The following is a 144,179-nucleotide window of genomic DNA, read 5'->3' on the forward strand; positions in this document are numbered from 1 at the left end:
ATTCCACAGGTGAAGACAATTCAATTTGGGTCCCTACTCGGCTGGTGCAGATTGTGAAGAATGAAGCTAGATTGCAAGATTACGGCTCTGAGTCTCCTGATACTGATGTTCGATTTGGGGATAAGTATACCACTATGGGCCATAGTTAGATCTTGGCCTGTTCCCATGCCAGTATATTCAAATTCTACAGTGCTGCCTTTGTTTACAGTTATTGAGTGTTACTTGGTTGCCCCATCGTCACGGCGCACCCGCCAACAACCTGAGTTATACAATGCTACAAGTTTTCCATTAAATTTTACACTTTGTTTTGTGGCAGCAAAACTTTATAGCCTAAAGGTAATATACTTGGTGTTGATTTTAGAGAAAATAGATTGCTTACATCGTGAAAGATTGGTTTTGTTTCTCAAAAATATGGTTATACTCTAATATTACAAAAGAGGCTTAAAAACATAGTTAAACTGCCAATATTCCATTGGCTACAGTTGGTAGTTCAACCGAGAGTTTGAAAATTTTTGATTTGCCTATGTTTATAGAGAAAAGATACAACACATGTCTTTTAAAGTTTACAGTTTAAATTTAAGGTTTAAAGTTAAAGTTAAATAAAAATTGCACAGTTCAGCCTAGCCAAGCCTCAGAGAACTGGCCAGAGGGAGGTTAAGCACATTTACATTTGAATTAAGACAATGCAGACTGAGCTGCAGAAGCCCAGGTGCTAAGCGTCCCTTTTGTTCTGGGTCTTCACCACCTGGTCCTAGAAATGTGCTTACCAGAATTTGCCTTTTGTCTTCATTGTTTCTTGTAAGAAGAGGGATAAATCTAAGACCCAAAGACTTTACAACAGTCTGTGGGCTGAGAGTTATAATTATGCTGCAGAAATTAAAATTATGCCTACTTCCCTCCATGAGTATAACTGTGCCTGCTGATAAAATATTGTTCAAATTGTTCTAATTCCTTTATATTCAAAGTTCTTAAAAATGAGATGCTTTGGATTCCTCTATATGTAACAATTATTAGAGAATAAGGTTGGCTTTTATTCGATATATTCATTGGACTAAAAAAGATTGGTTATTAAATTAATCCAAAATAAAGTTCAAATTTAAGATTTATACAGCCTAACTTGCCTACTCCAGCTGCCATTTCAGTAAATGCTTATAGAATTATTATAGATATAAAAGATGTTTTTACAGCATCCCTTTACATTTCTGGTAAAGGTGAGAGGTTTACAGGCAGTAATTTATTCATAATTTTTAAGAGCCCATGAAGCGATATTTGTTAGAAATAATTGCTTCAGAAAATGGTTAATTGTTTTACATTATATATATATAAATATTGTTGTTGCTTTAATACAAAAAAAAATTAAGAGGTTAAATCTTTTAGTGTATATTATTCATTGTGTGATACTTTATTAGTGGATTTCTCTAAAGAAGTTTTTTCCACAAGCCTTTGCTCCAATATAACAAGCTTTAAAAAAAATTTTGGACTACTTGTTGCTCCAGAAAGGATTCAAAGGCAGTGTCTTTTCAATATTTGAGACAAGTTGGGGCTAGAGAGATGGCTCAGCCGTTAAAGGCTAGACCTTTAAAATATAAAAGCTGAACTCCCAGCAACCACATGGTGGCTTACAACCATTTGTGGTGGGGATCTAACACCATCTTCTGGCTTGTGAGTGTACATGCAAAAAGAAAATGGTTTACTTTTAATCTTGATTTGCTCTTAGTGATTTTTAAAAGTTGTTTAGAGATATTAATTGGCTAAAACCTCATCTTAAGCTTACCATAGGAGGATTTAAACCTCTATTTGATATTTTCAAAGGGATGCAAGTCCTAATTCCCCTTGACAATTAATTAATAAAAGATAGATAGCTTTGCTGAAAATAAAGTAAGCTGTCAGTTATCAACAATTAAACATAACAATTAAATTGGTTATTGAAAAATAGTGATATTTGGCCTATTACATGACAAACATTTTAGACAAATTTGATAATCATATGTTACAGTTTTCTCTATACATGCTTTTATATTTCCTAAAATTTACTATGCATACAGACCATAGAAAAGATGTTTGCTATATTTACTATATTTACAGATGCCTCATCTATTGAGAAGACAGTATATGTAATTAAATCATATGTGTATTTTCTTGAGTTTACCCTGCTTCAACACAATTAAATTATGTGTTGTAGCCACTGTTTAGAATGTTAAAAAAGAGTGTATCTGCCTTTGTCTTGTTGAATGGTATATTTCATGAAATACAAAATGTTTCAGCTACACGATCTAATATCTCTAGCCATTTGAATAATATTAAAATTAATAAGGTGTTTAGGAATGCATCTGCACAACCGGTGTCAGTGTGTGTGGACCCCCCATTTTTCTTTATGTTATCCAACTTTCAGAATAATTCTGATATCTTGGAGTGTAAGAATGTTACATGCCTTTTGGCACAATGCTGGAATGGATCACTAGACCTAGCCTTGGTTGTGCATGTGCCTACCTTTGTGCCCATCCCAGTAGAAGCTGATCCTGAAACTTTCCCTACTACATCATTATTGAGACATAAAAGAGACTTTGGCATTACTGCAGCCATTATCACTGCTATCACCATCTCTGCAGCTACAGCTGTGACAGCTGGCACAGGCATGGTTAACAAAGTTACAGCAGCCACTGTTGTTAATCAAATCTCAGAAAAGACCTCTGAGGCTTTGACCATTCTACAGAAAGTGGATGCATATCAGGCACCCTGTTGGTCAATCAGAGTTGATTTGCTCCAAGCCCATGTGTAGCAGCTTACGGATGTGGTTCAAATGAGCTGCGTGTCAGCAACCCCACATCTAGGTATTACACCTCTGAGATTTGTGAATGATACATATATTCAAAGCCATAATCTTTCTGCTTATTTAAAAGGGAATTGGACTGGGGAGCTGGACCAGGTGCAACAGCAATTGCAGATCCGGATTTCGAGCCTTAATGGAACACGAGTGGACCCCGTTACCCCTGGCGATCTTACTTCTTGGCTTACCTCTACCTTTTCCTTCTTTCTTAAAGGGTGGGGATAGGCCTGTTTGGTGCAGCCCTATGTTGTGGATTAGTGTTCATGATGGTTGGTCTGTAAGCTCAGAGCCCAACAAAAACGTGACAAGGTCGCTATCGCCCAAGCACTCGTAGCCTTGAGCAAGCATCTCCCCCTGAAATTTGGCTATCTAGGCTAAGAAAGTAGCCGATGACTGAGACCCTCAGTCGATGCATCCCAAGGGTTCAGCCCATTGCACTGGGTCGATGAAAGGTCTAAGTCTAGCCAGCCCTTGCCTGAATAACTGTGGTACCTGAATATCTAGAGGTGTTGTGAGTGGGTACTCGACAGGGAATGTTCCACGAGTGTGGATAGATTTCCCAAAAGTATGCCTGATTGCACAAAGGTTTGATGCCAAGAAACCTCCCCTGATGGCGCCCCAGGGTGGAGGCTCCCTTTCCCGTCAAAAGGCATCGAGATGGGTATGGGAAGTAAACCCATTACAATATCTCATTTTGCACAGGGGATCAGGCCTCTGCTTTCCCTCACTGAGTTGGTGCCGTGCTTGATAGGCAAAAGGCTGTTCCATATTAATAATTTAAACAGGGGGAGATGTAGGAAGCCGCGGTTAGCGGTGATACATTGCGCCATTGCAAGATGGCACTGACATCCTGTCCTCCCACTAGTAAACAACTGACTGAGCAGGTACAAAAGGCAAAAAGCGTGCCAAAAGTCACTGCCCATCCCGGGGCGTATTATGGGTAATGAGTGAACAGCCAATCAGAAGTGAACACATCACTCTAGGGTGTATATAAACAGTGCCTTTTCTGGTTTTTCCATCTTTCCTCTTCTGCTTATACAAGAAGTAAAGCCTCATTGTAGTAACCACCCAAACATTGCCTCACGTGTCCTTTTTCACGGGCGAAGGGGACACAGAGGGGCTTGGAACAGTAGGTAGCCTCATCTTGCTCTATACCTTAAGGACATTTCAGAACTATTACCAGGGAAAGAGGGCTAGAAAAGTTGCTGACCCATTGTTCTTCCTTCAGGCCAGATGGTGGGGCAGTTGCTGACTAGCTGTCTGAAGCCTGTTTTTTTTTTTTTTAGGCCTAATCTCCTGAACTGCCAATTTGAAGCCTGTCATAGAGTCAGCCTGTCTCATTAATACAAAATAAACTATGGAGTCAATGTAATCCTCATCAAAAGTATATTTTCTAAACACACACACAAAAATTAAATTAGAGACAACAAGGAGATTTGGGAAATCCAATATATTTAAAAACTAAACATACTTATACATAATACCTAGATAAAATGATATGAAAACTTGAACATTTTCTGAAATAAATTTGTAGAGTGAAAAAGTATAAAGACCATTTTATGAAATATATACAGGCTTTTTCTTTATCCTAGACCTGAGCAAAAAAAATGCAGGTTCCAGAAGGTGGAACTGAACGTAAGATTTCAGGCCTTCACTACCCCAGGATACATTCCAGGTGGAGGACATTATCCCTGAATCAGAGGACACTTGCTGGATTAACATTTCTCAAGCCTCAGGGTGGGGAAGGCCCAAAGCAAGAAGACATTCCTGACCACAGAGAAAGATGCAAGTCTGGGTGGTTCCAAAAAGTAGCTAACTTTCCACTGTTCTTGGTTGCCTCTCTCCGCCCTTGAGGTCTTCCCAGTATTACAGCCTGCTGATGTTCAAAATTTGTAAAACAACCAATCATGTGTAACTGTACAAAAATTCCTCCCTTTCCCTACCCTGTGCTATAAAAAAGCCCCTCAGCTTGCTGGCTGGGGTCAAATTCTGTTCGTGCGTGGAAGAGCAGTTTGACCGTTGGCTAGCCAACTCTCCCCAATAAACCTCTGCTAATTGCATCCAGGTATGGTGTCTTGTGATTTTGGGGTGGCCGTGATTTCCTGAGACTTGAGTAAGGGTCTCCCGAGTTTGGGGGTCTTCAAATTTACATGAACAATTTGTAGGGTAAATACAAAAGTATGAACAGAGCTGGAAAAATAGCACTTTCCTGGCATGTGCAGTGCATCCATTGATTCTCCCAGTACCACAAAAAAGAAGGAGGATAGGAGGGGGAGGAGAAGGAGGAGGAGGAGGAGGAGGAGGAGGAGGAGGAGGAGGAGGAGGAGGAGGAGGAGGAAGAAAAGGAGGAGGAAAAAGAAGTAGAGGAAGGGGTAGAAGAAGAAACAGAGGAAGAGGAGGAGAGAAATGACAAAGGTAAGTTTATGTGTATGCCTGTATTAGAAAAAAGTGATCTCAAATCAATAATGTAATTTTCCACTCTAATGAATTTATTTTTCTAGTGTTTTGTTTTGTTTTGTTTTTGACAGGTTCTCATATAGCCCAATCTGGCTTTGAACTTGCCATGCTGAGGGAACTGAGACAGATTGACTCCATGACAGGCTTCAAATTGGCAGTTCAAGAGACTAGGCCTAGATTTTTGTTTCCAAGAATTGGGCATGTACAGACAAGTCAGTTACTAGGAAAAAGAAAAAAAAAAAAAAAACCCAGGCCTCAGGCAGCCAATCAGAAACTGCCCTGCCTTCAGTCACTGCCCTGCCACCTGAGGCAAGGACAGTGAATCAGACTTCCCCAGCAACAGTTTCCAGGCCCCCCCCAACAATGGTTCTGGAATGTCCCTAGATAAAGAGCCAATCAATTAAGATAAAGGTCACCTACTCCTCCCTGTAATTCCCCTAATGTGCTTTAAATTGGGCCTGCAATCTCATTTGGGGGTCTCTATCTTGGTAAACTATAGACCCAACATGCTGGACTTCTGCAGAATAAGACACTCTTTGCTTTACATTATTTTGAATTTTTACTATTTGAGTCTGGGGTATCAGAGTTTTGGAGAATCATGGACCTTTACAGTACAGCTACCAATAACCTTGAATTTCTGATTCTCCTGCCTGTACTTCCATAGTGCTGAGATTATAGGCACATGTCACTGTGACAATCTTGTATGCAGTACTAAGGATTGAATCCAAGACTTTGTGCGTGAGCTATATGCCAAGTCTCCATCTTAACAAATTGCAAAGAACAACTAAACTCAAGGAAAAGAAAAAGAAAAAGAATGAAAACGAACAAAACAGAATTAAGTTAATTAGAGATTGGGAAAACAATGGAGGAGAAGATAGACAATTTAACAAGAATAATATTTAAAATTAATTAAAATAAATCATTAACAATAATGAACAGACAAAAAGAAAGACCCATTTTAAAAGTCAAAATTAGTATTGAAAGAAAGGATAGTGCCACCAGCAACTTTCTAAGAGAAGTTTCTGTGGAACTGTTATGAACTACTATGCCAGCAAATCAGACAGCTCAGCTAAGTAGATCTCCAGCTTCAGAACAATATCAATCAAAACTGCAACAGATTCTGTTCTTTCTTCTGTTAATATAGAGTGTTAATTATATTGACTCCCAGATGTTGAAGCATCCTTTCGTTCCAGAAGCAAATACCTCTGGTTTGTGGTATATAATCTTTTCAGTATATTGATGCATTCAGCTTGCTACATCTTATTAAGGATTTGACATAAGTATTTATAAAGTATATTTATCTCTAGATTTCCTCTCTTCTGGTGCCCTTGGCTTTGATGTCATGGCAGTACTAATCTAAGAAAATGAGTTTCATGTTCTTTTCTGTTAAGACGGTTTTTTTCTTTCAAGAGTTTAGGACTTACATTTGTGGTACAGTCCATAAGTTGATCCATCTGGCTCTGGACTTTTCTATATTGGGAGGGGTTCTTAATCATTCACTCAATTTCTTTAATAATTATAAGTCTGTTTAGATTCCTATTAACAGTTCAGGTTCAGGCCTGATAGGCTATATTTTAAGATTTTTTTCTTCCAAATTATCAAATCTGTTTGGATCCAATTGTTCATAGTATTGTTTTATAATCCTCTTGATTTTTTTTTATAAATTTGGTTGTGGTGTCCTCAGTTCTGTGTCTAATTTTAATCAGTTGAGTCATCTCATTTTTAAACATTGTGGAGTTGAAAGTATGTCAGTTTTGCTGATCTTTTCTAAAAAGTTACTCTTGACTTAATTTGTTTTCTCTATTATTTTTTTTTAGGAAACAACATTTCTGATATAATCTATCTTTTTCTTCCTTTTCCTTCCAGTTTTATGTTCAGTTTATTCTTCTTTTTTTAGTGCTTTTTGAATACGATTTCCTATCAGTTCTGTTTTATGTAAGCATTTACAACTATAATACTAAAGAGACGGGAGAACATCTGAGCCGGTGCTGAGAAAGCAGGCTATAACTGTTAAGGAGACTGACGTGACTGAAGAGCAGACGCTTATGCTGCCGTGGTACTGCAGACAAAAAAAGAAAGAAAGAAAAGAAAAAGAAAAAAAGGGTGTTCTATGAGCAAAGATCCCACCCTTTGAAGACTCCATCTTTTGAAAATCTAAATTCATTTCAAGGAAGAAAGGAGTTGAAAGCAACTGCCTGGAAGCGTGTTTTCACAGGATCACCATACAGGGCCTGATACAGATCCTAGGAGTCCGAGCGCCATCTTGAACCGGAAGCAGGTCAGAGTCCTTCAAGGAAGTCTGGATAGGATCTTGCATATGAAAAGTTGTGAAGGTGAAGCCAGTGCTACAGCAGAGACTCTGGAATACTCGAGATGCTGGAACCATGGGACATCTTCCAAGGCGTACTGCAAGCTTGGAGTGAAGGCAACCTGAGAAAGACTCCATGTGTATTTCAAACAACCCAGCTGGATACTTTTGTGTCCAGCTAATTTCATCATGAGCTCCATATACCTGAAAATGGAGCTGCAGGATTTGGTATTTGTCCTGATGGATTTTAGTCCTTGCTTTGATCCAATCATTTCCTTGCTGTGTCTTTTTTCCTTCTCATACTTTCCTCAGTGGTTTAAAAATGATAAGATGGACACAGTCCTGAACCATACTCTTATAATTCTTATAACCATCCCTAATGAAACTCACTGTGTCACAAAAAAGAGAAAAAAGTAGTGTTCATATTCATACCCTTGAATAGGAATATTCACTGACATTACGTGTTGGAAGAATGTAGTTTATTTTGTTTAATAGGAGTTGGCAGTTAAGGACTTGGACTTTTAAGGTGTCAGAACTGTTAATGACTGGGCAGTTTCAAGGTTACACTGAATGTATTTGATATTATAAGATGGTCTTGAGCCTACATGGGCAAGCAGTGGAAGGATATGAATTAAAATATGTTTCTGTATAATGTTGACAAGGGGTAGAGCTGTGATAGTGTTTGTTAACTTAAAACAAAGTAGGATCACTTGGGAGATGGGTCTTCTGGGCATGCCTGCGTGGGGTTATCTTGACTATGCTGTGCTGGGAAGACACACACTGTGATTAAACACCTAGTTGTGAACCTGGATTGTGTATATAGAAAGCGGGAACTGAGCAATAGGTACATTTTGGACTACAGATGCAAATGACTGGCTGGCTTCAAGCGCCTGCTGCCTAGACATCCCTCCTCTGATGGACAGCACCCTGTATGTGAGCCAAAATAAACTCTTGCTTCCGTTAGTTGCCTTTGTCAGGGTAATCTAACACAACATCAGGAAAGTTATTTGTTGGCAAGTACCTGTATGCTACCTTTCCTAAAGAATTGTGGGGTTTTTGTTTTTGTTTTTTGGGTTTTTTTTTGTTTTTTGTTTGTTTGTTTGTTTGTTTGTTTGTTTTTTGCAGAACACAAGATTCACGCTAGACTTCTTTTCTTTCATCACTTTCAATAATAAATTTTTTCCTCAGTACCTAAAAATGCACTATGAATACTACTGTTCACAGATGCTCTCTCCTTATATAACATGATATAGTATTTTCATATAACCTATACACTTTAAATTATCTCTAGATTATTTATAAGGCCTATAACTTATATAAATAGATGTTATACAATATCCTTATAATGATAAGAATAAAAACTTTATGATTAATGCAAATACAACATTATTTTTTGTTTGAAAGTTTTATTAGCATATACTAATTATACATATTGTGGTGGTTTGAATGAAAATGGCCTCCATAGGCCCATAGGGAGTGTCACTATTGGGATGTGTGGCCCTGTCGGAGTAGGTGTGGCCTTGTTAGAGGAAGTATGTCACTGGGGGTGGACCTTGGGGTTTCAGATACCCAAGCTAGGCCCAGTGTCACTCTCTCTTTCTGTTGCCTGATGAACTCTCAGCTACTTTCCCAGCACTATGTCTGCCCGGCATTCTGCCAGGCTTCCATCCATGACAATAATGAAATAAATTTCTGAAACTGTAAGCCAGCCCCACTCACCTACCTCCCCCACCCTACCTCTGCCCTTGCCAGAAGTCACCAACCGTGGTGAGGTAGACTTCAGTATCTTTATCACAGTTTTTAAGGACTCTCTTCAATAGCTTTCTGCCTGGACTGTTTCTTTGGGGGGGTGGGGGATCACAGAAACCATCAATAACTCTCGTTCTCAGTTATGAGTCTGTAGTCATTGATACCACTGCAAAAGAAGCTTCTTTGCCCATAGCATCCAGCCCTCAGCATCATGGATTGTGGACTTCAACATGGTTTCTGGTGGCAGCTGGAATCATGGACACCAACATGGCCGCTACCAGCAGCACCCACATCAACACATCCTCACGGACACCAGCATGGCCTATGGCAGCATGCTAAGTTCTTACCTGAGTAAGACTACTGATGGCAATTCTCCTTCAACAGCCTGCATACACCCGCTGGCTCTACAAGGGCTTAGCATTATTACATCAGGGCTCAAGCTTCAACATGTTAGTTCTGAGAAGAAATCAGCACTCGAGACACAGCAGCAAGTGTGCAAGGTGTTGTTTTTTAAAGATATTGTTAAATTGGGCAGGAATGCTGTGGGGATAGGGAGAGTCTTAAGGAAAGTTAGGGAAAATAGGGAGGAACTTGAGGAGGGAAGTCAGGGGTGAGGTAGGATGGAGTAGGGATGGTGCTGGAGGTGTCCTGTGTCTGTTCTACATGGTACAAATTCTTTCCACCATTTTCTCATTTTTACTTTTTGACAGGGGACCTAGATTGTAAAATAGCATTCCTACAAGGTAACAGATGACCTTGTTCAGTCCGTACAGAAAGGAATGTTTGTAGAGATAACCTATGTCCCAAGATATTCCGTCCTGATTGAAGCAGACAAGTCTAGGAAAGAGAAACTGCAGACCTGCATATAACACACATGGATGCAACAATTTCCCCATTCTCAAGCCCCCCACTCCCCCTATAAAAGACCAAAGCCAGCTTTATCTACTGACAGACCCCTCCATTTCTCATGGGGAAGAGGCTGTCACTCTCTAGATGAGCTAATAAACACAGTCCTGGCTGTTGAAGGCCAAAGTTCTGCTGTTATCTTTCTGCTGTCTCAGAAATATAACATGTTTTGCTTTGCTTATGGCATTTTAATAAATAAAAGTTTTTCTAACATTTTGTAAGTAAAAGGATTGTTTTGGAATTGTGTCAGGATTTTGAATTATAGTAAGATATTTTTTTTTCTCACACTCATTTTGTGAGGGTGAACGTTATGTTTAAGGTTTAAAATTACTGTGAAACTATAAAACAGAAGTGGGTCTAATCTATAAGCCCCACTTTCCCAAAGACGTGGCTTTACTGGATGCTGGGGGCTGTTCTTGTAATTGCCGGGTCTTGTACAAATCATGTGTTTTCACTTCTGTAAACAAGCTTGGCTTGGATTTAACCCCAGAACTGCATAAATCAAGTATAGTGGTATACACCTGTAATCTAAGCACTCAAAAGGTAGAGGCAGGACGATCAGAAGTTCAAGGTCATCCTCAGCCTGCCATCCATGAGACTCTATCTCAAAAACAGTCACACATCAATGGAATAGATTGTATGTATCCATATATGGATAGTATGTATCACTATACACTCTTATGATCACAAACACTTGGAAATAACACCCTTCTTTCATCATCCTGTGGGTCTTGGTTTTGCCTAGTGTCACTTTTACAGCTGGGGATCAGCTAATTTACCCTGGCTTCTCACCCAGCTCTAACCTGAGCAGTTGCAGCAGTGTGGCTCTACTCCCTGTTTTAGTAATCTTCCTGCAGGCTGCCATGGGCACATTGTCACAGCAGTGGCAGAAGCCCAATGGAGCAACCCCTAAAGATTGCAAGCTTTTACCTGTGTCTCATCTGCTGACAAGCCCCATCTATGCTAACAAAGCAGGAAGGCTCTCAGAAGCTGTGTCAGAGTTTGAATGCATAAAAGCATAAGGACATATGGGCATCTCTGTAATACATCACAGCCTTCAACCTCCTATTATGTTTCTCTTTGTTATCTTATACCTCTTTTCATTGCTATCTCTATTGTTTCATGTACCCTCTTGCCTAGGTTGCTATAATTTCCACCCACCCAGATCAATTTCAATAAGGTTTCCTATGCTTCTAAACCAACATCTAACATCCAGTATGTCACTCATCTTGTTGTGACTAATGTTAATTGAGCATAAGCTAAGTCAGACGTCCCCTCGAAAGGCTATGTTTATGCCATTACCTTTCTTGTTGCATCCCAAGGACCACTTCTCATTGTTTTCTTCCATGGTTTCTCCCACTACATAGGACACATCGTTGGAATTCTGTGCTTTGCCCTTTTCCTAGGATTCCACCTACAGGAATCCTGGGCTGGACGTTGGAAGGGAAAAGAAAGGGCAATGAGATCAGAGTGCTTGTTCAGTGTCTGTGAGGTCAACTGGAGCTATCTTGCATGTTACTCCTCTCAAAGCATCCTGTAATACAGGAATTTTCTTCCCCAGTTGTGGTAGGTTTTTCTCCCTTTTTAATCTTGAAGGCTATGGCAGTATACTGTTAGTATTGGTGAACAACTTGACAGAACTAGAATAACCTATGAACTCTGGGGCTCTGGAAAGGCCTTTGAGGGATTATCTTGTTAGGTTAACTGGTTAAGAAGACTAATCTCAGTTATAGGTGGGACCATTCCCTGGGAAGGGGATCCTGGGCCGTATAGAGTACAGAAAGTAAACCGAGCATCAAACATTCATTTGCTGCTTTCTGATTCCTGATTTTGAATGCAATGTGACTGCCTGTCTGCAACTCCTGCCACTGTTGGCTTCTCTACAATGATAGACTGTAATTCTGAAAGATAACCTATAATAATTTTTTTCTCAATTAAGTTGCTTTTGCCAGGGTATTTTCTGTCAGCAACAGGAAAATAAATTGAGAACAATGACAGCATCTAGGCACTAATTACCCTGGATTCTTGCACTAACAATACAGTCTTCCTACATCCTGCTACATTTATGAAAACAGTCTCTTTACAAATAAATCTTTTTATTTGTTATGGTTCTTTGTGTCCTATTAAAACCCCAGCTTACCCTGTGTGATGTCATTTACTTAGCGTATCCATTTGTGCTTGAATTTGAATCTTATTCCTCTTAGACATCTAATCAAATCCAATAAGGAACACCAAAGCAGAAGAGAGAGATATGGAAAGAATTCCTTTGAGAGCCTAGACATTGAATGCCCTGACAGTCAACAAGCATTAACACCTCACACAGCAAGCTCTAGGACTCTGTGTAAGCAGCTTGTAGTTCTCTGAAGCCTAGAAATCATGGTGCTAACATTCACATCCATCCACATTTAGATGTGCCGATCTCTATTGCACTGGCAGTAGCCTGGGCAGGAGGGATCCTGAGATACATTGTAGAGCCTTTGAGCTGGATGGGGATGTTGAGCTTGCACTGTCACCAACAAGCCACTCCAGGATCGCTTCTATAACTCAGGGAAACAATGCAGTGAGTCAACGAAGTAGGAGAATGAGAAGCCTTAGGAAAATCATCCCTTATATTTAGCAAACAAGATGCCAGGACATTGAAACATGAAGGTTTTGTGAAGATTCCATCAATGTCCCAGCTATAAACACAATGACAACATTTACAGGTCTCTCATCAAATTTGACCCTGCTGACCACAGCCAGTTATCCCTGATTCTCATCTTTCTGATTCATCTCTCTTCAGTACCCTTTCCTCTGCCTGGCCCTTAGACACCAGCATCTCCCGAGAGTCTAAATTCTTGGCCACCACCCATCTCTTTCTCTACATTCTCATAAGCAAACACAACTTGGTTCATGCCTTAGCCAGAGGCTCCATCTGTCCCTTCTCTGTAGCATATTGAATAAGCAAAAACAGTTTGGAAAACCCAAGGGCCAAACAAGGAACACAGCAAATCCAGAAGAAGTCCTAGTATGTGGAGATATTAAACCCCAGGAAAGACAATTACACTCCATGTTGCTAGGCCTGCTTTCTCAGCACTCCAAGAAGTAGAGGAAAGCTGGGCAAGGGAGATAGGTCTTTTTTCCCCTGGTGACAAGGAAGATGGCCGAAAACCTTCTGCTGCTATGAATGCCAACATAAGGGGTCAAAGCTGTTACTGCAGAAGTACATGGTTCAGCCCTTTTTTACTAAAAGATCCTGACTTAGAAAACAGGTGGATAGGAGACTACTCTCAAAAACTAAATCAAAGCCACAGAATTTAAGATGGATGAGGATGGTAAAGCAGACAGTGAGTAATGAGTATGTGGAGATTCATGTTTGTGTGTTTGTAATCATGGAGACCGTTTTATACACATTTAGCTACATATTGAAATTGTGCATCTAAGGTTGTGTAATCTAAGACATAATTCTTGTGGGTGGAGAGAAGGCTCAGCAGTTACGAGTACTTGCTGCTCTCACAGAGGACTCAGGTTCAGTTCCCAGGACTCCATGGCAGATCATGGAGTTACCTCCAGTTCTAGGGGATCTGAAATCTTCTTCTGACATCTACAGGCATGAGACACACATGATGCACCTATATACATGCAGTCAAAACACTCATAAACATAAAATAAAAATTTAAAAGAAAATAATCATAGCTTAAAAGAAATACATTGAACTTGAAGTATCGGTGGGAGCAGCCGAGTGGCATGAGGAGCCATTAGTTACCAGAGCTGGAGCTGCCAGTTGAGCCTGATCAAGATCACAACTTTCTAAAAGCACTGAGCCTTCGTGGCAGAGCCTATGAGGGAAAAGCCAGTAGGGAGCCTAGCCAGGATGGGTAAAGTCCTGGGCAAGAAGCTGGAGGAAAGAGACTTTGACGAGGTTTATGTGGTCCTTGACCAGTTTCTGGTGCTAACGACAGATGAAGATCTCTTTGGAGAATGGCTGAAAAACGCATGCAGTGCCAATGCCAAGCAGTCCGGGGACTGCTTTGGGTGCCTTCGAGAATGGGTTCCCCCCAGCACCACAGCCACAGCATAGAGTCTCCAGAGTCTGCAGCAGGGTGGGGCTCCTCCCTGTCCTCCATGAAGGAAAAGACTGCTGTTGTCACCCTCAACTCCTATGTACTCCAGGGACTTTTGGGAGTTCTCTCCACTCAGCACTTCAACCTTTCTGGAATCCTTGCCCTTGCATGCCTTTCCCTTCCACTTCCCCCTGCAGTTCCATGACAACAGCTACAATCTTTCCTGGATAGATTCCTGGCTCCTTTCTCCCTCCCTCACGATCTGTTGGATGCCCTTTGGCTCCTTTCCTTTTTTTTTTTTTTTTTTTTTTTGACAAAAACAGTCACTGTCCTTATAAACGATTTTTAAATTAATTAATTTTAAATTAATTTTTAAATTAAAGTCAGTGGCCTTCAAAGAAAGAAAAACTAAAAGAAATACACTAAACTCTCACCCAAGCTGGGGTTAATGGAGAGGTAAACATGTTCAAAGGTATAATTCAAGTTAAGAAAGAGAAAGGAGGACCCCATCATATTCTGGGTAGAGGGAGCAATCAGCTACTAGTGTCCCAGTAGAAGAGTTGGCGTGTGTTGTCATTTAATAGTGGCAAAGGACATATGGTACTCACTGGCTGCTTGGAAAGGAAACAATCATTATTGGAATGAAAATGATAATTAAGCTTCCAAATTTAATAAGGAAGTAAACAAGTAATAAATAACAGTTGAAAATAAACAGCACAAACCAGAAAAAAAATATAAAAAGTAAAAACCCAACAAACTTTAAAATAAAGCAAACTAAAAAATACAAAGTAAGCTTAAGTACTGTGCAAGGTGTGACAGTTTACTCAGGGTGAGCCATCTGAACCCCGCCCCCTTTGCAAAACAGACACCACCACATTGAGTGTCTTCGTGTTAAGACCCTATTGGGTCTTATTCGTACCTGTAATTTTAGTACTAGGAACAATGAAGCAAGAGGATTAAGAGTTCTAGGACAAACTATACTACATAGCAAGATCCTATCTTTTCCAAACATAAAACAGGGCTGGAGAGATGCCTTTGAACTTAAGAGCATTTATTGCTCTTGCAGAAGACCCAGGCTGTTTCCAACACCCACATGGTAGCTTACAACCGTCTGTTAACTGCAGATTCAGGAGATCTGATGTCTTCTGATTTCCATGTGCTCTGGGGTGCTCATATATATACCCAGGCACACACATAGATAGATAGACAGACAGACAGACAGACAGACAGACAGACAGACAGATAGATGGATAGATGGATCAATGGATAGATAGATAGATGGATAGATGGATAGATAGAAATAGATGATAGGTGGATGATAGATTATATACATACATGTATACCTACAGATAGATGATAGATGGAAGATACATAGATATTAGGGAGGTCTTAGATTAGATTAGATTAGATTAGATTAGATTGGATAGATACAAAATAAAGGCTGAGAAGCACCTAAAGAAATGTTCAACATCCTTAGTTATCAGGGAAATGCAAAACAACCCTGAGATCCCACCTCACACCAAAAACTCAGGTGATAGCAGATCCTGGAGATGATGTGGAGAAAGAGGAACACTCCTCTATTGTTGGTAGGATTGCAAGCTGGTACAACTACTCTGGAAATAGGTCTAGCAGTTCCTCAGAAAATTGGACATAGCATTACCTGAGGACCCAGCTATAGCACCCCTGGGCATATACCCAGAAGATGCTCCAACATATAACAAGGACATACACTTCCCTATGTTCATAGCAGCCTTATTTATAATAGCCAGAAGCTGGAAAGAACCCAGATGTCCTTCAACAGAGGAATGGATACAGAAAATGTGGTACATTTACACATTGGAGTATTACTCAGCTATTAAAAACAATGAATTCATGAAATTCTTAGGCAAATGGATGGAACTAGAAAATATCATCCTGAGTAAGGTACCCAAATCACAAAAGAACACGCATGGTATTCACTCACTGATAATTGGATATTAGCCCAAAAGCTTGCAATACCCAAGATACAACTCACAGACCACATGAAGCTCATGAAGAAGAAAGACTAAAGTGTGGGTGCTTTGGTCCTTCAAAAATGGGGTAACAAAATACTCATGGGAACAAATATGGAGACAAAGTGTGGGACAGAAACTGAAGGAGGGGTCGTCTGGAGACTGTCCCACCTGGGTATCCATCCCATGTGCAGTCACCAAAGGCAGACAGATGCTGATGTGGATGACAGGAGCCTGATATAGCTGTCTCCTTAGAGGTCTGCCAGAGCCTGACATATACAGAGGTGGATGCTCACAGCTAACCATTGATCTGATTATGGGGTTCGCAGTGGAGGAGTTAGAGAGAAGACTGAAGGAGCTGAAAGGGTTTGTGGCCCCATGGGGAGAACAACAATACCAACCAACCAGAGCTCCTAGTTTCTAAATTGCCGGCCTGGGAGCACATAGGGGAGGTACCCATGACTCCAGCTGTATATGTAGGGGAGAATGGCCTTGTTGGACATAGGTGGGAGAAGAGGTCCTTGGTCCCGTGAAGGCTGGATGCTCCAGTGTCAAGGAATTCGAGGGTGGGGAGGTGGGAGTGGGTAGGTGGGTGGGAGTACATCCTCATAGAAGCAGGAGGAGGGGATGGGATAGGGGATTCCTGGGGTGGGGGGAGGAATGGGGAAAGGGGATAACATCTGAAATGTAAATAAAATATCCAATAAAAAATAAATAAATAATAAAAAAGATAGATACAAATAGACAATAAGTGGAAGATGATAGATAGATAGAGGATAGATAGATAGATAGATAGATGATAGATAGATAGATATGATAGGTGGATGATAGATTACATAGATACATACATGTGTACATACAAATAGATAATAGATGAAAGATACATACATATTAGAGATGATAGATTAGATTAATAGATAGATACAGAGATACAAATAGATGATAGGTAGATGATAGATGATAGATATTAGATAGATGATAGATTACATAGATAGATAGATAAATAGATAGATAGATAGATAGATAGATAGATAGATAGACCGACCAATAAACAGACTTTTTAAAACATGCAAAACAACCAAACAAAAGCATACTTTGAAGACAAAGAAAGGTTAGAGGCTTCTAGTGATGGTGCCAAGCCAGTAACGTCATTAAAAAGCCTCCTGACTCTGAAGGCTGGGTGAGCTACGACAGACTTTTGAATGCAGAGCAGGTTTGTTAATTGCCTTTACCAAAAATAAAGAGGTAGCTGATGCATCGGTTGCAGAGATAAACAGCAGGAGAAAGAGGAAGGTCTAAGCCTGTAAGGAAGATCTTTGGCATTGGTATCTGGATAGGGATGTTAAACACAAAGGCTTGTACAAGGCAGACTGTTGGTCCTGATAGACCCATATGAAGATCACATTCTAACAGAAGAACAATACAGGGAGGAAGAGATGTTCCTTCTGCTTAGCTTTGATCTCACCCCCATTCTTATGTCTTTTCTTACATTTCTCCCTAAAATTCTACCATGTAGCCTTTTTTATAGTTTGTTGTTTTCACTATTACAAAGTTACCTCATTGGTGTGTGTGTGTAATTCCTCCCCTACACTCCTACCACTCAAATAAGCTCTTCCTTCCACAGTTTGCTTCAGATCATGGTGTTTTATCACAAGCCACAGAAAGTAACTAACACAGAGCTAATTCTGTATGGAATGGTAAGCATGCCTGCCTGACTTCCTATCTTGACATCCCTCATTGATGAACTATGACCTAGAAGTGTAACCCAAATTATCCTTTGCTCCCTTAAATTGATTTTGGCCATAGTGTTTCCCATAGCAACAAAAAATTAGAGAAGATCTTAGAGATTATTTTTTACGTTGATATTCTTGTCATTTGAAGATAATGAAGGTTTTGTTTTACTTTCCAAATTTCAAATCTTTCCTTTGGTAAAAGGTTATTTTGAACATCAACAATACCCATTAGACTCTTGGCACAAGATTTTATGATGGAGTTGATGTCTTTTTTTTCTTGCTTTGGACTTTATAGGGAATACTGCTTGTTTCACCACTGACAATGATACCTTGTAAGATTTATTAGATGCCCAGATTCGAAATAACATGTTAACCCATGAGCCCCAACCTCTAGAATATAACCACTGCTAAGCTGTTCATCTAGGCTGTGAGCATCTTCCTGATTCATCCCTTCTTTGATGAATGGATGATCCACTATCCCAACCAGAAAACCTGGGAAGCTGTTCAGTTTTCTGGATTGGTTTTAGGACCAATCCATTTTATTGTGCCTATTTCCCTGTGCCTTTTGATACTCCTATTCAGAGAATGTATTGGAGTTCTAACATCTGTTTTCTTTGGACCATCAGTCTCATTAAGATTCATGAGCTTTCTAGCAGCTATTGCAGCTACCTTCCAGAAACAAGATTGATAAAGCCAACATCATGGGTATAGATGCCCCCAACTGAACAAAATCTCCCCTATGGAGCTTTGCAGTTCAGTTCCTTGATCCTGCAGGACTTACCTGCTGCTCTCATCAAACACAACTGGCCTACTCTTTTCTTCCTGGGATATCTCTTTCTCTGGTATCTCTAAAGTATGTAACTTTGCCTGCACTCTGCTTCAGTTCCACAGAGGTGATAATCTCAGCAATTACATTGTTATGGCATGCCAGGGGCAAGTGCTATTGGACATAGCACTGTGACATTGTCCTCTTGCCAGCCAGCTTCTGTGAAACCCATCTTTAGAATTCTATCCTCAGGGTCCTCCTTCCAGCACATCTTAGAGGGGGTTCCTTATATGCAAAGGCTAGGGCTGTGCCACATTGTGGGGATGTGCCACATTGTGGGGATGTGCCACATTGTGGGACCTTTCGTTCAGGACAAAAGTACTTAAACGGATTAAGGAAAAGTAGACAGATTATAGAGAGGTGAAGAACAATGTCATCTTGGGTAAATTGCAGCCTTGGCCTGATCCAGAAGATCATGACCAAGGTGCCTTCCTCTAAGGCCAATGAGTGGCCTTTGTTCCTGAACCAAAATGTCACAATGGGGCAGCCCATTAGGCAAGCTCTCTTAGGCAAGGAGGCTTGTGTCAATGGAGCACACCTGTCAGCAGTGGAGCCTGTGAGACATTAGGGACTTGGCATATCCAAGAAAGGGGACCCAGCTAGCTACTATTGCACCTACCATGCCCCCAGACTCTAAAGCAGTGTCGAGAGAAATGTCTACTCTGGTCTGCAAATTCCCTCATCTGACTTTTAGCTCTGAATTTAGCTATTGTCTCAATGTTCTTAACCCATTCGAGCTGGAATTGTTGTTGTCACTATTCCACTGAGACTCCCTTTGTCAACAGCAGCCACCTCATCTGCAAAGTCTACACAAGTGTTCACCTCTCTTAGGGTTTTTAACCCCTCGAACACTTCTGTATCCTGCCTGTCTAACTGGGTTTTCAATACCACCTTCAAGTTTCCACTACAACTCCAGGTTCCTATCCAGTGGCATCTCCCCTGGACATCTATCAATCATTTCAAACCTCGTGAGTCTGGATTTCCTTCCTCTCCTCTTCTCCCTTGTCCACTCATTCTAGGTTGGCAGATAAATAACTGGGTTTTCCTTTTTTCCCCTGGTCCCTTTGCTGTACCTCTGATGGCAAGTCTCTCAGCAAGTGTGGCAGCATTCTCTTAGAAGCATGTCTGCATTGGTCTAATCGGTCTTTATCTTTACTATAGCTTCTTCATTTAAAAGCTATGTTCTTAACTTGGGACTTTATTGATGACCTTTTCACTGGCCTCCTCAGCAAATAGTCTAGCCCCAAAGCAAAATTGTCTTGGTTTGTAAAGCCCACAAAGTTTGCTGTCACGTGATCTCCGCCTAGCCCTATCTTTATCATGGTAATTAATCTGAATTTCCATGAATAGAATAGAAGTATCATGTTGCTCAATATTGTTGGGTTCCCAGGTGCTCTGTGACCTAATTTGGGAAACATAGGTCTCCTTAGACAGTGTCATGTTCATAGGAAGGAGGGCCAAGCAAAAAAGTGCTAGAATCCCACTTCTCCTTTGCAGACATCCAAGCTGATATGAAATAAGGCAAAAGGGGTGGACCAAGGAACAGGAGAAAAGGCAATGAGAGACCACTGACGAGAGGCCACTGACAAGATCCTTCACTGGTTGATAGAGGATAAAGACACATTTTGCTTAGTACATGTGGTTACTGTGAGCTCAAAAAAAATAATAAATAAATAAATAAATAAATAAATAAATAAATAAATAAAATCTGAAAGATTTTGTAAAGTACAGAGTTAGCGGAACTTAAAACATGAAATATAGGCTAAGGAACTGGAGAGATGGTTCAGCCATAAGAACACTTCCTGCTCTTACAGAGGACTAAGTTGGGTCTCCAGCATCCACAGGAAGCCCACAGCTGCCTGTTAACTCCAGTTCCAGGGCATCTGACACCCTCTTCTGACCTCCACAGGTTTCTGCATTCACATGGCACACATAAAAAACACGCAGGCAAGCATTTATATACAAGTATTTTAAGGGTTAAAAAAAGTCCCATAAACACTATTTGACATAGAAAAGGTCCTCTTGGCTCTGTTCATTTATATAAAGAGGCAGAAAATAACTATGTATCTGTTTTAAAAAATTGAAACCAATGCATATAAAAATATCAAAACCTTTTCCTCAAACCTGCCAACAAAAAGAGAAACGATAGGAGACATGGGAACCAAGCAGGGATGATAACTGAGCAGATGATGGAAACAAAGGACTGCTGTCTGGATGCCACATCCCGACGTCACCACTTACATGTCAACTTTTAAAACTATACCGAGGTTTTGAATTAATAGATGAACCTATGTGTGGAGACTGGCTGGTCAGTGCTGAGGCCTGGAAGAGACCCTTAAAGGGTGTACATGCTGACAGCTTTGTCCCCAGCCTGCATATGATTGGGAGACAAGAGATCCTTTAGGTGTTAGAACTTAAGAAAATGTTGGAGGTTTTTCCCCAGCCATAGACTGAAAGAGCTGAAATCACGAGTAAAAGTAAACCTTCTTTACTTTTCATCTCTTGACCATTTTGTCACCGAGTTGGGATGCTGACTGACACAGTGAGTTGTTTGCTGTATGTACCCAGAACAATCGGTGCAGATTTTGGGGATCTGCCATCCACTAAGTCCCAAACAAAGTTTAACAGGCAGGGCGCTTCTGAGTGCAAGACTAACCTAGGCTACGGAGCAAATTCCTGTCTCAAAAGACAAAAGCAAAACTTCATATGCATCCAGTTGACACAATAAGGAGGGACCCTGCCTAGCAAAAGAGAAGGATGTGAGGTACACACACCAAAATAACCCTGGAGATGAGTGTGAACATCTAAGCCTGATCGCTGAGTCCTTGACTTTCCTAAATGACGCTCTCATAATAGGCTGAGATCCAGCTCATTGTCACCGGAGACTCTCAAAGGTTGAGTCAAACCATAAAGTGACCATTGGCACATAGGACTTCAGGCTGAAGTAAAAGAGGTTTATGGGTCTTGGGTAGAGATAAAGTTCCCTTTTAGGTCTTGTTCAAATGCCATCTTCCTTATGAGACCTCTGAACACCTTTCTGGGCTGCAATTGACTCTTTCCTTCTATGCCTGAGTTGTGCCTTACCCCCCCCCACCTTCTCCACTCACCTCTACCCCATTTTTTCCCAGTCTCTAACCACTTTACGACAGCCCATCAGCTCCTACCGCCACCGCTGCTGCCTGTACACCACTACAAGTTAAGTTCCTCCACCTAGAGGCTCATCTGTTTTTCCCCCCTGGTGGTTCCCAGGTTCAAGCAGCAGTGACTCACACAGAACATCTCCTTAGAACAAACCTGACTGGTGAATGGGGAGCAGCCAGTCCAGAGTCGTGTTGAGATGTCAGAATCAGCTGGTGAGGGAGAGCTAGGGCCAGTTTTGAAACTAGACACCATTAGCAAACACTTCTAGGTGTGAAAAAAAATATAGGAAACAAACTTTTTTAAGCAAATTTTTATTTATATCAAAATACAAAACATTTCTGAAGCAGAGCAATGTTACATGAGGAGTAATTAGATACTAAATGTTTTGTAATCAGCTTAGCTTGCAATGTTCCCAGGGGGACCTTCACTAACTACACATCTAGTTGTTGGATGTGTCTTCTTTCTCTCTCTTTCCCTGTGTTTGCTTATGTACTGGTGTTCGCAGATATGGACATGCAGTGTTACTGGGGATGAGTTGGTTAGTTTCAGCAAGCCTGAAAGCACCAGCAGGTGGAGCCTGGAGTCGCAGACCAGGTCAAGGCTGACTGCAGATTTCCTCCCGAATAAATCTGGGCTGGTGCTCAACTTTACACTGACAAGTCTGAGGCCAAAGGAATTGCTGTCCTCAGCAGCCAGGGCAGGCATTATTGATTAGGACCACGGAGCAGGTACAGCTATGGGTCAACCACAGTGAGGCCCTCTCAATGGGCTAAGAAGCCCACCCAGGCCAAGGAACAGGAGATGCAGAGATCCCTGGAGGAATCTTTGTCCCCAAGAAACTAGGCAAGGGCTAGAGAGAAAAAGGGTTCCTCTCAGCCACAGGCGGTTAGGATTTGGTAGCTGAGGTGCCTGCCCTGTGGGACAGGCCCTTCACAGATAGATACTTAGTTTGGAGATTTTTGAAGGGGGAAAAGCACCTGTTGAGAGTGTAGCTGTTTCTGATACACCTCCATTACTAACCTACAAGAAGGGGAAAATGGGAAAAGGGAAGGAAATGCCCTCTCTCCCACAGCCAACCCACACCCAGGCCAACCTGGGTCTCCCTTTCAGTCCCTAGGCAGTGCATGCACTTTGGCACTATGCCCTGGTGAACTCATGCACACATGCATGCACGCACACATACATGCACGCACATGCATGCCACACACACCAACACCTGCTTTCCCTTCAGTATCTGCTCAGGCAGAAGACGGGTACCCCACCTCCACCATCATTTTCTGCTCCCAAGAGTCCCCTCGGCCTGCAGGTCCCCAGCAGCCAGCCCCAGGCTTGACACACTCTGGCATTCCCAGGCTTTTGAGAAGAGTGATAAAGCAGGGAGCTCCCCGGAGACAGGATATACAGAGTGTAGAATATGTCATAAGGCTTTGGTACAGCACCAATTTAATGTCCGTGTAGTTTGATTTTAGTTATCTTTTAGAAGAAAAAAAAAAAAGGTTACTGAAAAAATAGTGTTTTTATTTACTTTTCCGTTACATACCTGAAGTTCAAAAAGTATGCCTCTAGTTGCCATCCAAATTCACACTCAAAGGTGTTCTGTGTGCAGCTGTACAATGTGTGGTTTAACTTTAATTTGGAATGAAAGTCAGCCCGTGATAACTGACTTTAACCAATCCATACATACATACAGAGAGAAGAGAGAGAGAGAAGAGAGAGAGAGAGAGAGAGAGAGAGAGAGAGAGAGAGAGAGAACACAAAAGCTACCCCTAAATCTCCCACCCCAACCCACTAAGGAAAAACATCTAATAGAGACAAAATACAGCAAGTTCTAAGGAACCAGTGGGACGAAGCGGACTGATCCCGTCCAGCTGGCCTCTTCAGGAGCAGCACCATGAAGCACCCTAGCGCTGTGATGTAATACTCAACATTCAAGAAATAGAAATGAGGTCTGAACCATCTTCATGAGAAGACTAGGCATGGGTGGGAAGAGCCCCAACGAAAGCCAAAGGAAGAGAAAAGATTTGAAATGAGAGCAAGAATTCTCATGATGATATTGATAGTCATGTCCAGATATGTTAAGACTGACAGCCTGGAGGTTGCCAGGTGCAAGAGGTGTGCAGTCTGTGAGGGACCTGGCAGAGAGCACCAGGATCCTTCACCTCCCCACTGCTGTATGTCTACACACTAATGGGACAACAGGAGGGAAAGAATTCATACAGAAACTGCCTTTAACTGTGTGAGGAAAGAACTATGTCCAAGATGATAGAGTTCCTCCTCATGAAAGAGAGAAAAGGTGGCGATGAAGGGGGCCCCAGAGTTGCTGACCAAAGCAGGACACCCTCTGCTCAGTCAAGGACTGTATAAGGACGGGTAACTTGGGATAGCACGCCCAACCCCTGCCCTCAGTCTCTGGCCCCACAAATGGCAGTTAGGAAATTAAATCTGAATGGAGCTTTAAGACTTTCTGACAGTTCATACAGAGCTCAGGTGAAGAGAACACTGGTCAGCTGCCCCCTTTGTGATACCTCAGTCTCAAGTTCCGGCATCAAGGTCATTCCATAGGGCAACTCCTTTCAGTCACTTCCTCAACAACAGAACAAAAACCCCTACTCCAACATCATGATCTACCTCTCACCCACAGGAGGGGGCTGTGTCCTGTCCCTTACCTCATGCTTATGTATTGCCCAAAATGGTTCCACATAGTACCTATAGCAAAAGGTGTGGCCTAGGCAAGTGGTAGAGACGCCCCTTCCCCCAAGGCTCCTGGTTAAGGACAGTGGAGAAAGGACAGAGCTGCATCAACTCTTGGGAGAACAATTTTCAGATCTGTTTCCACATTCATTCCATAGACAGAGGTAGCCAAACTAAGTCTCCTTAGATTTCCCCTATCTCCTACCAAGAAGAAAGAACATCACAACTCAACAAACCTCCCATAACCTAGGGACCAAGGTGAATCACAAGTATACAAAACAGTTCAGGATCCTGGCAGTGGCTTTCTCACAACACCCTTCCCAAACACCAGTCCCATTAACTGAGAGATTCAAAGTGAAGACAGCTTGCTCTTTCCACACATAATCAGACCCTGGCCTTCTTAGCTCTGTGTTCCCTTAGGGAAAGCTGGCTCTTCTGTAGAATAAGTGATGGATGTTAGGCCTCCATTCCTTTCTCCTCCAGTGCACACCTTGCACCGTCTTACTGAGGTCTGGGTCATAGAAAGGGTAACAGTAACATATTCCCCAAGCCCTAAAACTTCAAGGTGAAGGACGTGCCCATCTTCCCATCTCCAGAGAGGAGTCCAATTGGACATCATGAAATAGGAGAGCAATTTCATGTACTCTAATGCTGCTGAAGTTTCTAAGAATCAACATGGAAAAAGTGAAGAGTCAGAGCAAACCTGGGCTTCATGGAGTATGAGCCCTGAGATGCTGACATGTCTGCTCTGCTGGTGGTATCTTATGACCGGAAGTGAGGCAAAGAAAAGAGGTGGGCTCTAAGAGCAAAACAAAAAAAACCAAAAACCAAAAACAGCAACAGAATCGCCTCTATGGTAAGTGAGAAGGGGACTCAAGCTAGTAAGGGACAAAGAATTTGCTCTTCTTCCTCTTGTCCAATCTCTCAGGAAATCTACGAGAAACATTTGGCTATCATCCTCCCCTGGCCTCCTGAGGAGGCCTCATTTAAGGCGGGGCACACTGCCAGTCAGACTCAGTGCTGCCGTCCAGTACTGTATGGACCACAGGAGAGCCAACACACTTTCTCACAATATCCTTGGACATTTTTGAATGTTTTGAAAAGATCATCAAAGGAATCATAAGGTCTCCATAGGGTTCAGGAGTTAGATTCAAGCTCCTCTCCACCCTACTCTGCCTATCACCCCCAAACCCCACAAAAAAAAAAAAAAAAAAAAAAAAAAAAAAAAAAAAAAAAAAAAAAGCCCTTCCCATGGTTGAGGCATCTGGAATAAGCTCTTGGCTTGGCTAGCATCATGGTTTGTTTGGGTGGAAGGGGGCACTTTTGCCTTTTCTTAAGTGAGAAGCACAAAGACTGGAAAAACTACAGCCTGAGTCTCCCCTGGCTTCTGCCTCAGCTTCAAACACATCACTCTGATCACTTGGCACATGAAAAGAAAAAGCTAGCACCAGGAGATGCCAGCTAAGGCTGCAGGGCAGGTGGCCCTTACAGTGCATGTGAGGTCTTGAATTCTCCAAGAGGTACTCTTCAGAGCACACAGTTCCCTTCCCAAACACAAATGAACTCCTCCCCAAATCTCCTATCCACACCCCACTCTTCCAATACATTATTTAGTTTCAGAGTCCCAGGCAAGGAAGACAGCAATGGGACTCAGTCCCTCACATGCTGACCAGTGTCAGGCCCTCACTCCTGATCTTCCATTCAGGGTTCTGGAACTAGACTGCCCCATTTCCGACAACAGTTTATTTTCCAATTAAAAATAAATGAAAAAGCACAGACGCTATATTTATACTAGATATCACATTCACGCTGTTTCCAAGACTCTGCAGCAATAATTACTAGGGTGTATCTTCTCCAAGACTGAGCCCACGCAGTCAGCTTCAAAAACCTCACTACCACCTTCCACAGGGATTGTTTGAGCCCGGGGGCTACAAACAATCTGGTAACAGGTGTTACCAGAAGACCTAGAGGATCTGAGCTCCCTCTGTCCAAGATGCTGAGTTAGAACATCATTTCCAAGGAACTGAGTATCAACCCTTAGCCGTAGGGGTACGGATTCATGCTAAGCTCTCCGTCATCCTCTCGATACTGAGCACATCTACCAAACAGCATGAGTTAGGGAACTTTCCAGACAGGAGACATACAGATCTGGCAGCTTTGCCCCTTCAGTTCACTTGTCCTGTCTACAAATGACTTCAGGTTTTTTTTTTTTTTCATATATACACATATCTACCAGAAAGACTCAAGAAGCTTCAAACATGGTCTATCTCGAGGAGGATGGAGAAATAAGTGGGATCAAGGCATGAGCTAGCACCCCGGACCACCTGGGGGAGGTGATACTGCTCAAAGTGTCTCTAAGCACAGGTACAAAAATAAAGCAAACTATGACTTCATATAGATATATAGATATATAGATATATAGATATGCTAGATAGATAGCTTTATATAAGTTTTCTTTATATTTATATATATGTGCAGAGGGCACGAGCCCCACTCCTGCCCGGTTACATCGGTTCTCCCCCACACCCCCCACTCCCCATGTGGACAACTTACCTGAAGCTCCCACTGTTAACCACCACTATTGCATCTGAGTCTTATCCCCTCCCCAGTAAGTCTCCTTTTGCCTTAAAATAGAACAAGTTATATATATTTATATAATTTTATATACAATCTCCATAAAAAATACACTCAAGGTGGTATATTATGAGTATGACCCTCCTGCCAAAGCAGAAGTTTGTCTAGCAAAGAAAGAGTCAGCCATAACTAAGCCTGATGCTACCCAGGCAAAGCGGTGTCTCTACAATTCCCTCACACCCACACTTGCATCAAACACACATACAAAGCATACGCATACAACACACACACACACACACACACACGCTGCACACACACACACACACACACACGCTGCACACACCAGACACACATGCATACATCACGCACATCACAGATACTCACACCCATCTAATACACCTAATTCTGAACACTGGAATAATCAGTTGGCTAGGGGTTCGTGGTCAGGCAGATAACCTGACACCTGCAGAGAAGCAGAGATTATTCCATTTCTCTGACCTAGCCAGGGCAATGTCAACCCATGACAGACTGCTCAGTTGTTCTCAGTAGGCAATATAAATACTTGGTGACAGAATAAGGAAGCTTCCCTTCCAGGGTTTGCAAGGTTACTATGAGGAGGCTTATTCTCCTCCACCAAATAGAATAGGTTCCCAAGCCAAAAGGAAGGCAAATGGCCCCCAAGTCCCCACCTCCCATATGAGGAGCAACAGGCATTTTCCCTAACCATAGTTTATGTGAAAATCTCAGAGGTCATCCCAAAGCATGCTTTCAGTATTTTAAGGTTGAAAATGAAAATCCCCTTCCCCAATCTAAACCCTGCACCCTCCCTAATTCTTTCCCTAACCCAAGCACCTCCCTAGTGTAAACCATGCACAAGCCAGGGGTCCTGGAGCCACACGCAAGTGGGGGCAGGAAGGAAAGAGAGCCTGGATGGAATGAATGGGTGGAGGGAGAGCTTGCTCTGCACTTCCTTAAAACAGATACAGGAAGTCAATGCCAGTGGAAGGTGGGATTGGTGGGACACATTTCTTCAAGACCCAAAAGAACAGCAAGCTCACTCACTCCTGTTGCCATGTAGTTAAGTTGGGTGGGAAAGGTAGACAGTGGAGGCCCTGGCTGCGAGCTGAGTTTCTTGTGCTGCTTTGGTTGAGTTCCCTAGCCAGTGGTACAAAGCTGATCACTCTTCACCAGAACTCCCAAGAATCTCTAACTGCTGCAGTTGACCCACTGTAGAAGAGAATGTCTAAGTGATTCAATGGCCCGATGCTGATCTACCCAACTATTTAGCAGTTAGGATGCCCCAACTCTTCCCCCTCCTAAAACAAGAAAAAGAATTGTACTAATGCATTTTTTTAATCTCCACAGAATTCCCAATCATCTAGGAATGTCTTTAGACCAGACTCAGTTGATTAAGGATTATTATTATTATTATTTTAAATGAGATCATGAAAAAACTTCTACCCTCTTGGGAATCCAAGACACCAAACATCTGGTGCAGACAGTGTATTTGTTCCTGAAAGCTTATTTGGAAGTATAGACAGGGGCCCAGAAATAAGGCTCTGGACCCATGCTGATTCAGCATTGAAGGTGAAGGGGTTATAAGCCAACCCCATGCAAACACCAAGTTGCCGGAGTTGGGAAGAGTTCTTAGAGTCCAACCAGAGCTTTGATTCTCAGTTTATTGACTTGTCTTAAAGAGATCTTCAGTTCCTCCTCTTGGAGGAGGTTCTATAGAGTAAGGAGTACACAATTGATGGTCTCTGGTATCAGATGAAATTATTTTACTCTCATAGCTACAGTGTGGTATCTTTAACCTATCAAAGGAAGAGAAATTGAAAACAAAGCCTCTACTCAGGAGGCCACTGTGTAGCCTCTAGGATGGAGGCATTCTCTATAGCTCAAGAAGAAAACTGATAAGACCGGAGGCCCCACCTCCTCTCCGCCTTCAGTACCAATGTCCACTGGGCACTTTCAGACACAGCCTGCCACAGCAGCCATGAGAATGAGGACCAAGCTCCTGAGAACAACTCCTCTCCACTGACAAGGAGTTACCGTGGGCATTTGAAGACCACCCTCCCACTTTTCACCAAGAAGCTCCACAAACAGAAACAAACTGAAGAAGTCTGTGTTTGGCAGTCAGGGTTAGAAACTAGTTCTAGAAGCAGAAAGACCCTGCCTTACACAAACTTTCTTCTCAAGATCCAGTCTGCCTACAACCTGCTCTTAGTGGCTACATCCCTCCCACACCAGGGGCACCTGCCCCTCACTGCCCTCCTTGGCAATCACTGATTTCCTTGTGATGAGCCTCCACCATATGTATTGTCTGGTCTGGTAAAGTCCCCAAAGAGAACCAGAAGCTTAGTGCCCTGTGTGAGTCTTAACCTTGCCATGCCAGGATTCCTTGTTTTACAGACAATTGATTTATGACTCCATCCCTCTAAGTTTCTCACCAGGCCTTCCCTCCACTCTCTAACAGTCTAACTTCCCTTCCTCGATCACACTTGTCCTATCAACTACTGCATTCAATGCAGAATGGCTGCTACCCACATCCTGAGCCTGTTCCCAAAGAGACAGAGATAATCAGCATGGCTCTAAGCCCCCACTCTAGTGGAGCCTGCACAAAGGGTAGGGCCAGGCCAAGAAGCACTAGTGAAAAATGCTCAGGATCCCAGAGAAAGCATTACTTGTAGTAGTACCTCCCATGCCCCCCCCAACTCTGCTCTTGACTCTATCCTCGCACCCCCAAGTCCCTGCAGTGCCCCCCCCAAAGCACATCTTACATGCAAGCAAAGCAAACCCAAACCATTAGCTGTTCACTTCCTAGAGTTCTCTATATACAAGCAAAATATACTTATCTATAATTTCCCCAGTCCACCCCAGGCCCTCTTAAAGGATTTTTCTACCAAAATCAGAAGAAATAGCCTTGGTCTCAGACTCAGATCCTAGGAAGCAACTACAATGTCCTAATGTTCCGGGATGCCTCCCTGAAGCTACTGTATGCCAGTCCCACCAGGAGGGAGAAACAAAGGAATCCTATCCCTCAACCCTACCCAGCTTCCTCTGCAGAAGAAGGGCAGAAGAATGAGCAAATAAAATCTGCTCAATCTCAAATAGATTAGATCACTGTGGAAAAAAATAGAGAACTCGCTGAAAAGAAAATACCAGTAATTGTTCTAACCCACCCTGCTGAAATCTCCCCCAAATACATAACCCAGGCCCCTAGAGGTGAATACAGATCTTGCTCACACTGTGCAATGTGGCACCCTTCCTGGTGAGAAAGACTCTCAGAAGGCCTTTTCTTTCCTGCCGTAGTCCCTCTAAGAAAATTAATGGGAAGATGGGCTGGCCATTAGACAGGAGCTAACTCTAGACACTGGACCAATAGCCACCAATAACCATGAATACATAGAACTCCACTAAGAGACTGGAAGCAATATCTGTGTGGTCAGCCATCACATCAAGAAACAAGATTCACTTTTTATTTTTTTATCTTCTTCCCATCAAATAATTGCAATCTTTCTGGGCCTTTAGAGAACCAGTTTACACTCTTCCTGGCTGGTGGCTTAAACACTGGGATAGCATTTCTTGGTACAGTGCAGAAGGAAAGACAAAAAAAAAAATTACCAAATACAGGAATGGGTTTTGAACTGAGTTACTTCTGCAAGGCCACCAGACCCAAAGGGGAGGATTTAGAAGACATTATCCCCCACAGCAAGAAAGGTGAAAGCCCTAGAAAGCTCAGTTGTGGTCACTGCTAAGTTCAGAGAAAGAGTGTAAAGGTAATTGGTCCCTAGAAATAGATATACCCCAAAATCACACATTTCTAAACAGACTGTCAAACACGTGCTCACACCTAGCAATTGAGATCACGCCTATGACACCCTGGTCAGCCACTGACCATGGCGATTGTATCTGCCAGTTGGCTTTGCAGTCATTTAAAGGAAGGGCTAAAACAGGTTCCTGGATTTCAGGAATGCTGCTGGCCGCCAAGAAAAGTCACAAGAAGGAAGACCTCTTAGGAGAAGACTGCATGAGAGGCCACTTTGGAATGGGTAGAACTTGTGCCCCTTCTGAGCCCAGGGGACACAATAGCACAGCTGTCACCCAGTGGCCAGTCAAAAGCAGTTTCCACTGTTTGGTCAGCAAGGCAGAGGTAAGGAGCCCTGCCAGAGGCAAGAAGAGGAAGAAGGAGTCAGCACCCGTGTTAGCCCAGCCTGCAAGCCCAGCCTGCAAGCCCAGCCTGCAAGCCCAGCCTGCAAGCCCAGCCTGCAAGCCCAGCCTGCAAGCCCAGCCTGCAAGCCCAGCCTGCAAGCCCAGCCTGCAAGCCCAGCCTGCAAGCCCAGCCTGCAAGCCCAGCCTGCAAGCCCAGCCTGCAAGCCCAGCCTGCAAGCCCAGCCATGGACTGAGGATCTAAGCTCACAAAATTTGGCTTTTGTCCCTACAACATCCCAAAGAAACAGTCTTCAAGTGCAACTTCTTCTCTGTTGTAACCTCAAGGCCCAGAAAGTGGCCAAAATTCCCAGGAGAATCCTCAGACCAGTTTCCAGGTTGAATACAAAGTCTACCAGCACTAACACCCTACCTTTACATTCCATGGTTCAAGAATCATGTTATGTAAGAGAGCAAGCAAACACTACAGGCTAGGCCAGTATGAGTCTCAAATACTACCCCAGTATTTCAGGTAGCCTTGTTTCCAGTCACCCCAAAGACACTGAGTTAGCAGCCCATGGTGTCACAGTGGAAGAAGCAGTGTGCCACTTCTGAAAAAGAACATGAGTCTTCCAACTCAACCCTTCTACATCAGAGTTGAGGTCCAGGGGAACGGTGGTCTCCAACATCTCTAAGAATAGCATCAGTTGGAAAAGTCTAAGGTATGTGGCCCTAATCTCAGAGCAAAAGAAACTCTGACCTCAGCACCTCTTTTTCCCATGTCCAGAAGAAAGCTGTGGTGGTGTGGCTTGCATGGTGAAGCCTCAAGTGTGGAGTCCATCCCCAGCTCTCTAGGAGAGAGCAGGGAGCACCAAGGCCTGGCTGCAGAGATGCAGTCAATTCCCCAAGATGGAAGCTCTGAAAAGGAACAGTTTCCCAGCACCTGGGACATCATCAAAGTCACTAGGCTGAGTGACCAGAAGCTTCTGTGGGACCAGCAGAAACCTTCCAGTAGACATTGCTAATGCCCAAGGCAGTCACTAGAGAGAGATGGATACAGCAGCACCAAGAAGGAATACTTCTGGAAGCTGGCAGTTCCTACTACTTTAGGCTAAGCCAGAGGGAAGGAGAGGGTGGGCCCACTCTCCCCCTTTTCTACTCTTGAGTAACACCATAACCTTTTAAGAAGTGAGACAAGCATCTGAATTCACAAGTGGCATTAGGAAAACTTTTGAGTGCTAACAGATTGAACCAAGACAAGATTTGGACAGGCCCTGGTGCCTTCCCACCACCCCTTCCAGCTTCATTCCTGTGCCTCAAGCTGTTCTACATAGGAACAGTGAGGAAAGAGCACCCCAGAACTCAACAATATGAGGCACCCCCATTTCTTCATCTCCTTCGTTAGAGATTGGGTCCAGGGGGTGGAGAAGGACCCCCAGGGCATAGCAGAGTTGGCAGGCAGCACACAGAGAGTATGCCAGGGAGCCACAGGCAGCTCCCACAAATGGCAATTAATCAATCTGGGGAATTAGCAGACACAAAAGAAAAGGAGGAGCCAATCGGCAGTGGGGGAGCTGAGCTCAGAGTGCCGAGGGGAGATGGGTATAAACAGAGCTTGTGGCAGCTCAGTGCTCAACACAGGTGGCTAAAGAACAAGAGGGCCTTTGGCTGTAGGGCTCTTAGCCCTGACTGGACCAGAAGAGAATGAGGCACGACCACATGAGCAGTGAGTTGCACACCAGGCCTGCTGGTCAGCCTGCTGCTAAACAAGCATACATCTGTGGTGAGTGCTGAACTGCAGAAGAAAGAAAGTAGCCAGTGGGCCTTAAGCCTGGCCATGCTTTCTTCACCTAGCAAGCAGGCAACAAAGGCCCAGGTTTAGTTCAGGTGTTAACTTGTTGCTAACCCACCAAGCAGGGAGCTAGGAATCATGGTGGGACCCCATTTCTGCTCCAGATGGGAGAGGCTAGATAGAACAACGGAGAACTCAGCTGGAAAGCATGAATCCTGTTCCAGCCAGAATGATCTCCCAAGACAGACATGAGGACACCCACCAGTTCGAAGCAGGTCCTACTCACCAAGCCCACTGTTGAGCATCTTCCCCAGTCCCTTACTGACCACAGGGAGAAAAAGCACTTTGCTTCAATGTACATATATATACACATAGAGAAACCCACCAACTACACACAAGTGCATTTGTATCTATATCTATATATATGTGGAGTTAGGAGAGCGGGATATAACTCTAACCCCCTCCCAGGACTTGGAAAACTGAAACAAATGCAGAGGACTAAAAGCCATTGCTTTCCACTTCCTCACTTCCTAAGACATTTGAAGAGGTGAGAAGAATCAATCTAGCAAAGTTGGAGAGGTGATGAAGAGACAGATGTTTTCCATCCCCATATACTCCCAACTCTGACCCACAGTTAAAAGCTCTTCCCCCAGTCATCTGTCCCATGGGCAAGGCTAGCTGGCTAGATAGTGGGGGAGAGGCCCCTCCTGGCATGAGGGCCAGTACGCACAGGACAAGGGCCGGAGCCAGCCCATGATGGGCAGAGGAGGACAGGGCCCTGTACAATGGTCCCTCTCTGCCCCTTTAGCCTAGCACCCCACCCTGGGGGACATTTAGAATGATGTCAAGTCATAGCAGAGTAGCGTGGCCTGGGTCATCGTGATCCACGCTGTTGAGGATCGCCGTCTGGTCTTCTGGAAGCTGACGGTGGCACAAGTCTGAAAGCCGGGCAAAGGGATCAGGACGAGAGTGTCTCTTCTTCTTTCGGAGGCAGACAGCTTCGTCGGGCCACAGAACCTGAGAGTTGGGAAGCTGCTGAGCCTGGGAGGCAGAACCGTCTACAGAGGAGACAGACACACAAAGAAAACGGAGTGAAAAGGTGACTCAGAGCCTCACACACTCCATGCATCTCCCAGGGCTGAAGTCCAAGTTGCCACTGAAACCATGGGACCATCTGTATGTATGGGCTCCAAGGCCAAACGTCTGCAGAGAACCTGCTCTCTCCCCACTGGAACAACCATAAACCCAGCCTGGAGTCAACGGAGTAAGGTAGGTATTTTCTCTTCTATGAGTTCATTGATCTCAATGACCAAGCTTTTTTAGCAACCAGTCTACACATACTTGCTGTGCTGTGCCTCTTGGATACCAGGTGGCATTCTAGGTGGAAGGAAGCAAAGCTTCACAACATCTCTCTCATCTACTCCAAGCAACGACAGACATTACACGAGACTTCAATCATGAGTGACAGTCAGACCTGCACACCTCTTCCACTGCCAGGGCCAGTCCTCTGCCTCATGGCCCTTCTAGGGATCCAGTGGGAGGGTTTTGTTTTCTAGATTATACTTCACATGGGCGTAGGCAGGAAGAGACCAACTTTCAAGATTCGAAAGATACAGAAACTGGATTCTCAGGCGTTGCAAGTGCAATCACAAAGAAAAACGAAATATGAATACCAGTCAATGGCCAGGGTCTTTTTTCTGCCTCCCCAAGTAGTAATATCTGGCTGGACTCTTGAACCAGGATTATTCCTGAAAGCTGAATGAAAATGACTACCATCAACAAGAACAGCCAGTGTAGAAACCCTGAGTTAAGAGCAGGTGTAAGCCACTATGGTGGTACATGCCTGTAGTCCCCATACTTTAAAGATTGAGACAACAGAATTATGAATTTGAGGATAGCCTGGGCTACATACTGGACCCTGCTTCTAAAAAAAGAAAAGAAGAGAAGATATAAGGAGAGAAGAGAAGAGTAAACACAGTATGCCCTAGAGAGAGGGATGACAGTTATGTCAACAGAGTTTAAAACTTCTTGTTGTAACGAAAAGCTTCTACAGAATTTTTGTGTGAGAATGTGTGTATGTGTTTGCGCATATGTGTATATAAACATGTATGGGGGAAAAGGGCTGTAAAATCTCTATAGCTCACTGGCTGCTCTCCTAGCGGCCAAGCAATGGAAGCAAGAGGATAGAGTGTTCAAGCCCAGACATGGCTAGTTTCAGGTCAGTCTGAGCTACACAGCAAGACCTTGTCTCCAAACACTAACGAAATAATTTTCTGCTTTCCTGCCTCAATATTCCCACTTACAGACTCATTAGGAAACCAGTCATCCCCAAAGGCTAAGTGATCAATGAGCGATTGCTGTCTCTCTAGGTAAGAGCCATGCTGTCACCTCTTTGGGATACTATAAGACTGCAGAGGGGGCAGGATGGCAGCTGCAAGGCACTGCAACAATCCAAAAGGAGAGAAAGGAACCGAAGCGTCAACGTTTACAGTGAGGACAACCAAAGAAGGCCGGGTATATTGCAAAGGTCGCACCAACATACCTCCCCAGGAGGATCAGGTGTGAGTCACAAGAGTGAAAGACTCTGGGGAGAAGCTGAGCATGAAGGAAGCAATACCATTTACAGAATGGAAGACAGGTGGGGGGAGGCGGGTTTGAAGAGGATAATAAAAAAACAGTTTATGAGTTATAAAGCATTCAAGTCAGAGTCCAATGGTCAACTGGAAATACAAGATTTGAACGCCAGGGGAGCACACGGGCTAAAAACAGATGCCTGAGAGCTAGGAACACAGAATGGGCACAGGACAGAACATGTGGAGCTGATGTGGCCCATTCTAAATAATTAGATAAAATTTATTTATTGAAACTTACAGTTCTACACTATATAACAGTATTTTAACCAAGGAAAGCTCATATATTCAATGGCAGTCCCACAGTGACTGTCCTGGCTAATACAAGCATTGTCTGCAATGTTCACACAGTACCCTAATCGTCTAACAGTGCAATTCTCAGAATGTGTTCCTATCATTAAAGGGCACACATGCATACACAAAGAGATATGTATGTATGTATGTATGTATGATGTATGTATGTATGATGTATGTATGTATGATGTATTACGTATATGTTTAAATTGAATGAGTTTCAATAGAGCTTTGGATTCCATCCTGACCCAAGCCTCAAAAAATTAATTTTTGCTGAATATGGCAGACTCCACCTGTAATCCTAGCCATCAAAAGGTAGAAGTAAGAAGACCAAAAGGTCAGGGCCAGCCTAAGCTACACAGATAGTTTCGGGCCAGCTTAAGCTATCTAGCTAGGCCCTGTCTCAAAACAACAAGATAATTTTCTTTTTCTCTGCCTTTGCATTGCCATCCATAAACTGACAGGAAACCAGCCACGGCCAAGGACTAAGTCATCAATGAGTTCAGGAGCCCCTGTGAAGCCTTTTCCACCACCTGGCTTATTAAGACAGTTGCTCGGCAGTGGTCACCAAAGCTCTGCAAAGAACCTGCTGAACACTCTTCCTGGACAGGCTCTCATAACATTCCTACAAACATGGGCAGAAAGAGGATGTCTGATAAACAACAACTGCTTTTCTAAAAGGATGCTCAACTCCTCTTACACTATTTCATAAGCTACCCATCACTCCTTGCATCAGATATATTGTAATGGAAGTGCCCTTTAAGAGACAAGGAGATTTCAGTCTCTCTCCTTAGAAAAGGTTAGTCACTACAGAGGCTGGCCTGGCCCATGCCACATGAGCCCATGCCTGCCCAGTGACCAACTAGAGGGCTTGAAATGGTGAAGGAGAATCACACAAGGAGACACGAATAACAGCAAGGTGTGCTGCAGGATGGGAAAAGAACAGGCTACTACTTAAGTTGCTCCAAAACCATGCTGAAACATTATGGTGTGCTTTCTCAAGTTGAGAGTAACAGAAAAGGCTCCACAGGCACACGTACCCTCACAGCGATGGCTCCCAGGTGGGAGGAGATGAACTGGGAAGGGAAAGTAATCGGGGATCTTTCTTGTGTTTTTATATGAAAACTTTTTTGTGCGCTATTGAAAACCAATGTTTAAAGGGAAACCAAGAACAAGAGAAGCTGGCAGTGCTTCTAGAGAACACCCAAGGTTGGGATCCTGGGCCCACAGTCCTTGTCAAATGGGGAAAGCACGGTGGAAAGACGAGTGGTACTTCCCACCATTTACCGGATCGTTTCTTTGACTTCGAAGAGCCCTTGGATGACTTTTTGGGCTTCTTTATCCGTTGGTATCTCAGAGCCTCCAGCCTCTCAGGCACAGCAGCGTTCCCGGGTGCAGGTGGAAGTATTCTGCAAGGAACAATTAGAGAGGCACAGGTCAGCTCCCAGAAAGGAGCCTTTGAAGAGGGCTGGAAGAAAGCCAAAGGACTGCCCATAGAAGGATGGAGGCCAGGGATGGAGTCCGGGGTGTCCACGATCACTCCTGGACACCTGCTTTCCTATTGCTCCTGAAAGGAGAAACCCAATAGAAAGCTCCAGCAGCAGGAGGCCTATCTCAGGTGGGAACCAACCTGGGGAGCAATCAGAAGACCCTAGGAAAGGAGAGAGAGACTTTAATGTAAGCCCACCACACATCACTTAGGCTGGGACAAGCAAGTGCCAAAGAAGAGTCAGTTCCTAGAACTCACCATCATCAAGACCTTAAAGTAAAAATCCAAGAGCAGATTAAAGCAGGAGGTGAGCAATTCCAGTCCCAACAAGCTGCCTCCTGTGTCCAGAGACAGGAAGGGGCAAGTAAGTAGCCAATGCCCAGTGAGGCATGAGCTCTGCAGAACCCAACTACACAGAGCCACTTCCTCCATCTACAAGATTCATCTAGAACCTCACAGCTAACTGCTGTGACACATCAACATCAGCAGGCATGTCTGCACAACACTCTGCAGACAAGGCTTGGATTTCCTCAGTCTCATAAGAAAAGAGAGTAGAGGTAGATTATGATAATACCAAGTGTTCAAATCTTATGGCTCCACAAAGTCCTTGCTGTGGGTCATTGGTCTCCAGCAAGTTCTGTATCTTAAGATTCAACCTAAATGTTGAGATTGTTGGGAGAGGAAACTCCTATATGTTGACTTTTCTTTCTCCATCCCAGTTATGGGATGGATAAAGTCTGCCATTTAACCAGAGCCTGTGTCGTCTAGGTCACAATGGGAACCAAAACAAACTGAGAAGAGCGCAGTGTGTGACACTGTGCCTATAGAAAGAGCTTTCAAGAATCATAAAAGAAGAAAAAGGAGAAGACATGTTATCCGTCTGTTTTTCTCAAAGTAAGACAACGAGAAGCCTGAGGAACAAAGAGGGAAAGAAACAGGAGGGGCATGCTTTCTTCCCACAAACACTGGTATTGATAAGACCAGGTAAGGTAGGACATTCTAGGGTCATGGTAGACAAAGGTGACTCTCTTCTGTCCCCAAGCTGCTCATCTCCCTTCCCCACGTCCATCACAGTGAAGTTTTAGCAAATCCTAGTTTTTAAAAAAGATATTCTGATAGTCCTGTGAGAGCCAAAGAAGTCCCCAGAGGTCCACAAGCTATCTGGGGGTGGAGTGGGGAGTAAGCGGGAACAAAGAGAAAGGAATGAAAAGACTTAGCATTTCTCCAACATGGAAGGCCTCTGCAAGCCCTGGGAGGAAGGAACTTACAGACTCATGGTTAGTAAGCCTCTGGTCTCTGGAAGTAACTGGCAGTGAAGGAGCCTCCATCCTCCTTGAGGGATGCCATTTGCTCCAAAAGTCTTTTAGTGCATTGAATATCAAGAAACCCTCTCAAGTTCAAGTCAGAGGCAACTCCTTAACATTTCACAGACCCCACAGCATCTCTATACACCACACAAGTACCCATGTCCCATGGAAGAGCAGTCTAGTTCACAGTGTAAACAAGTCCCCTCCAGGGACCCAATATGCCAGTGTCCAATCCCCTTCTCTTCCCCTAACCCAGCTCTACCCAGAGATCTTCCCCAAAAGCAGCAGATAGAAGGGATTTTAAAGGGAGCCCGCATCACCCCTTCTTAACTTGGACAATGAATATTCTTTGTGTTGCCTGAAAAGAAAACCAAGGATATCATGAATTCAACACCATTTGCCATCTCTACTCCAGATCCTGGCCAGCACTCAGGAAGGCCATGTGAGGTGAGATATGTAGTCAGAGGAGACATGCGACAGCCAACACAACCCTTGACACCCCACAGTTACAGCACAGTTCTTCCTTATTCCCTAGCCAACGGGCAGAAGTAGAAGCAGCATGGGGGCTGCCTCTCCTTTACTGTGGATGGTAGGATGGAAAAACAAGTCACTAACACTATACCCAGGGAAAAGGTAAAACCACTTTCTATATGCCCCACAGAATAGCTGTGAGTTCAAAAGCCAGTGCCAATTCGGCCAACCACAAAGGGATTCCTTTGCAGTGGGGACAGGACACAGGCTATAGAAGTAGCTGGTACAGAGCACCCCTGAAAACTCCCAAGTATTCGTCAAGGCAGATGGAATTTTCAGGGGGTGAGATACCAACAACACAATGAACACATTATTATTACTATCATTTATATTATATAACATGAGCTCACCACTTACCATGCCAGGTGCATGTCTATAATGGGACTAAGAAGTAGAGACTACGCTAGCCATATTCTAGATGGAGACACTCAACTTTAGTGAGGAGATAAACTTAGCCAGGTAGACAGACTCTTCAGTATTAGGCTAAACTGCTCTTTAAGTAACATAGGTACAGAGGCTATTATAGACAAAACAGACCTTCCCTGACCCACGACACTCTCTGCTCCAGTATAACAGGCAGAATAAGACAGACCAGGCATTGGGCAAACTGCTAGTTTCATCTTCAGGCACAAATTCCCAAACGACAATGATACACAGAGGAAGAGAAAACTTTTCATTTGAGAGGTGGCCATGCTCCAGTCCTTCCAGGATCCCTGCTGCCACCCTGCCTGAGCTCCCAGCTCAGGAGTCAAGACACCACAACACAGCAGACGATGTCTCCTGGCGGCACCAGGATATATTTGCCTAAGGCCAGAGGCAAAAATAAAAGCAAATCTCTAGCAGGACAGGTGGGAAGAGAGGGAAGACATAATGAGTCTGTTCTGAGTGAACTATACAGAAAAAATATAAAATATTGTTTAGTAGTCTTTATGATCAATACTGGGAGCCCTCTGAGTATCAGCCCGCCTCCCATTTTTAGGAAGGATAACTGTGTCCCATATCAATACTAAGTCTGCCTAACACTGTTTCAGCTTTGAAACTTTTGGTGTTGGTGTTTGGGATAGGAAGCAGATGAAGAACTTGTAACTATGGAATACAGCTCTCCAGTAAACCTGAACTTGACCTGTAGGTGAGATGGTCACAAGAGACTCCAACCCTGGTCTCCCAAGGAGAGGCTCAGTTCTCCTACTAGTCAGTCCCCATTTGTCTTCACATACAGGAATGCTGCAACTTCAGTTGCCATCTCTCAGGAGATGACCCAGGTACATTACTGACAGACAAAGATGCTCTCCAAGCCTACAAGCTTTTCTAGTCTCTCATTTCATGCAAATCCCAGTTCTGTGATCCAGTGGTGTTCCTTGCAGCTCAGAATTACTAAAAATGGTCAACGTTTACTTTAAAATCCCTTCTCATGACAGTCCACACAAAATTCCCATCCCACTCATTCAACCCCAGAGGTTTCATCTGCCTAGTACCCTGCTCCCTCGCACAGCTGAGTAAAGAGGTGGCACACTTACAACATGGGAAATCCTTGGGCCCAGAAAGTCAAAATTCAGCTGCCCATTTCTTGCTTTAGTACCCTAAGAACTAGCCATAAAGCCATAAAGTGACAGCAATTCCTAACACATCTGGGAAGAAGAAACCTGGACTGAGGAACTGCCTCCATTAGACTAGCTTGTCTGTAGAGCATTTTCTTGATTTCCAAAGTGGATACAGTCCACTGTGGGGGTGGTACCATTCCTATGCAGGCAGGCCTGGCCTTTATAGGAAAAGTCATTGAACATGACCCTGGGAACAAGCCAGTAAGCAGTGTCCCTCCATGGTCTCGGCTTCAGTTCCTGCCTCAGGTTCCTCCCTTGAGCTTTTGACCTGACTTCCCAGAAAGATGTACTGTAATGTATAAGCCAAATAAACCCTTTCCTCCCCAAAGTTGTGTTTGGTTACAGTGTGTATTATAGCAACAGAAAAGTCAACTAGAACACAGTTCTCCATTACTCCCCCAGGTAGTAGAAAGAAGAAACTTGGCAGCTCCTGTGCCCCAGGGAATCTTTCTCTCCTCACCATGGTTGAAAGAATGGAAAAATCTATTCAAATTCATGTCATAGCCAGGGAAAAGGTGAGAACATTTTTTATGTGCCTTAGAGACAGCCAGGAATTCACAAGCTAGCATTAAGCCAGCCCAATTGCAAAGGGATCCCTCTCTCATAGGGGCAGGATGCAGACTCAGTATTTTACCTCAGGCCTCAGGAAAGGCTTGTGTCCACATGGGAACTCTTTCCTACGATACACCTAATCAAAGGGGTTGGGCTTTCCAGCCCCTGCATCACAGAGGGTACAGGAGGTATTAAGGAGAAATGGAGTCAACAGAGTACTGTCGGCATCGGGGGAGCGCTGAGTAAGTGGCTGGGCCCCTAGGCCCCCCACAGAATAGATCCACATACTGCAACTCCCCACTCTGACACAGGAACTGGGAAGAGGATAAAGAGAGAAGAGAGAAAGAGCAGACAGGGTCGGGGAATGACAAGGAATGGGCAGGAGGAGAGGAGAGAAACTGAAGGGGAAAGAAACAAAGTGAGGACAAATGCAAACAAGACGCATCACAGCTTCTCCAAGCAAGACAAAGGGACACATGCAAAGGTGCAGCATGAAGACAGCATCTACAGAGGGGCCACAGCTTCCCCCAGACCCGGCAGCTCCTGTGCCCCCGGGAATGTTTCAGCAAGCAGGAGAATGAGCAGAGGTTCCTATTGCCTAGCACCACAAAGACCTAACTTGGACAACATAGAGGACTTCATTCTTCTGGGCTAGGGATGCTATCCAAGCCTAGGAGAGGACCAACTGTCCCTCACTGCTGTCCCTGGTTTCTGGGTTTATCACAGTGATAATGTGACTTGGTTCTCTCAGATCTGATATAGGGAAGACATTGGGAAAGACAGGGTCACGGGAGTCGGGGGAAAATGGAAAATGCAAAGGACATTAGAGTCGGCCACTTTCCAGGAACTGGGTAAGAGCTGTCCCACAACTACCAAACCCCAGGGTGCAACAAAGCACCTATGCCAGCAAACAGCGGGGAAGACAGACATAGAGTAGGGAAGTTAATTATTCTCCCTGCTCTGTAACATCCATCCAAGGAGCCACAAGAGGTCCCAGAAGCAGATGAGCTCCCAGAACCTATATATGATCCTGCCAACACAGGTAGCTGCAGACTGACACTCAGTCAGTCTCACACACAATACTAGGGCCTCTAGGATAGTGACAGTTTTACAGCTGCGGGTCATACAGAAATGTCCCTGTGGTCTCCTTATGAGAAACCTCTCTTATGACACAATGAGATTTATAGTCCTGAGTTAGGAAGAACAGCCTCATGGCACATGAAGGGGGGAAGCATGCAGCTTCTTCTCACATGGGAAGCCAAAGCACCAACACAATTGCCTTGACAGAGAGGGAGCTCCGAGTGTCCCAAGCATCTTTAAAATATACCTGGCCCCTTCACTGGGAGCCCCATCTTTTGGATTCCACCTGGATGGATGCTGGAGGAGCCACCAAGGGCTGGGGAAGGGCAGTGCTGATATCTAGGGTTTGAAGTTTTTGCCAACTCAGCTCCCTTCTTCCTGGCATGAATTCTCCCAAGGCCTTTTTCCAAGAACATGACCTAAGGGGGACAGCTACTGCAGGGATCCGGAAAGCAATGTGGCTCTAAGGAAGAGGTCACATTTCAGTCCTACGACAACCACAGAAGGGCTGCAGAATGCAAGGACCATGGGAGAGTGGCTGCACTCCCACCTTTGAAGAACTGAAAGGTGTCTGAGCCTGAGGCCCCAGATGGATGTGGAAGAGGGAAGTTTATCATTAAGATTCCCCAGGAAAGAAAAAAAAAAAAAAATCCCAGGAAGAGTAAGGGACCAACAATCCCAGGAAAAGATCTGAGATAGGGGGAGGGGTTGGCAGGGAGGACATCACCCTGAGTCTGCTGGGGAAACAAAGCACTGGAGTGAGCAGGATGACAGATCCCTTGATACCTGCATGGACCCAAACAGGTCCCCAAGGGAAGAGATGCAAAGCTGATTCTGGAAATTATGGCTCCCTTGGGATTCATGCAGGGCCCTGTAGATGCTATGGAGGTCCATGAGGGCGTTGGCAGCAGGATGGCAAGGGTCTGAGTGAGAACAACTGCAGCCCATTCCTCAAGGGTTGGTATGGGCTTGGAGCTTAAAAGCTACAGCTAGGCAGTGCCCCAGCATGGCCAGCTGGGCAGCTGGAGCGGCAGAGCAATGCGATGTGAGGAATCCAGAAGCCATGGGAACCCAGGAGCAGCAGCTGCCTGGGTGGGGCAATGAGGGGATATGTTTTGGATCCCCTATTTTGGAAGCAATGGCCCTGCCGAAGCCCCATCCGCCTGCCCACCCCACCCTGCCCCACCGATGAGCTCCCTTACCTATTGAGCTGAGGAGAGGCTTGTCTCGACAACACTGCCCAGATAGCTGAGATAATCAGAAACAAAGCAGTTACCAACACCGGCCAGATGAACCACCCACGCACACCCAGAGGGGAGGAGGGGGCAGAGTGAGCAGAGCCCCACAGGCGAGGTCAGAGAACGGGTGAGGGAAAAGAGAGAACCAGAGAACCAAAGGCATAGATGGAACAGAGAAGGTGAGAAGGCTGTACAAGGCACAGACAGGATGCAATGGCGACATCTGCAGACAGAGGCAGGGAGGCTTAGCTAACCTCTTGGATCCCCACATAGCCTGCCCTCAAAGAGCATCCACCTTGGCACCACGGTAAACTTGCAGTTTCCAGCCACCATGGTGGTGGGAGAGGGAGGGCTCTCCCTCCTCTCCAACTACCTTCCATTCTCCCCTCCCTTCTCCCCACGCCCCCACCCCCATCACCACCAGGACAGCCTCCTCTGGAACTCTGCTCCCCTCCACTGGCCACATCAAGAGAGGCCAAAGTACTGAACCCAAGAGAAAGACTGAGAAAGAGACGGGAGAAAGGATGAGGGCAAGGCAAGGGAAGAGGGAAGGGTCCTCACGAAGGAGACATGGCAGGCTCTTCAGAGCAAACTGGGTCAGCCTCAAGGCGATGGAGAAGGAAAAGAGGAAGCCGGACTGACTCGGAAAGGAACAAAGGCTGGGAGGAAAGAGGAGAGCAGGTGGATAGAAGAGGTACAGACAGGCGTCCAGGCCAACTGGTACCTGGAATACCAGCTGCTACAGTACAGTGTGTGCTCTCTCAGACGGCCAGGCCAGATCTCGGGAGCTTGTCTGTCTGTCTCTCTGTAGCTTCCTGTGAGGCACATAGGTGGGCGGGGATATGGCTCCCCACACACAGGTCTGAGCTTGTTCTCAGCCTCCAGGGGCACCTTCCTGGAGAGACTAAGGACAGGGCCTGGAGTCCAGCACTTACTAGCATGCTAAGGAGCAGGTATTTGAGTACATGGGGCCTCAGGTCAGTGGTCCTGCTTGGTGTGGAGTGGCTACACAAGAGGAGACACAAATCTGCAGGCAGCTGCAGGGAACCAGCTCTAGCCAACAGCAGGATCATAGGGATATGACCAGTCTCAACATCAGGGGCAACTTTCACAGGCATCACTGCCCGCTACGATGTTCCCTTCCCCTTCTCCAAAGTCCTGGTACATGGAGAGCCTTCATGGAACTCTGGGCTGGGTGGCGACGAGACTCCTGAAGTGCCTGGCAGGATGCCAGCAGGTAAGCCCATCCATCCCAGCGAAGACACTCTGCCAATGTGTGGCCAGAACTCCTCTCCCAGGGGTGCCGCAGTGTGTCCCAGACAAGCCCCGTTATTGGAATGATGGGGAGGTAGGGATTAGGGTAAGGCATGGGAAGACTGACCAGAAGTAGGCCAGAGACAGTGGCTTACACTCACCCTGAAGTAGGTAAGGTTGTTGGGGGCTCTGGCCGGAGTGGCTCCTCCCCCATCCTCCGAGGGGAAGGCGTCTGTCCAAACACATCCAAGTTGTCCCCTGGTGCCGGAGGGGCAGGGCCAGGTGGAGGAGAAGGGTAGCCTGTGGCCAGAGTAGTGAAGCCCATTGTGGGCCTGTAGCTGGGGCTCCCACTGCGGCTGCTCTGTGAAGGAGATCCGGTAGATGATGGCGTTGACTTGCGCGAAAAGCTGACCGCGGCTGGCGGCTGCAGGGTGATCTCTGACATCTCTGCCTGTTGCAGGAGGCCTGGCCGGGGTCGGGCACGAGCAGCGAGCTCAGGGGAGCCAGTGCGGGAACTTAGGGGACTTTGGGTCAGAGGTGAGAGCCGGGAGGGCTGTAGCACCACTTGATGTAAACTGGGCTCGGCACGCCGGGTCTGCCTGGGGCTGGGCCGGGGCCGGGGCTGGGGCTCATACCACCTAGTGTCCAGGCCAAATGTGCTGGGGCCACCGTGCCCCCCGGGCTCGGCTGGCTCCGGGTAAGGCAACACCGGTATCCCCATACCTTGGCTGGTATGTCTTAGCTGCCCTTGGCTGACCAGAGGTTGCATAGGTCTTTCCTGCCACTTTGTGGCAGGAGGCGCCGGGATGGGACCCCTGCCAGGTGACTTGCTTACCCAGCCCTTTGGTGCCTCCAGAGATAGCATGCCTGGATAGGCTGCAGGCACCTGGAGGGGAGTTGGGGGCAGTCCACGGGGCAGGCAGGCCTTGGGCTGCAAACTCTCGGCCACGTCACAGGGGTGCAGCTGGTGGGGGAACATCATAGCTGGGGTCTCCAGTCCCCCAAAGGGAAATTCTGGCCGGCCCCAGGGCTCAGGGGAGCGCCCTCCTGTAGGTGTCTGAGTCAAGGGCAAAGTGCTGTTGGAAGCATTCTCTCCGTTTTCCTCAGGGATGGTGGGGTGGCCAAAAGGCCCCTCGGTGTGCAGGGGTGGGGACGACATGACTGAGCTCAAGGGGCTGCCCACTTCTGGCATATAGAAGGGTGGAGGTTCCACCTCCCCAGGGCTGCTGCTGCTGAGGTACCCATAATACTGGCCGTGTTGGAAGGGCCGAGGGGCAGGAGGCCTTGCTTGGCCAGTAGCCTGGAGTCGTCCTCCCAGTCCGCTGGGACCCTCAAGCCCACGAGGCTGGAACCGAGGGCTGTATGCTGGTGGTGGCAAGTAAGAGTCCTGGCTGGAAGACATAGGGGTCAGCTGAGGCTTCAGAGCAGCCACAGACGTGGGCACCAGTGGGTCTTCATTCTCCTCATCTGACTGCCGGAACTCAGGGTACATGTCCGTCTCCTCAGCGAAGGGGAAGCCCTCGATTCGCCGGCCCTTCACAGAGGGCTCCATCTCCGATGGGCCCATGACGAAACGGCCATCCGGGCCTCTACTGATCAGTTCAATGGGTGTGGTAGCCTCAGCTTCAGCCTCAGCCTTGGCCACACTATACTTCCTGCTGCTGATAGCCCTCTTGGTTTTTTTGTACAGAGACAGTTCTTTCTCCCTTGTAGGGCTCAGCATCCTCTTGGCCGCAGGCTGGCCCTGGTCGTCAGAGGATTCAGATGGGGCACGGAGTGTGCGGATGCTCTCAGGACTCACCTTGCCAGAGGACAAGCTACAAGTGTAACAAATAGAAGGTGATAAGGGGTGCTATACATTGCCTTCAGCTTCTTCTCATTGTCTTTACAGTGACTCTAAGGGAAACAGGCATGGATGGGTTGAATATTTGGGTCAGAATTTCTGGCCAGCTCTCTCATTGTCTAGACACATATTGTCCATTTTTGGAATGAACATCCACACTGCTGCTTTTCTACTGGCTTGCCCCTAAATTTGGTACACCCTGCCTATGCACAACTCCGATTTTATTCTCTAGTTGTTCAAGCTAATATTAATGCTAACTCTAACAAAGGACCAGAAAACATTAGATATAACAGCGCAAGCTTGAATTATCTATATACCACACACCTTCGATCCATGTGGGCAACTTAAAACGGATAAGCCAAATCAGCAGGTATACAATACCCTAGAGAGATGGGGTCAACTAAAACTAATGGTTTACCTATGTCCAGCCTCCCACTTCTACCCACAGACCCCCAACAGCCAGAGACACTTACGGAGACTCAAGACTCTTCCTACAGTGAGTGATGGAAAGCGGAGGATCTGGAAGGGAAAAAGAAAAAAGGAAGAGGCCTGAGCCACTCCACACATACAAATAAGGGACTTCATACAGCAAGATCAACAGAGAGGCCTGAGAGAAAGTCACAGAGGAAAAGGCTTCTCTTGCCTGGCCGCTCTATGCCCAGCTAAGAGGCCACATAACCACTGGGCCCTCTCTCCCTGTCTCCCTGTCTCATCCTCTTCCCTGCACCTTGCTTTCTCTTTTCCCCTTTCAAATCAAGTCCTATTGGGCATGGAGGCACATGTCTCTAAAACAAGCACTCGGGAGGCTGAGGCAAGAGAATCTTGAGCTTGAAGCATGCTTGGTCTATAAATACAGCAAGGTCCTCTCTGTCAAAGTAGCAGTACTAGTACTGATAAATTAAAAAGATGGCATGAAGTGGGGAAGAAGCTGGGGTTGGTGGGTCCTGAAGAGAGTTGGAGATAGGTGAGGAAGGATAAGATCAAAATACTTTGTATATATGTATGGAATTTCCCAGAAATGAACAAAAATATTTTAAAAACGAAATCCAATCCCACCAGCCGCTCTGCCTGCAAGATCCCAGGGTGTCTGTTTCCAGAGGAGAAATACCGTCAGTGGTCTGCTCATCTCCTGCTAGAGAACGTCTGACCTTGGCCAGGCATAGAGAGGAGACAAACACCTACCTTTCTTCCGCTTGAGTTTGCGCTTGCGCTGCTTGTTGACAAAGCAGGCAGCCAGAGTGCTGAAGAGGATGGCAGCCGCCAGGAAACAGATGGTGGCCACTATCCCAGCCAACACTGGCCGAGCCAGCCCATCGTCAGTCAGGTCCGGCTGTGGGAAGATGTCTGCAAAGAAGGGCAGAAGCACCCATGGGTCTCCTGCTTGCCAAAGTTTTCCCCACCTCCTCTGACACGTGGTCCCTAGGGACTTTTCCCTCCAGCAGATAAAGCTGGGGCCTGCTTTATCTGCTCCACACGCAGTTCCAACATTAGCCTTTAAGGAAATGTAGTGAGTTGGTGTAGTAGTATGAGAGTTAAGAAAGGGACAGTCTGTGACAGTCAAGGAACTTCCTTGTAGCTTCCTATATCTGCATCTTCCTGTGAGGATAATCATTAATCTTCCTCTGGAGCTCTCTTGTCAGCAAAGCACTTCCATGCATGTTATCAGGCCCTCCCACAGTAATCCTGTTAGCTAGCTACACACAGACCCCTCTTCTCTAAATGAAGACACCAGAGACTGGCTCACTCTACTATTGGTACCCTAATAGAAGCACAGTTGTTCTGATTTCCAGTCAGGATTCTCTACCTTCTCCTATGCCATCTATACAGTGAAGACACCTGGGGGATAAAATTCTAACTCGGGAAGAAGAACTATTAGAATGAAATCTAGCTGTATCTATTTCCTAATTCCTTATAGGACAGACAGGCTGGCAGCTTCCCACAGCAAGGACTAGTACATCTTAGTCACGCAGGCTCTAGAAGCAGGCTGGAGCTGGAGAAAGGATACGGTGGGTTCATTTCCCTTTTCCACAGTTAGAAAAAAAGCTTCACCTCATGACAGATCCACAGGCCAGTTAGTGCCAAGACCAGAGCCCAGCCTACTGTACTGTACACACAGGACAGTGAGATCCATAAGTGTCACTCTTAAAGAACATCAAAGAATAAGTCAATACATCGTGATACGGCTGGCCAGAGTTCAATGCCATATCGATAATGATAATGGATAAAAAAAAATCTATATTACACTGATGGGACCACAGTCTCAGGGGAGTTAAGTACAGGGGCTGCTGCTGCTGCTGCTGCAGCTCCTTCAGCCATACAGGACTGCCTGAGTAGGCGTGCTTCCTTTACTCTTGGAAGTAAGCACAAGGCTACTGACTGAGAGCAGTTCACAGAACTGAGCGCGCAAAACACTCGAGTCATCTCCTTTGGCTCTGGCTGGAATTTTTTTTTTCTATGTTCTTCCATCTCTCTGTGTCTCTTCCCTGGAGAGAAGCCAAGACAGAAGCAGCTGAGTTTTGCTGCCTATGGGAGACAACTTGATTTTACACAAATGCCCCAGGGTGCCTAACATATAAGACAAAAATCACACTCTCTTCTTCCCCGTGTGCCCCAGGCTCCTCTCCTCCCCTCCCCTCTGCCCACACCAATGCTTCTGTAACCCCAAGACCTACAAGAGCTTTCTGGCCAAGACCCTCGTAAACTGATCTCAGGGGTCTCAGAACATGCTGCACCCAAGGAAATGGTGCCTTCCTTGGCTGGCTTAGTAAGCAGGTCCATACTGAGGACACCACTCTCCTGGAGAGGGTCTCTGCTTTGTTCCAGGAACTCTGGAATGGAGAGAAGACTTGTGGTAATGGGACCAGTGCCAAGAAAAAGAAAGATAAATGGAGAAAATGTCAGGGAGTTGTCTTTATTTAGTCTGGGGGAAAAAACACTAGGGAGAGGAAGGAAGGAAAACAACACCAAACAACAATTTTCCAAATAAAACCCACATAATTACAAGGAAAGCTATAATAGGCATCCAACAAACACTTGTTGATCTGCTGTAGCTCCCCCCCTAATTCACAGTGCCTGCCCCATTACACAGCATAGCTAGAGCGCAAACACATCATGTACCACACTCAGCACACTCCGACAAAATCCAATGAATTTCTTCCCTCGGCTATCTCCCAGACGTATCAGAAGCTCTACCAGCCCCACAGTGGGATCAAACATCATGCATCATAGAAACATGGTCTTCAGAAATGGCATGACACAGAAGGTTTCAACTAGACTCTTGCTTAAGCTTTCAGTCCAGCCTGTCCTCCCAGATTAGCTAGTTGACAAAAGGACTCTCGTGTGGCTCTGAGGCTTGCGTTCCGGTTATTGTTAGACAATTTTGGAACCCAAGGTACCTGTGCTGGAGACACCGGCAATGTTGCTGGGCTCGCTGATCAGATCCTGCATGACAGCCAAAACCCGGAACTCATACCAGGTATCCTACAATCCAGGGAAAATACTCAGTCAGCTGAGGGGCTGAGGACCACCACTGACCCAGTACACGATGACCACAGAACAGGGTACCCAGAGCACTGGTCCCAGAGAGTGTTTAATGGTGTCTGCTCACATTGGCCTATGTATATTCAAGCTATGGGCTACAAGCTACATGAGGCCACTTAGAGAGACTGCAGAGATAGATGCACAGTGAGCTCCCAAATGGCATCACGAAGCAATTCCAGCTGGTCATAAAAAGCCTCTGGGAAACGGGAGATGGAAGGATACCTCAGATCTCGTCCAGCTATGAAACAAGCTGTTTTCTCTCTCTCTCAAAAAAAGAGGTGTTCTTGCTTCAAAGATGTCCACCAAAAAATAAAGAGGGGATGTGTTTTCTCCTGGGACTCTGAATTACTAGAGCAAAAGTCCTTCTGGCCAGCCTTTCTAGAGCCTCCTCAGTCAACCCTGCCTGGAACCTAAGAATCTGGGGCCTGGAGTAGGATGATCCATACTGGCTTCTCCTTGCCTTAGCCTAGCTAGTGTCTGTATTTGAGAAAAACCATCTATGTAGCATGCTCCCCCCACCTCCCCCGTGCCCTTAAGCTAGCTCTGGTCTGGGGACCAATTCCAACCTTTGGTAGCAGACAAGGGAAAGTCTAGGACTTGCAAATAAGGCAGGCCAGTTGAAGCTTGACTCTGTGCCCATGTGGTGAGTCTCTCAATGACCAGTGGCTTTACAAACTGCCATAACAAACTCCAGAAACAGGGAATAAAAGGACAAAAAAAATTTTAATTCCCCACCTGTGACAGATCCTTGGCAAAAAACTCTCCGTCAGTGCCTGGGATGGCATCATCCAGCATCTCCCAGCGCTCCCCAACTCGGAACTCCATGATATAGCGCTCGATGGGGAAGCTGTGGTTGGCAGGAGGGAGCCAGGACAGGAGCACACCCTGCTGGGTCCGGTTGGCTGTGAGGCACCTTGGTGGGGTCACCAGCACCAGGGGTTCTGGAGTTGTAACAGGGAATGCTAGAAGGAAAAGGGGGAGAGAAGATGATGGCCACAGACTCTGACCCAAAGTCAGAAGCAGAACCTAACAAGGAAAGAATTATTTTCAGAGCAGCGAGAGGGTGTCCCTCCAGCAGCCCTCATGGTCCAAGGAAAGGGAAGTCAGGGCTGGTGACCCAGAGCTCTGTGACTCTTTTCAGAATAAGACAACTGCACAATGACCAAGCACCTCCTCAAAACGGAAGAAGAGGCAGGTACCATGAGGAGAGAGAAGAATCTAGTGAAGAATACAGGTCATGCATGTGCCACGTAACAACTCTGTCAGGAACATTCCTGATAATTCCATCATAATTCCCATGAAATTATGGAGCTGAAAACGTCCTAGCAGCTTTAAGAGAGGATTCCCTATAATATAGAACAGCACATCCCTAGAACATCTAAAGTAACAGTGGTAAGAACAAATCTGTAGCTCTGCCGGTCACATAAAGTACAGCTGTGTACAGTGCAGAGTATATGGCAATAGTAACACCCAACCACGCTACAGGTTATCTACTCCACGATATATACGTGTGTGTGTGTGTGTGTGTGTGTGTGTGTGTGTGTATCTATATCTATATTTTATCTATATGTATATCTATATGTATATGTATGTGTATACGTATACATATACGTATATGTATATATAGCTAGAGCATACTCCAGCAACAGAAAAGGTGTCTGATGAAAACAGCCCCCACCCTGCTCCAGCAGCATCAGCTCCACTGATCTAAAGTTCACGATATTTATTTCTGGGTTGCATCATTTTCTCATAATGCCACGCCATCTACACCATGACCTCATTGCCTAACGACACATCTCTCAGATGCGGTCTCCTCTGACGGTTTCTCCACTGTCAAGAGGCACATGACTGTATTTGTTGTTCTCATCCCAAGAACTGGTGAGAGATCTTCTCACGACACATGAGTCATACTTTCAATTCCATTTGGAGCCCAGACTTGGTGGTACACACCTTTAATCCCAACACTTGGGAGGCAGAGACGGGTAACTCTTTGCAAGTTCAAGGCCAGCTTTGGTCTACAAAGTGAATTCTAAGCCAGAAACGGCTATTTAAATAGGTGAGACCCTAATCAGAGGAATTTTAAAGTTTGGGGTGAGCATTTTACATCTGCTGTCCACAGGGCAGAAAGGAGGCTGAAGCCACAACCTCCAGTCCACCTGAGAAGTGTTTGTTTGCCAAGGCTGATTTTGGACCCCAGAAGACATGCAACTATGGGTAGATAGTGCAGAAGACTCCCTGTCCCCTTGTAAAACTGCCAAACATTCAAACATACCACTGAACCTCTCCGGTCTATCCAAGGGTGCAAAAAGAATATAGCCAAAATGCCATGATATGGGAACAGGCAAATCCTACAGAAGTACATGGCAAATCCTTATTGGGAAATAAAAGAAACTACAACAGAGACCACTTTGTAAGGTGCTAGCACCGGCTAAGCCCTAATGTTAGTTCCATCCCTACTTTTGGCTCCGTCTAGCTAAGATCTGCTGAGAAATAGTCCCCAATACACAGGAGCCCAGGGCCTCACCTAAAGTGTTCACAGTGACCACCTCACTGAAGGCGCTGGTTCCCAGCCTGTTCTGGGCCAGGACACTGAACTGGTATGCAGTCTCAGGCTCCAGGCTGTCTACCAGCAACCAGCTGGGGCCCGGTGGCACTGACAAGGACAGCCAGTCGTGGGGCCCAAACTGAGCCCGCTTCATCCTGGCCAAAAGAGAGAGAGAGAGAGGATGGGGGAGAAGGGGTGGGGTGGGTCACACTGGAGAGAACAGCATGCATGCAAGGTCTTCAAGGGAAAGGCAGTGAAAATACAAGCATTCCCAGGTTCAAGGGCAGGAAGAAGGAGAGCCAAGGTGGGGTTACTTGCCTGGCTCTGGCTATGCCAACCTTCATGGCACCAGGGCACACCCCACTGTGATACCTCCCCAGTGAAAAGGGTCCTCATGTGTAAATCAAGCTGAAGACATCGGTCAGATTACTAATTGCATTGTGAGAGGATCCCACTCCAAGCACTATTGTATAAATGGGCTCTGTCTTGATAGAATAGGGACACTAGAAATGAGGATGAGCAGCTGAGCAATGACATGACTAGAGAAGGAACCAGGATGACCTTGGCTGTCTGCCCTACCAGGGACAGGCAAAAGTAAGGCCCAGAGTACCACAGGCTATTCCACTCAATCTAGTCCAGCTTGGGTCATCTGAGGATATCCAAAGCATTTAACAAAAATGACCAGGGATTTTCCTTGTGGCAGGACCAGGGCTCCTAATGCCTTGAAGGCTGGAAGTCACAACCAAAGAGAAAGTTATAGTTATGGAAAGTAAAGAATCTTGAGGTGATGTTTTCCACTCTAAAGCCACCACACTCTTCTTCAACTTCCAATAGGCAAGGAAGTCACCTGCTACAAATGCAATTCCAGATGACACCACAGGGAGGAGACATTGTCCTGGGCAACTGGACCACTCTATTCGTCCCTGAGCTGTACTCAACTGATACCCACAGGTTTGCTCTAGGTTTAAAACTCACTGTCACTACCAGGTGTGCCCGATAATGTGAGCTGAGGCAAAAGAAAGTGAAGAAGAGGAGTGGGAGGGGAGGAAGAAGAGGAAGAGGAGAAGTAGAAGAGGAAGGAGAAGGGAAAGAGGAAGAAGGGAAGGAGGAAGAAGAGAAAGGGGGGAGTAAAAGGAGAAGAGGAGAAGAGAAAGAGGGAGGAGGAGAAGAAGAGGTAGAAGGGGAAAAGGAAGAAGGAGAAGAGGAGGATGGAGAAGGGAAAGGGGAAGAAGGAGAGGGGAAGAGAGAGGGAAAGAAGGGGAGGGGTAGGAGGAAGAAGAGGAAGAATAGGAGGAGGACAAGGAGGAAGAGGGGAAGGAAGAGGAGACAGTAGGAACCAAATCAAATACAGTAGTACAACTAACTAGGGCCATTCAGAAAGAACGGAAGGCGGCTTCTAGCATGGCAACTAACCTTCTCTACCAACACAAGTGAGCAGAGGGTGAGGCAAGCGATTCAGATGAGTGGCCTTGTAGGGCAACAGCACAGGCAAAAAGGGAAGCCCCTATTTGTGCCCAGTCTGTCCATCCCCGAAGACACCTCTGCAACAGCAGAGGTCACTTCCTGACCCCCGCGTCCTACAGCATCTCCCAGGCAGTGGGCATGGGACCCTTCCCCCATCCAGAGGAACACAGACAAGGCATAGGAGATTGTTCTGACTTTCTCTCTCACTATCTAGGTATACTTCGCCCAGAGAAATCAATCCCCAGGAGATGCATTCAGTCTGAGAACTGCAAGAGAAATGAAAGCCCCCTCAACCCCATGTTGCTGAAGGCTCTCTCTGAGGTCTACAGTCTGCTTGTTCCTCCTCCCCAGACTCAGAGAAAATCAGGCTGAAGGAGAAGAAAGTAAAATGTGCATCTTCCTCACTTGGGGATGCTGTCTGTGGATCTGGATGCCGCAGTTCCCAGCTCAAGGCAGGAAGGAACGTAGGGAACAAAAAGCCTCAGGTGGTGGGAAGCCACGGGGTGCCCTCGGTTTCTCTTCCTACCATTCTATACTTTGGGTCCGCATCCTCTTTCTTACATTTGTGAGATCTACCTACTGAGGTTTGGTAAGTATCTTAAGTTACTGGTCTGGTCAAAAGCAGACATGAAAACCACATGCACAAGATCCTAGAGAGAAAATCCAGACAGGGAAAGCAAGGGTAGAAATGAGAACACCTGGTCCCTGGGACCTCTGGGCAAGGAACAGAAGTAAAAAGTAGACACTGCACTTTGGGTGCTATTCACTACACTCTGAAGATTAAGAACCTAGAAAAAGAATGGGGTGAGACACTGAGAGAAGCCAAAGAAAGAGTGGAACGGGGACAATCTCGGTACAGATCAGCATGCTAATCTCCAGGGCGGGAACACAGGATGCCTTGACTCCCTTATAGGTATACCTAACATCCCTAAAAACTCAATCCCTTCCTGGCCCGATTTGCCATCTAGAGAGCTGGCAAGTAGAGATCCTAGGGTCCTTGGGCCCACCACCCACCCTAGGATGGCATAGGATGGGGCAGACAGGATGCCCTGTGTGGGGCAAGGGAGGGAGAAGCCGAGAGCAAAGCATGCGGGGCTGACTCACAGAGGTCCGTACCAAACTGAGAATGTCTGCTCGTAGCCTCCGTCATAGCCTGGCTCCCAGGACACGTTGGCAGTTGTCATGGAGACATGGACCCGGACACTGCCTGGGGCATGGGGACTGGTACCTGGTGAACAAGAAAGACAGCTCAGACCAAACGAAGCCAAGCCTGTTTGCTAGGTCCCCACCATTTCCTTGCAAAAGATCCAGGAGAAGACAACGGATGGGGTTCCAAGATGCACCACAGGAGGTGTCAGCAGAGAGGGCAGAGTCCCAGGCCCAACCTGGTCCTCACGGGGTCAGAGAGAAAAACCCACCCACTGAATAGGCTAGTGTCATCAGCAGGAACACCGGCCAGAGGAAAAACCAGAACCCTCCTCATCCTGACCAAATTCCCATGCGTCGTTGAGCTAAAAACATTCCCTTGAAGTCCTGGGAGAAGCAAACAAACACAAAAATCATATCCTCCTTACTAATCTCTAGACGCAAGAGTCAGCCATGTTCCATACAACAGACAGTAGTAGGCTTAGGAATGAGACCAGCCCGTACTGGGTATAAAGGATGTGACTGGGCAGAATGGCCAGGAGCTCCCCTGATAGATTGTGACAAGGTGCAGACCACTTTATTCATAGCCTAAACTGGCAGTAAAATATTCAATGGTGGCCTTGTGTATAACTGTGGCTGACAAGCCCAAAAGGGACAGCCTCTAGGAAGGCAGGCTGACAAGTCCTGAGTAATATGAACAAGGAGTTTTAGTCAACTTCCTCATGCCCCAGGCTATGGGCACTGGCCTGACCCTCAGGCAGCTCAGTGTCTGGCTAAGGTGCCACACAGGATGAATGTCACTCAATCTACTTCTTCCAGTTCCCACATGTCTGACTTCCCCAGGATAGGACAAGCATGGACCCTGACCCTCCCTGCCAGAGCCTCCTGAAGTCAAGGGGGTTTCAAGTTGCCATCCCTGGTCTAACTTAGGAAAGACAGCAGCAGAGTGAGAAAAACTACCCCAGTCAGCCTACTCAACCACATACCGATGACAGTGAGGTGGGTGCTGGCAGTGACGCTTGTGACCACATTGGTGGCAACACATTCCCACTCCCCGTGGTCCTCCTTACTCAGGGCACGAAACTGGAGACTCCCGCTGGGCAGTGCGTTGTGCTTACTCCTGCTGGGCTTCCCTACCTTAGCCAAACAAGGAGTAGGGAAGAGGATGGGAGCAGGGATTCAGTTTAAGGAACAAGTGCTCACACTCAGAAGCCTAAGGAGGATGAAGATGTTGGGCCAATCCCCGAGCCCATTGCCAACACCCGCCACTATCCACTAATGTTCCCTCCCCTCCTAACATCTGGCCTGTCCACACGGGTCCAAGTAGAATTACCAATGGCTCTTCCCGCCTACCCCACAGTGCAGGAGCTTCAAAGCCCAGGTACCTTCCTCCAGGTGATGACAGGGAAGGGGTCCCCTGCAGCTGCACAGGGGATGAGCAGCTCCCGGCCAGCCTCTTGCCTATACTCCCAGCCAGGTAGCACCGTGAAATACGGGGGATCCTAATAGAAGCACAGAGACGGGTATAAAAGGTTGTCCACAGGAACACTGCCCACCACAGGGGCCATGCACAGTCTTGGGGACTCACCTTCAGGACAAGCCGTGCAGGGGCAGACTGGCCCATGGTCCCCAGGGTATTGTAAGGCACACAGGTGTAAGTGCCAAGAGCCTCCTCTGTGGCCTCTTCAATGCGAATAGAGCCATCCTCCATCAAGGTCCAACCCAAGTTCTGCCAGACATAGATGAAAGAGCAGAGAGCTGTGGTCAGGACACAGGCACTGCCTCCCAGCCACTTCCAGGCAGGGTTTGAGCTGGGCTAGACTAAGCATAGGACGAAATAGCAGCTCAGCGGGTGCTGGTATCCCCTGTGGGCATGGAGCACAGCCAGACTTCTGCCAGATCGTTGTTCTTTGTTTGCCTAGGCTTTTTAGGAGGAGTGGGGCTGGCAGAGAACCAGATCCCAGAGCCAGCATCTTCACTGTCAGAAGGATGCTCCTCACTCGGAATCCGACCATGCACCTCGCTCATACCTTCTCTACCTGCAGAGGCCGGCCATCCTTATTCCACTTCACCACAGTAGCAGGTGGCTCTGCATCCACAGGACAGCGGATATAGCCATGGATTCCCACGGGCACATAAATTACAGGGGGCATGTTGAGGACACGGGCTGGGTCTGTGAAAGGGGTCATGTGGGAAAACATGAGAAACCAGGTGAGCAATCCAGGCAAAAAGTGAACCGGTGCACAAACCCCATTCCTTTGCAAAGGAACCTTTATACCTACTAGTTGAGATTCTCAATGCTCAGCACAGTGCTAGGAGCCAGGGCCACCATGGTAAGTAAGACCAATGATGCCAGCTCCCTAGCACCACGCAGGCTCAGGTAGGCCGTGTACGTCTTTCATCTGTCCAGTTTACTATGCTTTAAAGAACCTTCGGATGTTGAAGAATGCTTGGAGACATTCAGAGGCATGTTTTAAACTGCCCTGGTCTTCAGAATATGGAAATGGCTCTCACTGCAGACTTTACCGCAGCTCTGCCAAGCCAACAATGACCACACACTTCTCCAACTACTTTGTATTCTAAACCAAAAAAGCAATGTCAGTTCTGCACAATGTGGTCCCAACCATAAACGGTAGGTATTCCTTGTGTTGGATGTCTGGCCTCCCTTGGCCTCAGTATTCCACCTGACTCTGCAGTTAAAGTTAAAATCTATCATGGCCCCAGAACAGATGGGAGAGGCCCTGTAGCCCTGTGCTGAAAGTTAAGTCATCTCTTCTCATTTCTCCCCAGGACTCCTAGGGCTACAAAGAAGAAAGATCCAGAGCTAGGAAGCCTGTGATGAGTGAGCTGGTTGGTACCTTTAAAGCATCCTGAGCTCTTCGGAGAACAGCCTTACATAAATACCAAGCCGAGTTATATATTTAGATGTAGCTTCCTCTCTCTCTCTCTCTCTCTCTCTCTCTCTCTCTCTCTCTCTCTCTCTCTCTCTCTCTCTAATTCCCCCAAGGTTTTCAAAGGGTTTATGAATGGGAAATACTCTGAACACTGCTCTTTAGCAGAAATAAATATCCTTGTCTCACCCACCTATAAATCTCAACTCCCTGGATTCTCTTTGAAAAGAGGAAAGAGGGGAGTATAAAAAGGGGACAAGTAAGAGTGGGTGCAGGTGCTGAGGAGAGCCAGAGACACCAAAACATCTCTGCAAAAGAACAGTTCCCACAGCTCCAAGGATGAAGCCTTCATCCCGGTTGGTCTGCATCCTTCTGAAGGCTGATCCCTGTTGTCTTGATCACTCTTGCATCACTGGCACCTTCTAGCTCACATGGCCCTACCTGCACCCAGGCCAGAAGCAGAGGCACACCTGCAAGGTGAAGCTGCCCCTCCCTGTAGCCCTTCCAATCCAGTGCTGGGGGAGCATGTCAAGTCTCCTGCTTTTCCTCCTACAGGTCCAGGAGGATACACCCAGTATGCTGGGCTTCCCAGCTCATAACAGTCAGGAGCTTGCACCACAGCACACTACAAATGCTTGTGAGCTGTCAGGAGTACAAGAGAACTGGGGCCTTTATTCTACCAGCAAAGTCATCCCACAGAAAGGAGAAAGCACGCGGCATGAGGAGTGAGGTAGGACGTAGCAAGCTCAACTCAGCGTCACCACTGGGACTTTGCCTGTACACTCAGACCTGTAGAGCCATCAGGGAGCACCCCCACGGCCACCAACTGCTCCTCTACTTCTCAGTTTAGAGCCTGGCTTAGATCCCCACACTACATTCTTCACCCCTGACACTCCATGTCCTCGGGTGTATGCCATTCTCCCATATCATTCTAATAGTGGAGGTCTGTCCTTACAGTAACAACCTGCAGCCTGTGTTGCCTGAGTGACACGGTCATCCATAAATCAAAAGGAAGACATTAATCTTCATTACCCATCATCCCATCTGACTCTGTCACAATGCCCAGCTTGTCACAGGGTGGGTGGGAAAGCAACCAACGGCACCCAAGTATTAATACTAGGTATATTCTTGGGCTCACACAGAAGCCCTTTATGAGTCTGGCCGAACAACAGTTGATTCATTTAAGTCTCGCAGCCCCAGAACAGAGGGACTAGGTAGCCAGAAGGAGCTAAGTATGGAAGCCAAACAAATCTCCCAGAAAGGTTCTGTTCCATTCAGTGCACCGTGTTGACATATGCAAAGGTAGAGTACAAAGGGGAGAGAAACTAACCCTGCTCCCTCAGACACCCAGGAAAAAGTGCCCAGCAGCAACTAGCTCAAGGTCCAGGTATAAACCAGTACTCTATAATACAAGGACCACCATTCTGAATGATAAATGTTCAGAGCTAAGGTCTGTTTATCCTTGAACCTGATCTAAGTTTGAATCAATAAACTGGCTAACACCCAGTGATGACTAGGCCACAGAAGTCCTCTGCCGATGACAGTTGACTCTATTGGCCAGGCTGATCGTGGCCTCTAGAACCATTCCTATTCCGCCCTCAAGCACTCCTCTAGACCTCAGAAACATGTTGGGTCTTCAACCTCAAATCTAGTTAGTACAGTCTGCACCTACTAGAATGCCCAGAACCCTCTTCCCTCACCCCTACTCACACTGCACAGTCAGGTATGCTGAGGCAGAGGGGGAGCGCCCCAGGCTGTTGCTAGGGACACAGGTATACTTCCCAGCATCCTCTGGCTTCACTCTGAAAATGATCAGTGTGCCATCAATCAGGATCCTCACCCTTAGTTTCAGGTCACTGCAAAACAGTGACAAGGAGACAAGAAGAAAAGGGATGTTGGCAGAAATACAAGCAAAGTAGCAATGAGTCCCTTCACCTCCCCTAGAGGGTTCCCAGGCACTGCCAGGGCCCCTCTCTCAAGGCCTGTGGGGACCCATGTGAGAGGGTTGGAGCAGGGTGCTGCTCACTTCTGGAAGTAGACGTTCTCATCCTGCCAGTACCAGGTGTAGGTGAGGTTGCCGGGATACGCCTCTGCCCTGCAGGTAAGCAGAGCATCCTGGGAGATGTTGACGGTGATGTTCTCAGGAGGGGAAACAATGAAGGGAGGCCCTGGGGAGAACAGGAATAAACATCACCTCTCCTGATTGGGAGAGAGAGGAAGCTCTGGGATGCTCAAGATGGGGTGTCCAGAAAGCAGAGCCCAGGTAGTCATTACAGAGATGCTTCCAGCTGCTGTAAGGCTCAGGCACCCTTCTGTACCACATCTGTAACTGCTCCATGATCCCTAGACCAGCCACCTATACACCTTTACTACCCACACTCTCCAACAGAGCTCAGGCCAGAAGGTACAGGCCTGATCTTGTCTCTGCGGTAAACAGAACCTTGTACTATTCCTTAGTCAGAGGTTCAGAAGGCCACTCAGGAGCAGAAGTTGGGGAACAAAGAGGCAAAGCCTTGGGACTAGTTGGCCAGGGGTACACTGCCTCCCACCATCTGCCTCAGCTCCTGCTGAGCACGCAGAGGCCACTGGACAGAGTATCACTACAGTTGCTCGGCCAACTACACACAACTGCCCTTAGTTCCCCCTGCCACTCCAGAATGCAGAGGGTGAGGAGCCCTTCCTGGCAACCTGCCCATCCTGGGCAGTGAGTGCCCAGCACTTTTTAGGGCACTCTAGCATCAGACAGAACAGGCCAATATCTCAGAGCTGACAACAGAAGCCAGCTCTACTCAATGTCCCTGATATTGTTTAAATGTCAAGTGCTTGGGGACTGGAGAGATGGCTCCATGATTAAGAGCACTGACTGCCCTTCCAGAGGACCTGGTTTCAATTCTCAGCATCCACATGACCTGTCTGTAACTCTAATTTTGAAACTTCTGACACCCTCACACAGATAGACACACATACAAGCAAAACACCAATGAACATAAAAATAAATTAAAAAAAAAAATGAAAAACAAATTCAGGTGTTTGGCTTATAGTCCTATCTTTACAAATAGATGTCGTCACTGATAGACAGATGACCCAAAGGTATTTCCTGTCTGAGGAAGGTGGAGACATGGTAGAAATGGGAAATCAAAAATGGCTCAGCATGGTCCCGGTCTTCCTGCCACACCATGAGATACCTTTTTCCCAGCTGACCAAGGTGAGAGACATAATAAGTGATACATGTGAGACAGTCCCCACCCAGCTCCTCTACCACCCCCAACTGGACAGGCTGTGCCATGAGAAAAACGTTCTCCATGACTCAAAAGGCCTGGAAGCCTCCTGCTCAGTTCCAGGAATAAAGAGATTGAAAACATCCCCCTACCTTGAACAAGCAGATGGGTTGTGTGCACAGCCTCACCCTGGATGCTGTATGCTCGACAGGTATAGGCGCCTCTGTCCTCTCGACTGACTGATGTCACCGTTAGGCTACCGTCACTCACCTGGGGGCACAGAAAGAACTCAGTATCAGCCCATGGGCCTCACCAGGATGCCTCTTAAGCGAAAAGATGAGCTCTGAGGAGCTAGAAATGGCCTCGGGGACTCGTGTAGAGGGGCAGGGAGGACAAGGGCCTCCCTACAAGAGGCAGCGGAATGTCTGTAGTCAAGTCAGGCCATGAAGTTGCCTGCCTCCTCCCTGGGCCTGTATGGATACCATCAGTGGCCAGCTGCATTCCATGGGAGATGGGCAGGGAGAGAGGGTGAGGAAGAGTGACTGTGGCACCCAGGTAAGAGCTGACTCACCTGATACTTTCCACTAGCACCGAGGAGGGTCCCTTCCTTGAGCCAGGTGACGATGGGCTTAGGGTTCCCAAAAGCAGTGCAAGTCATGCTGATACTTCCGCCTTCCTTGGCCTCGATGTACTGGGGGGGTGTTTCTGTAAAGGTGGGAGGGGCTGCAAAGGACAGCAGGAAAATGAGACATGGACTCCATCTACCTGTGCAGAACTCTGCCATGTGCAAGGACAAAGGATCAGTAACACAAGTGCAGAAACTCCTACCGGTAATATTACAGAGATGGGGAGACCTAGAACCCACTGATTATCCTCTCCCATGCAATGAAGTCCGAATAATAGCCCATCCTGTTTGGATTATCGGCTTCTTAAAAGAGTCAGCTCTCTGTGCCTGAGCTGCTTGCAGAGACAATCTGGTCAACTTTGGACCTTCTCTCAGTCTGGCTAGCTCTGAATTCTATACTCATCTGGCTGAACTTAGCTCCTACCCAATGAAGCTTCCCGCTATTGGGAAGCTGCCACGCTCAGTGCTAGGAACAAGACATAAACAAGACTGAAGAATTTTCCACCTCCCTTCAAGATTATCACACTGCACAGAGCCTCCCACTTCCTGCATCCCAGTTCCAGCAAGCCCATTCATTTGCAGATTTCCTGACAGTCTCACCAAAGCCTAACACAGGTCCCGGGCTAAGGACACATAGTCTTACTTTTACCACATTCTACAGGGGGAGGGGGAAAGATCTCCCACCTGCCTGCCTCTCTTTGGCTCCTATGGATAAAGGTAAATAGTGAATTCTACAGGCTTCTACCCTTAATTCTCCCCTGATTACCTGAGAGGTTATCCTCTCCCAAGCACTGAAGGTGTGATTAACATTCTATCCTGTTTGGATAATTGGTTTTTAAGAAACTCCCTACCTTTGCCGAGTTGCTTGTAGAGACTGGTCAGTTTTAACCTCTTGGACCATTGGTTCCACAGTCTTCCAAAATGGCTACTCTGAATATCAACACCAAAGCCAACAATACCAGGATAGTCTATTCTGGGCTCTGCCCAAGGGACCATGTGTTCAAGTACTAGCCTGGCATATAATCTCAGGCAGGTTCCTCAGACTCCCTGGGTTTTACCTAAATCCTCTGCCCTCTGGAACTGATGTAGGTAGTAAATGCAATGAGGTTTATGAAAGAGCTTGTAAAAAATGCAGACTAATGCCCACAGCAAACTCTGATTTTTCTGCCATTAGTATAGTCATTGTCATCCCTGGGAGCTTTGATGTGAAGACCAAGGAACAGCCTCAGAAAGGCTCCTTCCCCCTCCATGTAGCCATGCTACCAGAGTCAGAGGGCACTAGGACCCCGTTCCCCCTGCGCAGGTTCCATCTCCAGAGGCTTTCTCCTGCTGATTCTAAGAATGCTGCCCTTCTGTGTCTGCCCTGCAGCGAGAGCTTCCAACCTCAACACCATCCATTTGCAGAGCTCTCGCTCAGCCTGGAACTTTACGTCCAGACCCTATTTCCGTGCTTCATATGAGCAGGTGGCTTTCTCTAGTACCACGGAATACTCAAGTATCCTGGAGCCCCCAGACGAGGAATGCTCCACAAACATTTCTTGAATGGAGTAATGAGTGGAATAATCGAATGACTGAAGGCCTACAACATACACATCTATAGTCCGATACAAATACAAGTACATACATCCTTTTAGAGGCAAGACCACGTAGGGCCACGTTGGCCTCTAATCTCCAACCCCCATAGCTGGTGAGTACATAGGACATTTGGAACTACAGCATAAATAAAGAAGTACACTTCTTCACATAAAGCAGACATCCTCAAGAAAGCCAGTGTTCAGATCGGCACTAGGCACAGTGATAACAAGCCCTGCCAAGTCTCTGTAAAGATGTCCTGGGACTCCAGCCTCCAGGTACCGAGAATGTATACTCATTCCAGAGCCCACATTCACCCACCCTGCCCCCCGAAGAGTCAGTTAACTCAACCACAGCCTCTATTACCTCGGTGTCAAGCTTAAAAGAAAAGATAATAAATTAAATTATGTCCTGAAGTGACAAATTAATTACTAATTACATAATTACTTTATTATTTAGGTGCTAATCAGGAATGTACTTTGAACAATTTCAAGTTTTCAGGAAAATAATGGTTTGACTCTCAATTATTTACTGAATTAGGTGTTAGCTTGCCAGCTGCATTTCCAGACTTAATTCCTCTTGCAAGCGCCCTATAATTAATAGCGCAGGTTAGAAATAAGCTGGCCTCTCCTCCAAGCTCTACACACCAGACCTAAAGCAAGACTTGGCTTGGACCTTGGAGGTATTTTAGGTGAGATAAAGGAATAATTGGAATTTTTTCCACCCAACCAGTCTTCAAGGAAAACACGGGAGGAGAATGAGATGATTTGTTGTAACTTATTTTTGTACTAGCCTTGCTATTTCCAAAGGTTCCCCTGTCACAAAACGCCCAGTGCTATATATTCTGCTCTGACTGACAAAAGGACTTCCTCTTCTTGTCCAGAATGGAAATATTTACATAGAAAGAAATTATAGAACAGTGGAAATGGAGGGCTGGGTAGGAGCTGTCTCTCATGTAGGACTCTGCTCTGCATCTTCCAGGTCTGCTCCTGGGTAACGGCAACCTGCTCTCTGCTAAGGCTTCATTCTCAAGCATGGAGCAGGTGGTTGCTCAGCCTCAGTGCTCTGCCCAGCCCTCGAATGTCCACAGCCTACCTGCACCCTCTAACTAAGGTGCTCTCCTCCTTTGGGCTCCCAGATTTGCTGGTTCCTCTAGTTCATTCCCTGCTCTTGCCTAGGTCCCCGCCCCACCCCGACCCCTGCTCCTCAGCCCCCGGACAGAATTCTGGATCAAGGCCATGTCGTCAGAGATACTTTTCTTCCTTTGTACTCCCAAAGACACAAGGCAATCATTTCTTGACATGATTGGAAGAGGTAAACACCAAGATTGGGTCATATCCCCGGCCTGACACCCAGAACCTATCATAGAGAGGCTTTCCATTGGGAAATATGTCTTGTGTGGATAATTTTGGTTAGATTCATGAGGACTTTGTTTGTTTGGTTTGGTTTGGTTTTTCGAGACAGGGTTTCTCTGTGTAGCCCTGGCTGTCCTGGAACTCACTCTGTAGACCTGGCTGGCCTCAAACTCAGAAATCCACCTGCCTCTGCCTCCCAAGTGCTGGGATTAAAGGCGTGCGCCACCACTGCCCAGCTCATGAAGACTTTTAAAGGACCAAAGTCCTTGGTACCTTCTAGCTAGCCATCCCTGCCACCTACATACATTTTGATCTGCTTGCCCCTTCTCCCCCTGCTGTGAAAAATGTGGCTGCTATCTGACTGCCCTCAGATAACAAGTACTCCAGTCTCACTCGGCAGTCCATGGAACCTTGCAACACCCTACAAACGGGCTCTTTCTGAAGAAACTCAGAGAGATCCGCGAGACTGCCCCCATGAGCCTATCTTCTGATTTGGCATCTCCAGGTCCTGTGCCGTCCAAACATCTTCATTGGTCAAAATCTATTTCCACTGTGAGAAATTAAAAACGCCTAAGGAATCAACTCATGCAAACAAGACAACAGCCAGTAGAACATGAGCTCCCAATCTCCCTGCACGTGATTCTTGGCTACATAGCTGGTGTCTGAGTTTCCCCGGAATAGATACTATCAATCAGGATGATGTGAGAGAGAGGCCACACCTCAAGGCAGTTTCAAGCAATAGAAGAAAAAGCAGAGGGCGGGGATGATGTAGGACCTACTGGCTTGGTGCTCCTCATGGAACACCCTGAGCAGCAAATGTCCCTTCTAAGTTATGATTTGCTTGGTTCCTGGTGACAGCAGTTTTCCCTGAGCAAACAATAACTGGCTCAAATGGTCCTTCGAAAGCTGCGCTGGAGAAATCCACAAATGATTTAAAATCTTGCCTCCAACAGTAGAACCAACAAGCAGGTAGTTGTGATTGCCCCAACCTCTGGCCTTGGGCCACAACTTTAAAAGTGTCCCGAACTATAGGCCTACACTCTGATAAAATAATCTTTCTGGGGCTGTGGATATGCCTGATCTGCACAAAAACCTGGATTTGATTTCACAACTCTGAAAAAAATATAAATATATATATGTATATAAAACTTATTATATATATTAAGAAAAAAAAATATATATATATAAACTATGGGATGAAGAGATAGCTCAGAGGTTAAGCACACTGGCTGCTCTTCCAGAGGTCATGAGTTCAATTCCCAGCAACCACATGGTAGTTCATGACCACCTATAATAAGATATGATGCCCTCTTTCTGATCTGCAGGCATACATGCAGGCATAACACTGTATACATAATAAATAAATAAATCTATAAAATAGAAAAAAATAACTAACATACGCTGTTGTCCCCAGACTGTGGACATGATCCCAGACCCAGAGAACAGTATGAGCCGCACCCAACTCTACTGGAAAGGGGAGACAGAACCATTCTTCAGGTAACACCATCTCAAGAGAAATTTCTAGTGTAGGAGCAGTGAATCTTCTTTTCTGGCTATGGTACCTATAACCCCAGACTTACACTGGCTGCAGCACATCTCAGTATGTCTGCTATTAAAGCCTCGCCCTATGTGAAGACCCTCAGAACCACTGACACTGTTGGACCCAGAACACCCCAGCCTAGACCAAGACTGGAACTCAGCAAGTTCACACCAGACCTCCCTGCCCTAGTCAGACACTTGAAAAGTATCGGTGCATAGCGCAATCCATTTAACATGAGCTATAAATAACTGACAGCCATTAAAACAGTTCCTCTTCCCAGGATTCTCACATTTTATTAGCTGGTAAACCCTGTTCAAGCAGGAAATGGGTCTGAGTTTACTCAACAGTATTTACCTAGCAGCTGGTGTGGGGCTAGGAAGGTACAGACCCTTGGTACTTATTACCTAAATAAACGCACTCAACGAGAAACTAAGTGAGCAACCTAGAAGATTCATGCTGATATTCAAGGAACTCCCACCTGAGAAGAGGCACATCCTGGGCTAACAGAGTCATCCAAGGCTAGAAAATGACACCAACACTGACTAATCCAACCTCCTGGTTCCCGGAAGCAGATTGAGCCTTCTTCGGAGGAACCTACACACAGAGGACCTGCTGCTTTTGCACACTCTACTGACCCACGAATTCCAGGAACGTAGCAAAAGGGTATAAAGGAGACACTAACGAAGATCGTATGGGACCAGGGCTTACTGGGGCTCCTCTCAGCAAAGGAGCTTCCTCCAGAGGAGGCCGCAGAGGTCATCTTAGTTGGCCATTCCCAAGAAAGATTTACGTACCGTTAATGGTGAGATGAACCCAGCTGCCGTTGTGGAATGTGTCATACTGCTGGTCCAGCATGAGTACTTTGCACTCGTACCAACCCTGGTCCTCAGAGCGCACCTGCTCCAGCCGCAGGGATGCTTTATCATGAAGACTGGCCCGGCCTGGGAGAACACAGTGGACAGAGCCCAGTAAGCCATCCGAGAACATCTATCAGCATTCTTATTCCCCCAGCCAAAGACAAAGGGACACATCATAACCTTCAGAACACTTCCCATGGCAGTGTCACCAAATGGCAGTCAGCACCCACGATAGACAAAAGGCAAAGGCAAACTGCCTTGGTCATGGTGCCACAAGCCCTCCCCAAGTGGCCCTACACCAACCTACGAGGGCAGCTTGCTGTGTGTGTGGCATTGACAACAGCCTCTGCTCCTTAAAATATGCCCATTCTTTGGAGATCCAGGCACAAGAAAGGCATGATGGGTACAGAGATGAGAAGAGAGAGATGGAAAAGGATAAACTGGGGAAGTGTCCTCAGCTGGGGTGCAAGGACTTATCTGACCCAACTTCCTTATCTGGCTTCCCTGAACAGGCAGAGTTAAGACAGGCCAGGGCCATACATTTGGCCCCTCCCACTCCTGCTACTAGTACCAAGATGACATATCCCCCCAAAGACCAGCCTAGCAGGGTCAGGCAAGGCAAGGTTGGGCGGTTTGGTTCTTCCTTAGCTTTAGCTACCTCTGTGACACATAGGGAATAGCAGAGTCCTGCCCACACTGCAGTGGACAAAGCAACCCAGAGACCCCTCTTGCTTCATCTTCCACTCTAGCCCACATTCATCCAAATCAAAACCACTTCTTCCTCTGCCTCTCTGCCTCAGAGTCAAGCCTTCCTTGTAGGAAACTCTGGACACCAATCAGCCTAAAAAGACTATCAAAGTTAATCCTAGCCAAAAGGGAGGGAGGAGGGACATAGACTCAGAAGAGAGCCAAACAGGAAAGGGTCTGGCACAGTAATACAGGTCCTGTAATCCCTGCTACTCAAGAGGCTAAGGCAGGAGGACTGTGGGTAACAAGCTGGGAGAGGGCAATTTAGGGATACCCCGGCGCACAGAGACTGGGGTGGAACTCAAAGACACAGCAATGGCATGGCAAGTGCAAAGCTTTGAGTTCCATATCCAGTACCAAAGGGAGAAACAGGGAGAGAAGGAGAGAGGGGGGCAGGGAGGGGAGGAGGGAGAGAAGGAGGGAGGGAAGGAGGAAGGAGGGAGGGAAAGGAAAAAGAATGCATGCATTCTCAGAGAAGGTAATTCAGACTTCAGAAGTCATGGTAAAAAGAAAGGTAAACGCAGGGTCCTGCCTATCTCCTGACTGCCTTTCAGCTCCAGTGCACATTCACACTCAGAGACACACACATGCACACACCCTGCGCCCTCTTCGCTGGCAGGCTGGCGGGGCGGCAGCAGTGAGTCACAGGGAGACCACGCTGGCAGAATAATTACAGAGCAAGACATAAATGGGGCCAGGGAAAGGAGGGGGGGGGGATAGTGGCGAGGAGGTGAGATCCGATGTCTGCCAAGACCACAGACAGCAAGAAGTGAGGATGCATACAAGACTCTGCATAGGATACCCCAACTTCAGAGCCAGGAGAGTGGGGGCATACCAACAGCAGATCCTGCAACCTGAGCTCTGTCATACCTAGAAAAGGGTGGAGCTGTCTGACTCCCTTCCCCCTCTGCCCTTTGTTTCCTCTAAGGGAGCCTCTTTCTAGCTTGCCCTGGAGAACTGACCCTCAGTACATCAGCAGGATGAAGACACAGGCTTCATGTCTGCCTCTTCTACTTCCTCTCCTACTTATGGTAAAAAACCCACTAGAGGGCAAAGAGAGAAGGGAAAAGGCAAAGAGCCTGAAGAACAGAGATAATGGGCCCAGTCAAGAGAAAGATCAGAAGTGACAGAGAAAAATGAAGAGTAGATGGGACTCGGCAGATGCGGCCGAGCCCTGAAAAGGAGGTGGAACACAACTAAAACCTGAGGGGGTGGGATGGTGGAGAGAAAGGGGGGACAGCTCTCATCCCATCACAGCTTACCTGCATACTCAGGGTCCACATGTGGGGGATAGTAGCCAAACTTGATGAAGATAGGGATGGGGACCCCAAACTTGAACCACTCTACAACATAGGGCGGAGGCTGTCCTGTCACTGGGTGGATTACGTCGCATCTCAGAACCACGCCTTCGCCGGCTCGAGCAGTCACAAACTCCGGCTCCTCTCGCAGGCCGTGGGCACCTAACAAGGACAGCCAAGGTGACATGTGAGGAATCGGCAAGAAGATCCTTCTCCTACAGTTTATGCTGATATCCAACTCACTCCCCATTTCTGAACCTACCCTTCCCTCCCCAACAGTCTCTAGTATACCCAGGACACCCACCTCCCTCTGCCCTAAGGACAGTCAGGCTTCCTGTATAACATAAGAAGAGAAAAAGAAAGGAGGGGGTGTCCCATTTTCTCTAGTCTTGCAAGCAAGACTTCCCATCCAAAGACCCAAAAAGCAGCAGACATAACCATGCCTGGCCTGCCCTCCTTGGGTATCCCCTGCAGTTCCAAGAAACATCAGGAGCTACAGACACAGGGTATGAAGGGCTTTCAGCCCTTGGGATGCTGCCCAGCTGTAGTCCCTATGAACATTCTGCAGTCTTTCCGAAGCAGGGCACTTCCCACTGGAGCCTGGTGGGCGAAGGCAGAGCCTGCCTCCTCCTCTGCCCCACCCCCAGCACAGCCTGGTGTTAAAGCTCTAAACAAGAGGGCTCCATACAGGAGCGGGGAATCCCTAACAAGCTAAGGAGGCTGCTTGGCAACACCAGAGGGAAAGCCCCGTGGGCCTGAGCGGTCTTTCCAGCCCCTCCTCCAACCCACTGCGCCAGCCTTGCTGCAGAGGGGAGCAGGAGGCACTGCAGCCCTCCAATTTCCAGGCTTTGAATCTATTAGACTCTCACAGTAGCCACAGACATCACTGTAAAGGGAGAAAGATGGTGGTGACAAAGGAAGGAGCAATGCCCTATCTTTCACGGAGAACGTCAGAATCGGGGAGCTAGCAAGGGCACACCCAAATGGGGAAGAGGGTAAGGGAGGGAGGCTGATAGGAGAGGCCTCCACCCTATCCAAACTGCAGGCTTGAGGAGCCAGGAAAGAGGCTATCTCTGGGGACATTGTTCACACATCAGAGCAAACAGAACCTGAAGAACATCTACAGCTGCATACACACCCTCCTCACATCAGAGAGGGAGATGACAAGGTGACCTTGATCGTTTCCCCCTTTGAGAAGGACAGCCTCACCCTTGCCTTCCTTCAGATGCCGGTGACTCCCCCAAGCTAACTACACACTTTCCCCTCTACCACCCTCCAAGCCCAGCTCTCCAGAGCAGTACCAAGGACAGCAGCCTCCACTAGCTGCTGCAAGCCCGAAGGCTGTTGGGCCCTCCCACCCAAAGATGCCTGCAGAAGAGCAAGAGAGCTTTTGTGGGTCCACCTCTGCTCTTCACCTCTGACCTTGTGAGCTCATGCCTCTGTCTGCCCTTCACAACTGTGTGCCTAGCTATGTGTGTGTTTTCCTGATCACTGTCTACTTCTGTGTCCTCAGTACCAGCTTCTCTCCTTTCTCTAGGTCTCGTTTTTTGTTTTTTTGTTTTTTTTTTATCTTTCTGATTCCTTCTCTAGGTGTCTGTCTTTGTCTCTTTCTGGCATGTAAGAGTGTGTGTGTGTGTGTGTGTGTGTGTGTGTGTGGTCTCTCTCTCTCTCTCTCTCTCTCTCTCTCTCTCTCTCTCTCTCTCCTGTTCCTTCCTCATGTCTCTCTGTCAAGCCTCCACCTCTGTTTCTTTCTCTTACTCCCACCTACATGGGTGATTCTGTCTAGCTGTCTCTCTCTCTCTCTCTCTCTCTCTCTCTCTCTCTCTGTGTGTGTGTGTGTGTGTGTGTGTGTGTTGTGAATAAAGCCTGTGGATTTCTGCTGGCCTATGACAGGAAAGGGGGATTTGCCTGATTGTCAGAAATGGGGAGCTTTTCTACGTGCATGTGTGTTTCTTGTCTGTACCTCTCCAAGGAGTCGGTGTGTGTCGCCTGTGTCTCCTTCTCCCCCCAACCCCCCTCCCTCTTCTCTGCAACTTGCGGAAGGAGGAGGCAGAGAGGGAAGTAAGCCCTTGCAGAAGCCTATTGGCTCTCGGTGACATCACTGTTTTCTAGAGAAAGAGCTAAGATCACTGAATATTTTTGGAGCAAAGCAGAGTGTTGCACTCACCTGCCAGAGGCCCAGGCAGGTTTCCTAGCCTCCCCTCCCCCAACCTGGCTACAGGCTGTTTGCAGCACAGGCCCTCCAGAAAGGAAGAAAGCCCAGCTGCAGGGAGTGCCTCCCAGCATCCTCCACATCCCATAGGGCACATGGGGGGGGGGGGGGAAGTCTACAGAATCCAGGCATACAAAGAGCAGAACTGGACCAAGAGGAATGAGTTCCCAGCAGAATCCATGAGCCAGAATGATGGGGATGGGGGTGAGGGTGGGGGGGTGTGCATGTGTGTATGTGCACACATGTGAAAACTATCTGCAGCACATCCTATGGGGAGATTAGGAGACAAACTATAAAAGCCTGGGAAAGCAGAAGGGGTTTTTCCCAGGGTCAGATTACCTGAAGGTGGGCAAAGAGGCCCACTAAAGGTAGCATGTTACCCCTAGAGTCTAGGCAGAAGGAAGAGAGTTGAGGAACATCAGGAACATCTGGACAACAGGCTGCCAAGTCCAAGGCTCTGGAGGGCAATGCCCAAAGGTAGGTCACCTTTGGCATGGGTCCCCACAGTGCCAGCTGCTCATTTGCACCTGCACTGCTTGGTTCTCGCTGCATCTCAATAAGGCAGCCTCCTCACACTTCCCTTCCCAGCCCTGGAAGAAAGGCTTCAGGTTCACACTCCTGGCCTCAGCCAGCCCCTGGACTGGGCCCTGAGCCCCAAGCATGAAACATACCCCCAAATAGCAGGGCAAGCACTCTCCCACCCAGAATCTCTTCTCCAGGGCATTCCAAACACAGACAAGTGACTGCAGAGTGGATGCATCCCAAAGATGACACACAAGACAAAATGAGACAGGTTTCTCCACAAGGAAGATGAGGGGGAAGCCATGTCTCAGCCTCCACACTCAGCATAAGCTCTCCTGGGTTTCTGGATCTGAAAATAGTCATCTTCTCTTTCCCTTCTTATACACACACACACACACACACACACACACACACATGGTATGTTCCCTCACTCTATCACCCACAGATACTTCTCTGTAGGCCTCATAGTCTCTGAGGCAAAATATGTCTAATAAACATCTCTCCAGAAAAGCTCAATGAGTGTGTTTGGGGGGAGGTCATTAGCCTAGCTAATGGGGGGCTTGAAAAGGAGAAATTGGGAATCAAACACATGGGCAATCAAACCCCCATCCAGGAGTGAAAGAGACTCCGGTCAGGAAATTAGGGTGAAGGGGCACAAATGTATCTCCTGCAAGCTGGTTGTATGTCCAACCCAACTAGGGAGTCACTCGGGCAATTCCCATAACAAAGAGACATCGGAACTCAAAGAACCCTAGAACTAAGAATCAGAGCTGAGCCTACATAGGGCAGGCAGACATATTTGACCCCAGTAGGACCACAGAGAGTAGCTAGAAGGCAGGGGAAGGAGGAGGGGAAAGACAATGCTTAAAAATAATGACCACAGATCTCTCCCTTACACTGGCTTTGGCTTGGGGTGGGCACATCAAAAAGACTAGAAAATGCCCTGGGCCTCACACAGCACTTTTCAAGAGGGCAGAGTGGGGTCTTGTATGCCTCTGAATCCTGAGTGGCTGAAATCTGAATCCTGAGTGGCTGCCCAGCCCACTTTAGCCCACTATGCCACCTTGACAGGAAAGAGAAAGTAAGAGGGCAGGTGGATGGAACAGGCCCCTACAGGTTGGCTGACCTTTTAGGAAGCCCATAGGATACAAATCTTCCATTCTCTGGACCAGGTGGTACCCGGTGGGTAGCTGAGTCCAAAGCTGCCAGCAGACACCCTATGTGCATAGAACTACAAAGCATCCAAGGCTTGGCACAGCCCCACATCCAATAGTCACAACCTGGAGCCAGGAAAGGGCTGGGAAGGAAGGGTCCTGAGGATAGAAAACTACTTCTAAGTAGCAGGAAAAGAGACATGAGGCAAGTATAGAAACCCTCCCTGCAGCTGGGAGGCAAGTAGAACACACTACCCAGCTCCACCACATACAGGGTCTGTACTAGGAGTATGATGCTACACATCTATAGTGTGGCCCCTGACACAGTTCTGCTATCTCTGTCTTCCAAATGGGCACAGTATATGGCTTCCCAAAAGTTACCTACGTAACAAATAGTAGGTCAAGAGTCCTTCCAGAACACAGGTAACCAAAGCCTCTCTCCCATATACAGAGTCTCTTCTACCCACAGTCAGCATAGGTTCCCAGAGTCCAGACTCCGAATCCCAAGACCACAGATGGATTACAGGATAGGCCTTCCTTCTAGAAGCATCTAGATCAGATGCAATATCACTGGCTGATTCTGGTGAAGGTCACTCTACCTGGTCCTGAAAGCCCTGCTGGGTTGGATCATAGCTAAGAGGAGGGAAGACGCAAGCTGACTACCAGCCTCCATGGCTCCTCGTGGCAGCCTCCTCTTCCTCCTCCTCCTCTGGGCACCAGACTCTAAAACCACAGGCCTGTTGTCTAATAATACCAGCGACAGCCACCGCCACCTCCATCTGCCAGCCTAAAAATAATCCCTGCTGAGTCCAAAAAAGACACAGCCCCCAATAGTCCCCCAATCCCTCCTCCTCGACAGGCCAGAAGGCTCCAGGAGATTCCAGGAAGCCGGTAGACTTGGGCTCTTACCACATAGGAAGCACACACCCAGAGGAGGACCTGAGGACAGCAGAAAGTTGGCTCCTGCCACCTAGCACCAGGTAAGGAGCACACAGAGACTCTAGCCTGGAGAGGAGACCAGTACATGAGGGTATCCCATTCTCTGCACACACAGGTTGGGCGGGTTTGAGGCCATCAGTGTTATCTATCCTCCTTCTGCCTCTCACATTCTAGAAAAGCCCTATCTTGCTGTGGCTCCTGATCAATGCCTTCACAGCCTTTCCGCACCCCTCCCAGGAGGCCAAGGGATAAAATTGGATAAGCTCCTGCTTTAGAAACAGCAAGGTACTAGGTGGACTGGGGTGACCACCTCCAACCCCTCTGGCTGGACTGCCTCCCCACCACCTCTTCCAATAGCATCAGTGGTGCCAGTGCTATTAGTGACCTTAATTTGCTGGGCTAGATTATATTTCCAAGAGCTCTTTCCCCAGGAGCCATGGGCAGGAAGGAAGTCTGTAATTCAATCTCAGTCCATAGCTCCTCAGCAGAAAAGTGAAGCCACACCTCCCCCCCTCCAGCCACAACCTAGCCCTACCACCTGGAAGGAAGCCTGTCCTCACACAGCCTGTGTATCACACAGGGCATCCTGGTATGTACACCACAAGGCTGGCCAGTGAGGGCACCACAGGTCAGACAGGCATCAGGGAATGAGTGAGAGATTACTACTAGTAAAGCAATGGCATCCCTGCTCCAAACCAGGATGAGGGCAGTGATCACTGGTATAGTCTGTGCCCATGAACAAGTTTTATGCCACATCCCTACATCTAGGGGCCACTTGACCGGGAAGAAGATAAAGGGACAGCAAAGAAGGCAGAAGGCCAGGAAGTTTATCAGTCCCCTCTTTGTCAGAAGGCCAGGCATGCAGGTCCCAGCCCTGACCCCACAGAACTTACAAAACCCTCGCAGAGGCCCCATCTCCACTCACCACTCTCCTGTTACTCACACAAGAGCGAATCGGAAAGCAGGAAGATTTCTAAGAAAAATAGGTCAGTTGCCTCCGGCAGACCAGACCACACCCATGGGCAGTGCCCCTGGGGCAGAAGCCTGACTGTAAGCTGTTCCTCCAACCCCAATCCTCTACCATCTCCCCAGGCACCCAGAGCTTTCTTTATCTACCCTGGACTGTGCCAGGCTGATGTCAACTAATGCCTCCTAGCAAGAGAGGCAGTCAGCTCCCCATGAGCCGGGCCTCTACCCTGTTACTTAGGCTTTCTCTATTGAACCTCAGGCAGTCTTTCGTCCCAGCTTTGTGAGCTGGAGCCTTCAACTCTAAGAACATCTGGGCTACGGGGATGCAGGTGCAGACCAGCGAACTGGGGAGGAAGCAGCTTGCCGAGTAGTCCCGCTGTATCCCAAAGTATTCAAAAGAGGGGCTCCTACCTCAAACGTGTACATAAATGCTCCTGTCCTGATGTGCTCCATGCAGGTGTACACAAACACACAAGTGTTTACAAGTGCGTGGTACACATATACCTAAGTGGAAGCACTGGTTACAGAGGCATGTATACATACGTACAGGGATAAATACGTGTGTGCACACATTTAAAAATATGCACACTCACACATGCATATAGGGATATACATAACACATCCTGGGGTGCATATGTATACGTACACATGCACAGACACATACACATGCACACTCTTCTAAGAAGCCAAAAGTTCTTACCAATCACAGCTCATCAAGATCCACTCTGCACACAAACTGCTCAACCCATCCCTGGAAGCAGAGGGAAGGGGGTCACTCCGGGTTGGGGTTGGGGAGGGCAGCTGAGAAGCCTCCAGAAGGAAGCAGCTCTCATGGAGACAAGAATCAGTTAAATCTCACTGCTCCTGGTGCTTTCCTCACTGGGCCTCACCTCCCACCCCCGCACTTTCAGTGCTAACTGGAGGACTGCAGGGAAACCTAATGAGCACCCAGCAGAACAGCAGAACGGAGAAAAAAAGCAAAACCCGTACAAGCTGGCCAACTCTGAGAGCGAGGGGCTGCCCTGCTGAGGACAGTGAGGAGGAAGCCTAGACCCTGGAAAGTGCCAGGCACAGCAAAAAAAAAGGAAGGGATATCAGCTCTTGACATCTAACCAAGCAGCCTTTGCTCCTTGAGAAACCAGATCCCAGCTTTTTGTCTCAGATATAAACATGAAACCACCTGAACCTGGGACCTGACAACTCCAGAGACTGGCAGATACTGGGCCATGGACCTACCGCTTCCAGCTGACTCTTTCCAGTACTCAGCATCATGCCTCCTCCCACACACACCCATTCCAGCTTCTTGCAGGGGGGCCTCCTACCAGACACACCCCCGCCTCCATGTAAATGTCCTGAGACACACTCATACCAACACTCATACCCCACTTCCTGCCACCAAGTCCTTCCCAGCTGAGAGGCTGCCCTGGGTTAGCCCTCCCCCCCCCCCCCCCCCATCTACAAAGGCGAACTGGCGTGGATAAAAGCCAGAGAGAACAGGGGCCACTGTCCAATCACAAGCAGAATCTGAATCAGACCTTAATTGTCCAGGGAACACAGGAGCCAGAGAGGTCCACAACAGACTCTGTGGCAGGCAGGGGAGGTAGCACTGGAAATGAGGAAGAGAGTTACCTCTCTTACAGAAGGTGAATGTCAATTATACCTTGCTCAGGATTTCCACAGAGTGTGGAAACTCCCCCAGGTTGCTGGGCAGATGTCTGTGATACAGAGACTACCACATCAATAGCCTTCTTCTTTTCTCCCCCATCCTTCTCTCTCTCTCTCTCTCTCTCTCTCTCTCTCTCTCTCTCTCTCTCTCTCTCTCCCTCCCTCCCTCCCTTTTCTCTCTCTCTCTCTCTCTCTCTCTCTCAGTTTCTCCATGTAACCATGGCTGTCCTGAAACTCTCTCTGTACAACAGAGATCTACCTGCCTCTGCCTTTCTCTTCTCTTTACCCTCCCAACTGGATCACAGATCTCAGTTACCTCCAAGATGCCTACCCAAAGTCAAAAGAGGAATCCATGCCCACCTCTGTGTCAGGACTTGCATCTGACAGTTTGATGGGCCTGATCCTTTCACTAGAAGTGACCCTGCTTCGGACAAGTCTAGAAGAAGCGTCTCACCGTCTCTGGGGTTGAAGGATTTCTCTTCAGAGGCAGTCACCTCTGCCAACTCACACAACATCTGGAATCCATAAGGCCCCTCATCAGCACCAGCAAGCCAAGCCCTGGCCTCACAGGCAGAGGTGCCCTTCCCAAGCTATAGGTGGGGCTCTGCACCTCCTGTAGCATACTGGCAGCCAGAAATACTTCCAGCTTTGCAGACCTTGTAAAGGACTTCCAAGCAATCTGCAATGCCCCACCACACTTTCCGGATGCAGGAAAGAGAGGTTCTTACAGACAGGTCAGCCAATGAAGGGGTCTAGCTTCCTCAGAGCAATCTTCTGACTGTTCCCCCAACAAACTCCTAACTCTCCGCTCCCTCTGAAATAGCCCAACGGAGAAATGATTAGAAGCTAGGAATCCCATAGATACTGAAATACTAACATGATGTCTGATGAGCACATAGCTCACGACAGGCACCCAGCCACTTCATCCACAGAATGGTCACCACACTCAGCCTCTACAAATTCCTACAGCTAACCCACTTTCCACTGAGGTAAGTGACATTTAGAAAAGCTGAGAAATTGTCCAAGTCACAGGGCTCAGCACGTGGGACAGCCGGATTTGAATTCTGTCCATTTATCGTAAGTTATGTCTGGCAATTGCCTCAATGAGCCATTTTTAGACTAAAAAGAACCCAAGACCAATCAATCAGGTCATCCTGGTTCCCGACAGAAGAGTAGAAGTTCCAGACCGAAGGGCAATAACTTCACATCAACAACTTCAACATTTGAAAGTTCCTCCTTCGGTCCAGCCATTTCTGCGAACTCTGGCAATATAAAACCCAATTCCTTTAGTCTGTATGAATTAAAAAAAAAAAATCTGTCCCTATGCCTATACCCTCGCTGAAGTTAGGAGGCTTGTTCAAGAGCTCTCTAGTGTCTCTTCAATTCAGATACTAGCACAACCTTTTGTGCTTTCAGAGACAGCCCCACAGCAGAATAAACCAAAACCTAAGAGAGGAGGAGGAGGAAAAGGAGGAGGAGGAAGCGGAGGAGGAAGAGGAGAAGAGGAAGGTCACTGGAAGACTGCATGGAAGGGGGAGGGGAGAGGCACAGCAACATCCACCTTTTTTCCATAAGCTTCTGAGGTTCACCCTATCTTCGGTTTTCCCACCTGACAAATGGAAACCTTTATAACCAATCCCTACTATTGCAGTGCTTGACGGAAGCTGTCCTTCCCTTCGCCCTCCCTCTCTCGTTTCAGACCCCCTCTCAAGTAGCTGAGGGAGACGCGTTCCAATCCGGAAACTTTCTCAAACCACTCCCCCCACACGCCCTGAGGCAAGGTGCATGGAAGCCGGGGAAGCCCGCGCCTCCAGCACAGCCCTACTAAAAGGCTCCATAGACCGCAGGTCCTCGACACCCGGTCGCCTTCCACCCACAGACCGTTCCTCTCCCACCGCCATCTCCTCCTGGCTTTGCAAACTTGCCCACAGCCCGGTCGGTTCCACGCGCAGAAACCGTGAGCTCAGAATCCTGGCAGCTTCCAGGCTCGGCTCTGACTTCCATACAAGGGCCGAGAGCCGGGTGCCACCCAGAGCTCTGCCATCTCCAAATTGAAAGCCATCGCGCTCAAGTATGCACCCCGTGCCTTGGCTTCTCCCTAGCTTTTTCTTGGGCTCAAACCAGAGAAGGCAGAAATAAAAATCCCGCTCGACTCTGAGACGCAGCAGAGCAGACCCCTCCCTCGCGGCCCTCACCCCCAGGCCGCTGGGCCAGGCAGCCTGGAGCGCGGTGACAGCGCCTCCCCAGGAACTTTTGCCTGGCCGGGGCCCAGATGCAGCCAGGGTGGGCGCCGGCGGCCGCCAGGACCAAGAAGAGCAGACGCTGCTCGGAGCCTCTAGGTCAATTCTGCTTGTCACCTGCCAACTGGATCAGACCTCCGCGTCCAAGACGTATAGAAAGGAAGGGCGCGGGCCGGAGAACCGGGTCCCTTAGAGGCGAATGCGGGGACTCCCAAGCTTTTAATCGCGCCTCCCTTCAAGGGCTCCTCCATCCAGCGGTGCTGTGCGGGGCTGGGACGTGCGGAATCCTGCCTAAAGACCATCAAAGTCCCCAGCAGCCAGAGTTAGAGCACTCGGGTTTCCCCAAAGCTCAGATTCGACGTGTGGTTGTGGACCAAGGGGCCCAAAGTAGACCAAGTCCACTTAGATTCCAAGGCGTTCGAAGCTCTTGTGCTCCTGCACCTTCCCGCCGAGTTCCTCCCACCCGCAATTCCCCGGCCCTCACCCGGGCCAGTGCCCGGAGGTGCGCCTGGCCGGAGCTGGAGCCTCGCCCCCGGGGTTCAGGAGCCAGAGCCTGGAGCAAAGGTCTGAGAACGCCAGGAGGATTGGAGGAGGGATGCTGCACTTCAACTCACCTTGAGCCACAAGACCTCGGGTGCTGATCACACTTGCTATCAAAGTGGCCACATACCAAATCATAGTACTACCGCGCGCCAGCCAAGAGCCTCATCCTATCGCAAAGTGCTCCTGCGTCTGCACACTTCTCGTGCCTCAGTGCCTGCTTCTCGCCCGCCTACGCCCCTTGCCGGTGCTCCTGTAGCCCGGGCGGCCCGCTCTCCATCCCTTCCTAGCTCCGCTCGTCTCGGCGCGCGCAGCCTCCCGGGCCCCGGCGCAGCGGCACCTGCACTGCCAACGGAGGCAGAGCGCAGCCAGGTCCACAGTGAAGCCTAGCCGGGCCTGTCCTGGTGGCCCGCCCCTGCCGCCTGCTTATTGGACATTGCCCACAAGTCTAGTTACTGATTGGCTAAACTCTTTGTCTGTCGCTGGGCGAAGGAGGCGAGCCCATTTCAAGGTGCGTTGAAGTGTAGCGAGCACAGAGCCGCAGAATCATGCGCATTGCCTGGGAAAAGGCGTTGTAATGTCTTTGCTCTATTCTGTTCTAAGCTCAGGCTGCATGGCAAGTTTCTGATTAAATAAATGGTAGCTTCTCTTACTGGCTAATGGGACCCTAGGAGTCTCAATAATCCTTGACAGGTCCGATGGGATGGAACCCCCGCCCACCTTGAGAATCCAACATCCGGTTTCTATCAAGAAAAAAAAAAAAGCAATTCCCGGGAGGATCACGCTGATACAGGGATAGGGAAACCCAAGCATCCTGGGGAAACTAGGGAACGTCCTTTTCTGGAGAGCGGTTCAAAGAGACCACGTGATGCCTCCCACTCCTTTGCACACTCTTCTCTCAGAACACACTACCTCCACCAATCGTTATATTAAGTTAGGCTCCATCCAGCCCAAAGCCAGGAGGTTGACTAAAATGACCTCTAAAAGTCGCTAAATTTGGAATGAGTCATTGGCTCAGCTGCGGCGAGTCACAGACCCCTCTGGAACACATGTGCACACGTACTGCCGCCCCCACTGCTGGTCATCGTTGCTCACGATTACTAAAACAATTAAACTTTTTCCTCCTCTTTCTAAATAAATGCTGCTTCTCCTGCACACAAATACTGCTTCCCCTCCTACCTTACTCAGAGCCCAACCCCATTTCAGCAGCATAAAGTCAAGGTGCAGTTGGTAAGCGATCAGGGGGTGGGGTGGAAAACCAAGGAAAGGGAAAAGGTCTTTCTCATCCCTGCAGAAGAGCTTCCTATATCCCAGGCTCCCTACTCCGGCATCTCTTCATCTCCTCCCCCAATACAATTGTGTTTACACATGACGGCGTCATGAAGCCTTCTACAACCATCTCACCCCAGTGTTCTGAGGCTGCCATGGAGCTGTTTATTTCAAGCATCTGAAGCAATGCTGAGAGACAGCTCCCTAGGAGGGGCTGTTGGCCATGGAAGGAAATGGAGGGGCAGCGAAGGCGGGCTCTCCTCCCCACCCCCTCTGGGGCATGAAGTGCCATAAAACCAACAGCTAGCTGCTGGAAAAGTCAATGTATGCACATGGACTCGTGCATCTCATCTAGAAAGTGGCCTTGAGTGATGGAGGGCCATTCTTTTTGGAGAACGCCATTCTCATTGCCATCCAGGAGATGAAAAGCTGGGGACCCTAAACAGAGAAGGAAGCACACCGCCAAACTTTTATCATCTGAATATAATCTGGAGAACTGGACTTCTGAATGCCTCCTGCTTGGCCACTCACCGCTCAATGGAACACACTCATGATTTATCACTCTGTGGATATATTCCCATGGGCCACTGCTTTAGGTACGTTCTGGACTGCCATTCCTTTCCTGAGGCTTTGGTGAAAGCTACTCGCTCTAGATCTCACTGACACAACATGCACCAATTCTACCTCCCATATCTAGCCTGTCTACCCATATCAGGTTTGCATGCATTTACACACACCCATTCATGCTTTCTCTAGGACCTAGGTCTATCAAGACTTACTGGGATCCATTCGAAGAATGGGTGCCGTGGCTAGAATATGGTTTAATTATGGCCTCAGAAAGGTTCATGTTGTTGGAAACTTGATCCCCAAGGTGGCAGTATTGGGAGAATGGAATCTTCCAAAGGTAAGTCCTGGGGGCTGAAGGGATGCTTGGCAGTTAAGAACATTCACAAATCTTGCAGAGTTTGGTTCCCTCCATCCTTATTAGATGGCTCTCCACTACCTGTAACTCCAGCTCTAGAGGATCTAACCCTGCTTTACAGGCACTAACTACAGTTGTGCATACCACACACATACACATCTAGTTTAATATAAAGAACTTGGTTCTACTGAGAAGTCCTTAAGTCACTGGGAGACAAGCTATTGCAAGGTAATTCTCCTGGGATCTCCCTGGTAGTTCTCATAAGAAGGCTATCATGAGCAGAGCTGGACTTGGTGGCCTATATCAATTATCCTAACATTTGGAAGGTCAGTAGTACAAGATCATCCTCAGCTACACACAAAACAGGAAGTAACCCTGAGCTACAAGAGACCCTATCTCAAAAAAAAAAAAAAAAAAAAAAAAAAAGAGAAAGGGAAACAAAGCAGAGAGCACTGTTATAAAGGGAGAAAGGCTGGCCCCTCCTTCTCTCTACCTGCTATCTGGCTTGAAATCCAGCCACTTGCCAGCACATGCTAATGTTACTGCCATCTTCCATCTATCTGGGGCTTTTTGAACAGAAATAAACCAGTGCAGGTACCATAGCCGTGAGAGTGCAGAATTGTGTGCTAAGTAAATCTTTCTTTTCTTCATGAGTCTACCTCCTTGAATATTTCATGATATCCAAAAAACAAAACAACAACAACAACAAAATCCTGTTTGATACAGCTGTGTGACTACAGGATTCATCCCCTTTCATAAGCTTCTAGCAGCCATTTGACACCTGTGGAATGATGTTCTGTGTCTTCTGAGGCTGGGGTATAGGCAATGTTGAGCCCCTAGTCTAGCCCCAGATCCTTGAATCCTTGGAAGAGACATATCTCTTTAACATCTATGGAGTATCCACTTTGAGAAACTTTCTTCCCAAAAGTTGAGGAAAAGGTAAAGCAGCTCCCACCATCCATCCCTGCTATACTTGGTTGGCCACCCAGCTTGTCTTCAGGAGGACGGTAGTTCTTGCTAAGAAGTTAAAACTATATCAGATCAGAGAGGCAAAAAAGAACATCAGAACTTAAAAGAACAAACTGAACTAGAGAGATGTTCAAAGGAAACTAAAAAGAATGTATTTCATCTGGAGAACTCTACTGGAACTACAAGACACAAGAGTGAAGACAGAGAGGAAAGGGAAGAAAATTGAGTTAAAGAGGGAAAACTTAGAATTGTGACCATTACCATACGATATGTGCTGGTTCGTTTCAGATCAGCTCAAGAGACACGTGTTGTAGCAACTAGCAGAGAGGAACGAGGCCAGTCAGATATTTTCCTCTTGACATATGGCTGAGCGTTTGATTCAGAACAAATGGCAAACCCCTCCATCCCTAGCAGAGACATAGAGCTGAATACTCAGAGACAGCATGGACCCCTTCCAAGAGGCATATGGAAGAGAAACACAAACCAATCCCCTTGAATCGGTGTATCTGGTTCATTGTGGATACCCCTAATGAACATAGATATCTGACACTATACACATTGGGTATCAGAATATCTGTCACCTTTTAGATTCATCAACAGCTTCACTTTTGGAAACAAATAATTCTACTCTTATCAGTTATTCCAAGAAAAAAAAACAAAACAAAACACAAACACACTAGCTACTTACTCTAACATGCCCAGAAGCCCTCAGAGGACACATATAAAAGGTAGCCAGTGGCAGCCAAGATTTCTCTTTATACCCACTGAGCAATCAAACTGAAAACAGCAGCTTGTGTTTACCTTCTTTGGGGTTCTTGGTAGGATTTGGGGTAGGACAATGGCTGGAGCATCTCCTTACAAGGAAGAAGAGAGGCTGTAAACCAACGAAATTTATTCAAAACAAGTTTGAAAGTGTTTGGTGTTTCTACAGCTTGAAAACTGTTCTAATTATCTTGCCATATTTAAAAAAAAAATTCCAAAATGATAAAGTGTCTTAAAATAACAAGAGTCACTTATATGAAGAGTGCTTGATGAGAATGCCAAACACCAGCTCCCAAGATGCATGGACAGTCTACTGTCAAGATGGCTCACTCACTCTTAGCTGGTTGTTAACCAGGCTTGTCCTCATATAGACTTCTCTATAGACTAGCCTGGGCTTCCTCACAGCTTGGTGGCTGGGTTCCAAGAGCCAGCGTCCCAACAGAACGAAATAAAAATACCCTTTATATTCACCTGTCCTGGATAACACAGCTTTGTGTCCACGGGTGTGGACCACCTGTCTGGCTAAAAAGGAAACCATGTAGAACCTCTGCTTCTCCATGTAATAATGTCTGCACCATACCCTGAGTTGAGCTTGTGGAATGGAGGTAGCATTGCAGCCATTTTTGGAATGGTACAATTTGCTGTGAAAACAGTCTTCAAAATAAAAGCAGAAAAAAAATGAACTCTAGAAAAAAATCTCTTGGAAAAATTATATTATGGAAATTGTCTCATGCAATTATGGAAGCTGAGAAGTCTAACAATATGCTGTCTAAAAGCTGGAGAACCAGAGAGGCTGCTGGTGTGATTCAGCAGGAGTCTAAAAGCAGGTGTGAGTTATGGACTCTGAAGCCCTGAGAGTCTCGGATTCCCATGCTGAAGGCCAGGAGGAAATCCAGCTCGAGAAAAAAGTGAATCACCCTTGTTCTTAGGTCTTGCTCTCAACAGGTTATATGTTGCCCACTCTCAGCAGTGCAGACAAACATTCACTCAGCCTACAGCCCCAGTACTCATTTGGGGGGGGGGGTGTGGGTGGAAATACCTTCACAGACACTTTACCAGCTATCTCAGTGCCCTTTAGGCCAGCAGTTCTCAAACCTGTGGGCCATGATCACTTTGGGGGCTGCATATTAGATATTTACATTATCATTCATAGCAGTAGTTAAATTAATTATAATGTGACAATGAAATAATTTTATGGCTGGGGGGTCACCACAACATGAAAAGCTGTATTAAAGGGTTGCAGCATTAGAAAAGTTGAGAACCACTGCTTTAGCCCAATAAAGCTGACATCTAAAATTAACCATCACAAAAGGAATTGGCCTACAATATCTGGGTCTAGGAATGTTCTCATTTTAATTCAAACTATGACAATGTTTCTTAGTCCCAAGGACGTACCCTTGACACTTGCCAAAAAAACTAGTCAGTTTAAAAAGCCAATGGTGCTTCCTTGTTTTTTCAAAATACAACAGAGACAGAATGTTTTAGAAGACTTAGTACCAAAGCCTGCTAGAGCATGCCTTTAATTCCAGCATTTGAGAGGCAGAGACAGGTAGATTTCTGTCAGCTGGAAGCCAACTAGGGTTACACAGTGACACCTTGTCTGTCTGTTTCAGGAGAAAGAAAGAAAGAAAGAAAGAAAAAAAGAAAGAAAGAAAGAAAGAAAGAAAGAAAGAAAGAGAAAGAGAGAGAAAGAGGAGAGAGGGAGGGAGGAGGAGAGGGAGAAAGAAAGAAAGAAAAGTGGGAGGAAAAGGTAGGGAGGAAAGGAGGAAGGAAGAAAAAGAAAGAATGGAAAAAAAAGAGGACAAAACAGGGGAGGGAGGCACAGAGGGGGAGGGAGGAAGAAGAAAGGAAGGAAAGAAGGAGGGGGAGGGGAGGAGGGGGAGGAGGGGGAGGAGGGGGAGGAGGGGGAGGAAATCAATATAAAAGAAATTGGACTTCTAATATCTAATCTTAAGGTATTTAGTGCCAATCATTGAAGAAAAGTTCTGCAAGCTTTTCAAACCCTCAGCTTATAAGGCTTGCCCATTTCACTAAAATGCAAACAGAACATTGCATGAGCCTTGTTTGGCTTCCTTCTCTTCCACTGTCTACTTGTCTCTTGGGCAATGGCCTCTGGGCAGTTCTTTCTACAGACCAGAGTACCTATCCTACTGGTCTGTCTTTACCTCTTCAAAAACAAAGTTTTATCTTCTTGACAACTTTTCTCTATATTTCCCTATATTCTCAAACTTGATTGTGATGAGAGATGAGAGAGAAAAGGAAAGAAAGAAAGAAAGAAAAGAAAGAAAGAAAGAAAGAAAGAAAGAAAGAAAAAGACAGAAAGAAGGCATCTATAACTTGGGTTTCTAGGATCTTCAATCATACTAATGCTTAATAATAATAATAGTAATAATAATAACAAATAATATAAAAAATAACCATTGCCCACATTTGAATATTCTGTTATAGTAACCAAAATGGACCAGGACACTATCTTTATTATTATCATTATCATTATTATTGGTGGGAGCGCATATGTGTGGTGTGTGAGTATGAGCATACAGGCCACCACATATGTGTGGAGAATAGTAGACAACTTTCAAGAGTCAATTCTTTCCCACTCTCATGGTGTATGGACGTTGAACTTGGGTCATCGGCTTGTTGGCAAGCACTTTTATCCCCTGTTCAAGCTCACCTGCTATGAGAGGTTTGGGGGCCAGAGACATGGTTCAGTAGTTAACAGCTCTTATTGCTCTTCAAGAGACCAAACTCTAGCACCCATGTCAAATGGCTCAGATACCTGTAACTCCAGCTCCACAGAATGTGACACTCTTCTAATGTCTTCTGGCACCAGCATATACATGGCATACATACACACACATCCACATAAATAAAAACATACTAATAAATTTTTTTGAGAAAGAGGTTTGTTTATCTCCAATTTAGAGATATAAATCTAAAAATCCAGTGGCTTTTTTTTTTTTGTGAAGGTTTGCAAGATTTAATTCTAGATAGTGTCATACTAGAAGTGAAAGGTCACATTGCAAGACAAGAGGCCAGAGAACAAGTCAAAGTTTGGGATCCCTGTCACAACTCACTATCATGAAAGCCCAGGGTCCTACAAGAACTACCATTGTCCCTTTCAAGGTCAGCTCATCCAATGATCTGGCTCCTTTCATGAATGTGTTACCTTAAAGGTCCCAGCAGCTCTCAACACTGCCCAGTAGTGGCCAGGCTTCAGCACATGAATCGTTCAAGAATGAGCCACATTCACACAACAGTGCCCAAGTTCAAACAGCCACAGGGCTCCAAGAATGTGAGTTAAGTCTCAACAAGAAGAGAAAGAGGAAGAGTCCACCAGGGAGTGAGCTTTGAATCTGTGGCCTGTGGAAGGCAAGAGCTCATATGGATATTCCACCTCAGAATGGATATTCAGTAAGTGTTCATGGAAAGTGAATGTGTAAAGGTAATACTACATTGACCTGTCTAGCCACTCGTAATACAAAGAAGCCTCCATGTTAAGAAAAGAGCATGAGTTGAGGAAATGAGGAACCTGCCCAGCTGGAAAGGGTGAGACCAAGGAGTAGGCAAATGAGAATAACACGGACAAGTAAGAGGTTAATAGAGATGACAAATGAGGTCTGGTCCCCTGCAAGGGCACAGAAGACAGAGTCACTTTGGGTTCCAGTGAAACCAAAGGCTTCAGCACAGAAGCTGGCAGTCAAAGAGGCCCCTGCAATGGTGTGAGGAGGAGTCTGTGATTCTGCTGTGGACCCACAGATGGATGGGCTGGGGATGGGGGGAGGAGAAAAGGGCCTGAAGCCACAGCTGGAGAGTTTGCAGGGGTCTATTTTTGGCACCCATTCGACCCCAGACCTCTCACTCCCAGACCCCTCCACGCTTAGCTCTCAACTCCACACAAAAGGGCCTTGTGTGGGAGTGCCAGTAGATGCAATGCATCTTTATATCATTGCCTCCCCTCCCCAGAGCCTTGGCATGAACAGAGCTCTACCAGGTGCGGGAGACAGGAAGGGAGGGGCTGGGCACCAGACAGGAGCCAGAGGGCAGAGGGAAGCAGCAGCTCCTCTCTCCCCCATGCCTTTTTGCCAACCCTCCCCCTCAGCATCCTCCTGCCTGCTCCTACTCCTGTCTCCCTGCTCCACTTCTATGGCCCTTCTAACAGGAGTCCCTCTTCTCAGCCCCTTCCTTCTCTCCCTCTCTGTCCTTCCCTTGCTGGGCTGCAGAGTCAGTGGAACCTAGAGACAGAGCCCAATTTAATCTTGGCAAACATCCAGGACAAAACATACCACAGCAACAAGTTTCCATGGTGCTTGGACACAAGGCAAATGAGGTCTAGGGAGAGATTGCTGCCCTCAGAGTTGTATGCCCTGAGTCTCATCCCTGCTTCACCCCACCAACTATATAGCCTTAAATAAGACTTTTAGGCTCCCAAAGCCATGCTGAGAATTCTGTCAGTGACCAATCATTCAGTCTCCATCACTGGAATTTGCAATCCCTATTCAGCAGCTTGCACACCAAGAACACACGGAGTACCTGCAGTGTACTGCCCCTCCATATGGTCCCTGCCTTCACACAACTTGCAGTTAACGGCGATAGGACTGCTCAGAAAATGGTGCAAATTCAGCCACTAACAGAAAGCCAGTCCAGTTGCAGAGTTCAAGCACTGCTATGTTCCCCAGATATATCAGGTTCCGAGGAAGGAGGACAGTGTGGGCCCCAAATGCTCCATGGAATGTGACTGTTGTGGCTCCAGTTGAAAGTAAGAGGATAGTGCTAAAACCCACAGCTTGCCTCCAGGCAGTATCTACTCTGGGTAATTACAAACAAGGGGCAACAGGAGAGTGCAGACCACATAGGAGACAGTTTGCTGAACCCGTGAAAGCCTAGCTGTAGACACATTGGTGTGCGTGAGGCATATCCCTGGGGGTGCGGTGAAGAGAAAGATAAATAGTGGTGCAATATATTTGGAAAAAGGAAAAAAAAATTATCCAGAGCCCTGACTCCTGAGAGATCAGAAGGTAGGTGCCTGTATACAGAGGGAGGGAGGAAGGAAGGGAGGAACAGAGGGAGGGAGGGAGGGAGGGAGGGAGGGAGGGAGGGAGGGAGGGAGGGAGGGAGGGAGGGACAGAGGGAGGGAGGGAGGGAGGGAGGGCAAGAAGAGGGAGGGAGAAGAGACAGAGACAGAGAAACTTCATCCCTTTCTAGGAAACCAAGTTAAAAAAGTAAAAGCCTGTGGACTTGTGTGGGCACAGCTGCCTAGTGGGAAATTGAGGGGAGGCCATTTGAGGCTCTGAAAAGTGAGTTTCATGGGAAACCCAGCACAATGAGCTGATAGAAGGAGGAATGTGGAGAGAAAAGGACTGAGGGGCAGGCTGCCACGAGCGCTGCTTGCCTGGCAACTTCCCAAGGTTAATCGAGGGGCACCAAACAGACTCCGAGACATTCCAACACTAGGGAGGCGGGTTGCGATGTTACTGTGGGGAAAAGGAGCCTTTCTCTGCCCTAGGCTGCTGTCGCTCTTTGAAGAATGAGTCCTACAAAACCCATGGTAGGTTTCAGGGTGGGACATCCCATTCATCATCCAAGCAGACAATCCATTGCTGGCGACAGGCAGGACATCAGGGCCTAGTTCAACTGTCCTTGGACTCTGAGATGACAGCAGTTAGAAAAGCTCTGTACATGGGATTCTATAAAGTCAACAACTTCCTCTACATAAGAGATGGACATTTTAAAAAGAGCATGAAGGGAACAGGAAGAGAGGAGAAAGCAATGTCAGAGACAGGGAAACAAGGCATCTACACTGCAGGAGAAAATGGTGGCACTCTGGGGGCTTGTGTTCTAGGATGACGGTTTTGGCATAAACAGAAATGCCAGGCTCTTACTATACAATGCTAATACAACTCAAACCCATATCTCCACATCAATACACAAAGCAACAACCGCACAAACACTAGTTCAGAGGACATACATGTGTGTATGTGACAGACCACATGTATGGAAACCCACATATCAACGCAGGACATTCTCTGCACATGGATTGAAACCCAGAATCCCTTTGATCACCACATTTAACTACAAAGCCCATTCTCTCTACAACCACTCTGTGGGCAGGTGCGGCACTCCTTCAGGTATCATGAGGCTAACACACACTAAGCCACAGCATATGGGTTGTCTGTGGTCAGCCACAACAGAACTCCCAGCATGGGTGTCCCTAGAACACTCTTGCCTTGTCCCAAGGATACTTCCACACACAAAATACAGCTTTTTCATGGTCGCATAGTACCCAACATCCAGGCTGACCTGTACTTCATCTTACTAGTGTATGGGGTACCCATCTCCCCTAGCTACAGATTCTAGGGAACAGCCACCAGTAGGTGGCGCCATCAGGAGCCTCTTAGAACCAGGAGTGGGATTAATGAGGACAAATTACATTTCTAGAAGGAAACTTGGTCATGCCAGGAGGGGGAAAACCCTCTTTACTGTACTAGGGCCAAGCTCTGAAAATGAATTTGTCAAGCATTCAAGTCAAGGATGACCACTCCCAGGAGGAATAGAGAGGATATAAAAAAAAAAAAAAAAAAAAAAAAAAACAAGCAAACAAACAAGCAAACAAACAAAACAAAACCAGCACAAAAGGAGGCATCAGGAGAACCACTTCTGTGCGAGCAATTGGAACTGGACATGTGTGCATACATGTTAACTCTTCATGAACGCTTTTGAGTGCTGCACTATGATGCTAGGCAGTCATGTGTGTGTCAGTGGGTGTGGGTAAAGTAGGTGTGTAAAAGCTAGAGGATGGGGGTGGGGCATGGACACACTTCTGCAATGTTCTGGATGCTGCAAGTGATGCTGTGTAAGATGAAACCAAGCAAGCTAACACTCTCACGGCCACACCATCAACACAGGGCAGACCACACTTGTTAACCTCTACCAACATACACTCCAGCCCACACACTCCAGGGACACACACACACACACACACGATCACAACACCCACGCAGACAGGTGCTGCGCTGCCACATACAGACCTGCTCGCCCACACACTTTCACACATATATACGGCCTCAGAGAGAACCATAGGAATACATAGAACTGCCGCAGAGACACTCGCTGCTCTACGTGTGTACACGCAGGTGTGTACTCTCACACATTTGGCACTGTATCTGTAAATTCCCACACCCTTGCACCCTGGAGAAACTGAAAGAGAAGATACTTTCCCTTTTTGTGCAGCATCCTAAGGAGACATGAGAAAGGTGTACAAACAGAAAGGCTCCTGGTTTGAGCAAAGAGGGAAAGAACAGAAAGGAGCAGTCTTCGACGTGTCCTGCCCCCTAGTCCTTCCAGGTTCCTCAGCACCATGGCCAGGACCTCTACATCAGAGACAAGACAGCCCCTGACATTTCCTCACAAGTGGAGTCTGAATCACCTTACTGTGGATCCAGGGTGTCTGCAGTCAGAACCAATCCAATCCCTTTGATTAGGGAGGCTTCTAAACAAGTCACAAAAGTATATACCTCCCACGGCCGTTGTGAGTCACAAAGTACCCCAGAGTTATGCCTGGGCTCTCCACAGGGGTGGCAACACCTCAGATTTCTATCACCATCAACTCCCAGATCAGGAGGGAATCAGTCTGTGCAAAGCACACTGAATAATTTGGTGACGCAGCATTTTCTGTTTCAGGGTTAGAAGCCATGAGACCTGGCTTCTCACACCAACCTTGCCAACCTCTGTGACCCAGGAAAATCACCTTCCCCATCTGAGCCTCAGTTTCCCCTTTAAAGACCAAATTAGTCACAGTAATAGCACTTACTGGAGTTGAGCTTTCCCCGTTAGGCTATGTCATAAATACTTCACAAAAAAAAAAAAAAATATGAGTCTTTGAATCCCTAAGAGAAATGATCTGTTATTCTCCCTACTTTGCATGAAAGCACCTGTCCATAATCAGACACACGGTCTAAGTTGAACCCACACAGCCATCAACAGAATCCGTGTTCTTAAAGATGACACTGCATTACCTCCTTGGTGGCATGCCATGTGCATCAATCGAATGACGTCATGGTATAGACATTCTTTGAAGACTGCAAAGCCTTCTACAAATGGGAAGATATATTGTTATGCATCCCAGCCTGGCTCACGGATGAGTAACTGCATAAAGAGTGAGAACCACACAGAATACAGGAAACCAGATGAAGATGAGGACCATCTGTGACAGGCACATCACACCAAGAAGAGAGAAGTGGGTAGAGAATAGGCTAGAAGGGGCCCATGAATCCCTGTGCAGCTCCTGCCTCTGTAGTCAACCCATGACCTGCTAAGAGGCCAAACTTTCTTATTTTTTATTTATTTATTTTTTTTGAGACAGGGTCCAAACTTTTTTTTTATTAAAAAGAAAACTTTCAAGTGACCCTTAAAACTTCCTCCTAATTATACTCACTGCCTCAATGGTCTCCCTTTCCCTGATGGATGCCCTGCCACCACACTGTCCATCACTATTACCTAGAACACAGTATTCCCAGGACAGCTCTCAGAAGGATAGTCAAGAGGCTTCAAAGAACTGGAGGAGGTGTCTGTAATGCTCCAAAGATCAGGGCAGAGAGCCTAGGAACACTTCTGCTAATTTCATAAGACGAGTGAAAGTTCTGGACTCTGTTCTTGGTTCCAAAGCTCATTCATTCCAATGTGGCCCACAGGTTCCTGAAGGAGGTTGCCTAGTTTTCAGAAGACAATCACTTGCTGTACACAGGGGCAAACTCCATTTACTTAGACAACACACCTCTCATCGTAAGGTGGCTGGCACACAAGACAGAAAGGTCATTGATCAGGGAGGGTGGAGGCACTACTGTACCCCACATCCTATGCCCCCCACATGCTTTACTCTCCAGAATCCCTGGCGACCTTCCCCTTCCCCAGGATGCCCCTCCTCTTCCCTCTCCTCTCTAATGATGAATCCATTAGCACGGAGTTCTTTTCTTGTGCTTCTCGAGCTGGCAAAACGATCTCAGGCATTTAGTGGCGATGCCTGTGAATCTGTCAGCATTAGCAGAGCAGTGAAGGCACCAACCATGCAATGTGGCTCTTGCTCCTGTTTCAGCTCCTCTCACACTGCTCTCCAATGTAGTTGGGACCCCTACATCTTACGGAAGCCATAAGACTCAATGGAATTGAATCTTAAGGAGCCTCCATAAAGCCAAAGGAGGCCAGAAATGATAGGCAGGAGGACTTCCCATTAACCCTCAGACCAGCTTAGGCTTCAGAACTGTCACGTTGTCCTTCCCTCCTCACTCATAGCTTAGACAGGCCTTCTCTTCTGAGAATCCTTTTCTTCCCCCACATACAGGATACATACAGAATACATCACCATGTTCCTTCCTTCTCAGCAACCCTTTGCCTGCAGCTTGCACTCCTGATTCATGACCATCTCACCTTCCACTCCCTGACGCTGTCTCCAAACATGATTTATGAACCACCTACATGGGGACAGCCAGAACATAGGATAGTACCTCAGTCTCTGAAGAGAAACCCCAGAACATTTGAGTTATAACTTGGCCAGGGGTAGTTGGACCTCAAATTCTGCTCTTTGCAAACCTCTCTGTGACTTGGGTTTATAGCAGCTTGATGCAGAACTCCCATAATACTAGCTAGCAGGACTCATCCTCCCAAAGCTACCTTGGCTACTTCCTGTTTCATCATCATTCTTCCAGATAAACAAAGACCCTAGGAAACACACTAGTTCTGCAACTTATTTGGGAATCACTGGCATGAGGGTGCCTGTTACAGTTTAGAGTTTAGAGCTAGACTTGAACCCATGGCTGCTAAGAACCTACCACAGAGATCAAATCATCTTGCATGCTTGCTCCTGTGTCTCTAGATGAGGTATGGTACTTGTCTGCTCATCTCCTATTTATGATGTAAGGTCCAAACAAGACAGCAAAAGTGACAACATATCAAAAGGCAGAAACTTTGAATGAATGATACACATTGAATATTATGTAAGGGGCTCATGAGAGCAAGACATAGAATGTGCGTCAGAAGATCTCATTAACACACTGGAAAGCAACAATGATAAGAGAGGCAAGGAGCTTGGCCTTCAGTCTCCAGCACTCCATGGGGGGAATCTTCTCTGAGCTTTGTTCTGAGCCTAGTAAAGGAAAGGGGGCAGGGTAGATGCCATGTACTAAGAGAAGGAGCCCTTGAACTTCTTGGAACAAGCTTCCCCTACATCCATGCCCCGATCTACCTAGAGGCCAGCAGCCCCCATCAAAGGTAGTGGTCCCAGTCCTTTTCATCAGCTCCTCTCCCACTAATTACTCTTTACACACTCTGGCGCCAGGCCCTCCAACCAAATTACAATTGATTCTTCACTCCTCCCAGATCAATGCCATTGACTTGGAACAGAGAGGACAAATCCAAATTCAGCCTCTGGGAAGCAAACAGCCCAAGACAAAGCCCAGCAAAGAGGCCTGTCCCAGCACAATGCATGTGTATTGCATGTTGCACATACAATACATGCACATACATGTGCATTCACACTTGCCTAAGATGTGCACCAACACGTGGATGAACGTGTGTACCAACAACTCTGGACCTCCATTACAGGCTATCCACATGTAGATAAATACATAGTTCAATATACGACATTAGCATGTCTACTTACATTAGATATTCAGAAAGCACATATTACACATGTTGTTAACTGGAAGAAGAGGTGTTCTGGGGGCCACAGGAAGCATGCACTAGCCAAGTGATGTCAGATACATCCTAGTCTGCTGTCTGGCTATCCTCCTAGTCTCATGCTCAGGAGAATACACTATTTGTCAAGTCATGGGTAGAATGAGCCCAGCATACTGTGCTGACCTCTGAGCAGAAGCTTTTCTGCAAGTTATGGTAAACTCTGGTCTTTCTCTTCTTGGAACATATCTTGCCTTTTCATCTCTTTGTGGATGTTGGACATATGCCCAGCCACTTCTGCACCGGGCAGAACCATTATAAGTTCCGAGACAAGAGCTCTTTGAAAAACACCTCAAATAGTTGGAGATCAGTAGCTAACCTTGCAGACGCCAACTGGGGTTAACAACCATTAGCCCACACCCATCCGGCACAGACATGGAACTCAAGCATAAAGAGAAAGCAGAAAGTCCCCAGTACTGCCCAGGATGTTGCCTGTGGCCTTTGACTAAATTGCTCATGCCCTGTGGTCAGTTTTGTTACTCTTACCATATACACACACATTGGCTTCCTTTGAGTCCATAATCACAGACATAAAGAATACCATACATGGAAAATCTCTTGGAGATTATTAAGGCCTTCCTTGTCACACACTCTCATTAGCTAAATGTCCTTAATGACCTTCTCCAAAAAAAAAATTTCTATCTCAATAAATACGTCCACAGACACCACAAAAAATGTCAATTTTTTCAATTTTCAAAATGTGTGTGTATGTGTATGAGCCTACATGAACTTATAACTATTGTCTTAGTTAGGATTTCTATTCCTGCACAACACATCATGACCAAGAAGCAAGTTAAGGAGGAAAGGGTTTATTCAGCTTACACTTCCATATTGCTGTTCATCACCAAAGGAAGTCAGGACTGGAACTCAAGCAGGTTAGGAAGAAGGAGCTGATGCAGAGGCCATGGAAGGATGTTACTGGCTTGCTTTCCCTGGCTTGCTCAGCTTGCTTTCTTATAGAACCCAAGACTACCAGCCCAGGGATGGTACCACCCATAAGGGACCCTCCCCCCTTGATTACTAATTGAGAAAATGCCTTAAGCTGGATCTCATGGAGGCATTTCCTCAACTGAAACTTCTTTCTCTGTGATAATTCCAGCTTGTGTCAAGTTGACACAAAACCAGCCAGTACAGCTATCATATGTGTGCAGGATTCCAGAGTCCAGAAGAGAGCATCAAATCCCCTGGCACTGTATATTCGGGAGGTTGTGAGCTACCGTGTGGATGCTGGGAACTGAACTCCTTCTGCAAAAGCAGTAAGCAATCTTAGCCACTGAGCCATCTCTCCAGCCCCAACAGTAGAGACATTTGTCAAGTAGTTAGTCCTCTGGCTGAGCAACTTCAGAAAACCCTCAAGACAAAGTTAGTTTCCTTTCTAGAGTGGGTCAGTTTGCTGAAGTTGCCGAAGCTGCTGAAAGAAAAGACTTTTTTAAACACTGCCCTGTTCGTGACTGCTTGGGGATGAGGGAATGATGTGCAGGTGATTGCAGCCTCCTGTACATACGAGGAAGATCTTGAAAAAGTCTGAGATAACGTTTAGTCTATGAAAGAATTCCCCATTTATGTCTCATCTCCAATTTTCCCTCTTAATTTGTCTGGATAGCAGTAAGGAAATTCTTGGGTCCCACTAGGCCTCATGATTTTGGAGAACATTCTCAGGGTTATATAGGCCCTAGGACAGTGGTTCTCAACCTGTGGGACAAGACCCTTTGGGGATCACATCTCTGATATCCTGCATACGAGACATTTGCAGTATGAGTCATAGCACTAGTAAAATCACAGTCATAAAGTAGCAATGTGAATAATTTTATGGTTGGAACACACCAAAATATGAGGAACTGTATGAAAGAGTAGCAGCATTAGGAAGGTTGAGAAACACTGTCCTAGGAACTCCCCTAAACCTTGACTCCCACATAAAAAGTGAAGATCTCTGACCTTGTGATATCCTTGTGTGTCATTTAGTTTGCCTCTGGGAAATCCATTCTCACTCCTCATTCACACACAACTTTGTAACCCATCCTTGAAAGCTGAGAAGCATCAGATAGCCTAATGGAAGCTCTCACACCCTACTAGTTATAAGTGCTTAGAATGAGAATGAGGAGTTTTCTTGCCACTCACCAGCCCTTTGCAGGCCAAAGCTATCGGGAGCTCTCATGACGAAGAGACATGGAGTTCTAACATCCACATATCATCGCCACTACCCTATCATTTGTATAGAAAACCTTAAAAGCATTCCCAAACCACCTGGCAGCCATATCTCTTCTGTGAATTTGACTCAAATAATTGTATACACAAGATCTGAAAGGCAAACAGGAAGTGGAGAAATGCTTCCTGTAGCTTGGGCAAGCTGGTGATGGTTTTCAAGGTTGGAACAGTCTTTTGGGATACTGTTTGTTTTCTCAGTATCAAAATAAGCTCACAACAGCCTCTTGAACTAACTGACTATTCCTTAAATTCTACCATCTTTGTCTCATCTCTACATCTTCAGGAAAGGATTCTCAATAGCCAGTGGCAGCTCTGATTCAAATGGGCATAGCCCCAATGGCATGCCGAGTTACACTTTCCCCAGTCCCCTGTTGTTTTGGAAGTCAGCCTCATAGTCTCAATCCTTGACCTACTTCTGACCCAGCGATGACTGCTTATGTCTGACCATTCTCAGTTAAACTCCTTTTTGCTAGAGCTACCTAGAGTCTTCTCTTTCACTGTGAACCTTGACATACAAGGTGCAAACCGAGCTAAGAACAGTTTATGGCGTCAACCCCACTCAGCAGATATTTAGTGAGTGTTAAGCATCTAACCAGGTGCTGTAGCTATAGTGACGGTATGGAGAAATAATCTCTGTAGCAGGCAACTGATGTCCTCACACAGTTTGGAGAGGAAGACACATGGAGAGATGAGAAAGACGGAGATAGACAGAGAATCAGAGAGAAGCACAATATCAAAATAAACTGCAGATGCTCCCCCATTTAAAATAGTTCCATTTCAATATATGAGTTGTAAAATAATAATGATGATGATAAAGAGGAGAAGGAGGAGGAAGAGGAAGAAGCAGAAGCAGAAGCAGCAGAAGCAGAAGCAGAAGCAGAAGCAGAAGCAGAAGCAGAAGCAGAAGCAGAAGCAGAAGCAGAAGCAGAAGCAGAAGCAGAAGCAGAAGAAGAAGAAGAAGAAGAAGAAGAAGAAGAAGAAGAAGAAGAAGAAGAAAGATTGTGAATCAAAACTGTATCCAATATAGCATAGTGGTGCATTCCTTTAACTCACAAAGCTAAGAAGGAAGACTCTGAATTCAAGGCCAACCTGGGCCATATACCAAGACTGTCTCCAAAACCTAATTGCATTTAATACACCTAGCCTACCAAGTTGCATAGCTAAGCAACATATTGAAATCTGTAGATTTATATTCTTAAAATCACTGCTACTTCCAGAGTCTCAAAACAATATCACTACATTCTGCTATCCTGGGAAAAGATCAAAGTTCAGAAAGCAAAATACCATTGCTACCCACAGTATATGGCTTTTGCATCAATGTAAATTAAAATTTTAAAAAATCATATGTTGTACCACTGTTGTTGAGGACTGTCTGTATTTGTCTTAGTTCGGTTTTCCCAAATGCAGAACCCAAGTAAGGGTTCCTGTGTCTGGGACTCATTGTGGAATATGAGGTGCTCTCAGGAAGCACTTACAGACATAAGGAAAGGGGGATGGAAAGGGAGGAAGCAAGGAAGGATGGAGTTCCATCTTACGTCTTCATTGTGCTTTCCTCTGGAATTCTGAAGCATGAATGGCCCCACAGACATGTCTGAAACTGAAGAAAGGGCCTTTAGTAATAGCAGCAGTCAGTCATGGCTATGGGTCACTTGGGTGGGTGTAAGTTCTTAGGCATTTCTCTATGGGAAGGCCATAGCTGTGAGCAGTAGCTCTGTACTCTCAGAGCCATTGGGAGAGGGGGAGGAGACCCAAGACAGAAGCTGGGGGAGGGGGGAGGGGGTGAGACTGACTTTGGGAAGTATAAAATAGCAAATGAACAGGACTGTTAGGGAATGAGAACTGGACAGAATGGGGTCAAGGCAAAGAGCGAGTTCCTAATCTGGCTGCCTTTCTCCTCCATTAGCTGAGCCAGAGCTGAGGGAGAGCAGCCTCCCATCAATGTGCTACATGGTCAAAACAGAGAATTGCTATGCATGCAAGGTGTTTGGGGATTAATAACCAGCTGATTAATTAAGCAATATATAGCTGCAGGGTGTGTTTTTTACTGTGTGCCACAAACAAGAGATGTGGTTTAGGCAGCTATGAATTCCAAACCAGGCATGGGACCTATGAGCCACTGACAGGCCCATTATTGACACACAAGTGGGGGCACGGCAGAGAGAACTCATCTGGAGCCATATTAACAAAACAAGAGCACAGCACCCATTAAGGGCCAGGGTTGTATCTATTCAGCATCTCCCAGGAATCAGAAGTACCTGGCACCTTACCTTTTCTTTCCTTTTTTTCTTTTCTTTTTTCTTTCTGTTTGTTCATTGGTTTGTTTGTTTGTTTGTTTGTTGGTGCTGGGAATTGAACTTAGGTCCTTGCACATATACCTCTGAGCTACATTTGCAGCCTTCACTACCTCCTTTTGACCAACCTATGAGAAAACCTTCTGTACCCCATTCCAGAAAGTAGCACTGTCTTCCCCCAGAAGGCAGAAGTAGGCAAGAAAATCTTTGTGCTGGAGATCCCAGCAGGGCAGCCTAGTGAAGACCAAGAGCCAGAAGGAAAAGAGTAGGCTGACTGCCCACAGAGAGACCTGGATACCAGGCAGTCTAGCCAAAGAGAACAATACCACAGTGACCTGCTGCCCTGGATTGTCTTTCCAGGGAAATGACATCATATCCATGTGCTGTGTGTCTGGTTATGGAGCCCCAATCTTGGCTCTTTTAAAATCAACTCCAAGGCAGATATCCTGAATCACAGCTCTCTGCTTGCAGCACACCTTTGAGACAACAGAACTGACACACCAAGAAAATAGACATTTGGGCCATTCTGCAAAAGTCTTAGTTTCTCTCTCCTCAGTTTGCCATCCCTGCCATTTACCACCTAGACAGAAATAAGCAGGTGAGTACTCTTAAAGTAGAATTGGGCCCATGAGAGCATCTCCTCTGACCAAGAAGAGTAAGGGACAGCAACAAGGTCCAGAGAATCTGTCTCTTTTTGGACTCCTTGTACTAGATCAGCAAAATAAATGTTGGGTCCTGGTCCCAGATCCTAGCAGATGTCCCACTCCTGTCCTAAAAAGACAAGACACTGGTGGCTCCCTGTTCACCCCACTGGCATTTTACATTGTCTTAATTTGCTGCATAAGCAACAGCTAAATTGGTTGCTATTTACATGGTGACAACTGTGCTGGATCAGTAAGAAAGGGGTATAAAGCTACTAGGAGTATTCTCAGAGGGTAGCCACTAAAAGTAAAGACCCAGAGCCAGAAGAAAAAGGAAGGGGAGAATCCAGGGCATCAGGTCACTGTGGTGCTGTTCCTTCTTGCTGGGAAAACAGGTCTCAGGCACCAGGGACCAGAGACACGGATGGCAGGAAGGATGCCAAGAAGGAGGGAGGTGTATGAAGCAGATGCAAGCAGGCAGTCTGCCTGGCTCAAATGGCTGTTCCTGATCAGTAGCTCAGGGTAAAAAAACAAAAACAAAAACAAAAACTGCCTTGATTTCTTCCTGTGTTCCATATGTGCTCCAGGAAGTTCCTTTGAGACGTCACTCTTCTCACAGCAAACACATTCTTGCCCCCCACTCCAAAGACTTCAGAAGCGCTGCTTTAAAACCTTGCCTATTTCTGGGGTCTCATAGAGATCGAAATGCTCATCCCCTCATCTCTAGAGACTTACACATCCAGAATGGCAAACCATCTCCTTATCCTCTACATTGCTCACATTAGCATAGAAGCCCGGAATGCTTAAGTCCTACCACCACTCTCAAGCTGCATCCAGTCTTTGTAGTGTACCTGCACACTATATTCAGGCTTACAAAGCCAGGCCATGGCATAGCCTGAACGTCTGTGTTGCCAACACAATCCACAATGGTCCCTGATGAGCAGGTATTTTTCAGCTAGGACAGACAAGTTATCCCTCCATCCCTCTCTCCAGGTCTATACCCATTTGAGCCAAGAAGAGAGGAAATCCACACCAAAGTGCCTCGGGGAAGTAGAACTATTTCTTCCTCAAGCCCAGAGCCCAGAGGCACCAGGTATGAATCCATAAGTAAGGACAACTCCCCAGTAAGAAAAAAAAAAAAATGTAGGCCACCAAATTCTCAAGGACAGAGACCACGCTTTATTTAAAGTCCTCCTTGACACTGGCCCACAGAAACCCATCTGTGTTCTGCATGCTGGTGAAACAAAAAGCCGAGGAGGGAGTAGGGAAATCTTGAGGCTTCCTTACAGAGAAAAGCTGAGTCAAGCTGGGTCAGTGGGCTGTGCTGCGCTCCCTGCACATCAGTGTGTAAGATTGCCTAGATTCACCATCTTCAGGGTCCTCTTACTCTCACCTGAGCTAACAATAAAAAGAGGACCAAATTGCTGATGCCGTGGGAGGCTGCAAATGGTGCTTCCTGTGGGTATTATTCTCAGACTAATGTTGTATGAACATAGCTCTGCCTGGTGATTACTATATTATTATATATTAATCATAGGCTAATGATACACACTCACCCTCTTTCTCTCCTTAGTCTGCACATTTCCACCTAGCTTCTGCTGCAGCTGCTTGTTCTCCTTACACCTATACCCAAGCCCACGTGCAGGGACCAGCCCAGTCTTAAGCACTCCCTTGTACATAAGAGGCTCTTTTTCGTGTGCCTAGTCCTCTTTCTCATCGTCAAATGGCAAGGTCTAGGAGGTGAAATGAAGTCAAAGATCTGGATGGTACAGCCCTTTAATCCTAGCATCTGGGAAGAGAGGAGAGGACAGTCCTATTTTGAGTCCTACATAGTAAGTAATAGACTAACCTGGGTTCTACAATGAGACAGTATATGTAGGTGTATGTGTATGTCTATGTGTATTGTATGTGTATGTATATACATATACACACACGCGCGCACACAGAGACAAAGAAGAAAGTGAAGTTTGCACAATGATCATCTTGGGCTTTGTTAAATCATGCAAAGGCAGATTTAGCATGACATGGAGTCAGGTATTTACTCACTTAATAAACATTTGTTATATGTTTACTTGGCAAATACTATGTCAGACAACAAGAACAAAACAGACCAAGCCTCTAACTTCATCAAACTTTATTCCTGAGGCTTAATGCCAGGTTTCAGATATACAACATTGAAGGGGAGATCAAACATCCCAGTGGGAAATTACTTTAAAAGAAAGAATAATAACCCTGAGAGAGAAAACCCCTCTCTGGTCCTAAGGAAAGCAGGGTCCTATATGAGAGGCATACAGTTGAACTCAGCCCAGCTGGCCAGGGAAGGGTGTGCACTGCAGAGGTACTTACTGAGTCATAGGAGATGTCTCTGAGTGTGTCTGCATCTGTCCAAGGGGTCAAACTCTTATCTGTGGTTTCTGGTTGTGCTTTTGAAGGTCTGGACATTTCTTCAAGAGCCCTTCTATGCCACAAATACACAGTCCAACTGGTACATAGGATGTGCCTCTATATATGGTGAATATAAAGTCCTGTCCTTCCATTACAATAAGAAGCAGAAAATTAATGATGAAGATGCTGGAGAGTAGACACTTTGAGGCAGGAGAATGGGTCATTGGTCATATCCTGAGCCCAAGCCATGCCAGTTTATTTGCAAGATGTGAGCATAGCAGAATTTTGTTTGCCCTGCTCATCCATGGTCCCTCAGCCAGGTGCTCTACAACATGGCTACTGGTGTAGATGGCTTTTTAAAGAGTATCTTTCCCCAGAGTTAACCAACAGAGAAGTGATAGATTGTAACACCCAGTGCTATATCACAAAGGCATCATGGCTTCTGCCTTAGTCTCCTGGATTGCTCATTTAAGGAAGAGTCATCACCATACAATGAAGACACTACAGTAGAACTCTACAAGGATCCCAGTGCATGGGACTGAGACCTACCACCAAGAGTCAGACCCAACTCATCAGGGTATGAATGGCTTATGTTAGAAGCCATGCTCCCCAGCTGTGTGAGCACAAAATTCTGGACACAGCATCCCTAGCCCCAGGCAGGCTTTTAGATGATGGTAGTCCAGGATGACATCTGATTACAGGATCATGAGGCAACCCTAGACCAGAACTGTCTACTCTCACAACTCTAGAACTTCTAATTCACGGATACTAAGAAGTAATGCATGGTATGGTTGTTAGAAATGAAAGCACTGGTATGGTAATTTTAAACAACTAGGTTTGAGCTGGGCAGTGACGGTGCATCCCTTTAATCTCAGCACTCAGGAAGCAGAGGCAGGCAGATCTCTGAATTTAAAGCCAGCCTGGTTTACATAGAAAGTTCTAGGACAGTCAATGCTACACAAAAATACTCTATCTTTAAAAAAAAAAAGGAAAAATGAATGAATAAATAAACTACTAGGTTTGAGATAACATGTTATACAGAAGAGATAACAGCAGTGACAGTTTCTGGAACAGGGGATATGTTCAGAAACTGCTGGATGAATGGGGAATGAATAAGGTTTCTAGCAGGACTACAAGTCTAATGTTCTGACTACTGATGAGAAAGAGAGCGTGGCCATGGGTCGGAAAACCAACATTCAAAACACCGAAGGAAGCCAGACCTAATATAAAAACTTCAGTAGTCAAGAAATTTAATTCATTCGTTCAGTACCATTTATGAAGTACTAGTGGGAGCATGCTAGACAAATAAAATAAGTGTGTGTGCAGGCAGGGGTACATGCATATATACATGCATGTGGGGAGGAGATGGAAAATGGGAGGGAGGAAAGGAAGGAGAGATTGATTGCCTGATTGAAAGATCGGTTGGTTGACTGATTTTTTTCTTCTTGTTGTTGGTTTTGTTTTTGTTTTTTTTTTGTTTTTTTTTTTTTGTTTTGTTTTGTTTTGTTTTTTTTTTTTTTTTTTTTTTTTTTTTTTTTGAGACAGGGTTTCTCTGTGTAGCCCTGGCTGTCCTGGAACTCACTCTGTAGACCAGGCTGGCCTCGAACTCAGAAATCTGCCTGCCTCTGCCTCCCAAGTGCTGAGATTTTTAAGGAACTGGTTCATGCAATTAAAAAAAAAAAAAAAAAAAGCAAGTCCGAAGTCCAAAGCACGGGCTAAATGCTAACTGACTAGAGACCCAGGGAAGACATCATGTTGCATCTCACATCTGACAGAAGAATTCCTTCTTCTTTGGAATAAATAAGACTTCTCTCTCTTTCTATAAATAAATAAATAAATAAATAAATAAATAAATAAATAAATGACAGGATCTCTCTACATAACTCTGGCTGTCCTGTAGCTCACTATGTAGACCAGGCTGGCCTTGAATTCACAAAATCCACCTATCCCTGTCTTCAGAGTGGAGTGCTGAATGAAAAGAATGCCCTGCTGTCTTTTTTGTTTTCTCTTAAGATATCCACTTGACTAGATGAGACCCACGTTGTAGAGGGTGCTAAAGTTTTGGGTGGATCTTGAATGTCCCCCAAAAGGCCTATGTATTGAAGTCTTGGTCATCAGCTTGTAGTACTCTTGGAATGTGGCCCCTTTAAGAGCTGGGGTCTAATGGAAGGAAGCTGTGTCACTGAGAGGCCATCCTTGAAGGGGAAATTTGCATAATGTTTTCCCTAGCCCTCTTTTCTTCCTAGTTGTCATGAGATGAGCCCTACATGATATACTGTATTGTCATAGTCCCAAAGTGGCAGGACCAAAATAACCACAGTCTAAAACCAAAGGAAGTTTCAGAGACAATGCAAACATGTCCTATTTCTTTTTAATTATTCTTTATTTTAAATTTTATTTGTTTATTTATTTAGTTTATGTATATGAGCACACTGTAGCTGTCTTCAGCCACATCAGAAGAGGACATCAGATCCTATTACAGATGGCTGTAAGCCACTGTCTTGGAGTTTCTATTCCTGCACAAACATCATGACCAAGAAGCAAGTTGGGGAGAAAAGGGTTTATTCAGCTTACACTTCCACATTGCTGCTGATCACCAAAGGCAGTCAGGACTGAAACCCAAGCAGGTCAGGAAGCAGGAGCTGATGCAAAGGCCATGGAGAGATGTTACTTCTGGCTTGCTTCCCCTGGCTTGCTCAGCTTGCTTCCGTATAGAACCCAACTACCAGCCCAGGGATGGTACCATCTACAAGGGGCTTCCCATCATGATCACTAATTGAGAAAACGCCTTACAGCTGAATCTCATGGAGGCATTTTCTCAACTGAAGCTTCTTTCTCTGTGATAACTGCAGCGTGTGTGAAGTTGACACAAAACCAGCCAGTACAGCCACCATGTAGTTGCTGGAAATTGAACTCAGGACCTCTGGAAGAGCAGTCAGTGATCTTAACCACTGAGCCATCTTTCCAGCCCAACATTTTCTATTTTTAAGCTGGTTATCTCAAGTATTTTGTCATTGCAGTAAAATTCTGAGCAGCACAGAAAGTAACAGCTTTACTCAAGGCCTACTCATTTAAATATTGATCTTGTCTTAAAAATAGCTTAATGGTAACATCTGTATTAGCTTTTGTTCAGTATCTATGCACTGTGGCCTATCCAAGTTGTAGCATAAAATCAGCTATTCTATATGTCATCGGTCAACCCTAGATATGGAGACTCAAGAGGGAACATAGGTGCATAAAAGCCTTTGATCTACTGAAGCATCTATATTCTAGGTGTAGGAAAATAATCACATGCAATCAAATACAGATAGAGTATCTTAGTAGTACTAAGGATGAGACAAAATATAAATCAGAAAAAAATAAAGTAATGAAGGCTAGAGAGATGGTTTCATAGGTAAAGCACTTGTCACACAAGTGTAACAACCTGAGTTCAAATCCCCAGAGCCTATGTAAATCCAGGAACAGTAGAACATATCTGTAATTTCAGGTCTCCAATGGAGAAGTGGGAGACAGAGACAGGAGAATGTCTAGAAATCCACAGGTCAGCTATCCCAGTGATATAACAGTGAACAAGGAGAGACCCTGCTTCAAATAAGGTAGAGAGTGAAGACTAACACCCAAGGTTGCCCTCTAACCTCCACATGCAAGCCATGGCATGCGTGTGACATTTTAGGACTTTCAAGATCCACACTGTTACACCTTCCACAATGAAAACTGCTCTTGTCTAATCAAAAGTTGTAGAGAAAAAAGAAAAAGACTTATCTCCAAAGAAGAAGGAATTCTGCTGATAGACTTGATCTGTAGCATCATATCTTACCTGGGTCCTTAGTCTGTGCTGCATATGACTTTGAACTTGATGTTTCAACTACATGATCCAGTGTGCTTGATCGACTCTATGCTGCAGACGACTTTGAACTTACTGTTTCAACTGTGTGAGCCAGTATGTGTATGAATATACACAAGACACACACACACACATACACACACACACTGATGAAAAGAAGGAAGTAATGAAGGCTGCTATTTTATATAAGTTAGCTGGTGAGAAATTGAAAAGGTAACATCTATGGAGCAGAGAGCTGAATGTATCAAAGACGCAAGTCTTCTGAATATCCTAGGGAGAAACATCTGAGGCTGAGCAAATAGCAAGTGTAAAGAATGTGCTCCAGACGGCCGGGGCTCTGGCATGACTCCCAAGCTGCCCTGTTTCTCATTAGGGCATCCCTGTCTTCTGGAAATTTTCCTTCCGCCTTTTCTAAATCCCCTCCCCCAGCTCTCCAAAGAGCCCAGACTTTAGAAGCAACAGCCAGAATGGAAGACTGTCTGCAAGCTACTTCTCTTGGGGCTTCACAAAGCTCAACACTGTAAGTAGATGAACACAGAGGATCTGGTGGCTTCTGCAGAAATGCTAATTTTTAAGAAATGCAAAGGGCCGCAGAAAGGGCAATCCCCACTCCCAAGGGTAGAACGTCTTTAGAAATGTGAGGGGGTGAGAAAAAGAACCAGAAGGGAAACAGGAACCGTCTCATCATTTTCAGAATTTGTTGACTTAGGGCGTTGCATTCATTTCCAGAAAAACAAGAAAACAAAAACAAAAAAGCAAAAACCTATGAAACTTCTCCCCTCAGCCATAAGATTTTTCCCTTCCGCTAGCAGTCCAAAATGGGTTGGCCAATCAGAGTGCAGAAGTCGAGAATGCCTGTCCACTCACCAGAGCTCCAATCCTGCCATTCCCACTACTGGCCCCTGACCCCAGCCTATATTTGAACCCATGGAGGCGAATAGGGAGGCTTCTGGAAGCCAATTTCAAAGAAACGTGAGGCCACGCCACGGTGATTTGTCTCTAAGAGAGTTGGTGTTGGGCACTGCCCTCCATATTAAGGTGCTGTTCTGAACTTGAAGTAGGACAACTGGAAAGGAAGTGTGAGCTGGCACTCAACATTGTCCCTAAAAACAAGAACCCTGAAGCACAGACCAGCTCCTAGAAGGGAAACAGTAAGAAGGAGACCTTGTTTCTGTCTCTTGTCTTTTACTTCTCTTATTATCTGGTACTCCAAGTCCAACACATGCACATGTACAACTCCCAGAGAAGATGGTGTGATAATTTGAATGAGGATGGCCCCATAGGTTCATATATCTGAATACTAGGTCCCCAGTTGGTGGAACTGTTTGGGAAGGATTATGGCCTTGCTGGAGGAGGTGTGTCACTGGGGGAGGGCTTTAAGATTTCAAAAGTCCATGACAATAGCTCTCTCCCTCCCCTGCCCCTCTCTCTCCCTACTCCTGCTCATGGCTTGGTTGTACGTGCTCAGCATGCCTGCTGCCATGTATCCACCATGTTGGTCATGTACTCTACTATTCTCTGAAGCTATAAGCCCCAAATTAAATTCTTTCTTTTATAAGTTGCTTTGGTCATGGTGTCCGTTCACAACAGAAATGTAACTAAGACAGACAGTATCCGGGAAATTAAAATCAATTCAACTTGGCAAGTCTGCATGCATCAAGCATTATCCCATATGCCAGGTACTATGACTGGAAGATGATGGAAAGGTCAATAGAATAAAATACAATTAATGCTCTCTAGAAGCATAGCCAAGCTTATGATGGGACCATTTCAACTCTACTGATACTCAGAGTTATAAAAGGACATCCCTACCTGGTGAACCTAGACGGAGGAACATATTTTCCCTTAGAAAGCAACAAGTGATCTTGAAATGGTGTGTTTAGTTGAATGAGAATGGCTTCCATAGGCTCATACAATCGAATGCTTGGTCCCCAGTTGCTGGAATCATTTTGGGAAGGATTAGGAGGTGTGTCCTTGCTGGAGGAGTGAAGGAGGTGTGTCCCTGAGGGTGGGCTTTGAAGTTTCAAAAGTTCATACTAGGCCCAGTGTTTCTCTACCTCACAATTTCTGGACAAAGATATAAGCTCTCAGCTACTGCTCCAGCACCATTTTGCCTGTCTGCTTCCATGTCTCCCACCAAAATGGTCATAGACTCATGCTCTGAAACTGGAAGCAAACCCCCCAGTGAAACTATTTGTTAAGTTGCCTTAGCCATGATGCCTCTTCACAGTAATAGAAAAGTAATGAAGACAGAGTTGAGGACAGTGCACGGAGCAAGCAGGCACAGTAGAATACACAATGTGTAGGACAGTCCATGGTGCTGTTCAGAGGGCAGCCCATGGTAAGAAAACTGGGGAAAAAAAAAAAAAAAGAAAGAAAACTGGGTTCAAATGAGGCTAGGAATTGGGCTAGTGCTTCCATTCTGAAGACTTTATAGAAAATCTTGCATCTCATTTTTAACCTTAATTTGTTTTCCTCTTTGAGACAGTCTCTCATATAGCCCAGACTGACCTTGATCCTTGATCCTTCTGCCTTCACTTCTCAAGTGTTGGGATTATGGATTTATAGCATCATACTGTTGGGAACATAAAGTCATGAAGGTTTACGATTAGCTAGTGACCATCGTGCTGCCATCCAACATGAGTCGCTAAAACACAATTGAACTGGATTGTCTAGAGGTGCTATGAATCCGCATGAAATGGCTGGCATCAGATGTCTAGGAGCTCCAAAAGAAAATAGAAATATAATGTATTATGTAACTATTCCTGGAAGAATGGCACCTCTGTGTGGGTTTGGTATAAATATGGCTTTGAGGTCAGAGTCCTTTGTTTTCATCAGCCTGCCTGTATGTTTATCTATAAGCCTGTGTACCTAATTCTGTCTGGCCTGTGTACTGATCTGCATGTGTGCCTGTGCTTTGTGTCCATGTGTGCCCGTGTGTACCTTTGTGCCTGTGAGTGGCTTCCTGCCTAATGGCCTCTGCCCAGAGAGAAAAAAGTCTTTCTCATCTGCCTGTGATTCCTTGAAATCTCTTCAACCCCCTAGTTTCTCACATTCCTCCTTGCCTGGCACCAGAGCTTAGACCTCACACACTTCCCACTTCAAAAAATTCATAAGCAGGGATATATATATATATATTTCTGAGAAAAACAACCCTGGCATCAGCAGGTGTAATGGTCAGTCTTCATTATCAATCTGACTCGTTTTAGAATCACCATGGAAACACACCTTTGAATTTAACTGAGAAGGGAAGAACCATCATGAATAGGCATCATCTTATGGGGTGGGTTCTGCAACTAAATAAAAAGAATCCAATAAAAAGGGGGGAATGATCTAATCACCATTCCCCTCTTTTACTTTCCTGACTGGCTACAATCTGAGTGGCTGCCCCCTACTCTTGCTGCTGTGACTTCCCCACCATGGTAGACTGCACCTTCTAACTGTGACCCTACCTAACTAAACCCTTCCTTAAACTGTTTTGTCTGGTATTTTGTCAGAACAACAAAAGCTACTAATACATCAGAGTGTGGGGTGAGTGTAGATTATGGCAGAGAAAGACTATGAAGAGGGAACTTAGACATTTGGAGTCCAGATCAATGGTCCAGGTTGCCAGGTGTTGCCAGCACCCACAGAGTCAGTGCAGCAAGACTTGGGGATGAGAGGAAAGATATAAATAAAGTTGCTGATGGAATATCAGTGACCTAGGTCAGCCAGAGAGGGTGGTGTTGAGGGAGAGATCTCAGATATTTATCCGACTTGGAGGATGGAAGGAACGCGTTTAAAGGGGAGAGCTCAGAACATAACTTCTGGGAAGGCAATGGCTATGGCAGGCTCATTGTTGCCTTTCAACGTGTACCACACAGGCAACACTTGATAATATCTGTGGATCATGTGCTCAGGATAAGAAATGTGAAGTGCTTGTTATGGTTTGGATGTGAAGAATGCTTCACACATGCTCTTTTTGTGTGTGGGAGGTTTGGCTCCCAGCTACCGGATCAATGATTGAGGAGTGACTGAGTCATGAGGGAGGGCTCTGGTTTCACCAATGGGTCCATCTATCTATTGATGGGTTCACGGTCTGACATCATTATGAGAAGGTAGCAGGGATTGGTACCTGGCTAAGGAAGTAGATCACTGGATATGTGCCTTTGAAGGGTATCTTGTTCCTGGTCTTTTCTCATCGCACTCTTCCTGTTTCCTGGTTGCTATGAGGTCAGCATCTGTGTTACCATACCATCTTACCATGACCTTCTGCTTCACCACAGGCCCAGAAACAATACAGCCAAATATCCATGGTCTTAGACCATGAACAAAAGAAATCTCTCTTTCTTAATGTTATTGGTGTCTGGTATTTTGTCACAGTGACCCAAAGCTGACTAACACTATGGCAGACAGGGAAAGTACTAGAGCTCACTGTGTTGCCTTGCTGGAGGTAACAGCAGCGTGCCTGTGGCTTGCCCTGCAGCATTTCCTAAAGGGCACAAGACACACAGGAAGGACTGGCTGCAGGCAGCCCACTTGGCGCCAAAGAAGAAAATGTTTTGCTGTAGGAGTCTTACCATTTTCTCCTTCTCTGTCTTGCTTTCCAGCTAAATGGAAGGTGAGGCCCCAGTGCTGAGTGGGCGAGGGAGAGGGGCGGGCCCTACTGTGGAATGAGGGCTGTCAGGAGGGTAGCAGCCAAGCACCAAGAGGGGACAGTGAATGGACTGAAATCTGTTAACAGCAGGAAATCCATCACTGGGTATGAGGCCAAGAAAAGGGATTTGCAAAGATTTTTTATTTGGAGCCTATTTCCTTCTTAGCAGAATAAATAGTCTGCAGCATAGTGTTGCCACAGTATAAACCTGCTGTCCCTCCACGATTGTGCAGACTCCAAGGCCTATCTGTCCTGTGTACACAGAGAGAAACACAGCCACTGATCTTCTTTAAGACAAAGGACCTCACACTCTTGAGGTAAGGATGTTCGGTTCCTCAGGATAGTTTCCCTCTAAGATGGGCTAAATTTCCTTTTAAACACTATCCTGGGATGTTTGATTCTGGACAAACTCAGTCTCCTCCTTTTTAAAACTTTTGTTTTTATTTTTCTTTTTAATTTTCTTATCAGTATAGATTCATTCTACAAAATAATGGATTTTATGGAGATAGCATCATTAAGGCTCTGTTCATATTCACCCCTCCCCAATATCCTTTCTTCCTCCCCCAAACTGATCTTCATCTCCTTCCATTTACTTTCATCTCTATCTTTATTTTTTCTTTGTTTTTGGTTTTGGTTTTTTTTATTGGATATTTTATTTACAGTTCAGATGCCATCCCCTTTCCCCATTTCCCCTCCCTAGAAAACCACTATCCCATACCCTCCTCTCTTTTTTGCTTTTATACAATTTTTTAAATGTTAACCAATGGCTTTATAAGTTTGGTAATGCTCAATATCAATAAGAAGTGTAACCTAATACCCAACCTAGATATATCAACTATCTTTGACTGAAGAAGACATGTGAACATCTGCCTCCATGTCTGGCCCCCCCTCTCTCTTTCTCTCTCATCACCTAGCTCCTCCTCTCCTTCTTCTCCTCCTCTCCTTACTCCTCCCACCTTAGCTCCTCCTACATATCACCCTTCCTGTTAAAATAAAACTTTTCTCTCAAAATACAGTTAGAGCATAACTATACCAATTTATGTCAGTAAGGTGCAAGATAGACCTAATACCCAGTCCATCATTTTGTTGACTAAGCAGAACCTTTGTCATCTCTCCTAAATAAAAGACTTAGTTCTGAACCTGGCTTTTTTTTTCTTGGGTTTAGAATGAATGTCAGCTGAAAACCATCCTCTCAAATCTTTTCTCTCAAAGTAAATAGCAAGAATTGGCTATGAGACCATAAGTTTTCAACCCCATCAGAAATCCAGAATGACTGAGTTAACTGAAATTATGGAAAGCACAAAGCATAGCTTCTAAAACATAGCCAATTTATAGAGACCGCTGAACACCAGGACAGTCCCTATACTACAGAACATTGGAGCATCCGATCTTCAGCCTTCTGGCCCAGGATCATCTGACAGACCTAGTGATGCAGAGTTATTAAGGGCTGATTACTCTGTCTTGGCAGATATAAACAGTCGACTATTCTGCAAGTGTATCCTTTTCTGGACAGTGATCTGTCTGTAGATGGAAAGAGGCAATTCTTGCCTAGTGGCTGACTCACCACAATTGGAATAACTCCAAAGATGCTCAATTTCTTCTTAGAATCCAAGACAGGAAGCTGTCAGGAGCAGACAGGTCTCTAATCAAAATGAACATTAATACAGAAATGTTTGTAACGTCAATTCTGTGGATTTCTGATGTTTTGAAAACCAACTATTTATGTAAGGCCATCTGGACTATTGTCTGTTAACTCCTCTCAGCTATTTCTAAAAAAAAATATAGAAAACACCCTAACAATAAACTCCAAGCCATGAATTTGCTATAGGCCCTTAACTCACAGGCTAACCATCACAAATAAGTTAAAAAAATTAAAGAAGGCCTGGGTCTAAGCCTTGTATTCCTAAATGCGTTATACAGGCGCAATGCCTATGATAGTAACAGTATTCATCTCACTTTTATATTAATAAGAAGCTCGTACCAATGAAAACCTTAAATTTGAAATCAAAGTAAATTTTATACCATTTAAGAAATTATAACTTCATCTAAATAACAATTATACATATTTCTACCAGTAGGTTATGGCTATGCAATAAATCCTAGCTAATCCTCCCTGTTCCACCAAAACCACTACTTTTCCCTAAAAAGACAGCCCAATATTAACCACCTCAGTCCCCAAGCCCAGGGAATAGGGGTGCCGACTCTTCATTAACTTCTTCAAGCTGATTATGGGTGTTGAGATATTAGAAGAGGGGTTGGGGGAAGAGTAAATTGATAAGCCTCTGACACTGTGTCTTCACTGCATCCAGCTAGAATTCCAGGACATCAGAGGTTCGAGCAGGTCTGCTCAGCTTGCCAGATGAGTAGATACACCAAGGCTATGTATTCTGCAATATACAATTCTCAAAACAAATTTTAGTATCAAGATAATTGTTTGTTTGAATTCTGGAATCTAGTCATCTGGTGGCCTGCCTCTGTCATGTCTAATCCATATAATTCTGGGAGTTTCTATGAGGGTGTGCTCCCACCATCCTCCCATTTTTGCCTTCCTGCTCTCAAATTTCCCAACATCAGGGAATCCAAACTCTCAGGCACCTAGGCCCTCCACTTCCACTGATGCCTAACCCCTTACCCCATTCCCCCACTCCAATTATAATGAGGGTGTGCTCCCACCATCCTCTCATTCCCACCTCCCTGCTCTTGGAATTCCCCAACACTAGGGAATCCAAACTTTCAGGTACCAAGGCTGTCCACTTACATTGTTGCCTGGCAAGGCCACCCTCAACTACCTATACAGGTGGAGCCATGAGCCCCTCCCTTTTTGTTCTCGGGCTGGAGATTTTAGAATGGCTACTCCAGCTTGTTTCTTAGGACCATTTGCTTGAAAATTTGTTTTCCAGCCTTTTACTCTGAGGTAGAGTCTGTCTTTGTCTCTGAGGTAGGTTTCCTGTATGCAGCAAAATGCTGGGTCCCGTTTATGTATCCAGTCCATCAGCCTGTCTTTTAATTGGGGAACTGAGTCCATTGATGTTAAGAGATATTAAGGAACAGTGATTGTTGTCTCCTGTTATTTTTGTTATTACAGGTAAAGTTATCTTTGTGTGGCTATCTTCTTTTGGATTTGTTGGAAGAGGGTTACTTTCTTGCTCTTTCTAGGGTATAATTTCCCTCCTTGTATTGGAGCTTTCCTGCTATTATCCTTTGTAATGCTGGGTTTGTGGAAAGATATTGTGTAAATTTGGTTTTGTCATGGAATATCTTGATTTCTCCATCTATGGTAATTGAGAGTTTTGCTGGGTATAGTATCCTGGGCTGGTATTTGTGTTCTCTTAGGGTCTGTATGACATCTGTCCAGCATCTTCTAGCTTTTATAGTATCTGGTGAGAAGTCTGGTATAATTCTGATAAGTCTGCCTTTATATGTTACTTGGCTTTCTCCCTTACTGAATTTAATATTCTTTCTTTGTTTTGTGCACTTGGTGTTTTGATTATTATGTGACAGGAGGTATTTCTTTTCTGGTCTAGTCTATTTTGGCGTTCTATAGGCTTCTTGTATGTTTATGGGCATCTCTTTCTTTAGATTAGGGAAGTTTTCTTCTATAATTTTGTTGAAGATATTTATTGGCCCTTTAAGTTGGGAATCTTCACTCTCATCTATACCTATTATCCTTAGGTTTGGTCTCCTCATTGTGTCCTGAATTTCCTGGATATTTTGTGTTAAGAACTTTTTTGCATTTTGCATTTTCTTTGACAGCTGTGTTGATATTTTCTATGGTATCCTCTGCACCTGAGATTCTCTCTTCTATCTCTTGTATTCTGTTGATGATGCTTGTGTCTATGACTCCTGATTTCTTTCCTAGGTTTTCTATCTCCAGGGTAGTCTCCCTTTGTGATTTCTTGATTGTTTCTACTTTCATTTTTATGTCCTGGATGGTTTTGTTCAATTCCTTCACCTGTTTGGTTGTGTTCTCTTGCAATTCTTTAAAGGATTTTTGTGTTTCCTCTTTAAGGGCTTCTACCTGTTTACCTGTGTTCTCCTCAAATTCTTTGAGAGTGTTATTTATGTCCTTCTTAAAGTCCTCTATCATCAGCATTAGAAGTGATTTTAAATCTGAATCTTGCTTTCCTGGTGATATGGGGAATTGAGGACTTTCTAGTGTGGGAGAACTAGGTTCTAATGATGCCAAGTACCCTGGGTTACTGATGCTTATGTTCTTGTGCTTGCCTTTTGCCATCTGGATCTCCTTAGTGCTACCTGCCCTGTTCCTGACTGGAGCCTGTCTTTCCTATTATCTTGGTTGTATCAGAACTTTGTGGGGTGGGTGTAACTATTGGGGTAAGTGCTGGGGCCCAAAATCTGCTCAGTGCTCAAGCACAGATAGTATGCTGCCCAGCTTAGAGCTCTGGGAGCCCTGTTTCCTCTGGGTTCTTAGAGATTGGGACAGAGCTGCTGCCCAAGATCTGCTCAGTGTTCTGGCCCAGACCAGAAGGAACCGGGAGTGACTTCCTGGGTCTTTGTGGGTCCCAGTTACTCCCTGTTTGGGGTGAACGTTGCTGTCTGCTTACCTAAGATACTGCCGGAGTTAGAGTTACCTCCTGTCACATAATAATCAAATACTCCTGAGAGCCCCGCTTCCTTTGGGTTCTTAGCGACTGGTGGCAGAGCTGCCACCCAAGATCTGCTCAGTGCTCTGGCCCAGACCAGAAGGAACCAGTGCTCCAGTGCTCCAGGCCGGGAGTGACTTCCTGGGTCCTTGTGGGTCCCAGTTTCTCCCTGTTTGGGGTGAATGTTGCTGTCTGCTTACCTAAGATACTGCTGAGTTAGAGCACCTGGGATCCCTGCTTCCTCTGTGTTCTGTGTGATTGGGGGCAGACCTGCTGTCTTGGATCTGCTCAGTTCCTGGGCCCAGACTGGAAGGACTCATCTCTGTCTTTAAACATAGGTTCTGCATTTGAGAGAAAAATATGTGAAATTTGTCTGAATCTGGCTCCCCCCCACTCCCCACCCCCCCCACCAACCCCCACCCCCGGTTTTCATGATGATCTCCAGTCCATCTATATTCCTGCAGGTGACATAATTTCATCCTTCTTTGTGACTGAATAAATAAAATTTCACTGGTGTGCGTGTGTGTGTGTGTGTGTGTGTGTGTGTGTGTACACGTACATGCGCACACAGAGATATATTACATTGTATATGTGTGTATGTTCTGTGTGTGTTCTATGTGTTCACGTTTGTGTAATCACACACATGAACTCCTGCAGAGGCCGGAAGAGGGTGTCCCCTCCTCCTCTCTCAGTCTTTCTTTGAGGCAAGGTTTCTAACTTAACCTGAGACCTGTTTATTTTGGCCTTGGCTGACAACCAGCAAACCCCAGCAATCTTCCTGCCTTTGTTTCCCTCTTTGTTGGGATTGCAGGTGAGCACAGGATCACAACAGCCTTTACGGGAGTGCTGGGATCTCCATGCTCAAGCTTGCCCAGAAAACACTCTTAGCCTCTGAACCATCTCTCCAGCCCTCACAGTTTTGTAGCCATTCATCTCCTGAAGCTTACTGAGGCTCATTCGGCATTTTGGCCACGACAAATAATGTTGCAATAAATATGGGTGTGCGGTGTCTCTGTGGTATCCTGAACTAGATCCCGTTGGGCATATATCCATGCATGCTATACTTGGATCATATGGTGGTTCTGTTTTTAGCTTTTTGAGAAATCCCCGTATGATTTCCATAGTGGTTATACTAATTTATATTCCCACCGACAGTGTAGAGGGGTTTCTTTCCTCCATCACCCTTCAGCAGTAGATTTCTTGATAATAGCCACTTTGTCTGGAGTGAGAAGAATTTCAATTAAAAGATTCTTTATTAATTTCTGAAGATACATTTTACCTTGAATTTTTAAATTATACAGAAAAATTAACTATCCTTTTCTGTTTTTTCTTTTATGGATTTTTATAGCAACACAGGGTCATGAAAGTACTCCTAAGATCAGGACAGGCAATAGTGCCCCAAAAATCCTCCTTCTAATTAATGTATTAAAATAAACTGCTACTAATATATTCTCAAGCCCTCATGCAATCCATAATTCTCAGTAACCACTGATCTGTTTACATCTGAATAATTCTATCTTTTTTAGAATAGCAAATAAGTAGGGTACTGCAGTTTGTGATCTTTTGAAACTGGTGTCATTCCACAAGGTGGTTGCCTTTATCATCAATGCCCCACCCCAGCTCCATCACTAAGTAGTATCCTGTGTTACAGATGGGCCTCAGTTTTCTCTCCTGCCCTTTGGCCCATCTCGCATATCCTAGGTATTCTCAGTTTGGCATCCCCATTCTCTGTACCGTGGCTTTTCCTCTTCTTTCATTAAGTTAGTGTTTATGGAGCACCTTCCTTGCATTGGGCACTAATTCCATGACTGAAGATGCACATTTGAACAAAACAGGCAACAATCATTTGTGAAGCTTCAATTCTAGTGGGAAGAGACAGGAATTATATAATACGAAAATAGCATGTCCTGTTAAGAAGCTAAAAAGGAGACAGAGAAGGGTCTGGGGAGTCAAAGTTAGGGATGATTCTGTGGTTTGGAAATGGAACGCCAGGGTAAGGTCTTGTAGAAAGGGGAGCATTAAAGAGAACCCTTACAGAAGAGCAAGCAAACATGGTTGCTACTCTAAAGAGCAGTCTATCAGGCAGAAGTACCAGGAAGGGCAAGGTTACCGCCTGTGCTAGGGAGAAATAAACAAAATAAACTGTTCAGGGCCTGTCAGACTTGTCCATCAGGTCACTGTGACTCCCATTCACTCTGGTGCTACAGGCTCATTGTCTCTTACTTGCCTCTCAATGCAGAAGAGGATGCAGGATGAGACACACACACTAAAGAGGCTGAAGAATCCAGCTGTGTCTGCCAGAGTGTCCTCTAACTGGGATCACTCTCCTAAAGCCCTCCTAGAGCCAGTCAGAGGGGCTCTAAGTCTTGCCTGCCCCACAGGCAAGGGTTCCAAATCTCATTAGCATTCACAAACGTAAAATGTATCTTCTCTTGGTAATTTAGTGGCTACTGATATTTATTTTTAACTCTTGTTTCAGAAAGACAAGTAAAGTATCTTCAGAAGCATAGCTGTTTCCAAGGGTAGAGAGGAAGCAGGGGACAAGGCATTCAGATGAGATCAAGAATCCCCTGTCTCTACCACCAGGTTTCAGAACCAAAATAGGAACTGAGACATAGCCAAGACATTCATCCAATCATGAGCAGGGAGGACCCCTAAAGAAGACAGAGAAACCTGAACCCCAACATCCCATTTAGACCCATCTGCAGCTGGTGGAAAGAACTCTGATTCATCCAATCACATGCAAGTTAAAAATAAACGTGAATGACCAGCAGCAGGGGGGAAGGAGTGACATTTTGAAATGCAAATGAGCTAGGAAGTCCCAAAGCCAGAGAGAAGACTCACTAATCCCAGTGCCCCACAGCACACATGGCCTTTTGGCAATCATACCCAGACCTCACACCTCTTGGGACCAGGTAGTTAATGGTAGCTGCTCCTTTTCCAGGCCAGGAGCTTGTTACACATGGGGCCTCCACAGTTAGCACGGGTTTCAAGGACAACTATGGGCATTGAGAGTTGAAGACAGGAATTCAAATCCAAGGTCCATCACTTCTCACCTCCTGAACCTCATCGAGGTGATATGATGAAGGTACATCAATTCTGAGTGATCCCCAGGACACAGTATTGCTCAGCAAGTGGTTTTCCAGTCTTCATTTTCTATTTTCCTCAGAACACAAATTCCAATGTTTCCATAAGTTAATTTAGATCACAGAAGGTATAATTCTTGGTTAAACGTGAAGTAGGGTAAATTTAGCATACTATTCAATCAGCATATTGTCCAGTTATTTCTTCCAAAAGAACATTCCTTTTGAAGGGAAGGGCTTGGAAGTACATAGGATGCCGGAAGATCATGAAACTTACAAGGCTCGAGAAGTTTGGAAAGTTGAGATTCAGGTGTCCCCACCCACCCAAATTATAACAGCAGTAAACTGTTGCTGGAGAGGAGGGTTTGCAGTGGAGCTGTCTGCAGGGCAGGAAGCAGGAATGCAGTATTTCCTGAGTCATCACCATGTTAAGGTCGGCCCTCCATGATGCAGCCACCTAGGAGTCACTCACATTCCTATATGTAACCCCCAATAAATACATTAGCTCACCAACTACACTTGAGTGGGAAAATGTCTTTGGTCTGTCATCAGTGCCATATCTGGGGTGACTAGATGTTTATTTATGTAGCCCCAGGGAAAGGCACACAGGAGGCATCAAGGATTCTACATATATATATATATATATATATATATATATATATATATGTATATATATGCCTTGATTTATACGGCTGCATTTTAGTTGATCTTGGGCTGTGTGACATGACATTGGACCCATAAAATTATAATGGGGTAAAACTTTCCCCTTGCCTAGTAATGTAGCTGTGGTAAGGCCACGTGCAGGGTATTCCTCACACATTTAGAGAACTTCATGTCCAGCTGTATGAAATCAAAGGATGAGGATGATGGCATATTCCTATAATCTCAGCACACAGGTGGTTGAGACAGGCAGATCAGGAGTTCAAGACCAGCCTGGGCTTGCTAATGATACCAAACAACTCCACTGCTAGCTTATTTAGTCACTCACTCTACTTTGTGTACACGTGTGCATGCATGTTGGTGTGTGTGTTCCACAAGTGTATGTGCAAATACAGAGATCAAAGGTTGATTCCAGGTGTCCTCTTTTATCACTCATCATGGTGTGTGGGTGTGTGTGTGTGTGTTTGTGTGTGTGTGAGATGTGTGCATGCGTATTAGATTCTCTCACTGAACCTGAAGCTCATCAATCTGGCAAGACTGGCTGTCCAGCAAGCTCCTTTCACTGCTTGCAAAGCACTGGGATCACAGGCATCCACCACCATCCCTGCCTTTTTACAGGGTGCAAGAGGTTCAATCTCAGATCTTCCAGAACTTTACCAACTGAGTCATCTCGCTGGCTCCTCTATACTATACTCCCTGTTGTTATTTTTGTATTGATTATTTTATTGCTTCACATTTCAAATGATATCCCCTTTCCCAGTTATCCCTCCACAAACCCCTCATCCCATCCTCTCTCACCCCCTCCCCTTGGTCTCTATGAGGGTGCTTCTCCACCCAATCACCCACTCCTACCTCACCGATGTAGCATCCACCTATGCTGGAGCATCAAGCCTCCACAGGACCAAGGACCTCCTCTCCCATTGATGTCCGATAAGGCCATCCTCTGGTACATACATAACTGGAGATATGGGTCCCTCCATGTGTACTCTTTTGTTGGTAGTTTAGTCTCTGGGAGCTCTGAGTGGGGGATTACAACTCCATAAGAAGAACAATATCTATTGTTATTTTTTAAAAGTTCACAGTAAGGTGCGGTATAACAGCATCTTCGTGAATCTAGTATTCACTGTCTTGTGAACAAGACAAGTGCATCAAGAGACCACACTGAGTGACCTGCGGTATCTAGTTGTGTCAGTATCCTCAAGTTTGTGAAGCAGCAGAATTATTTAACAATGAGCTCTCCCCATCAGTAAGTGATATATGGCTGTATATGAAATAATAAACTCCAACTCTTGTCTATACAGAACTTAAAAATCTGGAAGGGGTGTTTATAAGCAATCCACTGAACATGAGGGAAGTGGTCCTTGGAGACTGTGTGGACAAGTTCCCAGTAGACATTGCTTTCTTGTTTGTACCTGTCCTGCTAGGAAGCAGCCACAAATGGGAAAGGAAGAACCAACTGCCACAGGTATGATGCTGCCTTTAATCCTCGCTACTACCTCCAAGGATCACTGCTCTCATGGTTAGATGGACCAATCAGAACTCAGATTAGGTAACTTGACCAAGACTGGGAATTCTCAAGGGTTTTTTTTGAGTTTTTTTGTTTTGGGTTTTTTTTTTTTTTTTCATTTATTTAGTTATTCTCTTTACATCCTGATCATAGCCCCCACTCTTCCCATTCCTCCATCACAAAGCCCCTCTCCCTGTGAGAAGGGGGAGGCCCCTGATCCCCATACCAACCCACCCTGGGACGTCTCAAGTCACTGCAAAACTATACACATCCTCTTTCACTGAAGCTAGACAAGCCGGCCCAGTTAAGGGAATGGGATCCACAAGCAGGCAATAGATTCAGGGACATCCCTGACAGCCCTCCAGTTGTTAGGGAGCCCAAGTGAAGACCAACCTACACTTCTGCATATACGTGCAGGAGGACCTAGGTCCAGCCGTGTAGGCTCTTTGGTTGGTAATTCAGTCTCTGGGAGCCCCCAAGGGTCCAGGTTAGTTGACTCTCTTGATCTTCCTATTGAGTCCCTATCCCTATGGGTCCCTCTGTTGTTCGCCCAATTCTTCCACATTCAGGCCCATGTTTGGCTGTGTGTCTCTGCATCTGTAAGGAAACCATCAATCAGCTCAGAACTTTTACTCCTGCTGGCTCACTGAGCTCTTGGAGTTCCCAAAGCCTCCTCTGTTTGAGCTCCAACCCCTTCTGAGATTACAACACTCCTTGTTAGTGCTTGTGTGCGCGCATGCGCGCGCGCACACACACACACACACACACACACATACCGCACACACCCAAGTTCCTTTCTTGTGTCCTTGCTACTTTAAGTTTGCCTTTCTCATCTCATCTCCTGAACTTCAGGCCTACCCTTCTACTGAGCATTGTCACTGTCACAGCCAAGCAGAGGACAGGGAAGCTACTATCCCACAGATAAGCTGGGTCACCCCTGGCCCAGAAGAGACCAGGCCAGACTTACACAGCAGAGAAATCTTCCTCATCTGGTTGCTGGTGTGGAGGGATCAGATGCAGGAATTGGCTGATTAAGAAGGCCACATTAACACCCAGTCAAAACAACTCCTTAAAACAAGCTTTGACAAAATTGTCACATTAGATGTATCTGAATGAAGTCAGCCGGGCAGCTGGCAGCGCACAGTTCTGCATCATTTTGACAGCCTGCATTACGAAGCTGCAGGCACTACTGGGAAATCCTCCAAACTGAAGCCTAAATTACAGCCAGTACCACAGATTCCAGCCTCGGTGGAGTGAGAGGCAGCCAGGGGAAGCTTGGACGGCAAATAATGGACGTCTTTCTCCCCTCTCTTCCTTCACTCAGAAGTGGAACGAGGTACTGTTGCCTGGTGGGGATGTTGGTCCCAACAGAGAGCCTCCTTGATCTAACCTGAGGTTATCATTTCTCCTGGGCTGAAGGTCTAGTGGCTTGGGAGATGTCTTGGACAGGGACAGTAAGTCTGAATTCAAATCCTGCCTTCTGTCTCTGATGAGGTCATCTATACTGGGCAACTTATTCCCCCTTCCTGGCTCTCTACTTGCCTTCCTAGGGTACAAGGGGTTAGAATCAATGTTGTACAAGCTGTGTGCCTAGGTTTGCAGATGCCATCCCAGAAGTGATGTGACAGGAGAAGGGAGTGGGAGGCAGCATGTGTCAACCCCAGAGAAACTGGAGCTGTGATGTTTCATGTTACATACCCAAGGCTTTAGGGATGGTCTGCAAAGAAGGGGGTACTTTTGCTCATAGAAGAAGACAGGCTATGGAGTAAAGTGTTTGACACACAAATGTGAGGACCCGAGTTCAGATCTCCAAAACTAGTGCAAGGTCGGAGGCAGTGGGAGCATGTGCCCATAATCTCAGCACTCCCTTTGGGGACAGAGGAGATATAGATGGGAGAACCTCCAGAAGCTAAAGGGACAGCTAGCCTGGTATACACAGCAGAAAAACAAAAGACCCTATGCAAGGAGAAAACCTGTAACTGTGCTTGTTCCCCACTTCCACATGCACACTATGACACGTTATCCATGCCGTGTGTATGTTTGCATTTACATACACATTGTCTCCGTCTCTGTCTCTGTCTCTGTCTCTGTCTCTCTCTCTCTCTCTCTCTCTCTCACACACACACACACACACACACACACAATTTTTCTTTTCAAGGAGAGGGAGAAGGAGGTTGAAGGAAGAAAAAGAGAGAGGAAAAAAAAAGGAGGAAAGAGGGAGCAGAGCACAGAGGTTAGGAAGGAATGAGGAAGCACCAGACTTCTAATTGTTCCTGTCATCTGTGCTGAGAGAACGCCATCTTTTACTGTTCAGGACAAGCCTTTTCCAGAAGTGGCCATTCTCATAGACTTCATGGCAAATAAGGAAACCAGTGTGTCTTGCATTTTTGATAATGGGGAAATTTGACAGCCTGAACCTCTTGCTCCAGGAAATAGAGGAGAAGCAGGGAGAGACGCCTTAGGTCCTCTGCACATGGAGGTCTTCATACCCCCACTCCTGAAGAATGTCACTACTGCGGTCTGATATGGCAGCCGGCATGAGGAAAGCAGGAGAGGAAGGATGCAAAAGGGCATAAGGACTTTGAATATTCATGATGCTAATTAAGCAACAGCTAATTGGAAAATGTTGGATTTTATTAAGACCTCAGACTTATATCATTGCAACAGGCACCAACATAATAACAATCACCTAATGAACATTTTGGGCCCTTTCCAGAGTGTCTTTCCTCTCTCCCTAGCTGCTAATGTGCAGGAAAATATAAGCCATTGAGTAAAGGGACCAAGGGGAGCTAGCACTGTAAGCCAAGATTGCAGCCTAGAAGTATAGTCTGTCCACTTCCCTTCGAGGACTGGTGAGCCCTGTTAGCCTCTTTGTGCTTGAGAATTTCCGACACTGAGGAGTTTCTCCTCGTCCTCCTCGTCCTCCTCCTCCTTCTCCTTCTCTTCCTCCCTCTTCTCTTCCTCCTCTTCCTCTTCCTCCTTTGTTTTCTCCTTCTCCTCCTCTTCCTCATTCTTCTTGTTTTCCTCCTCATCATCTCCTTTTCTTCTTTCTTTCTTTCTTTCTTTCCTTCCTTCCTTCCTTCCTTCCTTCCTTCTGGTGTGTGTGTGTGTGTGAGAGAGAGAGAGAGAGAGAAAGGGAGAGAGAGAGAGAGAGAGAGAGAGAGAGAGAGAGAGAGAGAGAGAGAGAGAGAAATACCACAGCACACATGTGGAAGTCTTAAAGGAGTCAGTTCTCTACTTCCATCATGTGGATTCTGGGACTCTCAGGTCATCAATCTTGGCAACAAACACCTTTACTAGTTAAGCCTTTGCACCAACTCTGAGGCAGGGCAGTTCTTTAGAAGATGGTTTTCCAGTCCTTTCAAAGGAGCAAGGAGGTAAAGCATAATGCCTTGGACCTACAGAGCTCGGACACAGTGGTGATGACAGGGACCCAGCAGAGTGAGAACAGGGTCCCTGCAGGAGTTATATGACCTTGTGGAGTATTCTCCCATGGAGCTAAGAACCAACTAGATCCTCTCCAAGTCTTAGTGTATCCCAAGGTCCATGACAGCGTAAAGCACTGAACAATTCAGAAGATGGGGAAACTCCTATCTACTGATTTAATCTATCTCACAGTGCAGAGAGAAACCTTGCTGATCCTTGTTCATGTCTAGCCAATGCTCAAGCACCAAACTACATCTAAGCCTGGAAGCCCCTCTTTAGCAACCGTCTGTTACTTCTGAGGATATCAGAGTTCAGATGTGTACCAAGTCAACATTTATAATAGAAACGACAGAGAGTGGGTAATAAATGCTTATTTAGAAAACAAAAACTGAACATGAACACTAAGTTTGGTAATGCCTTTAATCCTAGCATTTAGGAGGCTGAGACAAGAGGATCTCTGTTAGTTTAAGATCATCCTGGTCTACCCAGCAAGTTCAAAGCCATCCAAGACTACACAGTGACATCCTGCCTCAGAAACAAAACAAAACAAAACACCACTACCAACAACACAACAAAATATACCACCACCATCAACAACAATAAAAACTCAAACAACAAATCAAACAAACAAAAAGCCTAAAAGCCTGAACATGAGAATGAGATTCAGGGGAAATCGCATTAAGTACCTCCACTGAGTGGTGCATACAAGTAACTGCATACAAGTAACCCACTTACTTTGCAGAACAGGCAGCTCTGCCCTTAGGGAAGCCAGTCTGTGAGGATGAAGATCCCTACAGAGGAGTAAGATGAGGCAGTACTGAAGTTCCTGTTGCCTCCTGCTTGCCAGGCCCAGTACTCACCCCTTCTGACAATCGTCTTTCAAGGACAGCTTACAAGGATGGGTCTTCCTCAGATGACAAGTACAGCTGAGATCCTCCTCCTGGGCCTGGGAAGAAGGGTGTTTCTGGCTGGGTTTAGCACTAAGTGGATTCAGTAATATAAATGCCTCTCCAATATGAGCAGGCAATCTCTGGGTCACTGAATATGAACAGAATACAAAATGGAGGAAAGAAAACTTGGCCTCTCCTGCCTGCCTGCCCAGGATAGGCCATTGCTTCTCATCTCCGGCCCTTGGGCTGCGATTCACTCCCTGGTTTCCCAGATGGTTGTATTTAGAGGGGAACTACACCATTGGCTTTCCTGAGCCTCCAGTTAACAGTGTGCATTAGTGGGACTTGTGGTGAGCCAAGTCCCCTTGAGAAATCCGGTCCTACACATTTCTTATATATTGCTTACATTTCCTGAGACCTCTACTAAGCTGGTTCACCTCCAAGACTCAGGAACCCAAGAATAAACTAACAAGAAGGCCTGCGCTTAGCTGACCTACAGGTCTTCAGTAGATCTGAGCCATTGTTTCCATCTATAGGGCAAAGAGTAAGCAGGGCCTGGAGCTCATGCAGGAAAACCATCTGGATACATTTACCCAGTTTCATTGTCAGAAACCCCAAGAGAATATGCCCATCAATTTGGTTGTGATTATCATTTCATAATTAATAACTATCTATCATGTGGCAAAATTTAAATATATACATTTCTATTTGCCACTTATTCTAAAATGAATCTGAGAGCAAAAGATGGTTTTGCTTTTTAAAAATCTGAGTATGTTTTATTCTTTTACATTTCTATTCTTATACTGGGCAGTGGGGGCACATGCCTTTAATACCAGCACTTGGCAGGCAGAGGCAGATGGATCTCTGAGTTCCAGGACAGCCTGGTCTGCAGAATGAGTTCCAGGAGAGCCAGGGCTACACAGAGAAACTTTGTCTTGAAAAACAACAATTAATTAATTAATTAATTAATTAATATTCTTGCTTTTAAAGGGGTATATTTAGTTCATTGCTGAGAGTTACTCAAGCTTTGATGTTGAAGTCCATGTAGAGCGCTCTATAAATTACATGTGTGTACATATATGCATACACATGTGCATGTACATATATGCATAGACATGCGCCTGTACAAATATGCATACACACGTATATTTCTCCTTTCTGCTCCACATTTCTTTAAAAGGCATGGTAAGCTTCCAATTTTTAACCATGAGCTTTGACAAAATGGACTATCATCTTAACTCAGATATTATATACCTGAGATTTCTGGCAATCTTTTTCATCTAAGTATTTAAACACAAAGCATTTATCTAACAGTAAACACTCTCCCAAAAACCCCAAGAGTCTAGAGTCGACCATAACCCAATTGTGAGTGCCTTTGAGCTAAGGGGAAGGCCGTCCAAGGCTATCAGAGTAACCAGAGTGGTATTAAACACCCAAGACACAGTGGCAGTGAACTAGAAGACCAGGATGCCCACCTGTGAACAGAAACCAGGAATAGATGAGTGGTTGATACAGAGCCACAGACAAGAGTGAGGGAGCCACAAGGATAGGAGTGAAAGAGACAGGACAGGGAAGAACTACCCTGCCAGCACACTGTTCCCAGGAAGCCCATGACTCATATGTTGGGCACAGATCAAAACAGAATCCTGACTCCTGTCTAAGTTTGACTTCAAAATCTCCAGCACATCAGACCACTTCAAAAGCACAAAGAAAAGTGGGCTGTTATTTCCACCATTTCCGGGTCCCCTGCTTTTTTTGGATAGGGTATTGCTATGTTGCCAGCTGGCTTCAAACTCACCATCCTCCTGCCTCAGCCTTCCACATGCCGGAATTACTAGCATATGCTACCACAGCTAGTTTGACTATGTTTTCTTGAGAGAAGATGGGCCCTATTGCAAGGCTGCTGCCCTTCACTCTGCTGTCTTTGCATCTCCTCTCACCACATCCAAAGGCGGGACCTGGCTGCCAATCTCTCTGGCCTTGAAAGCAGCCTTGTCCATTCCACATGTTTCTCTTCGTCTTTGTGTCCTTATTTTCCAATAATATATGTCTCCTCCAGGGCCTTATCTTTTTTCTCCTGGGAATCCTAGGTTCCCTCATCCCCCACACAGTAAATCTCCTAAGTCCTGTGGAAACACTTGTTTGTCCTCCAGGTGGTCTAGTCCCCTCTACAGTGAGACACACCAAAGGTCTCCATGGCACAGCAATTGCTTTCAGGAATTCCAGTGTGAACTACTCAGATCCTCGCTAGTGGATTGCTTCAGCAAGAGATGCACAGACTGTAGCCTGCTTGACTTCTCTGCCCCTTTTCCATCAAGAACAGAAGGCCCAGGCAACCTAGCAGGAAAGCAGGCTCAGGCAGAAGCCTGCGGGGTCTCTGGGAAAAGGCTGAAGAGACAGAGATGTCTGCCTGTGTGCCATTTCAGCCTCCCCACTGAGTCAAAGCTTGCCCCTTACTTGGTGACAGATTGGCCTCCTCCCATCCCACCGTCTGGCTGACTCCCTGCCAGCACTGGGTCTTGGCTCCCTCTGAGTCACCCTGACCCTAGCTGCCGCTCGCAGCAGGCTCTGTCAGCTGCACCATCTCCTCTCTAAGTGACAGTTCTGCTATACATTACTGTAGCCAGGCAGCACCCAATGTCCTTGAGTTTCACCTGTCTACAGTGTGTGCTGTGCTGGCTCACCTGCTGCAACTCTGTTCTCCCTTAGTGGCCCTACATTCTCTGTTGCAAAGTCCCTACCGCCTGGGAAAGCCAATTCACTCCAGCCCCTCTTTTCCCTATAGCCACAAGGGTAACGACAGCAGATCTACTGACCTTTCCAAGCAGCCTCTCTGTTCTTGAGAACAGTGATCATTGTGCCTACTCAGCTACCTGCAAGACTGCCATAGAGGTGAGATCGGTCCATGTGAATGACAATTGTCAGCTTTGCAAATTGAAGGGCACTGTAAGAGTCTAAGATAATGTCACCATGGTTATTACTCAGACTATAACTTATCCCCCAAACCGGCCATGATAAAACTGAGATAGATGAATTTTTGATAACCCAGGACGTCTTCTGCCTTCTGTCAGGAGATTCAACTGAGTCACTCCCAGCTTGGCTTAATGCTCAACCTCACAAGAGGAAGGGACATTAAGGCTTCCCATGATCATGATGGTTAAACCTATACAAAAATTTGGTTGGCTTGGGGCTGGTCATGTGTCTTAGAGGGTAAAAGGCTCTTGTAGCCAAGCAAGAAGACCTGAGCTCCATCTCTGAAACCTACATAGTGAAAGAAGAAAACCTACTTCTGTAAGCCATTCTCTGACTTCCACACTCCCACTGTAGTGTGTGTGTGCACCCATGCGTGCACACACATACAAAATCAATCAATCAACCAGTCAATTAGTGTAATGATTTTTAAAGAACCTTGTATTTGGTTAAGCATTAAAGCATTGTTCTTTTTGAGTCTTGACGTGACTCTGATCATGCTTAATATTTGAACTGGCAGACTTGGTAAAGGAGGCTGCATTCCCCAGTGTGGTTGGCTCCCTCCAGACAGGACAAAGCAACTAGGCTGACTGTAACTAAATAGGAAAGAATTCCTTCTGCTTGACTTTCTTCAAATCAAGACACTGGTTCTTTCCTATGTTCGCACTTGAAATAAAACAGCAGCCATTTCTGAGCCTCTGGCCAGCCCACCATTGACCTTCAGATGGGACGTTAACCCATTACCTTTCCAGCTCACTGACTGCAAAGCTTTGGATGCCTCAGCCTGCAGAACTGCACCAACTAATCTGTTCAGACACATACACACGCACAACACACACACACACACACACACACACACACACACACACACGTATGTGATGGCTCCTCAACTGAAGATGGGCTTATGTCTCATAAATCCATTGTAAGGTAAAAGGTAGTATGTTGAAAATATATTTAAAACACATAACCTGCTCCACACTGAAGCTCAGCAACAATGCCTTTCCAACTGTGGAGCTGACTAGGAGCTATCTCAAGAGTATTCTACTGCATGTCACTAGCCCTGAAAAACTTGAAAAAACACTTCTACTAAATGCATGGAACTTTGACTCCATTATAAGGTCAAACCATGGAAGTTGTGACCATATGTGGTATGTGTGCATGTATGTGTGTGTGTGTGTGTGTGTGTGTGTGTGTGTGTGTGTACACATACACACACTCTTGGTTCTGTTTCTGTAGCGAGCCATGACTAATACAGCAATCTTCAAGGGGTCCTCATGAGGCAGTGTGTGGGAATGGAAACGGTTATGGGGATTTTCCTTGGTTGTCAGAATGAATTGGGAGAGGAGGTGCTACTAACATTTAGTAGGCGAGGGCTAAAGATGCTTAAATATCACCTAATATCTGTGCCTGTCTCACCCTAAATGCCAACAGGACTCCACTAAAACAGTGTGGCTGGGGCCTCTGCCATCTTCTCCAAGCTCAGGCCCTCCACTTTTGCTGTGGCATACTCTACCAAAGCCACATAGCAATCCTGATTGCATTTCTTTTTCTCAAACACTCCTGATTAGGTGCTGCCCAGGGTTTTGCATTTACTGCTTGATGCAATCTTTCCCAATCCTCTACCCCCAATAGTTAGGTTTAGCAGTTGGTTCTCTCTAGTCAATCAGATCTCAGCTCCAACATCACCACCTGACCTACTCATTTCAAAGTAGTCCTCCATCACAGAATCAACCCATCCATCTCTTTTCCCTTCCACAGAGCATTCAATTCTTCAGAAAATGAGTCTTCTTCGCTCTCTACCTCATTATTTTCCCTCTGCTGCCCCAGAACGTAAACCCCATGAGGACAAGCCTCACGTCATCATTTCTGTATCCCCAGAGGAAACTCTGCAACTGTACATTAACCCTAAATCAAGAAGCTATAGTGTGCCTGCTGTTGTTCTGGGCATCAAAAGATGCAAAGCAGAATAAGATGATCCCCACATTAAAAGAGAGGTAGACTCTAGGATGCATTTATTCAAGCCATCTCAGCCCTGGCATTTCTGAGAAAGAACACTGGGCTCTTTCTCACAACCTTCAAAGCCCTGTCTATGGCAGGCCCCTACATCTGCTCTCAGCAGAGTTGAAGGCCTCTCTGCACCTCCAGCCTTCACATCAGAAACAGTTCCATCTGCTCTTGTGTCATCAGCTCTTTCCCCTGGGGCTTGATCCTGTAGCCTTTGGTTGTTTCCAGAACAATGGCAGATATTATGCTGGTGACCACAGCAGGTCAGGTCCCACCCATCCAAGTCTCTTGTGAGTGTCATTCTAGAGCAAGTTGGATCTGTTCTACCTCTCAGTAGCACTAAACAGGGACATGTTCACCAGCACCCTCACTCCCTCTAGACCCCCACAAATCAGGTCTCCAGACCCAACCTACCTTGTGCTCAGACCCTCATAGCTTTGGATGGACTGACCAGCCTTGCCCCAAGATCTGGCATGAGAAAAGTGTTTCCAAAGTGGGCTGACCTTCAGCTGGATCCCACACACTATCTCCTTACTAGCTTCCCTAAGTTTGCTTCTCTGTTGCTGTGAATAAAACACCAACCAAAAGCAACTTGGAAAAGAAAGGTGCTTCCAGGTTAGAGCTAATCATAGAGAAAAGCTGAGGCAGAAACCTAGAGGAACAGTGTCTACTAACTTGATTTTGATGGCTCCGTTTACTTTCTTTTACAGTTCAGGACCACAAGGCCAGGGGTAGCACTGCCACCAGTGGGCCAGACCCTCCCGCATCCATTACCAATCAAGACAACGTCCCACAGACACACACAGGCAATTTCTCGTTCTAGGTATCTCTACTAGTCTCAAGTTGACAAAAACTAACCAGCACACTGGTTCCATGGTCAGCCAAACTGGAACACCATCAGCAAATCTCTTACATAAGCGCACATCTAGAAGATGTGCTGAAGATGTGGTCCCTACTGGCTGAAGAGCAGTAGGGACCACAAGTATCCTAAGAAGAAAATACGAAAATACACTCAAAAATGTCAGTAATGGGTCACACAGTTCCACACACAAGAGTCTTTTTGCGTCAACCTGTGGTATCTACTCCTTGATTTTATTTTCTGCTTTTTTTTTTTTAACTATTTTTTCCCATTTTATATCATCTCTCAGCACAGGGATTGGACCCAAGGTTTTGCATATGTTAAATGCGTTCTTTGCCACCAGTCATATCTCCAGCCCCGCCTTTAATTCTGACACCATCTTCAGAAACTTTTTGTTTAAAATGTAAATGCTTTTATTAATATGCAGCTGGGGGGGGGGGAAGGTCTCAGGATTGCCACAGCTGTGTTTCATCACGCTAATAGATCAGACACCTGAGGAGATGGGAGCTGGAGCAGAGTACAGGAAAAAGGAAGGAAAGAAGTATTGGAAACAAAGATTCTTCTTTTAGACTTTCACCTCAAGTCACACCTTTGTGATATTTTTTCTGGAGGAGAACACCCAGGCAAGAAGGGATCTCCAAATGTTAGTCCCAGCTGGTTGCCTTCAGTCAGCTGCATGGTGCCCTGCCTCTCTCAGAGTGGAAGAACCATTGTCAGACCCTCCCTGTAGGGATGCTAATCTGATCACTAAACTCTGCAAAGTGTGAACTCCTACTTTTGTCTCAGATCAGATGATACACGGTGGAAATTATTCAAAGAGAAATCTCAAAATAAAAGGGGCAAAAGGCACAATGAGAAGCCATAAACAGCCATCGTCAGTATCCATGGGGAACTGGCTTTGAGAATCCTGTGTGTGCCAAGCCTCGTATATAAAAAGCCTCTTATATAAAAAGGTATGATATTTGCAGGTAACTTGCACAATCCTCTTCTAGATTTTAAGTGGCCTCTAACACAATTACATGCACGCACACATACACACACACACACACACACACACACACATGCGTAAACACATGCTTATAAAAGCAGTTGCTACAGCAGATTGCTTAGAGAACAGCAAGGAGAAAAAGTATATGTTCAGTATATGCTAACTTTCTCATATGTTGTATCTATAGTTAGTTGAATTTGCAGGTGACATCTAGGGTTGACTGTCAAATCACCTTCTACAAGTAGGCATGGCTCTGCTAACTGAAATAACTTCTAGGTGTCTACAGGATTTAAGGCTTCTGTTCAATAAAAATATTGCCAAGGGGAGAGAAAGAGATGGCTCGGCAGTTGAGAGTACTGTTCTTGCAGAAAAGTCTGGATCTATTCCCAGCACCCACATGGCAGCTCACAAGTGTATATAACTCCAGTTCCATAGAAATTAGTGCCCTCTTCTGGCCTCTGTGGGCAGTAGGCATACCTGTGGTGCTCGTACACATTTGAGCAAAACATCTAAATTTTTAAAAAATTTTACTAAATCTGTAGATGTCCTGTTGTGATATTATGTTATGATACAACTTACAGATACAAAGGCAGTAAGTACTGTCTAGTAAGACAAATGAACCACACTGTAGATTATAAGCAAAATTTCTGATAATATATGCTTTTATTTGATCTAATCACTTTCACTTTTGTTCATTTTTACGTGTATTTACTTTTATTGTGTGTATGTATATGTGTGTACATATGTATACGTGTGTGTGTGTGTGTGTGTGTGTGTGTGTGTGTGTGTACACTTGTGAGCATGTGTGTGCTTGTGTGCATGCACATCTGTGTGGTCAAAAGACAGCCAGCACAAATCAGCTCCCTGCTCGAATCAGGGGGGATCCAGGAGCCTAACCTAGGTTATCATAGTTACATCAGCAGATAACACGCTCCTTTACACACTGGGCCATTGCATCAGCCTGGAAATGAAATTCTTTAAAAAGGAAAAACACTCGTGAAAGAATGAAAGAACACAAAGTGTGTCGTCTAAAGAACTGAGAATGGAGTGTAGGCTAGAGCCGGGTCAGTTTGGTGGGCAGACGGGACAGTAATGGTTTGTGTGCTTGGACATATTGCAGGTTTGGTATGGCCTGAGAAAGCAGAGAAAGTGAATTTGCTGAAGAATCGGACATGGTAAGAAGTGAGACAGAGAATGGGTACAGCCTCCTTTAATGTGACACAGTTTTGTTGATGCAAAAAGGGATGCTGTAGTAAGGGAGCATTGTGAATGAGGATGGGATTGGTTTTGAACATACAGCATTAAAGATGGTAGCAGGTGTAAAGAAAGAATTAGGTTTTGCCAGTGGAGTCTCACTGGGCATATTAACCACACTTAAGGGTAGACCCCATCGCTAGCAGTAGATAGTGAACACAATACAAACTCAGTATTTCTGTAGGTTATTTGTCTCATATGGCTGTGTTTGGGTATTTTTGCTGTATTGGTCTTTTTTCTCCATTAATTAGTTAATTAATTAATTCACTTTACATCCCAATATCTGCCCGCCTCTCTCCGTCCAGTGTCCCCTCCCACAGCACCTCCCCTATTTTCCCCTCCCCTTTTCCTCTGAGAAGGAAGAGTTTCTCCTACCCTCCTGGGGTATCACTTCACCCTGGCATATCAGGTATCTGCAGGACTAGGTGCATCCTCTCCCACTGAGGCCAGACAAAGCAACCCAGTTAGAGGAACAAGATCCAAAGACAGGTAACCAATTCAGGGACAGCCCTCCCTCCAGTTGTTGGGGGACTAGCATGAAGACTAGGCTGCACATCTGCTACATATGTGGGGGGGGGTGGAGCAGGGGTGTGAACTAAGTCTAGCCATGCTGACTCTTTGGTTGGTGGTTGAGTCTCTGGGAGCCCCCAGGGGTCCAGGTTAGTTGACTATGTTGGTCTTTCAGTGGAGGCCATGTCCTCTTTGGGTCCCCCATTCCTTTCCGCTATTCTTCCACATGACTTCTCAAGCTCCGTGTAATATTTGCCTATGGATCTCTACATCTGTTTCCATTGGCTGTTGGGTGGAGCCTCTCACAAGACATTTATGCTAGGATCCTGTGTGCAAGCCAGGGTATCATTAATTGTGTCAGGGATTGGTTCTTGCCCATAGAATGGGTCTCAAGTTAGGCCGGTTATTGGTTGAGCATTCCCTCAGTCTGCTCCATCTTTATCCCTGTATATCTTGTAGGCAGGACACGTTTTTTGTCGGAGGATTCGTGGATGGAATTCTGTCCTTATGCCTCCAATGGGAATAGTATATAGTAAGTGGCCACTTCAGGCTCCATATCCCCCACTGCCAGAAGTCTCAGTTAGAGTCACCCCCAAAAGGTAGCCCACCCACCCACCCCCTATTCCAGGTCTCCGACATATCCTAAAGATGCTCCCCCACTCCCACCCGATTTCCTCTCTCTCTTCCCTGCTCTTTCTACACCTGATTTCTATCCCCCTGCCACATTCCCCTCCCCCTCTCTCCCATTCAGTCTTTCCTTCCATCCACCTCCAATATCTGTTTTATTTCCCCTTCTGAGAAACATTCAAGCATCTTCCCTTGGGCCTTTCTTGTTATTTGGTTTCTTTGGGTCTGTGGGTTGTATCCTGGGTATTCTGTACTTTATGAGTAATATCTACTTATCTGTAAATACATACCATACATGTCCTTTTGGGTCTGGGTTACCTCATTCAGGATGATATTTTCTAGTTCCATCTATTTGCCTCCAAATTTCATGATGTCATTATTTTTAATAGCCAAGTAGTATTCCATTGTATAGATGAACCACGCTTTCTTTATCCATTCTTCCGTTGAGGGACATCTAGGTTGTTTCCAGTTTCTGGCTATTATGAATAAAGCTGCTATAAACATAGTTGAGCAAATGTCCTTGCAGGATGGTGGAGTATCTTTTGTGTATATGCCGAGGAGTGGTATAGCTGGGTCTTGAGGTAGAACTGCTCCCAATTTTCTGAGAATTCACCAAACTGATTTTCAGAGTGGTTTATACTCCCACTAGCAGTGGGAGTTCCTCTTGCTCCACATCCTCGCCAGCATGTGCTGTCCCTTGAGGTCTTTATCTTAGCCATTCTGATGGGTGTAAGGTGGAATCTCAGAGTCATTTTGATTTGTGTTTCTCTGATGACTAAGATGACTACATTTCTTTAAGTGTTTCTCGGCCATTTGAGATTCCTTTGTTGAGAATTCTCTGTTTAGCTGTGTATGCCATTTTTAACTGGGTTATGTTGGTTGTTGGTGTCTAACTTCTTGAGTTTTTTATGTATTTTAGATATCAGCCCTCTGTCAGATGTAGGGTTGTTGAAAATCTTTTCCCAATCTGTAGGCTGTTGTATTATCCGACTGACAATATTCTGTGCCTTACAGGAGCTTTTCAGTTTCATGAGGTCCAATTTGTTAATTGTTGTTTTTAGTACCTGAGCTATGGTTGTTCTGTTCAGGAAGTTGTCTCCTATGCCAATGAGTTCAAGGCTATTTCCTATTTTTGTTCTACTAAATTTAGTATATTTGGTTTTATGTTGAGGTCTTTGATCCACTTTATCCACTGCACAAACTTGGAGTTTTGTGCAGGGTGATAAATATGGATCTACTTGCATTCTTCTACAGGCAGAAATCCATTTGTCGAAGTGTTTTCATTTTTCCATTGTATTGTTTTGGCTTCTTTGTCAAAAATCAAGTGTCCATAGGTATGAGAGTTTATTTCTGGATCTTTGGTTGGATTCCATTGATCAAGCTGTCTTGTTTCTGTACCAATACCATGCAGATTTTATCACTTTTGCTCTGTAGTACAGCTTGAGGTCAGGGACGATAATACTGTCGGAAGTTCTTTTATTGTAAATGATGCTTTTAGCTATCCTAGGTTTTTTGGTTTTCCATATGAAGTTGAGAATTGTTCTTTCAAGGTCTGTAAAGAACTGCGTTGGAATTTTGATGGGAATTACATTGAATTTGTACATTGCTTTTGGAAAGATAGCCATTTTTACTATGTTAAATCCACCAATCCATGAGCATGGGAGATCTTTTCCATCTTTTGCTATCTTCTTCAATTTCTTTCTTCAGAGTCTTGAAGTTCTTGTCATTACAGGTCTTTCACTTGCTTGATTAGAGTTACACCAATATATTTTATATTATTTGTGGTTATTGTGAAGGGTGTTGTCTCTCTAATTTTTTTTCTCAGCCCATTTATTATTTGTATAAAGTGGAGCTTTATATATTTACATATATTAATGTATATATTTCTGATTTTGTTCATTTGTGTACTGCCTGTCTTTTTGTTAGTTTGGCTAAGAATTTTTCTATCTTGTTGATTTTTCTCAAAGAACCAGCTCTTGGTTTCACTGATTCTTTGTAGTGTTCTCTTTGTTTCTAACATTAATTCAGGGTTGTCTGATAGGATACAAGGAGTTATTTCAGGGTTGGTTTTTTTTTTTTTTTTTTTTTTTTGTATCTGTTGAGGCTTGCTTTGTGACTGAGAAAATGGTCAGTTTTAGAGAAGGATCCATGAGGTGCTGAGAAGGTGTAATCTTTTGAATTTTGGTGAAATGTTCTGAAGTTATCTGTTAGGTCTATTTGCTTCATAACTTCTGTTAATTTCATTATTTTTCTGCTTAGTTTCTGTCTTGATGATTTGTCTATTGGTAAGAGTGGGGTGTTGAAGTCTCCCACTGTTAATGTGTGGGGTTCGATGTGTGATTTAAACTTTAGTAATTTTTTTTTTACAAATGTGGGTGTCCTTGCATTTAGAGCATAGATGTTCAGAATTGAGGCATCATCTTGGCAGATTTTTCCCTTTGATGAGTATGAAGTGTCTTTCTGCATCTCTTTTGATCACTTTACATTGAAAGTCTATTTTACTATATATTAGAAAAACTACTTCATCTTATTTTTTTTGTTCTATTTGCTTGAAAAACTTTTTTCCAGCCCTTTGCTCTGAGGTAATGTCTATCTTTATTGCTGAGGTGTGTTTCTCATATGCAGCAGAATGATGGATCCTGTTTATGCATCCACTCTGTTAGCTGGTGTCTTTTTATTGGGCAATTGGATCCATTGATGTTGACAGCTGTTAATAACCAATGACTCTTAGTTCCTGCTATTTTTCTGTTGATACTAGTACTCATATGTGTGTGTGTGTGTATGTATATATGTGTGTGCATGTGTGTTTCTCTTCTTTGGGTTTTGCTTATGTTTTCTTAAGTGTGGTTACCCCCCGTCTGTTGGTATCCTCTGTAGGGCTGGATTAGTGGGAACATATTATTTGAATTTGGTTTTGTCATGAAATATCTTGTTTTCTTGATCTATGGAGATCGAAAGTTTTGCTGGAAATACTAGTCTTTGCTGGCATCTGTGATCTTTTTACAGACTATTAAATATCTGCCCAGACCCTTTTGACTTTTAAAGTCTCATTGACAAAGCTGATTCTAATAGATCTACCTTTATATGTTACTTGGCATTTATCCCTTGCAGCTTTTAATATTCTTTGTTCTGTACATTTTGTGTTTTGATTATTATGTGGTAGGACAATTTTCTTTTCTGGTCCACTCTATTTGGTGTTCTGTAAGCTTTTTGTATATTGATGGGCATCTCTTTTTTTAGATTGGGAAAATTTTCTTCTATGATTTTGTTGAAGATTTTTTTTGGGCCTTCCAGTTGAGAGTCTTCTCCTTCTTTTATTCCTAGTATTCTTTGGTGTAGCCTTTTCATAGTATCCTAAATCTCCTGGGTGTTTTGTGTTAGAAAACTTTAGCTTTAGCATATTCTTTGACAGATATATCAATTTCTTCTATCATATCTTCTGCACCCAAGATTCTCTCTTCCATCTCCAATACAATTCTGTTGGTGATGCTTGTGTCTGTATTTCCTGGTCTCTTTCCTATGTTTTCCATCTCCAGGATTGCCTCGGTTTGTGTTTTCTTTATTGCTTCTATTTTCCTTTTCAGGTTTTGAACTGCTTTGTTCATTTCCTTTACCTTTTTTATTGTATTTTCTTGTATATCTGAAAGGAATTTATTCATTTCCTCTTTAAAACCCTCTATCATCTCCATAATATTAGATTTAAGATCATTTTGTTGCGATTCAGGTGTTAGAATAGGTGTTGCAGTAGGATAGCTGGGTTCTGATGGTGCCATATTGTCCTGGCTTTTGTTGATTGTGTTTTTAACGCTGGCCTTTAGTCATTCCTAGTATTAGCAGGCCTGGTAGTCCCTGGTGAGAGCAGTCCTCTGGGATTGCAAGTAGAACTGGAAGTCCCTTATGTCAGCAGGCCTCTGACTGCAGGTAGAGCTGGTTGTCCCTGGTGGCAGTAGGCTTCCAGGGATGCAGGCAGAGCTGGTAGGCCCTGATGACTTCAGGCTTCGAGTTGTCCTGGGTGGGTGCAGGCCTCCAGGGATACAGGTAGACTTCATGGTCCCTGATGTTTGTAGTCTTCTGTTTGTCCTGGGCAGCAGCAGGTCTCCAGGGATTCCGTCAGAATTATGGTCCTGGAAATGGAGTGCAGAGGGGCCAGGGTAAAGGTCACTGGTTCTAGGTTTGTCCAGAGGGGCCAACCAGGCAAGGAATTGGGGTAGATGTGTAACCTGGTAGTCACAGATGTCTGTAGGCATCTGAGATTGTGGTTAGAGATGTGGACCAGATGATGGAACGTAGAGGGGACAGGGCAGACCTCACAGCTAGTGGGCTTGCCAGGTACCCATCAGGCAGGGATTTAAAGGTTGGTTCTCTTACCTGATTGTCCCTGACAGCAGCAGGCCTCCAGGCTTATTGGTCATTTGCTTGTATTGGTTTCTGACTTTGTATCTCTCTCTCTCTCTCTCACTCTGTGTGTGTGTGTGTGTGTGTGTGTGTGTGTGTGCGCGCGCGCGCGCGCGCAAGCGTGTGCATGTGTGTTATGTTGTGTTTCTTTTTTAAATTTTTGTCTTGTTTTAAATTCTGGTTTGGTTTCACTTTTTTCCTGCTTGTTTGTTTTCTAAAGAGAGAGAGAAAGAAAGGGTATGGGGTTGGTGGGATCTGGGAGGAGTTGAAGGATGAGTGACTATGACCAGTTATATTGTATGAAAAAATGTTGTTTTGTTTTTTTTTTTTTTTTCAAAGATGGTAGCAGGGCATTTAAACAAGGAAATCTCCAGTTAAGAATCATGAAAGGTCTGAGAGTTTACTCCAATTATGAGCTCGCATTACAACCAGCCATAGCTTTAACTTTATGGATGAGGGAAACATTCATGACTCCCAGGTCAGAAACAAGAGCAGTGGCCAAAAATCAACATTTCCTGAAGCCCAGTCCCCACAAGACAATAGAAAAAGGCAATGATGCACTGAACGGGAAACACAGGAAATACGCATCCTTTATAATGGGCAGTTAACTTGCCTGACATTGGTTAGTATTATATTAGACCACAACAAATTTGTTCTTTACTCTGGAGGGAGACCTAACCCAAATATCCTAGGGAAGCCAGTACCAAAAGTGGGAGTTCAAGTCTCTGTTCAAAGACCCATGTGCACAATCTCACACCAATATGGCTCTTTAAAAGGAGAAAAGAAGTAGCAACAAGATGGCTCAGCAGGCAAAATTGACGGCTGCACAAGACGGAAGACCTCAGCTCCATCCCCAAAAGAGGAAAAAGAGAACAGACTCCCAAACATTGTCCTCTGACCTCCATCCATGATTCCTTAGTAGATGCATGCCTGCAGTGACACACATGTAATAATAATAAATAAAAGTCTAAATGAGGAAAGTAGGACTATAGTTCAATGGTAGGGTGATTGTACAGTACATCAATCTTCAGCACCAGAGGAGAAGGAAGAGGAAGAAGAGACAGAGAGGAGAGGTAGGAGGAAGGGAGGAGAAGAAGAATTCAGTTTGGGGGTCCTCAGCATGATGTTCAACCATGGGAGTCAGCTTGTATTTCTTAGGAGTCTTTCTTGAATATGATCTTGGCAGAAACCATTCTGCTTTTTGAAATGATAGGTGGTGGTGGTGGTGGTGGTGGTGGTTGTGATTTTTTGCTTTATTTTGTTTTGTTTCAGACAGGGTCTCATGGAGCTCAGGCTGGCCTTGGATCTGATATATGAGATATATGAGCTAATAATAACTTTGAACCTCTGCTCTCCTAGCCTCCATCCCTTGAGAACTGGTATTACAGGTACACACCACCACACCCAATTGTATGCAGAGCCCTTTACCAACTGAGCTAGAGTTTGAGTTCCTGAAATAAGAGTCTGATGAATGGAAACCACAGAGATGAGAGAAGGCAGAAGACTGACAAATACCCTGTAGCAAGCTCTACCTTCTGGTAGATAACAAAGGTTATAGGTCTAACACAGATGTGGCTCCCTGGGACACAGTGACTTCCCTTGCAAATCCCTCTACAGACATTCATAGGCATTGTCCCCTGATGGTGTTCACTGCTAGACAGCCTACCAGTAATCTAACAAACACCTGACATCAACTTATAATAGGCAAACTGGCTTTCAGCCTATGGTTAGCTGGGGCCTATGGTGAGACAACACATCATGCTGGGAAATGTGGACAGGCAGTCATTCACCTCCTAGCCAAAATGTAACAAAAGAAGTAATTTGTGTCACAACATCCCCTCTGAAGGCTGCTTCTAGTGACAGGAAATGTTGCACTAGGCCTCTTAGATCACTTAAGGATTTCACACCTTCTAGCAGGGTGGTAGACTAGGACAAAGCCATTAACATATGGGCCTTCCACAAAATACTTATCCAGACCCTAGCACTCACTGTGCAGTAATGGCCTCTGGAAGGAAGGAGTAGAAAATGTTACAGCTCGAGCTTTTTAAATATACCTCAGCTGAAATCAGCTTGTATTCTATAATCCTCTAAGACTGTCATGAGCCTCCTCCGAACAGAGAATAAAGGCTTTGTTAGTCCCTAAGGGTCCCCTGGGATCTGGTCCTCATCTGCCTTCCTTGGTACTTCTAAAGTCACCCAGCCTCCTTGCCCTCCCTTCAACATGCAGAGCGCTGCTCTTATCCAAGGGCCTCTACACTGACCCTTGCTCATTTCCTTTGCAATCCTCCTTCCCCCAGCTCCACCTGGCTTTTCCCTCACTTCATTCAGGTCTCTACTAAAACACATCCTCAAAAAATACACAGCTCCCAGGAATCCCCTAAGAAGCCACCTTAAATGCACACCCACACTCTCACCCCCACCGGGTTCTTTTATCTCTACTTGGTAGTTTAGTGATCTGTTTAGTATCTGTCTTTCCCACCAGTAACAAAACTCCATGAAGATAGGAACCTTCTTTTCCTTGTCTCTTCCCAATACCTGGAGCAGGAAAGAAGAGGGGTATGTAAAACCCAAGGGAGGAGTAAGAGAGTGCAAAGGAATCAAGAGGGCTCCTCCAGCCCATCATCTTCCTCTCCTCCCTCCTCATCCCCCACTGCCAAGCTCCAGCTGTGATCTTTTCAAAGGTTGACTCACTCGGTGCTGCCTTGCAGAGCCCTTCTGAGTGGAACAGATGTTGGGTGTCAGGTGGAGGTTCATCCTGGGGAACAAAGGTGGGAAATACTGTCAGCACTCCTAGCTCCAGATGCCAGAGTCCCTTACTCAGGGAACTGTAGAAGTGAATGCCACCTTCATTGTTATCCTGGTTCCTTCTGGGGGGGGGGGTTCTCAGCATAACTGTCCCTCTGCCTCACAGCACCCCCTCCCTATTTGCCCCATTATGAGCCCCACATGGAAGCAAGGGGCTCCTAGTTTGCATAAAAGCAGAGAGTTCACAGTCACCTCTGTCTGAGCACTTGTGTTTGGAACACTCAACTTGTGGGGGACTTCATGGTGGAACCTTAGGAGGTTTTTTTTTTTATATAAAAAGTGGCCTCATATAGAAAAGATGCCCACACACAGTAGACGCTTACACTTATTGTGGTATACGTACCACATACATACATATATGAGTAACATACACCATTTGTTACTCAACAAATGATGGGCAGTCTTGAGTCAAAGCTCAAGTTTGTCCTCTGGTATTCCAAGAGAAATATGGTGACCCATTGCAGTAGCCCAGGTCATCTGGCTGCAGCCTTCTCGTGACCTGTCTCCAGATAATGTAAGTCCTGACATGGAGACTTTAAACAATGGGTGAGACAAAACTGCCTTTGGAACTCTAAAAAATATATGATTAGAGATTTTTGGTGGTTTTTATTTGGGGGGGGGGGGTGTCCAGACCATTTGCTGTTGACTGGGATCTTTCAATGCCAATTGAAACCTCTTTTCAAAAAATGGAGACTGCTAATATGTTGCCAGCACCTGTGAAAGCTGAGGACAGCAACAGATGGGACACCTAACAAGCTGACAGAGAAGCCAGAGCCCCTGGTGCACAACTTGGATGGAGAAGTGAAAGCCCCAGCAGCCTTATGGTCAAAGTAGGGAGAGCAGAGGCATGGACACCAGCCTTGGGGATGTGAACCCAAGCAAGCCACGTAATTTCACCCTCCAGATTACTGTAGAGATATGGTAGAGATGTTGCCAAATCACCAAAGGGCTTCATGTCTTTGAGAAAAGGAGCTTCAGCTGGGAATTGGAAGATCCATTTCCAGCATCAGCTCGGCCACTAACCCGCTGAGTGCCTTCCCCAATCACATTACCTTGGAGACAACTGAGAAGGAACCTGGAAGACAGCATCTGCTGCTGAGTGGTGGGTGAAGGCTTCCTTCCTCCCACAGAGGAAAGGAAGGCGCTAGCAAGTCTCTCAGGGATGCAGCCAGGTAACAGGGAAACGAGGCACACGTTGGCCACTTATCCAAGTACACAAGCTGGCCTTGGCTATCTGTTTCCTGGACTACCAGGAGGTTCTTGGTAGTCTTCCAAAACAAGAGCCATCTAGATTTTGAGGAAAGACAGGAGGCAGGAGGCATGCCTGTACATGTGTTATTGCTTGGTAAGAAGTTTTGCTGGGAGAAGAGGTGAGGGTACTATAGACACCCAGATGAAAGATGATGTCTTATTATAAGATTTCATGATCAAGGTGATCTGCTGGAGGGCACCCCCCTGTTACACAGTAACACCTCATTAAGGCTCCTTCTCCTCCTTCTCATACTCCTCCACCACCTTACCCCCACCACACACACACACACACACACACACACACACACACACACACCTTTTTTGGAGATAGGCTGTTATATTTTCTAGGTTGGTCTCAATAGAATATATATTCAAGATAATCTTGAACTTCCGACTCTCCTATCCACACCTCCCAGGTACTACAATTACAAACATGCACCACCACACCCGGCTTATCTGGTAGTGAGGATTAAAGTCAGGGCTTTGTACATGCAAGGCAAGCGCTCTACCAACTGAGATACATCTCCGGCCCCTTGCCGGGGCTTCTCTAAGGTGTTAGACCATCTTAGTTTTCCAAGGACCACGGGTTCTCTGGACCCACGGCTAAATTCAGGACTGAGTATACACATAGTAGGATGACTTCTGAATCCCATCGAGCTGTGTGTCCTCAGCAACAAAGCAGACTGCCTTCTTCTAAACCAGCTTCTGGTCTCTAATCCTACCTGCCAAGCAAATCTCCAACTCCTCCACCTCTCTCCATCCTCCCATGGCAAGACCATGCTACTCTGACATAGAAAGAGGCTGGATATGGAATGGTGTGCTGTGACAGGGCTAAGTATTTCCAGACGCTAAGCTGGGATGAGAGATGAAGGCAGAAAGAATCCAGATGTAGAGGAAAACCAGACAACGTCCGTGAGCAATGCATTTCATTAATGAAATACCACCCACTTTTTGACAAAGCTGGGCCCAACCTCCCAAACTCTACCCCCTTGGGGCTCTGCATGTTCCTATCTCCCTCACTGTACTTGTGAAGGAGGTGACATCCTGCTGACAGCTTTGACAGAAACACATTTAATTTAGACACAAAAGCAAGACAGACACCCCTTCTTAGGTCTGCCATCTTTTGTGCCTCTGGGGACAAAATATCCACCCAGTAGAGGACTCCTCCTCTCCCTCCCGTCCACCTTCAGGACTCTGAGGCAGGGGCAGAGGCAGCTGCTGGATCAGAAATGGTATCTGAGGCATCATGCTGTTTCCAAGTTTGAAAGCCTCTTAAGCATTACTAAGTGCTCACCCATGAATCTTCTGTTTTGATCCTCTCGTCAACCTGGTGAGTTCCTAGGAACCTAATTCATTCAAGGTCACAGCAGAACTACACTTAGACCCAAGTTCTCTGCTCAGTCTTCCCTCTGGCCTATTTCACTTTATTCATGAAAACAGCATCATTAAGCAGTAGACTGGAAGACTCTGGATCATCTGGTCTAATGAGGAAAGTGTCACACATGTTCAGATAAACACCAAACTGCAGGTACCAAGAACCTGAGAAGTACCCAGATGTCACTAGGACATGGCCCAGATGTCACCACCTCCAGAGCCCTCACTTTAGACTTCTAAACCCAGCCTGAAGCCAGAAGAAATACCTTTCAAGA

The 144,179-nt window shown here is 45.8% G+C and overlaps 1 protein-coding gene across 5 annotated transcripts; it reads right to left on the minus strand.

Moving 5' to 3' along the window:
- Positions 1-22,286: 22,286 nt before the first annotated feature.
- On the minus strand, positions 22,287-80,434 carry Igsf9b (immunoglobulin superfamily member 9B). 5 transcript variants are annotated; one of them, XM_076939696.1, is made up of 20 exons: positions 80,120-80,433; positions 69,769-69,966; positions 67,697-67,843; positions 62,382-62,533; positions 61,963-62,080; positions 60,619-60,760; positions 60,303-60,448; positions 57,732-57,874; positions 57,290-57,430; positions 57,087-57,203; positions 56,688-56,838; positions 55,672-55,783; positions 53,071-53,246; positions 51,282-51,508; positions 50,402-50,486; positions 48,189-48,350; positions 47,480-47,525; positions 45,325-46,980; positions 37,399-37,520; positions 22,287-34,245 (listed from the first exon to the last, which is right to left on the minus strand). In XM_076939696.1, exons 1-20 carry the CDS (start codon positions 80,181-80,183, stop codon positions 34,037-34,039), a joined length of 4,314 nt encoding a protein of 1,437 aa, XP_076795811.1. In that variant the 5' UTR covers positions 80,184-80,433; the 3' UTR covers positions 22,287-34,036. The 5 variants fall into 5 exon arrangements, with proteins under 5 accessions (XP_076795811.1, XP_034365452.1, XP_076795812.1 ...); XM_034509561.2 differs by having other exon boundaries at positions 55,660-55,783; XM_076939699.1 differs by lacking the exon at positions 37,399-37,520 and adding an exon at positions 43,874-43,919 and having other exon boundaries at positions 34,138-34,245; positions 55,660-55,783; positions 80,120-80,434.
- Between the last annotated feature and the right edge of the window lie 63,745 nt (positions 80,435-144,179).

This window comes from Arvicanthis niloticus, chromosome 8 (assembly GCF_011762505.2).
Source record: "Arvicanthis niloticus isolate mArvNil1 chromosome 8, mArvNil1.pat.X, whole genome shotgun sequence".
NCBI lineage: Eukaryota > Metazoa > Chordata > Mammalia > Rodentia > Muridae > Arvicanthis > Arvicanthis niloticus.

Coding starts and splice junctions, on each gene's coding strand:
- Igsf9b (XM_034509561.2), bottom strand. CDS start 80,183: ATGATTTGGTATGTGGCCACTTTGATAGCAAGTGTGATCAGCACCCGA. Junction 62,081..62,381: donor GTGCTAGTGGAAAGTATCAG/GTGAGTCAGCTC, acceptor CTGTGCCCCCAG/GTGAGTGACGGTAGCCTAAC. Junction 57,431..57,731: donor GGCCTCTGCAGGTAGAGAAG/GTATGAGCGAGG, acceptor TATGTCTGGCAG/AACTTGGGTTGGACCTTGAT.